We start from the raw sequence: 121,896 nt of genomic DNA, 5'->3' as shown, positions 1-121,896 counted from the left end.
CCCATCAGACTACCCCATTAATCAGTTGCCAATGTCAGAGTATCCTCTTATATCAGGTGTCCCCATCAGAGGTCCACTTAACATCAGGTATTCCCATCAAAGTGCCCTCTTACATCAGGTTTCTTTATCGGACGGCCCCCTTACATCTGGTGTCTCCCATCAGTGTGCCCCCTTACATTATTTGTCCCCATCAGAGTGCCCCCTTACATTAGGTGCTGTCATCAGAGTGCCCCTTTACATCAGGTGTCTCCATCACATCAGGTGTGCCCATCAGAGTGCTCCTTTACATTAGGTGTGCCCATCAGAGTGCCCCTTTACATAAGGTGTCCCCATCAGAGTGCATCTTTACATCAGGTGTCCCCATCACAGTGCCACCTTACATGAGCTGTTCCCATCAGAGTGCCACCTTACATCAGGTGTCCCTATCAGTGTGCCCCTATACATCAGGTATCCACATCACATCAGGTGTCCCCATCACAGTGCCCCCTTAACATAAAATGTGACCATCAGCCTGCCCCTTATTTTATGTTAAAGGGCACTCTGATGGGCACATTTTATGTTAAAGGGCATGCTGAAGGACACATTTTGTTGTGCCTATCAGCGTGAACCTTACATTAAATGTGCCCATCAGCGTGCTCCTTAACATAAAATGTGCCCATCAGTGTTCCCCTTAACAATAAATATGCCCATCAGAGTGCCCCTTAACATAAAATGTGCCCATGAGAATGAACCTTAACATAAAATGTGCCCATCACCATCAGTATGCCCCTTATTTTATGTTAAGGGGCACACTGATGGACATATTTTGTTGTGCCCATCAGAGTGAACTTGACATTAAATGTACCCATCAGTGTGCCCCTTAAGAGAAAATGTGCCCATCAGGGTGCCCCTTATAATAAAATGTGCCCATCAGTGTGCCCCTTATAATAAAATGTGCCCATCAGTGTGGTAAACACCCCACATACCTTGAGGCAGACAGGGATCGGGAGACAGTAGAGGTAACAAGCTGCAGAGGGAAAGAGCTGCGCCGCCCCCAGGAGTCTTGCTAAAGGGGGCGGGGCCTGCATACACATCATACCTCGCGGTTGGCCAAGTAAGAGCCAAGAGCCACGAGATAACAAACAGTTCTATATATTACTAAAGGTGTGCTATACCCAGGGCCGGCGCTACCACTAGGCGAAGTAGGCAGCCGCCTAGGGCGCACTACCACCTAGGGCGCAACTACGGCCTCTGCCCAGTGTGAGCTCCTCTTCTGCTCTCTCGCCCCCCCTGTGGTGTTCCACCGGCGCCACCAATCCCCCATGTTTCCCGCTGAGCGCCCCACCGTACTCACCTCACAGCGCCGCTCCGGGACTCCTTTGCTCCAGCCTGTCCCTCTGGAGCGGCGCTGTGTGTCTGTGTGAGTGCAGCGGAGGGGCGGGGCTCGGCGGAGATGGGAGTTTCTAGAGGTCGGTCAGCTGACCTCCTGCCCGGCGGGGACATCATGGAGCGGGGTTGACGGCGCTGGCCTGGTCCCGGCGGGGATATGATGGAGGCGGAGCGGATGGATGGCACTGGTGTGGCCCCGGCGGAGCGGGTGGACGGCGCTGGTGTGGCCCCGGCGGAGCGGATGGATAGCGCTGGCGTGGCCCCGGCGGAGCGGGTGGACGGCACTGGCAGTGCGGAGGAGTCGGAGAGGCCCGGTGGGATGATGGTCGCTGAAGGCAGCATCAAAGAGCAGAGGTAAGGAGGAGGATGGATCCATTGAGCTGTATGGAGGGGTTTGTGTGTGAGTAATGCAGGAAGTAGGAGTCAGGTAGGTCAGTGTGATGTGTGTCAGTGTCATGCCAGTGTGGTGTGTCTCTGTATGTGTCATGTCAGTGTAATGTGTCAGTGTATGTGTCATGTCAGTGTGATGTGTCTGTGTATGTGTCATGTCAGTGTGATGTGTCTGTGTATGTGTCATGTCAGTGTGATGTGTCTGTGTATGTGTCATGTCAGTGTGATGTGTCTGTGTATGTGTCATGTCAGTGTGATGTGTCTGTGTATGTGTCATGTCAGTGTGATGTGTCAGTGTATGTGTCATGTCAGTGTAATGTGTCTGTGTATGTGTCATGCCAGTGTGGTGTGTCTGTGTATGTGTCATGCCAGTGTGATGTGTCTGTGTATGTGTCATGTCAGTGTGATGTGTCTGTGTATGTGTCATGTCAGTGTGATGTGTCTGTGTATGTGTCATGCCAGTGTGGTGTGTCTGTGTATGTGTCATGTCAGTGTGATGTGTCTGTGTATGTGTCATGCCAGTGTAATGTGTCAGTGTATGTGTCATGCCAGTGTGATGTGTCTGTGTATGTGTCATGTCAGTGTAATGTGTCAGTGTATGTGTCATGTCAGTGTAATGTGTCTGTGTATGTGTCATGCCAGTGTGGTGTGTCTGTGTATGTGTCATGTCAGTGTGATGTGTCTGTGTATGTGTCATGCCAGTGTGATGTGTCTGTGTATGTGTCATGTCATCGTAATGTGCCAGTGTATGTGTCATGTCAGTGTAATGTGTCAGTGTATGTGTCATGCCAGTGTATGTGTCATGCCAGTGTGATGTGTCGTGTCAGTGTATGTGTCGTGTCAGTGTAATGTGTCAGTGTATGTGTCATGTCAGTGTAATGTGTCTGTGTATGTGTCATGTCAGTGTGATGTGTCTGTGTATGTGTCATGTCAGTGTGATGTGTCTGTGTATGTGTCATGTCAGTGTGATGTGTCTGTGTATGTGTCATGTCAGTGTGATGTGTCTGTGTATGTGTCATGCCAGTGTGGTGTGTCTGTGTATGTGTCATGTCAGTGTGATGTGTCTGTGTATGTGTCATGCCAGTGTAATGTGTCAGTGTATGTGTCATGCCAGTGTGATGTGTCTGTGTATGTGTCATGTCAGTGTAATGTGTCAGTGTATGTGTCATGTCAGTGTAATGTGTCTGTGTATGTGTCATGCCAGTGTGGTGTGTCTGTGTATGTGTCATGTCAGTGTGATGTGTCTGTGTATGTGTCATGCCAGTGTGATGTGTCTGTGTATGTGTCATGTCAGTGTAATGTGTCAGTGTATGTGTCATGTCAGTGTAATGTGTCAGTGTATGTGTCATGCCAGTGTATGTGTCATGCCAGTGTGATGTGTCGTGTCAGTGTATGTGTCGTGTCAGTGTAATGTGTCAGTGTATGTGTCATGTCAGTGTATGCGTCAGTGTATGCGTCAGTGTATGCGTCAGTGCCATTGTATGTGTCAGCGTATGTGTTTTCAGGGTATGTATTTTCAGGGTATGTGTTTTCAGGGTATGTGTTTTTAGTGTAGGTGTCAGCGTGATGGTCAGTGTAGGTGTCAGCGTGATGGTCAGTGTAGGTGTCAGCGTGATGGTCAGTGTAGGTGTCAGCATGATGGTCAGTGTAATTGGCAGTGTAGGTGCCAGGTGGGTTGGTGTAGGTGCCAGGTGGGTCGGTGTAATTATCAGGTGGGTCAGTGTAGGGGTCAGTGTGATGTGAGTAGTGCAGGAAGTAGGAGTCAGGTGGATTAGTTTATGTGTCAGGGGGTCAGTGTAGGGGTCAGATAGGTCATGTGTAGCAAGGGCAGGGTAAGGTGGAGTCATGGGCGCAGCCGGGGGGGGGGGGGCGGCAAAATTAGGTTTTCGCCTAGGGTGTCAACGATCCTTGCACCAGCCCTGGCTATACCCCACATTAGTTACAAGTGATGGGGCTGCAAACGGATTCTAGGTGCTCACAATATAAACGTGACCATGGAGACTTAATCCACCTTTTGTGGAAGTGTCCAAAACTTCACTCTTATTGGGTAGGGTTAGTGAGTAAGGTTAATTCTGTATTTCAAGTGTCCTTACCCATAGACCTGAAACCCTGCTTGCTTGGTATACTGGAGGAATATGACTGGGAAAGGTACACTAGAGAGGCCAAAACTAGAGTCTTATTCCAGGCAAGAAAATTAATTATGGTGTACTGGAAGTCAGAACCCCCCCCCCCACGGTGGGGGAATGGGTTAAGGATGTAGGCAATATGTTGAGAATGGAGAAATGTATATACCAACACAGGGGTTGTACAGTTAAATATGAGAGACTGTGGGCACCTTGGTTGGCTGTCCCTGGGCTTGTCCGAGTGAATCTGATCACGGATCGACTACTCAGACTTAAAGTGTTACTAAACCCAGTAATATGAAAATAGATAATCTGCCCCCCCCCCTCCCCCCACAGTGCCCACAGCTTATAAATCTTTTTTTTACATGACAATATTGCCACTATATACCTTTTTGTCTGATCTGTATGCCATATTTTTTGATAAACTGCACAGTTTCTCCAGTGCTGAGAGTTAAGTAAAGGAGAGGAGGAGATTTCCACTGCATCCTGTATACGCGCCCACATGTGTGATGCCAATGTCATTTGACCTAGCTAGCTCTGAGAACAAGTAAATGTTCTCTCCAGCATAAAAAACACAACTGAGCATGTGCAGGTCGGCTACTCTGCCTGTGTTAGCTGGCCTTCCCCAAATAGACAGTGCAGGAGGGAAGGATCTGTGCATACAGGATCAAACAGCCTTTTAACACAATGCAGAGGATTAACCCCTTACGTTCCATAGTGAGTATAACAAGCATGCAATGTTGCATATACAGACATATTTTACTGTTGTGGGTTTAGTAACACTTTAAAGTGGTTGTATAGCCTTTTTTGGGACTTTTACCTACAGGAAAGCCTATAATAAGGCTCACCTGTAGGTAAAAAAATATCTCCTAAACCTGTACGGTTTAGGAGATATTCTCCTCGCAATGCGCCGCTGACTGCAGCGGCGCATGCGCACAGGGGATTCCCGGCTGAAAGCCCGGCAGACTACAGATGCTGCCGGGAAGAAATCTCCCGCGTGCATGCGCGGGAGTGACGATATCGCGGCTCCGGCCACTCACAGCGCTGGAGCCGTGATACCCGGAAGAAACGCTGAGGGAGCATGTCAGCTCCCTCGGCGTGGATCGGACCAGATGTCGGGGCCTCGTTCTAAGGTAAGTATTTCATAATGAGCTAGTATGCGGTGCATACTAGCTCATTATGCCTTTTCCTTTACAGGTAGAAAAAAAAAACACATCAGCGGGTTTACTCCCGCTTTAATGCCAGGTAAGTGGGTCAGCTTCATAATGAAAAGAGGCGATGACACTGCATGAGGGCAATTCTGGTCAACGACTGGTGGTCCGGGTCTCAGTGACTATTACAACTGTTTTGGTTTATCTGTATAAATGGCTCATCAGACGGATCTGTGTAAAATGGGTTATGTAATGTGTTGATATATATGGCAATGTAAGGTGTTAAAATTTAAATAAAATTATTTTTGATTAAAAAAAAAAAATAAACAGTAAAGTTAGCCTAATTTTTTTGTATAATGTGAAAGATGATGTTACACTGAGAATTGTGAGAGAATCATTATCTTTATTCTAAGACCCCTTTCACACTCAGGCACTTTACAGGCGCTATAGCGCTAAATACAGCCCCTGCAAAAGTGCCCCTCCTGTCACTCCAATGTGAAAGCGGAGCAGTGTGCTGGCAGGATATCAAAAAAAAGTCCTGCAAGCAGCATCTTTAGAAATCAATGCACAGCGCAATGCGAAGCTCCGGCAAAGCGCCGCTGCCCTTTTTCGGCCGCTAGCGGAGGTTAAAAGCGCCCAGCTAGCGGTCAAAAAGCTCTGCTAAAACGACAGTAAAGCACGGCTAAAAATAGCGACGCTTTACTGCTGAAACTCCAGTGTGAAAAGGCTCTAAGCAAAAAAATTAAAAAATTGTGATTCTCATTTTATCCGGAATCATGCAGCTCTAATAAATATATAACAGCATCTGTTGCAAAGTCACCATAATTGCATAGCCTTGTAAGCAGCTGAAGCAAGATGTTGCGGCCAATCTGGAAGCAAATGGGGTTAAATGATGGTGCATTCCACCTAGGAAGGATTACAGATGCCCCAGGTTAGTAATCTGAACCAGCAGCAGTTCTCTGCAAATCTGGAACTTGTGTCTTCAATGTTTTCACATAGGAAGCGAAAAAAAAAAGAGTTTGCCAAAGAGGAGGCCGAGTTCCATTTCCCAGATAGCCAATCACACAGCATCATACAAATACCAAGATCCCAGCTGACACAGCTCTCTCTCTCTTTGAAGACAAAACTATCTGGAGTGTTTCTTTTGCTGAGTGCCACGTGTATAGCACCAGAAGTGAAAAGATCAGGGCTTTGGGCGCTTTTTGTTTTCTGGCAGAAACAATTCGAAGTGACAACAATGCCTTTCTCTCTTAGATATATTTTCCTTTTGCAGGCTTTTAGCCTTCTGATTCGCTGTGAAAAAACAGAGATTGAGGAAGAAAAAGTCAAAATGGAAGTCGTACACGTCCCAAGTGTCTGCACACAGAAGAGTAAAAGAGGAGATCTGGTTAATGCACATTATGATGGCTATTTGGCTAAAGATATGTCCAAATTCTACTGCAGGTAAGTGACAAAGTAGTAATGCTTTTTTTTTAAGATAGAGGAATGTGCTGTTACTTTATTCTTCAATGCTTTTCAGGTACATACTTCTGTATTCTGGTTGTAACGTGTCCAAGTTAAAGGATGAGCTCCGGCGTGTTCGCAACACTCCACGTGCAGAGCCCGCCAGGAAGTCGGCGCAGCGCTGCGCTAATCACAGGCAGTGAGACATTGCCCCCCGATGCGCGGCTACAGAGGGCAATGTCTCAATACCTGTGATTAGCACAGCGCTGCGCCGACTTCCTGGCGGGCTCTGCGCGTGGAGTGTGTGCGAAGACGCCAGAGCTCATCCCTATCCAAGATGTATACATGTGTATCTTCCTTTTTAAAATACAGCTGTAGGTTTGGTGAGTAACTATGTATTTGTCCATTGGTGATGTCACAGCTGAGCAAGTCTAAGAATAATAAATATACACACACACACACACACACACTCTCTAGGTAAATATATTTTTAAAAGGGCTGTTGACATGAAATTTTCACCACATGTTGGTAAGAACCCATGCAATCCATACATACATAGGGTTGCCACCTGTCCAGGATTCACCCGGACAGTTTGGGTTTGGAATCATGTGTCCGGGTTTCAGACTGTCTACAACCTGGACACATTATTTAGACTGGTCTGTGGCTTCCCAGCAGGGTTGCTGGCTGCAGTTGTCTAAGCTGAGAGTGTCTGTTACTCTCTTTCACACTCCCCAAAGCCAACACTAACAACCGCCCCCCCCCCCAAACACATACAGATGGGAGAGGAGAGAGGGCTCGATCTGCACCTCTCCCCCCCACCACCCCTACCCCTCTTTGTCTGCCCACACTCCAATCCCTGCCACTGTGCCTCAGAAAAGGGAAATTTGGGCCAGAAATTTGAAGTCCAGCAGCCTCAGATCCAACTGGATGAGAGGCGCTGACTGTCAAGAGGTGAGTGACCTCACCATCCATCTCACCATCCATCCATCTGTGACTGAAGTCTCCGCCCTTCACTCTCTTGCCTCTGAGTAAGTACACAAAGGCAAATCTGGGTTCTTAGAGCACCCCTTATATCAGAGTTCCCCTTTACACCAGAGGCCAAAGTCTTTCCCCTTACATCAGAGTCCTCTCTGTACATCAGAGTTCTCAGTGTCCCCCCTTAGATGAGGGTTCCCAGAGCATCCCTTATGTTAGAGTCCCCAGAGTTCTCCCTTACATCAGAGTCTGGAGAGTCCCCCCTTACAGTGAAAGGGAACTCTGCAAGTTCAGATGTAAAGGGGGAACTCTTGTTATTAACTTCATATGATTAGAAATGTTATTTAGTAGCAAAATATATGTATAGTTTATACTATAAAAAAAAAAAGATTGCTGTGCGCTGCTAAAGTGTTCGGGTTTGACTTGAAGAAAAGGTGGCAACCCTATACATACAAAGAAACCAAAACAAATAAGTTTAGAAATTAAGTTATGTATAATAAAATGGAATGCCACAGGGAAAAAGTATTTTTACACAACTTAAATCTATTTAAAGAGGAAGTAAACCCTGATGAGTTTACTTCCTCTTTCATTCCCTGCAAAGGTAAAGCATAATGGACTACTATGCATCGCATAGTAGTGCATTATGTGTCACTTACCTGACACAGGAGCCAGCGAAGTCACCGCTGTCCCCTGTAGTCTGGCGCATCCATCTTCTCGGTGGATCTCGCTGCTCCGCCGCTGTCATTCGGCGAAGCCGCGATGACGTCACTCCCGCACATGCGCAGGGAGCCGACACGCACGGCATCTTCGTCGAAGATGCCGCGCTCAGTGCACCTGCGCGCCGCTGTCTACGGCGCATGCGCCGTAGACAGCGGTGCCTGTCTTTCGGCAAATATCTCCTATACCGTGTAGGTTTAGGAGATATTTCTTTCACCTACAGGTAAGCCTTAATCTAGGCTTACCTGTAGGTCAAAGTGGTTTGTAAGGGTTTACAACCACTTTAATACTTTGGTACAAAATTCTTTGTTGGTAATGACAGCTTCAAGACTCCTCCTGTATGGAGAAAGTAGTCGCATGCATTGCTCAGGTATGATTTTGGCCCATTCTTCCACATAAACAGTCTTCAAGTCTTGAAGAATCTGCAGGCCTCTTCTATGAAGTCTGATCTTTAGTTCTTTCCAAAGATTTTTGGCACCAGGGATGTTTTCTTTCTCTCTTCCCTTTAGTGACTACAGGAGCTGGGATGAGCTCCATCTCTTGCTGGCACTCCTGCAGCACATTCAGTATCATCTACATTACTCCCCACATCAATTGAGCATGAGCAACACACTAGCAAACCGTGGGTCACAGTTAGGGACAAATTTCTGACCCTGGATGTCCAAGGCCAAAAATGTATCCCTATCTGCAGGTAACCACTGGATGGGCAGATACATGTGCATACATGTTTACTGCAGCAGAGAGCCTTGGCTCTTTTCAGCCCATCACTCAGGTGTACAGGCTGAGCAGAGATTGGAACATCTGAGATCCCGGGATCAGGTATTTGCAGTATACTTGTTGAACCATGGTCATGTAGGATGTATGAATGGGAGCCAAGACTGGATTTTAGCTAACCTTACTGTGCAAGTTGAGCAGGTGCGAGGGGCAACATATTGTGGTAGGCAGTAAATTCAGTGATTTATTTAAACCTTAAACTGTCCTAAGAAATTTTATGAAATATAAAAAAAAAAAAATATTGTGCACTGCCTACCACAGGATGGTTGCACCTGGTCAATATGGTTGGCTTTCAGTCTTAAAGAGGAAGTAAACCCTGATGAGTTTACTTCCTCTTTCATTCCCTGCAAAGGTAAAGCATAATGGACTACTATGCATCGCATCTATCTTCTCGGTGGATCTCGCTGCTCCGCCGCTGTCATTCAGCGAAGCCACGATGATGTCACTCCCGCGCATGCGCACGGGAGCCGCCACATGCGGCATATTCGGTGTAAAGAGGAGCCTTAACGTCCAACACTGATGGAAAAATCAAGGGGAATACACTGAGTGCTGTCCGGTGTAGAGAATATCAAAGATGGTACTTCATCAAAAGAGAAGAAAAGATGCATATGCTCTTACCGGAACTGGTGGACTCACATGTCAGCAACATAGAGTCAAACAGTCATGGTGCCACAATTGGCAAATGTGTGGAACTCCAATGGATCCAAAGCTTCAGGAATGGAATCAAGGGGAATGGTCGATGACCTCCGAACGACCCTCTGACAGTAGAAGCACCGAAGTTGGATCTTGATGGTAAAGATCAACTAGACAGCAGAGCCACTCTCGCCCGGATGGTATGTGAAGAAAAAAATTTGCTTCCACATGGTGTAGGTCATGCGCTCTGAAGGGACAGTATACTGCTTGGTTGTACTTCTAGGGAGGAGTACAGATCATTCTGCACTTTTGTGACCCATTTTTAGCTGACAGCCAGATATAGCCCACTGTCAGCTGATATCGCTCAACAGGTCCAGGCTGTGAAAAGATCCTAACTTTAAAGTCAGGATTACCCAGATGCCTGGACCAGCAGCTTGCTCAGCCTCTCAGTGAGCCTCTGAGACCCTGAACCAGAGTCAGGAACAGACAAGTCACCATTCTTTACTTGCTAAAGACTGAGTGATCAGCAGTCTTTGATCGCTCTGTTGTTGGTCTTAGAAGCGGCTGGGGATAGATGCAACATTGGATCGGTGCTCTATCCACCTAGGTATGTGTAATTTAAAAGAAAATCTCTTTTTTAAAGGGGAAAAAATCCCCAACTCCCTCCTAAGAACCCTCCCTCCCCAAGCAAAGATTCCCACTGTAAAATATCTCCCTCCCTCAAATATCCCCCCAAAAATTAAACCCCCTTGTCTCTAAACCGACTCCCCAAAGAAAAAATATCACCCTCAGTCAACATGCTCTCCCCCAGCAAAGATTCCTAATTATGAAGAAAATCTCCCTTCATCCAATCAAACTCCCACTTAGCAGACCTCAGATTCAGCACAGAAGAAGAAAACTTCTGCATCCCCAGTCTCCCTTTGGCTGTGTCATATGATACCTCGAGGAGGAGTCTAGGAGTTTCCTCAACTGTGCACTGTCAATTGCCAGCATCTGAGACCTCGCAGTAATTTCATGCTTTTCAGGGGGGGCCCTCATTAAACTGAGGGTATTGGGAGCAATAGAAGGGGGGGCTGGCTGCTGCACTCTAAAACTCTGATTGCTTCTACTGTGCTGATGTTGAGGCTAAACAGCAGGGACACTGTCTGGCCAATTGGCCAGGATGCTTTGGGGGGGGGGGGTTTGAACACCCCTGACCCTCCCTTATCTATGCCCATGTGGACACCAATGCATTTTGTTCTGGTGTCTACAAGTCCTATCATCCTCTGAGTGTGCAGTGTGTTAAGCCAGGTATGTACACACACATATATATAAAACCCTTTCTTTTTAGGCTGGGTTAACACTTATGCGAATGGGATGCAAATTTCCCTGCTTCCAATTTACATGACAGGAGATTGTGACTGACTCTCAATGGAGCTGGTTCACACAACTCGGGGCAGCTGCGGAGCAGATTGCACTAGGTTCCTGTACATCTTCTGGCCTGTTTCAGGTCTGAATTCGGACACAAATTCGGGCCTGATTTGTCCCTGAAAAATGGAAAACGGGGACACACCAGTTGTAACCTGCATCCAATTTCAGTGTGAACCTAGCCTTAGTCTTGAGCACAATGGAGAGGGTTAGAACTCCCCATTGTCACCTTTTTACTTTATTACAAAGATGTAACCTGACTTCCTGTCCTGCTGAAAAACATTTTATCCAACCGGAAGTGAGGGGAGCTGTCTAACGGATAAACAAACCGTAAAACAGTAATAAAAATGCTATTTTTAGGAGAGTAGGGGAAAGCTAGAATCCCAGACCCCCCTTTAAAATTCGTTGCAAGGCCCAGTCTAATCTAACCAGCATACAGTGCCCATTATTGTGCTCTCCCTTTCTAGCTGACACAAGTTTCTGTCCCTTTGCATACAGATTCATGTTCAAGAGTAACTTCCCCTCTTTATAAATAACAACGGTCCATGCTAGATTGCAGAATGAAAGATCGTCACTTTACTGTGCAAATCGCCAACAGAACAATGATAAACCAGTGGCAGCTTTACCAAAGGCACATCTGAAGACACAAGGGTTAAAAACATATAGTCCTTTCGGAGAGACCCGTACCTGCACTTGTATGCATTGTAAAAATCTTTTTTTTTTGCCATAGGCTATAATCTAGTCCTCTTGCCCTATCCCTGAAAAGGTTGGGGACCCCAGCTTCATAAGCACTTTCATGGTCCTGACAGCTGATTCAACTCTTTCTCTCTGTTGCCCGCCAACTCCACCCACATTTCTCTATATATATTTGGCTGCAATGTAGCGAGTGACAGGGTAAAGTTGACAAGTAACCCTAAGGCAGGCCATACATTATGCAATTTTCTTTCCTATGTTTCCTTTTTTCGGCTATCAGGAAGTGTTGCTGGCTATAGCTGGTGGCACTAATCATTCAGGAAAAACCCAACAGGCTGGACACACACAAATTCATTAGCTTGAGTACAACCTGGTTTCCCATACATGGATTGAAATTTAGCTGGTTGATGCGGAACCAGCTAAATTTTGGTCCATTTGTGGCCAGCTTAAGACAAAACCTCAACTTAAAGGGCTTCTTTCTTTGCAACTGGACTAGGCTTTTTCAACTAGGGGTTCCTTCCAACATTGCTAGGGGTTCTTTAAGCTGTGGCAGAAGGATTTTTCACCTAGCATGAACACCAATGTAAGGGACAGCTTTTCTACTGACAACTACTTCAAAGCCTAACTCCAGTTTTCTGTCACTTTAAAATAGTCTGTCTGGACCAAGCTGGTCCATATGAACTACAACCTTCACTATTATATGTGCTGTCAGCTACATACAGTATACAGTAATATGTTCCAGCAGTGGTATAGGGACTTCCAGTTCTGCTCCAAGGACAAAATTCAGTTGGGCTGAGCACTGCTGAGCGCCGTCGACAGGAAACTTAGTATTTTCTGAATGACTACAGCCTTTGAGGTGGAAATTGTGCCATAATTCACCTGCCTCTCCACCTCAACCAATCAGAGGAAGCTTTGTAATCATTCAGAAAATACAAGGCTGTTTGTGAATGGCTGAGCAGTGCTCAGCCTGATCCAATTTTGTTCAGGGAGTGGGACAGTAAGTCTCAACCCTGCTGCCGGAACACAACACTATATGTCTTGTGTAGCTAATGCTACATACAGTTTATACAGCACTCACAGTGGGTGCATCTGTTAGTGAAGGTAATAGTTTGTTTGAACCAGCTTAGTCCAAACATGCAGAGGTTGATTTACTAAAACTGGAAAGTGCAAAATCTGGTGCAGCTGTGCATGGTAGCCAATCAGATTCTAACGTCACCTTATTGAATGAAGCTTTGACAAAAAAAGAACTGTAAGCTGATTGGATACCATGCACAGCTTCACTGGATTTTGCACTCCCCAGGTTTAGTAAATCAACCCCACAATGGTAAAGTGGCAGAAAGCTGTAGTTCAGCTTAAGGGGACACTACCATTTTCCCAGTTTCCTGACTCATTCTATGTTTAATTTAGTTATTATTGCCATGTAACGTACAGTAGTGTTGTAAAATAATCTACTGTGTGTGTCAGATACTCTGATTAGGCTATTTTCTTTATTTTATTTTGTTCTACAAGCTGTTGATCATGCATATATACCATGACCTGTAGATGTAATCTTTTTCAGCAGGTGTTCCTTGAGTCTTTCAAATTATTTTAAGGCTGAGAAAGGCTGAAGTGAAAAATTGTCACAAATGAATATGGGTATATTGTGGTGTCTAAGCGGTTTACAGGCATCTCTTTTATGTAATTACCAATAGGTTCTCCCCTATATTATCATTCCATATTTGTAGTACATTTTTGTTTTGTAAAATGCAGGCATGCTTTAACCTTGTTATATAACCTTAACTATATACTGATTTACTGATAACCGGTCTTTTGTGTATAGTCGCTCTGAAAAAGATGGTCACCCCAAGTGGTTTGTTCTTGGAGTTGGACAAGTGATTAAAGGCCTCGATATTGCATTGATGGACATGTGCCCTGGAGAAAAAAGGAAAGTGGTCATTCCTCCTTCTCTAGCCTACGGAGAGAAAGGCTATGGTAATCAAGTCTTCTTTTTTTATTTTTTTTGTTTGTTTAAAATTTTCAGTATACTATAGATAAATGTTAACACCTTACTTAAATAGTAAAAAAAATATTTTTTTTAATTAAAGGTTGTCTACTTACAATTACAATTGTGAGAGCCATGGTTGAATGCTAGTGTATTACAGCTCCTGACAGTTACCTATAACTTCCTACAAGAGTTCTTTCTGTACTTCCTGTCTTTCTGTACTTCCTGTACTTTCCTCTGCTGCTGTGTATTCAGCTTTAGGCCAAGTACGTTACTTGGCAGGCGAGAATTCTGCCACTGAACCACCAATGCTCCACAGGCCAAGTACGTTACTTGGGCCCCAACTGAACACTCCACTCACTATTGTGGCGAATCAAACAAGATATCCTAATATGTTTGATCATTATTTCACCCACAGGTGTTCAGCCAAAAGTGTTTGGAAGGCAACCATAGACATAAGATAACTGCAGAGTTGGACTGAGTGACTGATATCTATGGTTTGTGGGCACCATTAAAATAATGGGAGATGCAGAGAGCTAGAGTTTGTTGCAGCTCTTTGGCCACCCTTCACCTTTAATTTACCATTGTAGTGTACAGCCCAGCTTTTATGGTTTTGTTTTGGCTAAAGTGGGAAATGGTTAGAAGCTCTATCAACTTTTTTTTAAACTGGTCTGTGTTCCCATTTGGGAGCTTCTCCTCACTTCCTCTCTTTTTTGATTGGTCTTAGATTATCTGCTGATAGAACAAGACATGAATAAATCTGAAAAACACATCTTCCCGTACAGTTAGGAAAGTGTAGGACCCCTGTCAGGATTTTATTATGGTTTATGTTTTCATTGGAGAAATTGTGCACCACTTCAGATCCTCCATCTGAAGTGGTGCACAATTTCTCCAACGGGAACATAAACTATAGTAAAGTGAACAAGGATAGGAAATGATCCATTTTCTTAAATGGAGATACAGCCAACATTTAAACCTAAAGCCGCGTACACACGGTTGGATTTTCCGACAACAAAACCGTGGATTTTTTTCCGAAGGATGTTCGCTCAAACTTGTCTAGCATACACATGGTCACACAAATGTTGGCCCAAAATTCCGAACGTGGTGACGTACAACACGTCCGACAGGACTATAAAAAGGTAGTTCAATAGCCAATGTGGCTTCTCCTGCTTGATTCAGAGCATGCGTGAACTTTTGTTCAACGGACTTGTGTACACATGATCGGACTTTCTGACAACAAGTTTTGCTCTCAAACATTTGTTGGCAGAAATTTCGGCAGCAAATGTTCGATGGAGCATACACACAGTCGGACTTTCCAAAAACAAGCTCACGTCGAATATTTCCAGCTGGAAAATCAGATCGTGTGAATGGGGCATAACACTTGCAGAAACTGCAAAAAGAGTGAAAACATTACAAAATCCCAAACATTTTCTAATTAGAATTGTCCGCATGATTGTCCTTTTCCATGTATAAGGTCATCCTACACACATCTCTATCTTGCCTTGCATGATCACTTTTAATATTAAATTCCAAACAACTGGAACTATGATAAATATAAATTTGTAACTATGACTTTAAAGGGTAACTCCACTTTTGTGGAAAAGAATAAGGCTGAGTTCACACATATGCGAATCACGCCACATCCAATTCACAGAACATTGTTATTTTCAATGGGTCTGGTTCACATATGTGCATTGCATCCGCACTCCACCTTGCACAACATTTTTTTTTTTTTCTTTTTCTAGGCAGTGCAGTACGATTTGCAGGCACATAATCTTCAATGGGAACGCATCTGATTCACAGATGTGTTCTGTTCTCTCCCCCTCCTCCTACACCCACCCCCCTCCAGTCAGCTGATCCACAGCTACAACAGAGAGGAACCGCTGAATCATTTTTATCTTTGCAGGGAAACTGAAGCTGCAATTCACACATGTGTGAACCCAGCCTTAAGCAAGTTAAAAAATTGACATAGTATATAAAATTGCTACACAAGCCATATTATAATGTCATTAAACATTACCTTTCCTTTTCAAACTGCAGTCGCTGTAATTGGAGGTGTTCCATACGTAGTTGGTGTACAGAACGCTCCCAGAAATGCCATTGCCTGCTTGTGTGAAGAACTCTGCACTTAGAAGTCAGGTTTTAGGCATCCTGTCATTTTTGGTGGCGTACTCCCTACAACTTTTCCTTTTCTCATCACTGCTGTGCACAAGCTGATTAAAATTAATTACTCACTCCCATTCAGAATCAGCATCCAAAAACTTAGTGGAACATACAGATTTTTCTTTAAAACAGAAACAGGTAGGAACCCATGTATATTAACCACTTGCCGACCGCCGCACGACGATGTACGTCGACAGAATGGCACGGGCAGGCATAAGGGCTTACATGTACGTCCTTGCCTGCCCGCCGGTCGGGGGCCCGATCGGGCCCCCGCCCGGTGCCTGCGGCGGTCGGTATTCGTTCGGGAGCGATCCCGGACGAGGGGACGGCCATTCATTCATGGCCACCCCCTCGCGATCGCTCCCGACGAATGAAAATGTCCCGTGACATCATTTCCTCTCCTGTAATGTAAACACAGGAGAGGAAGTGATGTATTCTCTCCTCCGTGTCGGTATTTTTCGTTCCGGCACCGAGGAGAGAGGTTCGGTGAGTTGCACCAACACACCACACATACAGTAGAACATGCCAGGCACACTCACACCCCCCCCTTTACCCCCCGATCACCCCCCAATTACCCCTGCCCCCCCAGTCACAGTGACACCAATTGCTTTTTTTTTTTTTTTTTTGCATTGGTGTCATTTGTGACTGTAATAACTGTTAGGGCAGTTAGGGTTAGCCCCCTTTAGTTCTAAGGTACCCCCCTAACCCCCCAATAAAGGTTTAACCCCGTGATTACCCCCCGTCGCCAGTGTCACTAAGGCTGGGTTCACATTGCAGCGGTTTATGAGAACGGATGTGATTCGCACCGCACTGCAGTGCAAATCACATCCGATCTCTGTGCGATTCGAGTTCAGCCATACAGATAGTATGGCTGAATTCGTGTCGCACCCGCTGCACCCGCCGCAAACTCGCACGGGACCCTTTTTTTGGTCCGCAGCAGAATCGGATCGCATGGGTGTTCACACCATGCGATCCGAGTTTGCAGATCGCACTGCGATATGCGAACTGATCTGGGGGTGTCATTAACATTTCACTGACACTCCCAGCAGTTCGCATAGGGCAGTGTGAACTGCCGCCGGGAGGCATGTGATGCGGGAACCCGCCGCGGATTCGTGGCGTTCCCGCATCGCTCCAGTGTGAACCCAGCCTAATAAGCGATCGTTTTTCTGATCACTGTATTAGTGTCACAGGTGACGCTAGTTAGGCAGGTAGGTATTTAGGTTCGCCGCAGCTTTTTATAGCGCCAGGGACCCCCATATACTACCGCATAAAGCCCCCTGATTGCCCCCTAGTTAACCCTTTCACCAGTGATCACCATATAATGTTACAGGTGACGCTGGTTGGTTAGCTATTTTTTTTATAGTTTCAGGGCACCCGCCATTTATTACCTAGTCTCACTAGTGTACCCCTAAATTTAGGGGTGTCTACTTTCCAAAATGGGGTCATTTGGGGGGGGTTTGTGCCATCTTGGCATTTTATGGCCTTCAAAACTGTAACGCCCTTAGAAAGCCTGAAGGCGGTGCTTGGTTTTCGGGGCCCTGTACGCGGCTAGGCTCCCAAAAAGTCCCACATATGTGGTATCCCCGTACTCAGGAGAAGCAGCAGAATTTATTTTGGGGTGTCATTTCACATATGCCCATGGCATGCGTGAGCAATATATCATTTAGTGACAACTTTGTGAAAAAAAAAAAAAAAAAAAGTTTGTAATTTTCCCGCAACTTGTGGCAAAATATAAAATATTCCATGGACTCAACATGCCTCTCAGCAAATAGCTTGGGGTGTCTACTTTCTAAAATGGGGTCATTTGTGGGGGTTTTGTGCCATCTTGGCATTTTATGGCCTTCAAAACTGTAATAGGTAGTGAGGAGTGAAGTCAAATATTTACGCCCTTAGAAAACCTGAAGGCGGTTCTTGGATTTCGGGGCCCCGTACGCAGCTAGGCTCCCAAAAAGTCCCACATATGTGGTATCCCCGTACTCAGGAGAAGCAGCAGAATTTATTTTGGGGTGTCATTTCACATATGCCCATAGCATGTGTGAGCAATATATCATTTAGTGACAACTTTGTGTAAAAAAAAAAAAAAAAAAAAAATTTTTTTTTTGTCATTATTCAATCGCTTGAGGCAAAAAAATAAAATATTCAATGGGCGCAACATGCCACTTATCAATTTCCTTAGGGTGTCTACTTTCCAAAATGGGGTCATTTGGGGGGGTTTTGTACTGCCCTACCATTTTAGCACCTCAAGAAATGAGATAGGCAGTCGTAAACTAAAAGCTGCGTAAATTCCAGAAAACGTACCTTAGTTTGTAGATGTGACAACTTTTGCGCAAACCAATAAATATACAATTATTGACTTTTTTTTACCAAAGACATGTGGCTGAATACATTTTGGCCTAAATGTATGACTAAAATTGAGTTTATTGGATTTTTCTAATAACAAAAAGTAGAAAATATCATTTTTTTTCAAAATTTGCGGTCTTTTTACGTTTATATCGCAAAAAATAAAAATCGCAGAGGCAATCAAATACCATCAAAAGAAAGCTCTATTTGTGGGAAGAAAAGGACGCAAATTTTGTTTGGGTACAACATTGCATGACCGCGCAATTACCAGTTAAAGCAGCGCAGTGCCAAATTGTAAAAAGACCTCTGGTCATTTACCAGCAAAATGGTCCAGTCTGAAGGTGGTTAATCTCCCACAGTGGAATGTTTTTTTTTTTTCTCCAGCGGAACTTACTCTTTAACATATTTTGGAGAGTGATTGGGGTCCTTTCACACAGCTGCCCTCTGGCCTATTCAGCAAAGGATCTGTTAACAAATCTGAAAATCGGAGAGGATCAGAGTTAAAAGGGACAGATGCCACTTTTGTGCAATCTGTACCCATTCAGATCTTTCAGCATTTTGGACTTATCCAGACCTGTTTTGGCTCTGTGACTGGATGAAAACAGACTTGTGTCTGTTTACATCAGGCTACCTCTGATCTATCCCATTTAGGGCTACAAAATGGAGAAGAATGCAGTCCTCTTCCATTTATTTTTATTTTTGTCGGGAACTGGTTGGACTCCCATGTCCATTTACATCCGCCTGCCCACAGGCTTACATGGAGCTTTGATCAGATCTGCCTAAAAAACTGAGAGGAGGACCTGATCGAAAAGCCAGTGTGAAAGGACCAGGGTAGATTCACAATTGTGCGGGTGGTTGCCAATGCAGGTTTGCACCTCCTCCCTCAGCCGCAACCACCTGCACAGAAAAAAGCTTTTCTACTCAGGAGATGTGTGGGGATATCATTAACCTAATGGTACCCCTAACACACTGGAAAACGCGGTATGGTTTCCTCGCACTGGGAACCACATTGCACTTGCGGTTTCCCTGCAGACTGCATTTTCAGAAAAGGTGCAGGGACCTTTTCCCTCTGTTTTCTAGTGGCACAGCAGCCCATTAAAAATGAACAGGTTGCTGTTCCCATACAAAACACGGCTTACGAGCCGCACAAGTGTGAACCTAGCCTTGGGCTTCTTGCACACAGGCGCCTTAGCCTGTGCAATGTAAATTCTAGTATATTTCCCCCAACTGGAAACCCCAGGTGCTGTATACAACCACACATAGACATGAAAGGCCGTACTTGCAAAAGTACCAGTATAGCATAGGGACGTCTGCTAGATTAAAATATACTATACTTGCGTTTTATGATAGGACAGCTTTATGCAGCACCTGGGTGAGTGAAAGATCTTGGAATTTACATTGCATGGGCTCAGGCACCCATGTTATATAAGAAGAGCAACGTCATCTAAGTGGTGTGGTTAGGTAAAACTGTTTATTCTGAAAGCAGATACATGGGGGAGAACTTGACATAATCATCTGAGCGTCCTCACCAAGACCGAGGGAGCCCAATAGCTCTGGAATCCACCAGCGTGGCTAAAGATCTTCTACCTGGACAGAGGCTCCACCCAGCGGGACTGCTTCCTTGGCTGCATGGTTTTCTGATATGCAATGAACAAGTTCTCCCCTATGTGAGTGCTTTACTTTCAGAATAAATCGTTTTTACCTAACCGCTACCTTTAGATGGCCCTGCTCTTCTTTCTGTCTATCCACATCCACAGATTTACTTCTACTCGTCAAATGGCAGCCATCCATCCACTGCATTTGGACTGTTTTTATTGGACTCTGTATTGCTTTGTGCTGACCCCTGTCTCTCCCTCTCTGAGTGCCACATTTTTTTTTATCCCGTTTATACTTTTTAAAGCCTTTTTAAAACCTTACTGGTATCATAAACTTTGTAAACTCACAACGTGAATCTTGCATGTCACCTAGCGAAAATGTAGATGCAATTATTATATATATTAGTTTGTTACGGCTTTTAGTATATGTTTTTTTATGTAGCATGTTTAGGACATGCATGACAATAAGCCTGTTCTTCCTCTACTGTAGACACCCCTATCCTATTATCAAAAGTTGCACTGCATGCTGGGAACGATGGCTGGCTAACCCTTTAAAAGAAAAGCATGTCAATGTAAGTGTCTGTCTATGCCTGAGTACTGTAATGTCTGCGCTGTGTTGGTTTTATCTTCTCCCATTCTAAAATATTGTTTGTCATTCATTGCACCTTGTTAATGTTGCATCTCTTTTGAACACAACGTGTTTGTGGGATTCTGACTCAATGTTTAATATGCCAATAAAATATATTTTTAGGTTTTATATTGTCGGTACAATATGTTAGGTGTGTCAAACATCACCTACGCATCTTCTGGTGCTTCAAATGTGCACAAATAATGCATGTAATACCACGTGTCACAGATTACTCCTTTAGGTTGAATAAAGCAGTAGTAGTACTAATGTTTAGATTTTTAGAAGTGGCTCTGTGCTTTCTGGTTGATGTAACCGCTGGGCAATCTCTCACATTCAAAGGGGAAATAGAAATGTAGGCCATTCTGTTCTATTCTGATTCTACATACACACTGGGGAAAAAAAGTATTTAGTCAGCCACCAATTGTGCAAGTTCTACCACTTATAAAGATGAGAGAGGCCTGTAATAGTCATCATAAGTATACCTCAACTATGAGAGACAAAATGTGGAAACAAATCCAGACAATCACATTGTCTGTCTGATTTTATTTTATTTTTTTAAAGAATTTATTTGCAAATTATGGTGGAAAATAAGTATTTGGTCACCTACAAACAAGCAAGATTTCTGTCTCTCACAGACCTGTATCTTCTTCTTTAAGAGGCTACTCTGTCCTCCACTCACTACCTGTATTAATGACACCTGTTTGAACTTGTTATCAGTATAAAAGACCTGTCCACAACCTCAGTCACACTCCAAACTCCACTATGGTGAAGACCAAAGAGCTGTTGAAGGACACCTGAAACAAAATTGTAGACCCACACCAGGCTGGGAAGACTATATCTGCAATAGGCAAGCAGCTTGGTGTGAAGAAATCAACTGTGGGAGCAATAATTAGAAAATGGAAGACATACAAGACCACTGATAATCTCCCGCGATCTGGGGCTCCATGTAAGATCTCACCCCGTGGTGTCAAAATGATCACAAGAACGGTGAGCAAAAATCCCAGAAGCACACAGGGGGACCTAGCGAATGACCTGCAGAGAGCTGGGACCAACGTAACAAAGGCTACCATCAGTAACACACAACGCCGCTAGGGACTCGGATCCTGCAATGCCAGACGTGTCCCCCTGCTTAAGCTAGCACATGTCCAGGCCCGTCTGAGGTTTGCTAGAGCGCATTTGGATGATCCAGAAGAGGATTGGGAGAATGTCATATGGTCAGATGAAACCAAAGTAGAACTGTTTGGTAGAAACACAATTCGTCGTGTTTGGAGGAGAGAGAATGCTGAGTTGCAACCAAAGAACACCATACCTACTGTGAAGCATGGGGGTGGCAACATCATGCTTTGGGGCTGTTTCTCTGCAAAGGGAACAAGACGACTGATCCGTGTACATGAAAGAATGAATGGGGCCATGTATCGTGAGATTTTACTTGCAAACCTCCCATAAGCAAGGGCATTGAAGATGAAACGTGGCTGGGTCTTTCAACATGACAATGATCCCAAACACACCACCCGGGCAATGAAGGAGTGGCTTCGTAAGAAGCATTTCAAGGCCCTGGAGTGGCCTAGCCAGTCTCCAGATCTCAACCCCATAGAAAACCTCTGGAGGGAGTTGAAAGTTTGTGTTGCCCAGCAACAGCCCCAAAACATCACTGCACTAGAGGAGATCTGCATGGAGGAATGGGCCAACATACCAGCAACAGTTGTGAAGACTTACAGAAAACGTTTGACTATCTTTTTAAGTGGGAGAACTTGCACAATTGGTGGCTGACTAAATACTTTTTTGCCCCGCTGTAACTTCTTTCTCTTATTTATGAAGTTACTGTAACACCCTCTAGTTTGTGCTAGGAGTTAGTACAGGGGGTCCGGGAGTTGCAAACGGGTTAAGGACTGCCTATTTGTTTCTAAGTCGGATTTGTTCGTAATTCAGACACGCATGTGCAGAATGGTGTTTTCTGATGTGCCCACCGGTGCCACCTGTCATTCGTAAGTAGGAGTTGTTCACAAGTCGGAGGTTCGTAACTCGGGGACCCCCTGTACAAGGTTACTGGCTCAGGGTAAAATTAGTTTCTTGAATCTGGGTCAGGGGTTGGGTGACTCACCCTGGCAGCTCTCTGGTACCTCCCCCTGGTCTAGAAGGTTGGAGAATCTTTTAAAACTAGGGTGGAGGTAGGGAGGAGCTGTCTTGAATATTTATGGAGCCTTGGCCAATCCTCAGAGCTAGGCTGGCAGGGGGCTGAGACCACTTCACAAATAGACATGAGCCATACCATTAGGTGCAGTTGGGTGGAAGATAGAGATGGTGTTGAGGAGGCTGTTGGTGGACCTCAGGGATGCCCCCTAGTCTGGATGGGTGTCCTGCCTTAGACCAAGGCTCGGGTGCTGGACGGATCCTGCCATAACACATGGGAAGAAGTCTTTCCTGGAGGCACAGGAGCAAGAGAGGACAGAGTGAGTAGAGCAACACTGTAGGGACTAACAAAGGAGGGGAGACTGCCACATATAGTCAGTCTGCCTTGAAGACAGTGGAGTGCTTAAGTCTTCAGCCTTTCCCTAGTGATCTCCTGAGAAACAGCCAGGAGGGCTGGTGAAGGAGACAACTGCAGCCAGGTGGGTTGGCAGTGCCTGAAGAGGTGGTGCTGGGATCGGTGGCCACAGAAGAGAAGTCACAAGCCGTTTCACTACATTTGTGCTACACAAAAAGAGGCTACGGGGATGTGCTACATTTAATAACTTATTTTATCCTCCCTTTATGTGATGCCTCTGAAGACTTGATACAGTCACTGCCACTTCTTTCCTGTCCTCAACAGAGTTGGCCAATATCACATATACCAAAAATTCATAAGGAAGCGCTTAAAAAAAAAAAAAAAATATGAATCTATATTTTAAACCCATACCTCCCATATACAATGATATAAAATAAAAATCTGTGAATATGTATAGTGTGTATAAAAACAATGTTATTAACAGGGATATGCAATTAGCGGACCCCCAACTGTTGCAGAAATACAAATCCCATGAGGCATAGCAAGACTTTGACAGCCACAAGCATGACTCCCACAGGCAGCAGAGCCATGATGGGACTAGTGGTTTTGCAACAGCTGGATGTCTGCGAATTGCATATCCCTGTTGTATATAAATATGTAAAAAAATTTATCTGAAAATACATTGATATATACTGTATATTATGAAACTTGAAACTTGAATCTTCAGCCCCCAACGCTAATGTATCAAAACAATTGGCACTAGGTACATCCAAAGCAAAAAGATGAACTCGCATTAGCCCAGGTCAGGTTCACAAGATACGGCTATATCTTCAGAGGTCCATTTATGAATGGAGCTGTTACCTTTGGGTTGATCATTTGAGAACTGCTTGCCCTTCCTTAAAGCAGAATTAAAGTCCTGCTTTTAAAAATTGAGAGCAGGCAGGCTCTTTATTACACAAGAGCAAAATGGGAGATTTACTAAAACTCACACACACAGAATCTGGCGCAGCTGTGAGTAGTAACCAATCCACTTCAAACTTCAGCATGTTCAATTAAGCTTTGACAATAAAATCTAGAATCTGATTGGCTACTATGCGCAGCTGCATCAGTTTTAGTAAATCTCCCCCAATGTCTCTTCAGCAATAAAATAAACCTACCTGCCTGCTTGCAGTCTCTGACTATGCACTGAGCTGCGTTTTTGCAGCTCTGTTTACATTCTGACACGGCGCCTGTGCGCCAGGAAGACTGCAATCCTGCACATGCGCAGGAGTGACGTCATCCTATGCTGACCAATGCAGAAATTTGCAGCTTGGCAGCCAGAAGAAGCTGGATAGAAGATCCTGGTGAGGGATGTCAGACCGTTGAAGAAAAGGTAAGTATTACAGTCTTTAGTTCCACTTTAGGCTCCATTCACATTACTCTGACCTGAAGTTGCAAATTTGCCAGGTGACTTGCTGGTCATTTTCTGGTGACAAAAGTACTACTTTGATGTGACTTTAAAGCTAGGGAGGGGCTACACCACAGGGAATGCCTGGGTAATCTTCCTGTAATGTCGGATCCAAATCACATCAATCTAGATGAGGATCCGACTTAGAAGAGACTTCCATTAAAGTCTATGAGCAAAAGTGGGATATTGGACATAGCTTTTATTTGGATGGTAGCACCAGGTAACACATTTACAGTGGGGCCTAAAGAGTCAAGTTTTTTAATACAGATATCAATGGACATTGTGCTGGGATTCACTTTACCTTTTTATATGTATTACATTTATATAGTCGTATAACTTTGTATATATACAAATGTGGACTAAACTCTGATAAAGATAATACATGAATTCATGTCTTCTTTTATACATCTTTAAAAATATTCCTAATATGCTTCATCTTGTATTGTTCCTTTAATAGACAAAATTCCACCTAATGCGACTCTGATCTTTGAAATTGAGCTGTATGCTGTCAGCAAAGGGCCGCGCAGCACTGAAGCATTCCAGCAAATTGATTTAAACAATGATAAGCAACTTTCCAAAGAGGAGGTAATTATTTTATGTTAAAATCTTGTACTGAAAATGTTGTATATACTGTATATGTCAGGTCTGGGTGTCAGAGAGTAGGTGATCTAGTAGAAGTGGTAATTAGTTAGGGAGAGGCCAGGCAGTTTGTATTGAGGGAAGTGAGTACTGTATTCGTCGGTTTATAAAACACACTTTTTGCCCCTGAAAACAGGGTAAACAGTGCCTGTGTGTTATATGCTGATATCATGTTTTACCAACAGGGGGCGGGGATCGGGCGGTCCACCCCGGCAGCCATCCATTGGGGGGGGGGGGGGTGTGAGGCCGGCTGCCCCGCCTCTCCTGGCCCTGGGACAGCGCTGCCTGCATAGTCTGAACTTGAGAAAAAAATCACTTGCCAGCCCCTTCTCCTACACCGCTCTTCCTTTGTCAGTGTCTTTGTAAAACAAAGCTTGTAAATATCTCAATAGTTCAGTTTTTTTTTTGACTGCTCTCCTCCTCCCGCTCCTCCTCCTCTGTGTGTAGCTTTATATTGGAGGAGGAGAGCGGTCACATGACCATCTATGTAATGTCAGAGGAAAGCAGTCATGTGACCAGGTCAGTGGAAAAAACTGAGCTATTGAGGTATATGGAAGCTTCATTGTACAATAGGAGTGACACAGGAGGAGCGGTGTAGAAGGGGCTGGCAGGGATTTCTTTCTTAACTGTAGAGTATGCTGGCAGTGCTGTCCCAGAAGAGGGGGTCTCCTGGGAGTGCAGGGAGGGGGATTGTGTACTGGATGGGGGGCTGTGTACTTTGCAGAGGGAGGGAGGCTGTGTACTGTAAAGGAGGCTGTGAAAACATAATTTCCTTAAACTTTCCTCTTAAAATTGTGTTATATGCGGATAAATACAGTACTTTGCGAGGTGTGTGCTGAGATAACAGCCAATATTAGGGGTGTCGGTATAGTGGAACATTATTGCTGTTTTTCTTGCTTGGCATTACAGTGATCCTTATATTGTGATGTTTTGACATGTGCAATTCGTTTCGTTCCGAATTCGTTTTTTTTCGACAAATTCTTTCATTTGGAAATATTAACAAATTTTTCTGAAAATTAGCACATTTGAAAATCCGAAAATTCAAAAGAACAAAATTTTAAATTTAAAAAATTCAAAAGAACGAAAATCCCTTAATTTGAAAATTCTAAAATGCAAAATAATAACTTACTAACTATTATTAACTATTAAATTATAGGTATTGGAATTTCCTTTCAAATTTGGCTGTTGGTGAACGTAACAAATACAAATTTATCCGAAATTACGAAATACCCAAAATAACGAATGCTGCATCTAAACGAATGGAACAAATTAACCACTTGACCACTGGGCACTTAAACACCCTTAATAACCAGACCAATTTTCAGCTTTCGGTGCTCTCGCATTTTGAATGACAATTACTCAGTCATGCAACACTGGACCTATATGAAATTTTTGTCCTTTTTTTCACACAAATAGAGCTTTCTTTTGGTGGTATTTAATCACCGCTGGGTTTTTTTTTTTTTTGTGCTATAAAAGAAAAAATACCGAAAATTCTGTAAAAAAACGAATTTTTCTTTGTTTCTGTTAGAAAATTTAGCAGATTAGAAATTTTTTCTTCATAAATTTTGGCCAAAATTTATACTACTACATATCTTTGGTAAAAATAAGTACAAATTGGTGGATATTATTTGGTCTTTGTGAAAGTTATAGAGTCCACAAGCTATGGTGCCAATATCTGAAAATTGATCACACCTGAAGGACTGACGGCCTATTTCAATTCTTGAGACCCTAACATGCCAGAAAAGTACAAATACCCCCCAAATGACCCCTTTTTGGAAAGAAGACATTCCAAGGTATTTAGTAAGAGGCATGATGAGTTTTTTGAAGTTGTCATTTTTTCCCACAATTCTTTGCAAAATCAAGATTCTTTTTACTTTTTTTTTTTTTTTCACAAAATTGTCATATTATCAGGTTATTTCTCACACACAGCATATGCATACCACAAATTACACCCCAAAACACATTCTGCTATTACTCCCGAGTATGGTGATACCACATGTGTGAGACTTTTACACAGCGTGGCCACATACAGAGGCCCAACATGCAGGGAGCGCCATCAGGCGTTCTGGAGCACCCAGGACAATTCTGACATTTCTCTCCTACATGTAAAAATCATCATTTATTTGCTAGAAAATTACATAGAACTCCAAAACATTATATATGTTTTTTTAGCAAACACCCTGGAGAATACAATGGTGGTCTTTGCAACTTTTTATCTCGCACGGTATTTGCGCAGTAATTTTTCGAATGCTTTTTTTTGGAAAAAAAACTGTTTTGTGCTTAAAAAAAAAAAAAACACAGTAAAGTTAGCCCAATTTTTGCATAATGTGAAAGATGAAGTTACGCTGAGTAAATAGATACCTAATATGTCACTCTTCAAAATTGCACACGCTCGTGGAATGGCGGCAAACGTCGCTACTTAAAAATCCCCATAGGCGACGATTTACATTTTTTTTACTGGTTATATGTTTTGAGTTACAGAGGAGGTCTAGGGCTAGAATTATTTCTCTCGCTCTAACGTTCGCAGCGATACCTCACATGTGTGGTTTGAACACCGTTTTCATATGTGGGCGGGACTTACGCATGCGTTCGCTTCTGCATGCGAGCACATGGGGACAGGGGCGCTTTAAAAAAAACATTTTTTTTTTATTGTTCATTTTACTTTATTTATTTTAGTTTGACATTTTTTTCCCCAAAAATAATTTTTTTGATCACTTTTATTCCTATTACAAGGAATGTAAACATCCCTTGTAATAGGAATATGGCATGACAGGTCCTCTTTACAGTGAGATGTGGGGTCAATAAGACCCACATCTCACCTCTAAGCTGGGAAGCCTGAAAAAAAAAAAAGATTCTGGCTTTGATCGTATTAGCGATTCGGTAGAAGCACCGGAGGGCGGAGGGCGGCGGGAGATGTCTATGGCTGGGTATTGCAGGGTATCACCGACTATGGCTGGGTATCTCAGAGCATGGTGTTGCAGAGTACTGCGTTGCAGAGCATTGCAGGGTATTGGCGGGTGTTGCAGAGCATTGCAGAGTGTTGCAGGGTATTGGCGGGTGTTGCAGAGCATTGCAGAGTGTTGCAGGGTATCGGCGGGGGTTGCAGAGCATTGCAGAGTGTTGCAGGGTATCGGCGGGGGTTGCAGAGCATTGCAGAGTGTTGCAGGGTATCGGCGGGGGTTGCAGAGCATTGCAGAGTGTTGCAGGGTATTGGCGGGTGTTGCAGAGTGTTGCAGGGTATTGCAGAGCGTTGCGGAGTGTTGCAGGGCATTGCGGAGTGTTGCAGGGCATTGCGGAGTGTTGCAGGGCATTGCGGAGTGTTGCAGGGCATTGCGGAGTGTTGCAGGGCATTGCGGAGTGTTGCAGGGCATTGCAGAGTATTTGCAGGGAATTGCAGAGTAATGCAGAGTATTTGCAGGAAATTGCAGAGTAATGCAGAGTATTTGCAGGGAATTGCAGAGTAATGCAGAGTATTTGCAGGGAATTGCAGAGTAATGCAGAGTATTTGCAGGGAATTGCAGAGTAATGCAGAGTATTTGCAGGGAATTGCAGAGTAATGCAGAGTATTTGCAGGGAATTGCAGAGTAATGCAGAGTATTTGCAGGGATTTGAGGGGTTAATTTTCGGTGAGCAGCGATGTGGGCACTGCAGATGCAGCCCACATCGCTGCTGACACCGATCTCTTCCCCCTCCGCTGTACCGATCGGTACAGAGAGGGGGAGGGAGGAACCGGCGTCATAACATGACGCCGGCTTGTTTACAAGTGATCACTCCGTCATTTGACGGAGCGATCACGTGGTAAACGGCCGCGATGAGCGGCCGTTTACCGTGATTCGTGATGCGCCGGGTCCACTGGACCCAGCGGTCACGGATGCTCTCGTGTGCGCGCCCCAGGGGGCGCGCGAGAGCAGAATTCTAGGAGGCCGTTAATTAACGGCCTCTTAGAGTTAAACAACCGCCCTGATGCCGTTAATCGGCAATGGGCGGTTGTTAAGTGGTTAATAATCATTTTTTTTTTATTATTTCGTATTATTGTTACTTTCCATTCGTTATTTCGGGTAATGCCTAACTTCGGATAAATTCGTATTCAGCACTTTCACTAAAAGCCAAATTTGAATGGAACTTCCAATAATTGAATAGTTAGTTTATTTCTGATTTTTGTTCTTTCGCATTTTCAGATTTTCATTCTTTCTTATTATTGGATTTACATTCTTATTTTAGAATTTCAGATGTTTATGAATTTATTCGAAATAATGAATGATACGAAAAACAAATGAAACTAAAACAAATTTTTCGGCAGTCCACATGTCTTGGTGGCCTAATTCCAAAAGTTTTAGAAGTGTTCACGCTTCTTTTGACATTTAGAGTGATGTCAGCTGACATAAGGTAACTGTTTTGTGGCATAATACAAAGGTAGAGGTATGTTTATAGCCTCCATCTGTTGTAGACACACTGGGGCTGATTTACTAAATGCAAATCCACTTTTCTCTACAAGTGCACTGCAAGTGCATTTGGAAGTGCAGTCACTGTAGATCTGAGAGGAAGCTCTGAAATGAGTGGAAGCTCTGCTGATTTTATCATCCAATCATGTACAAGCAAAAATGCTGTGTGGTGTGTTTTTTTTTTTTTTTATTCCTTGCATGTCCCCCTCAGATCTTCCAAGTGCACTTACAGTGCACTTGTTGTGCAAAGTGGATTTGCCTTTAGTAAACAAACCCCACTGCCCCAGTCTCTTGGTATTATTCTCACTAATGCACTGATGGAAGCATTTAATTTTGTTAAGCCACTGCTACATGGTGCCAAAAGTGGGATTTTATGTCTGTTATCGTTTTCACAACACGTGCATTTAATTAAAATATTGGCTGATAGTTTAACAATTTTTTGCTAGAATGGATAAATAAAGAGTAACAGGCTAAAGTACTTGGCTTTCATGTAGAAAATGCTGCTAAAATCCTAGGTCATGTCATCTCTATCAAAGGGAAGAATCCAAGTTTAGGCTGTCTGATCATCTTTTTCAGCAGAAATCATAATACCAAATACTTACAATGGGCAAAAATAATTCTGGTTGGCCGCATGCCAAGTAAAATCACCTTTATTTCAGGAAGCTTATTTCTTTGAGCTGTGGTTCCTCTAAGGGGATGATATAAATACAGTTTTGGAGTACTCGTGCAGGGTGAGTGGTTCAGGTTAGAAAGGGGAAAACTGACTTACAGGGGTTGATTTACTAAAACTGGAGAATGCAAAATCTGGTGCAGCCCTGCATAGAAATCAGCTTCTATTTTTTTTTTTTTTTAATTTGTTTTGTTTTTTTGTCAAAGCTTAATTGAGCAAGCTGAAGTTAGAAGCTGATGGGTTACTATGCAGAGCTTCACCAGATTTTGCACACTCCAGTTTTAGAAAATCCCCCCCCCCCCCACAGTTTTCTCAGGATGGGCAAGTCCTTGTAAGTCCTCATATGGGATCTGGTATTCGGAGCCTCAGAGAGACTTTGGGTGAGAGAGCCTCCAACCCTGACTGCAGAGACTCTAGCCCTAACAGGGCTAACCCACCTGCAGGAGAGGCCAGAAAAGGAACAGGTAGCAGCCAGTAGGTGTCTGTAAGATAGAGTGGAGCAGGACTGGCTGATGACTGAAACACATTTGCTGAGCTTCTGGGACATTTCTGAATTCCTGAGTAGGCAGGAAATTGAAAAACCCTTTGGTGGAATGGAGTAGAGACGTAGGGGACATAACATTGTATTTAGTTTGAATAGGAGATGCCGGGAAGGACTCACCTTCGCTCTCCACTATGAAACCATGCCCTGTTTGACTGTTCACATGTTTTATCTATGCCATTGTTATTGTCTGTGATACCAACTTGTACTTTTCTTATTTAGTACATCAAGTCTTGCTTGTTATACCTTTTTCTTTGAAAATTAAATAAATATTTTATGGAAAAAAAAAAGAAAAACCCTTTGGTGTGACAAGCTTGTGATGGTGGTGAATCGAAAGCTTATTTGTGTGTATCAAAAGTTTAAACAGATTTGCTTATGCCAAGCAAGCTGTTTTCATTTAATATTTTAGTTGGTGATCCCAGGCTCCCCATACCACAGCACTTTCTTACTATTTATTTATTTATCCATTTTATAAAGTCCATTCACTTAGGTTTTTAACTTTGATAAAATCCCCACTCTAGGTCATTTAGGGCCACAGCAAGCATCCGTGGGTGCTAGACCACCTTAAGTACAAATGTAGGCTGCATACAGCACTTGTCAGTGTTTAATAAGTTAAGTTTTGGAGTACTCAGGGGTTCTCACCCACGCAGGTTTAGGGGTTCAGGTTACAAATGGGAAAACGGACATAAAGTTTTCCCAAGACTGGCAAATCCTTGTAAGTTCTCATAATTGATCCGGTATTCACTTAGGGTGAGAGAGAGGCAATTCCACTAAAGACCTCATGGGAATGTAGGCTGCACCTCTCCCCCCCCCCCCCCCAAATACCTCAACAATGACACTTAAAGTGGTTGTAAACCCTCCCCCACAACTTTGTCCCATGTAAATCAGCATAAAAAACCCTAATGAACATTGCTTGTAGATATCTCCTTACTTGCTTAGTATTGTTGTAATCCTTGTTGTTCTGTAGAATGAAGTCACTGAGCATGCCCAGATCTCCCCTGATTTAAGGCACACTCTATGTGCTTATTTATCTGTTATCAGGACTTCCTACGGCACAGCACTGAACTCTGCTAATCACTCAGAGCTTCCTCCTACACACCATGTGACCTCACATACAGTCTAAACTTGGCCATTACTACAGTCTTATCAGCTGAAGCTGATAAGTCTGACAAAGGGAAACATTAGACATCAGCAGTAAATACTATGAAATAAACAAGTAAGCTATGAACAGGGAAGCAGGGTTGCCATAGAAACGTTGGATTGAGAAGGAGGCTTGGTTAACAGTACAGGAAGTGCTCAATCTAAGGGCAGAAATACACTCCACTGTGGACTCAGAAAACAATACTTAAGATGGCGCTGCCTAACCCCTGGAAATTTCTATCCCATTACTCAAAGAAATATGTAGAGTTACCAATTCTTCCATATTTTTCTCAGAATTTGAGTCTATTTTATTTAAAACTGCATTTGTGTTAGCATTTTTTGGAGCAATGAGAATTTCAGAATTGTTAACAAAAAATAAGAGGTCAAGTTCGGGTTTATAAAAACACCATGTTTTGGTTTATAGATCAGTTATAAATATAATTATTCCTAGTTTTAAAACGGATTCAGCAGGTAAAGGCGTGTGGATCTCCCTTTATAGTTGTGGAGATGTGGATATTTGTCCGTTACGGATTGTAAATGATTACATGTTGATAAGGCCTTTTAGTGAGGGCCCCTTTTTGGTTCATTTAGATGAATCCACCCTCGCTAGATACCAATTTAACAGAGTTCTGAAAAAATGCTTGAGGAAGTTAGGTCTACATCTACTTAATTTTACATTCTATTCCTTTGGAAAGCTTGATTCAATTCATCAGAATCTCTAAATTAGGTTCCATAGATGGTCTGGACATACTTGAACTTCCTCATTTGCGTTGGGCAGTAGCTAACAGAATTTGCATATCTGTAACCGAGATAAGGCACCTGCCATTTGAGTCTCCTTGCCTGGCACATGTTTTGCTTTTAGCCATATGTTAAAGCGTAAGCATAGAAAAACTAGGTATCTAAGTAATTTTATAACAAACTTAGATTTTGTTGATAAACCATTAACTGCATAAATAACTCCCTTATTGTCAGAGTTAATTCATATTCTTTTATTGGCAAATTTCTCACCCTATATCCCTAATGCTACTACTAATGGGAATAATTATAATAGAAAAAAGAGGAAAGCCGCGCTTAGCAAAAAAGAAATTATAAAAAACTAAAAAGAAGCAGCAACCCAAATGTTATACTACATTTGGCATGAAAGAAAAAAGAGTGGGTTGCGCTACAGAGAATTACTAAACAGAGAATACACCTACTTGAAAAAACTCACAAAAACATTGACTTAATAGTGTGTCAATACTATGCGGGAAAATTTAGAGTGCAACGAAAAGTTGCGACTAGAAATTAGACAATCATATAAAAATAGAAAATGCTAAATCAGTGAAGGTAGCAAATACACCTTAATATGGTTTCAAAAAAAACCACCCTTAATAACAGTGAATATTCAAATGAAAATATGATGTGAACCTGAAAGAAGTATAACATCCAATGGCCCGTTGCCTTAAAACATTAGTGAAACATGGATATGAAAATAAATTATAAACATAACATAAAGTGTTGCAATGTTCAAAAAGTCCATATGAAGTCTCTATTTGCAAGGTATTCCACAGTGAAATGGTGACAGCATAAAAATCCAAAACGAACGTGACTCGTGCTTAGCCTCCACCAAAGAAATTACTGCCGCTTACCAAAAATGAATGGTTCCTTATTATAGAGAACCATGCAGAGCAGATGACTGATTCCCCCAGTCCAGGGTTTTCACGAATGGATGTGAAGAAACTCCGGAACCCATTCGCCTCTCAATTCACTCCCGTTCACAGGTTTGCATGAAAAGTAATAAGACTCACAATAGTGTAAAACCCAAGTATATCTTTAATCGAACGTAAGAGACAAATGCGCACTTACAGAAATGAAGATAAAAACGATCATTTCAGCTGACGCCACCATCTCGTGTTGTTTGGTTACGGTATAAAGGGCGCGAATCGAGACCGGCCGGCTCGGTTTTGCTGAAACAATCGTTTTTATCTTCATTTCTGTAAGTGCGCATTTGTCTCTTACGTTCGATTAACGATATACTTGGGTTTTACACTATTGTGAGTCTTATTACTTTTCATGCAAACCTGTGAACGGGAGTGAATTGAGAGGCGAACGGGTTCCGGAGTTTCTTCACATCCATTCGTGAAAACCCTGGACTGGGGGAATCAGTCATCTGCTCTGCATGGTTCTCTATAATAAGGAACCATTCATTTTTGGTAAGCGGCAGTAATTTCTTTGGTGGAGGCTAAGCACGAGTCACGTTCGTTTTGGATTTTTATGCTGTCACCATTTCACTGTGGAATACCTTGCAAATAGAGACTTCATATGGACTTTTTGAACATTGCAACACTTTATGTTAAGTTTATAATTTATTTTCATATCCATGTTTCACTAATGTTTTAAGGCAACGGGCCATTGGATGTTATACTTCTTTCAGGTTCACATCATATTTTCATTTGAATATTCACTGTTATTAAGGGTGTTTTTTTTTTAAACCATATTAAGGTGTATTTGCTACCTTCACTGATTTAGCATTTTCTATTTTTATATGATTGTATAATTATAATAGAACTATGCTCTTAGTGGCTTTAAGTTGTATCCATCTATCTGGCCATACACCGCAGCACCAGCGTTTATTCCCTATTGCAGAAAAACCACAAGACCCAGCTGCGTCTGTATACAATTCCAGGTCAAATGAAAATACAAATTCTTCCTGAAAAAATGAATGCCCATTGTAAATGTCAAAGAATTTCATCCAAACCAGAAGGTCTTCCTTAATCTCTAATGATAACAGTGGCGGCCCGTCCATAGGGGGCGCCCGGGCGCCGCCCCCCCTCCAGGCAGTCACAAAAAAAAAAAAAAAAAAAATGAAAAAAAAAATATTTTTTTTTTTTGGAAATGGCCCTTTAAAAAAAAAAAATGAAAAAAAGTCCTTAAGTGCACTGTGTACGAGCGCCGGATACAGTGCAGCGCTGGACACAGTGCACTATGTGAAGACGCCACGTCAACGCAATCACAAGATTGCAGACGCGGCGCTTCATTTGCGGGGTTTTAACCCGCCTTGTGGCGCTAGTACAAATGCCGATCTGCATCCGCCCGGCGCCCATAGGTTTACAATGCTATGGGTTTGAGTGACAGACTAGTTAGCCGTCACTTCCGGTCTTCCCCGACGGATCAGCGCGCCGAGCGGAGGAGGAGAGGAATGTGAACTGCTGCTGGCCTGCTGCACTGTGAAAAAACAAGGTACTGTGAACATCTCCTCTCATCACATCACAAGATTGTATCACATTTCCACAATCGCTCAATTCAAGAGTTCAACTGCAGCGATCCGTTCATCAGCCACCTTAACCCTTCCCGCTCTACCAGCAAAAGACAAATCATTCACGTATTTTACTGCTCTTAGTGTTGCTCCTATCTAATTTGGCAACCTATTTTAGTATGACCCTGGAATGAAGAAAATGTATGTTTATTGAAAAATCCATGAAGTTTAACATGACACGCAAACAATCGTGCTTAGACAAATACACATTAATGAAGCAAAGTAAATAATTATTGATCCGTCTGCAGAAAAGAGTATCTACAGAGGAAATGTGTGCTGCTGTTAAAAGCTTAAAGGGGAATTCCAGCCTATAATGTGTTGTTAAATGAAAGGAGAAGCACAGGCAAAGCTTGTTTGGCTGTACTTCTCCTGGAGTCCTGCGGATCAAAGGGGTGCAGTTTGTTCTGCACTCCTGTGACCCGTTTTCAGCAGATAGCGGGCTGCAGCTCGCTGTCGGCTGATGCCACACAGCCATACCACCCAACATTTTGAGATAAGAAAGAGGGACACCTACTAAGCAACGCATGTAGGCATAGGACACACCCCCTGCCACATCCCCTTAAAGAGGAAGTAAACCCTGATGAGTTTACTTCCTCTTTCATTCCCCTAGTGTTAACCCCTTCCCTGCCAATGACATTTTTACAGTAAACAGTGCATTTTTATAGCACTGATTGCCGTATAAATGCCAATAGTCCCAAAAATATGTCAAGAGTGTCCGATGTGTCCGCCATAATATCGAAGTCCTGATAAAAATCGCAGATCGCCATCATTACTAGTAAAGAAGTAATAATAATAAAAATGCTATATATCTATCCCCTATTTTGTAGACGCTGTAACTTTTGTGCAAACCAATCAATATAAGCTTATTGTGATTTTTTTTTTTTTTTATCAAAAATATGTAGAAGAATAAATATCGGCCTAAATTGAAAAAAAAAAATAGCTTTTTTTTAAAAAAAAATTGGGATATTTATTATAGCAAAAAGTACAAAATAATGTGTTTTTTTCAAAATTGGCACAATTTTTTTGTTTATAGCACACAAAAATAAAAACCACAGAGACGCTCAAATACCACCAAAAGAGAGTTCTATTTGTGGGGGGGAAAAAAGGACCTCAATTTTGTTTGGGTGCAGCGTCGCACGACTGCGCAATTGTCAGTTAAAGAGGAAGTAAACCCTGATGAGTTTACTTTTCTGTTGTAAAAAAAAAAATCACTGATTTGTGGTACTTTTATTGCATTCTTTAACAGTTGGTTTAAACATTGACATTTTCAATATTTTATCCAGATATATAATCTGTCCTGTGATTCTGGGGCTGTATACCCTGTCCTGTGATCTGAGCTGTATACTCGTGACACTATGGGTGGAAGGAAGTGGAATACAGGGGACGGATTAGGTGGATTACATAAGGGGCGTGGTTTGTGAGAAGTGGGAGGGGCCAAAATGATGGGCGGGGTCATGATGGGCGGGGTCTTGCGCCCCCCCATCCAAAAACTTCACCAGCCGCCACTGAATGATAATCTGATGTGGGAAAATTGATTTTTCAATCCAGACATGAATAAATATAGGCGACGAGAGAATATGCTGCACACTGGCATGACTCTGGTCACAAATGCCAAGACTCCTAATAATGACTGAAGTTCTTTTTAATAAGAAAATTTCTTACGTCTTAGAAACCAGGAAATCATGGCTTTGATTTTTCTAATTTTTATCCAAGGGCAATTTAAAATTCTAATAATTCTGTATCTATTTTTATCCCTAAAAATTCAATAGATGTAGAAGGGAACATGTTTTTTTTTTTTTTTTTTTTTTTTTCTGCAGCTAGAGGAACCCCAACATTTTCAGCGATGTCCCCAAACTATTGCAGCATAAGAAAGCAAATAGGGGAACGAGCAGGACCGATGAACAAAAAGTCATCAAGGTAGTGTAAAATACCTTCATGACCTGATTCGAAAGAGACCACCCATTGTAGAAATGAAGGGAGGGAGACGCATGTCATAATAAAATAGATTCTCAGAAAACATACCTAATGAATTATATGAAGCCGGGCTAATTGGCAGTAGTCTGAATGCTGATTTAAAAGGGAAGTAAACCCTTCCAAACAACTTGGACCTATAGGTAAGCCTAGATTAAGGCTTACCTGTAGGTCCAAGCAATATCTCCTAAACCTATATGGTTTAGGAGATATTTGCCCGAAAATGGGCACCGCTGTCTACGGCGCATGCGCCGTAGACAGCGGCGCGCAGGCGCACTAAATGCGGCAAATCCAAGAATGGATTTGCCAAATTTGTCGACTCCCGTGCGCATGCGCGGGAGTGACGTCATCGCGGCTTCGCCGTATGACAGCAACGGAGCTGCGAGGCGCGACTCCCGTGCGCATGCGCGGGAGTGACGTCATCGCGGTTGCGCCGCTGTCATTGGTCGGAGCTGCGAGACGCCACCAGCAAGATGGACGCGGCGGACTACAGGGATCAGCGGCGACTTCGCTGGCTCCTGTGTCAGGTAAGTGACACATAATGAGCTACTATGCGATGCATAGTAGTCCATTATGCTTTACCTTTGCAGGGAAAAAAAGAGGAAGTAAACCCATCAGGGTTTACTTCCTCTTTAATATCTGCTTTAGCAAGTAATGCAGCTTTTTACAAAATTTCTTAATATGATAGATGGCATCCTCAAAAGTGCAATAAGAAAATGATGATAGACATTCATCAATCTCACCATTTAATGATGAACCGTTAGGGAATGAGAGATGATGGATCAAACGGAATGAGTTTGGCTCCTTTTTGGGAACAATCCCCAAGGGGGGTATTCTGAAATTTGAAAATGGCGGGGTATTAAACGGTCTAGCTATTCTCCCTGCCCTAATTTCTCCATGCAATTTTTCCTAGATAATATGAGAAAAGTTCATAACGGATTTTAAATAGTTCACTAATACACATCCATTTCCTTTAAATACAGGTAAAGGGGGAAACCCCTAGATAAGCCATCAGTTACAAACTTGGCTGTCTCCTTATCTGGGTACACTTCCAGTCATTGCTGCATGCTTGGCAGATTCACTGGAGTGTAAGCTTTTGGCCAGATTATCTCTGTGACCATGAAAAGTGGTGCTTCTTTCAAAAAATATAAAAGTAAGGGATGAGGTCCTGAGCAGTGAGAGCATTCATGCTTCTATTTGCATGGACAGCTGTTTAGGATAAAAGGCTTTTGCGGCAAAATTAAATTCAACCATAGACCAATATCCTTATTACCTCACTTTAACCACTTCCCGACCAGCGCACGACGATGTACGTCGACAGAATGGCACGGGCAGGCATATTGGCGTACATGTACGTCCAATATTCGTTGCCGCCGTGCCATCGGAAATGCGCCGCCGGCGGCGCGCTCCCGCGCTGGTCGGGACCCCCGTGAGTCCGGTCGCGGGACCCGCGGACTCGATCGCCGCGGGCATCCCCGCGATCGTCTCACGGAGCGGCCGAATGGAGGAAATGCTGTATAAACAACATTTTTCCATTCTGCCTAGCAACTAGTGACGCTGATCTCTGCTCCATGTGATTGGAGCAGAGATCAGTGTACACTAAATGAAAGCCCAACCCCCCCACAGTTAGTAACACACCCCTAGGAACACTTAACCCCTACACTGCCACCCACTGGTTAACCCTTTCACTGCCAGTGTCATTTACACAGGAATCACTGCATTTATATAGCAGTGATTACTGTATAAATGACAATGGTCCCAAAAATGTGTCAAAAATGTCCGATGGGTCCCCCACAATGTCGCAGTCACAATAAAAATCGCAGATCGCCGCCATTACTAGTAAAAAAAAAAAAATAATAAAAAATTATTAATAAAAATGCTATAAAACTATCCCTATTTTGTAAACGCTATAACTTTTGCGCAAACCAATCAATAATCGCTTATTGCGATTTTTTTTTTTTACCAAAAATATGTAGAAGAATACGTATCGGCCTAAACTGAGGGAAAAAAATGTTTTTTTATATATTTTTGGGGGATATTTATTATTACAAAAAGTAAAAAATAATGCGTTTTTTTCAAAATTATCGCTCTATTTTTGTTTATAGCGCAAAAAATAAAAACCGCAGGGGTGATCAAATACCACCAAAAGAAAGCTCTATTTGTGGGAAAAAAAGGACGTTAATTTTGTTTGGGAGCCACGTTGCACGACCGCGCAATTGTCAGTTAAAGCGACGCAGTGCCGAATCGCAAAAAGTGGTCTGGTCTTTGACCAGCAAATTGGTCCGGTCTGAAAGTGGTTAAAGAAGGTTAAATAGATAATTTTTGTCTAAAAGATTCATCATACTGGTACCAGCCTAATCCACCAAAGCTTCTGTAGGCTTTCAGTACATGTTCCAGGTGCTGGAAAAGGCCGGTACAGTATTTGGGATGGTTTTTCCCCTAGAACACTAGCATAAATAGTAAAAGCCTGCAACCAATTTTGGAATAACAGCCACAGACCTACATCTCTCTTCATCAGGCTTATGGTCAGATTTTTTGTCTCTTCCGTTAATAAATTCTTTAGCAGAGGGAAGTAATGACAAAAATGTCTACAAACTGCCCTTTCCGTACCTTATCTTTAACCGGAGCAGAAAGGTGGTATCCCAATGGCAAAATTTCGCATGGCAATGTTTTTCAAACATGACCCTGGAACTGAAGAATTAGTAATATTAAGTTCAGCCGGCAATGAATTACTAGAAATGACATTAGCCGCAGAGTAAAATGTAGCACTGTTAGGTTTGTAAATGTGACAAATGCTATCTAGACCATACATTTGCATAATTGCTATTCTCATTAATAGGTGTATTAACGCTATCAGCTAACCTGGATTCCATGTTATTTAACACTTGTGATAACTCACCCTGACCGCTAGATGTTGCTAGTGTGTTAGCCTGTGTTGAGTAAGGCCGCGTACACACGCGCGGACTGTTCGCCCAACTTTGTCCGTCCAACAGTTTCGGCAAACAGTCCGCTCAAACTTAGCATGGACGGACATGGCCACACACGACGGACGAACAGTTTGCCGAAACCGTGCGCGATGACGTGAACGGCACGTACGACGGGACGAAAAATACGACGTCCTATACACTGCATTATAGCTTTCGGCGTGAAAACCCTTTCTGAGCATGCGTGCAACTTTGTTTGACGAACAAGCCTACACACGGGCGGACTGTTCGCTCAAACAAGGTTTCAGCGGACAGTTTTTCGGAATTTCCGAAAAACCTTGTCCGTCCAACTGTCCGCTGAAACTGTCCGCTGAAAGCCCACACACGAGCGGACTGTCCGCCCAAACACTGTTCAGCGGACAAAGTTGGGCGAACAGTCCGCCCGTGTGTACGCGGCCTTAGTCAGGTGTTGCTCACCAAAGGCTCCGGTGGACACAATGGAGGTTATTTACTAAAGGAAAATCCACTTTGCACTGCAAGTGCACTTGAAAGTAAAGTCGCTGTAAATCTGAGGGGGACATGCAAGGAAAATAAAAAACAGCATTTTTAGCTTGCACATGATTGGATCATAAAATCAGCAGAGTTTCAACTCATTTCAGATCTACCCCTTAGATTTAGAGCAAATACACTTCCAAGTGCACTTTCAGTGCACTTTCAAATGCACTTGCAGTGCAAAGTGCATTTGCCTTTTGTAAATAACCCCCAATAGGTATTTCTTGTTCACTTTGACAGGAATTTCTTGCCTACCAAGACACGCACTGGGTGGGATATGTTGAATAATAATTCCTGCTGAAGTTGCCTCCTCCTCAGCCATCCTAGTGGATGCTGCTCTAGTCGCCCGCCTCCCTCTGCTCCTGGGCGGCGATGGGGATAATGTTCTCCTCCTCCTCCTTTTTTCCCTAAGGCAGTTTTTTCTATTTACCGCAGAATTAGGCGCCTCTTCCGGCGGCGCCATTCTGGCTGCTTCTTCCCCCAGAGAGGTATGCAGCCGAGTTGGTGGGCTCTGCTGGTTCTGCTGCCAGATTTGAGAGCTGTGAGTCACTGGCCTGCCCCTGCTTGGACAGCTGCTAGGTACCTCTAATGCCTCCCATCAGTCCGCTTCTTGTACTTTCCCTTGCTGTCGTTCCATTCCTCCCATCTCTAGGCACCACTACAGCCATTCTTCTCCACCACTGTTCCTGGCCTGCTCCAGCACACGCCTCAGAGTCTTCATGGTCAGGTCAGCAGCAGTTCAAGTGACAAAGCCCCTCTGAGCTTGTTGCTGACTCTGACCAACTGGTAAGGAAATTCCCATGGGGCCAGCTTTATATAATGAGCTCCTTTCTGGAATGTTCTAATGGGTCATGTGACCCTCTAGAACATTCCCGGTGGTCATGTGACGTCCTGCAGTACTTCAGCATCACATGACCCGGTTTTATCTTTATCTTTTTTTTTTTTTTTTACTACACATGCAGGAAGGGGGGCGCCACATACCCATGCTGAGGGGTTCAAATCATTAAGCCCTTTCAGTCCATTCTTTGACAAAACGTGCATTGGGCAGGGCCTACACGTGACGCCTTTATGCTCTCTGACTGCCGAAAAAACTGTGTCTGGAGATTGCCTGCTCGGGAAACCATTCTGTGCATCTTTTAGTGCGATTTTACTGTGGAAAATATGTAAGTGCACTTCTATTATTAAAGATACATATTGCACTATAAGATGTAGTTTACTTGTTTTACATTACATTGCTGGGAGAGCTCACAGCAAGGGGATGAGGACTGACCGGAAGACATCCTGGTTATTTTAAATGCACTGTTGAACATTTATTATGATCCACACTATCTGATAAGCAGCCAACCTTATCTTGTATCACGGGTGATTAGCATTGGATGTAACAACAATCTATTTCTTGGATTACTATTTACTTATATTTATTGGATAAGAGCAGCATTCAATTGCACTTGGATATGGGACTATAGTAAATATTATGGAAAAGTGTAGCGCTTTTTTTTTTTTTTTTTTTATTATGGCATATTTAATGCCAGTATAACAGGTGCATATATTCAATAAACAATATCAATGTGAACTAATACGCACACCATGCAAACTTTGCTGTATGCAATTATAAAGCAAAAAACAAATGTCCAAAAAATGAAATGGTGAAAATTATAAAAAGAATGTGAAACAGGTAGAAAAAGTCACTGAAATGTCCGTGTATGACACAATTATGTGTAAACGATCCTACACCTCCTCCATAGAAAGACCGTGCAGTCACCACGTGAGATCCCTCCACCAAACTAAATGGACGCTTACCAGACTTAATGGATCCTACTCAAATTTATATTTGGAGGATCGCATAAGCTTGTAGATATATGTAAACTCCTTTGGTGTTGCACTTTTCTGGAGGGATTTCAAGTATGGCTATTTCGTTCACAAAGATGACATGTCTCCACCCATATAGATCCACATGGATAATTGAACACATATAAAGAGAAGCAGGGACCACAATAGTGTAATTCCGTTTTTTCGTAAAAACAATTTAATAATAAATTATTAAACTCACATGTATACAAAGGATTTAAGCGCTTTTCGATATAAAATCAGGCTGCAGTGAAGTCCCAAGATATGGGACTATACACCTTATATTTTTTGAGATGTTGCACATGAATTAGCCTTTTTTTTAATTTCTTTTTTAATTCATGATTTGGGACTTATTATTTGTTTATAGGATTTGAATATTGATTTCATTATGTTGGTGTATTTTTTATGAAATATAAATTTGCATTTCAAATTTTTGCACTTTTATGCATTGAGATTGTTATCCATTTTATGATAGTTTTTCTTAATGTTGTATTTGTTAGCGCCATTCTATTTCATTTATTTATGTACAAAACGGATTTAGGTTTAGGCTGCTTTTATGTTTTAAAATCTTCCCCAGCGCAGAATTAGTTTTGTTTTTTAAACACAGATATTACTTATCTTGCTCATTAATGGTGTGTATTTTTTTTTTTAAAAACAGATGTAGCCATTTAGGGTAAATAAGCACCATTCAGAAAATGTATGCAGTATAGTAAATGTTAAACAAGGTACACATTAATGTTCCTTGTAAATGGCCATGTAATTGTGATATTCAATTAGCTACATTGATCTTATTAGGGTATTCTGTAGAAGCAGACCTGCATATAATGTTTAAGTAGCTGTCACCAGTATCCTTAGACTAAATGGTAAATTATTAAACTGTTTGGCTAATGGTTTCCTTTGTTACAATACTGTTACAATTACAGGGTCGATAACAAATTTAATTCTTCGTGAGAAATGCAAATATGGCAGTTATATTAGTGTTACTTATATTCTATATGATTATTCAACTGATTTCGTTTTTAATAACATAGCAAATATTTTATGAGCCTAGAAAAATGCAGGATGTGCAACGTTTAATGAGGTTTTTTTCTAAGTATACATTTTTTATTATTATTAAGAAGCACATTACAGGCAAGGCACAGATACAGTATGACATGGAGCATCCATGGTATAATAATTCAGATTTTTCTGTACTCCATGTTCCTGTTTCCTCTTGTTGCAGTCCACTTAATGCTATTCAGTTGTAAGGTGGTTGCTGCGGTGCAGCCACCAGCATCGTGGGATGTTCTGTCAGCTAAGGAACAGCTATCATATTGCAGTCTGGGCCATCTATTCCCTGTCCCATGTGCGCTCCTAGTTCAAGGATAATGGATAAAGAGGAAAAGAGAAAGGGTAGTGAAGCTTCAGGAAGCGAAGATGGGTGTGGAAAGTATGAGAAATCGGGTATACTGATAGGTGGGAAAAGGAAGGGGTGAGGGGGGGAGGGGATGTAGTAATGGAATGGGGGGTCCTGCAGCAAAATGACTATATTCACTAGTGACGTGTCTGTTTCAGGTGGTGATTGGTTTCACACTGTCCGAGGAATGTCACTCCTTCATCAGATAATAGGAACATGTTCCATAGCCTCCATGTCTCAGAGTACCTCTCTTGTTTATTTTGGCTTGTGAGGATTAAGTCCTGTGATTTCTTAATGTCTTCAATCGGGGCACGACCAAAAAATATGAAGGAGTGTCCCACATTCTACCCGGCATCTCCAGCATCTATCCGTGGTGTTCGGGTAGAATTTGTGTAAAAGCTGAGGTGTATAATACCACCTAGTCAGTATCTTATAATTGGATTCCTGGGTTTTCATACAGATTGACGATTTCAAGGAGAATCTGAGTATGTTTTGTACTTGATTTGTCGTGAAGGATCGTTCTAGGTCAGCCTCCCATTTCTGTAGAAATGAGAGGTGTGGTTGGTTGGTTGGAGGGGGGGGGGGGGGGGGAGTTAAGTAGCATACACGTCTTGGATAACACTTGTGACAATGGCCCCTCATCCTGACAGTAATCTTCGAAAGTTGTCAGTGTACGGTTAAAGCGGTCCGGGTTTGCTAGAGTGTGTAGAAAATTATTAATGAGGTTTATAATGGTTTATAAGAATGAAGAGAGGCTTTTAATTTTTCTTGGAACTACAAGTCCTGGGATAACTAGGAATTTGTAGGATTGTAGTTATACAGCAGCTGGAATGTTTAGTTTCATGAAGACTAGGTGGTGGGAGGATAGCATATCCATTCATTAATGTACAAGGTGTTATAGCTCTCCAGTGTAGACTGCTTACCCCCCAACTGCTAAGTGTGGCTCTCAATTGTATAGATTACACATGACTATGGTCAGCTCTGCTGCCACGGATTGTAGTTTTACTTGGAGTCCCTAACAGGGATACACACAACATCCATTCACAAAAGTTTATTGGCAGTTTCCTTATATGCAGGCTGTGCTCACTATTGGGTGGGGGGCACAACCAACACTTAAATACATTATTAATATAAATATTAAACAGCCAAACCCTAGCAAAAAATGTATTATTATTAAAAAAATATTATTATTAATAATAATAATAATGTTATTTATTTTGTGTTATGGTTAGGGGTTAATTATATATTTATTATTACATAGTATTCATTTATTGTATTTATGATTATTTTTATTTGTGTATTTTACATGTATTTAATCATTTATTAATATTAGTAGTATTAACACCCTAACCCTAGCAAGAATACAAATAATACAATAAAATATTAACCCCCAATCCTAACCCTAACCTTAAAGGGGTTGTAAAAGCAGAAGATTTTTTTCCTATCTTGATGCATTCTATGCATTAAGATAAAAAAACATTTACCTGAGATCCCTCTCTGTCCAGGGATATCCTATCCGAGTGTTCCAGCCATCTGCGGTTCTCCTTCCTGATTGGCTGGCTCCCGCTGCTGTCAATCAGTCATCTAGCCAGGGAAGAGAGGGAACGAGGCCGGGTCAGGGCTCCATGTCTGAATGGACACATGGAGCTTTGACTAAGCTTGGGTGCCCCCATAGCAAGCTGCTTGCTGTGGTGGGCACTGAACAGGAGGGAGGAGCCAGGATCAGGTAAGTATAACATGTTTGGAAAGTCTTTTTTTTTTTTTTTTTTTTTTACCTATAGAAATCACAATCACAATCACAATCACTTTAACTCTAACCCCTTACCCTAACAAAAAATAACGAATGAATGATATTAATAAAAAAAAAAGAAAAGAAAGCGCATGGAAAAGCTAAAAAGCAGAAAAACCTAGCAGCAAATATGCAACAGATGATAGTTTTCTCTATTGGCTAATAAAAAAAATGTCAAAGCTCAAAAATGCTGTGTAAAAATCCGCCAAAAATACACATAAAAACACTGGAAAAATGCTAAGACACTACACTCAAGTGTGAATTCAGCCTAAGATTAGACTTTTTGTACTGCAGTACTAAAAGCATAAACAATAACTCTCTGACTGAGAGATTACACCCCAAAGGACTGTGGAAGACTAACAATAGGTAAGAAGGGCTCGGTCAATTGAGGGTTGTCAGACAACAGGGCTAGAGTTAGGCCTGTGAGTTTAATACACTATCAGAAAACTAGTTCTGCCCCCGGGTATGTAACCAGGTCTGAACAGTTGTTTGAAGTTCGCTTCTGCCATAACAGTTGGTGCCCTTTAACGTTGGTGTGCAAAAGCAATGAGATGTTTCTGGGATGAAGATGGCTAGTTGAAGATAAACACATTCAATGCTATGGGAAGAGCAAAGTGGAGGGAGGGATTGGGAGGAAATGGGTCTACTGGCTTATTCACAAGTGGGAGTTTACAAAGAGTAATCAAAGTCAGCAGTCTGTGGTAATGGCAGGTTTGGCATTCTGTCACTGGCGCTAATAATGGCTGCCCTCAGGTAAAAGTGACAAAGTGTGTTTTAGCTTCTAAGAAGAGAAGTGTCCTTCCTTGATCTGGAGTTATCAGGTATTACTGTTGGGTGTGGTTGTTGTGCAGGTCAGGGAAACTGTCACCAGATACTTCTGCAGCAGTCCATGTGAGACCGTAAGTTACCTGTTCGGTGGGGGGCCCCCCTTGAGCAGCGATGAGTGATGGATGCCTCTTCTTGGGTTACCTCCATGGCCCAGCTCAGCAGTCGTTGTCGTCCCGCTCCCCCCTCGTTCTGGTACAGCCCCATCGACACCACACAGCACAGCTAAATACACACCTTCCCAGTTGGCATGTCTCTTTTCAACTGCCCAGCTCCATCCTGGGCTTTTGTTTTATGTCTCTCCTCCATTTTGGGGCTTGTGGGCCTTGTAGTTGTGACCGCAGCCCCACTGTGTTTAAGTTCTTCCTTCCAGGCTACAATTCTGGGTACTTGTGTTTAAATTTCAGTTAGGCAAAGTAGTGGACACTGCCATCTTGTGGGCAAATGGAGTTCTGCATCTTAGTAACAGTACCCAGTGTAACATACTGTATGTAATCCGGGCCATTATTCTGTGGAATGCTACCAAGCCTGAGATAAAAGTAAGAACTCCTTTAGCCACTATATTTTTATATGCTTTTTAAATATTTTTTATTACAATGTCCTTGCATGTACCCATTTGGGGCCCATCAATGGCTATATACCCACGTACTCATATTAAGTCAATGATGTCAGTGATGAAGGGGAATGCTTTGCAGATGATTGGGAACTGCAAGCCACCCTGCCCATTGTAACAGGGAAGGAAGATTTAGGAGGGATGCTGGAACATGTTACACCCTAAATAAGGGTGTAGAATATGCTAAAGGTGAACATAGTCTTTAAAGCTTTATAAGTGTTCCAGTTTTTGGTAATAGATATATGTTTGGTTTGAAACGACAGCTTGGCTATAAAATTATTTCATCTTTTTTTTCATGCAGATAAGTCATTACTTAACAGAAGAATTTAAGAAAGATGGAAAACAGCGAGCCCCTACCGAACATGGCCGGATTTTAACTGACATATTTAAGAAAAATGATCACAACAATGATGGCGTCATATCGTCAAAGGAATACAATGTTTTTAGGCATGATGAATTATAGTATTGTTTTTTTTACTACGGATAGTTGGTTATGAATTAATTGCCACAAATTACGTGTTCATGCAGGTCTCTTAGAGTGTAAAAAAATGTTTTAAATGAATCGGCTCATCATCCTTAGTTAAGGATTTATTCACATTTGTGGTTCATTTTCATGAATGAGCCCAGGTGTACTTTTGAAATGTGCATTGTACAGTGTGTATTGCCACGTTTATTATAGGTGATGTGTATATTGGCAGCCATGACAAGTTATTAAAATGGTGCAACGTGTAAAAAAAAAAAATATAGTGGGGGAGATTTACTAAACCTTTTGCACACAGAATCTGATGCAGCTGTGCATAGTAACCAATCAGCTTCTAACTTCAGCTTGTTCAATTAAGCTTCGACAGTAAAACCTGGAAGCTGATTGGTTATTTTGCACAGCTGCAAAAAAGATTCTGTGTGCACTAGTTTTAGTAAATCTCCCCCAGTATGAATGAGATTATCTGTGATGCCCACTGTAATTTCCAGTTAGAAAACTGCTGGGTATGGAGAAGCATTTCGCTCATTGCTTCTGACAGCTCAATCACCAAGCATCATCACTGTTGGATTTAAAAAGCCTATAGCCCAGTTTAAGCTATGACTTGAACGACTCCTATCTTACACAAGGAGCAGGGTGCCATCTACTGCTTTTGGCAGCCAAGGAAAGGGAAATGTGTGCTGCTGGGGAGGGAGATTAAAGTAAACCTGGCTGCCTTGCATGAACAAAGCAAAGGTACCCTTTAACCACGTCAGCCCCGGGCCATTTTTTGCGGTTAAGCACCGCGCCGCTTTAACTGACAATTGCGTGGTTGTGTGACGCTGCACCCAAACAAAACTGAAGTCCTTTTTTTTCCCCACAAATAGAGCTTTCTTTTGGTGATATTTGATCGCCTCTGCGATTTAAAATATTTTGCGCTATAAACAAAAAAGAGCGAAAAATTTTGAAAAAAAAACACAATATTTTGTACTCTTTTGTTATAATAAACATCCACGTTTTTTTTTTTTTTAAACTAATTTTTTCTCAGTTTTGTCCGATATGTATGTATTTTTCTACATATTTTTAGTAAAAAAAAAATATCGCAATAAGCGTATATAGATTGGTTTGCATAAAGGTTACAGCGTCTACAAAATAGGGGATAGATTTATAGCATTATTATTATTACTATTTTTTTACTAGTAATGGTGGCGATCTGTGATTATTTTTTATTTTATTTTTTTATCGGGACTGTGACATTATGACGCACACATCAGACATTTTTGGGACCATTGCCATTTATGCAGCAATCAGTGCTATAAAAATGCACTGATTGCTGTAAAAAAGGCACTGGCAGGGAAGGGGTTAACACTAGGGGTGATCAAGGGGTTAACTGTGTATTTCTAACTGTAGGGGGAGGGGACTGACTTAGCTAGGAATCACAATCTGTGAATTTCCTCTATTAGGAACTCACGATCTGTCACTCCACACAGAACAGGGACGCATTCACACACACATTCACACACACATTCACACATACACACATACACCTGCTCTGCCTCTCGTGCCTGCGATCGCTCGTAACCGGCGGTCATCGCTACCGTAGGCCATAAGCATTGGCACCCCTGTAGTGCAGCAGGTATGCCTGCTATCCTGATCCTGCGAGCCAACGTAAAGCTACAACGCTTGCGGTATTGTGCCGACCTGCCGCAGTATGATGGCAGTTGGTCGGCAAGCGGTTAAAGAAGAAGTCCACGTTTCCTGTCAGGCTGAAAGTTAGAACGCATGAAGGTAAAGAACTTTCTGTGCAGCAGCCCCAACCCTCCAATACGTACCTGAGCTCCTCCTTGATATAGTGATGTGCACAAGATCATCAGCTCTCCAGGGACTCTCTCTCCCCATTGGCTCCCACTGCTGTCAATCACAGCCAGTGAGCCAAAGAGAAGAGGGGCCGGAGACAAGCTGTGGCTCAATGTCTGAATGGACATGCAGAGCAGCAGCTCGGGAGCACAGCTGCTTGGGTGCCCCCATTACAAGCTACTTGCTCTGGGGGCACTCGACAGGAGGGAGGTGCCAGGAGTGCTGGCAGAGGACCTGAGAACAGGAGGCTCTGGGCTGCTCTTTGCAAAACCACTGCACAGAGCAGGTAAGTATAACATGTTTGTGATTTTATATATATTTTTTTGTAATTGCCTTTAATGTCACTTTGAATAGTTCCTTTTGAACAAACCTTACAGATTAATGTAGCTGCTGCATGTGTTATAATCTACTGTTAGAACACAGCGCTGCTCACTGTATGTAGCTAGCAGTGGTATGGGCAACTTTCCATCCCCAGCTGGCATAAAAGAGTTGGTCTGAATGCTTCTCCACCATTCAGGAAACCTTGTATTTTTAGCAGTGAATATAAAAAGTTTCCTCGGGTTTGTGGAAAGGTGAAAATCGGGATGTCATCTGCCCTCCTATCCACCTTGGCCAATCAGAGGAAGCCTTTTATTAATTTCTAAAAATATAAGGCTTCTCCTGAATGGTTAAGAAGCACTCAAGCCAACTTGTAAATTCCAGCAGCAGACGAGAAGTCACCCGTACCACTGTACCACTGTGCCACTTATGTAGCTAATGCTACAATAGATTGTAGCACACATAGCGGATACATCATTTCATAATGAGAATATTTTTTTTTAGGTTAGCTTAAAGGGACAGTGAACCTGGAATTCTACTTTAAAGTGTTTCTGATTCCAGAGAAGCATTGGGGCTATCATTGCTACTCACCTTCAGAAAATGCTAGTTGCTTGGCTGTTATGCACACCTACTGATTTTAATACTTTTTCAGAAAAGTATACAGATCAGGACTGTCGGGGGAAAAATTGTGTTTGACTGGTATGCCTTAACAGTTTTGGGTGGAGGTCTTCTCTGAATACATTTAGTAAATTTTGTTTGCATCACAAGAAAATTTGGTCAGATTTATTTAATAAAGCAAAAATCTGTATTCAAAGTAATAACCACTTAACAGTAATCTTTAATTTTTCTATACTGTAAAATTGTGAAACCTGGTTTATCATCACCAGACTTTGTGTATTATCACTACTCTTTGCACTGTTACAAAAAAAAGCCCAAATACATTCATTTCCATTGCATTGTTTTTTTTTTTTAAAGGAAAATAATGATGCAAATATAATGCTTCAGCTAAACACATTAAATACATACAGTATATGTCAATTTTTTTAGCTGTCAAAAATGTATGATTCTTCTGAACCTTTTGTGATTTACCCCAGCCAGTTTTCATATCCAGGAACAGAGACCCCAATTTGGCTCAACCCCAGCCAAAAATCTCAATACGCAGATGAAATACAAATATGGGAGCTGTTTTACTTGCCAGTAGATTTTTGTTTCTGTCTATCCAGTGTTGAGATTTGCACAGCTCTGCCACACAGCATAGCCCTTTCTGATGGGGCAGAGGAGCTGATTTTTCTCTACTGCATTTAACCTGTATACTTGGACAAATATATATATATATATATATATTATATACAGGGCTTTTTTTCCTCAGAGAATAGGTGCTGGGACTCCTGCTTTTTAACTCATCCCTTGTCTCTACCCATACCCACCTCTAAACACTGTTGCTTGGTTCCGTCCCCTACCCCCCTCACAGTACTGCCCCTTTAGAGAATACAGAACCAAGTATAATTTTGTGGTTATGAAATTTGTATGGAATTTGTTACTGATGACAAGAAAAGCAGTAAAATAGATCCCCCCAACAGTGGACCACCCGCAACAAAATATCCACTCAGCAACAACAGAAGCATCAATAAGACCCTCCAGCAGCCAGCAACAATGAACCCCCTTCCCAATAGTAGATTCCTCTCAGTAACAATTGACCCCCCCAGCAACATATGCCACCCCTTCAGCAACAATCTTGATAAATATATCACCTCCAATGACAATTGATCCCCCTGCAGCCAGAATCAATAGACTGCGTTCACCCATGTTCCTGCTGAAAAAAAAGCATATATATATAGATCGCTTATTTAGTACACCTATACAATACAAACTTATGCCCCTGAGTTTTGTCTTTCTAAGTGTTGCAACTACAGAAAACAGACATTTTAATTAATATAATTCCTGTAAAAGATGTATTTTTTGTTAGCAAAGTACCAGAAAAACTGAAAAAAAAAAAAGCACAAAAAAAAATTCACATTGGGAGTCTAGGACGTACACAGCAACAACAGGAACTGTTTTCTTTAAAGTGATTAATGATTAACTAGTCTGATGTGTCAATGCTATGTTAAGTTCACTTCCTCTAGCGGTGGTATTCCTAGCCACATAAAGAAGAAAACCCCTCAATTTCCACTCACCCTGAACAAGAAGTAAGCACTTTATTTAAGAACAGGGGCAGCAGTGACCCTCACCAACAACCAAATATCAGCCTTGACCGGTAAGCCTGCTAGAGGAAGTTGGGTACACATTAGGGGAGATTTACTATAACTGGAGCACTTAGAATCTGGTGCAACTGTGCACAGTAGCCAATCAGCTTTTAACTTCAGCTTCTTTAGTTAAAGTCTTGTTTTTTTTCTTAATTAACAAGCATGGTATACTTACCTGCTCAGTGTAATGCACAGAGCAGCCCAGATCCTCCTCTTAAGTCCCTCGCCGGCGCTCCTGGCTCCTCCCTCCTGCTGGGTGCCCCAACAGCAAGCAGTTTGGATCAAGATGGGGCTCAGGTAAGCATTATGGGAGGCTGGGGGGACTGCTGCACGCAGAAGGTTTTTTTGCCTTCATGCATAGAATGCATGGAGGTAAAAAACCTTGTGCCTTTACAACCACATTAAGCTTTGACAATAAATTAATAAAACCTGGAAGCTGATTGGTTTCTATGCGGAGCTGTGCCATATTTTGCACTCTCCAGTTTTAGTAATTCTCTCCGACTGTATCTTTTGCAGGATCAACACATATTTTCCATTCCAGGCTATCAAAAGGTGTCCGACTGGGTTAACATATGTGCAGCCGTGGTTTCTAGCTTGGGGTCCGGTGCTTTTCTGTTCTCATTAAAGCCTGTTTCACATGTTTAAGAGCAGTGTGAACAGTGAGCTTTGACAAAGCATTTGCAGAGCTATCAGCAAGATTTGTTGAAGCTTTAAGGTCAGGTTCACATATGTGCGGTCGCGGTTTCTAGCTTGGGGTCTGGTGCTTTTCTGTTCACCGGTTCAGGTTCGATTTGGTTCTGAATTTTTGCCTGAATTCGCACCTTTCCTGGACTCAAAAATGCACAGGACCCTTTTCAAAACCAAACCGCGGCCGCCCCAGACATGTGAGCCTGTCACACTGACATGTAATGCGAATTGGATGCGGTGAAAACATATGTGAATCCGGCCTCAATGTGTATGTGCATGGTGCAGCAGATATAAAAATTTATAGCCAATAATTGACTTGGTGTTAAAAAAAATCAAATTTTAAGAAATGTTGTGTGAAAATATAATATATATATATATATATATATATATATATATATATAAGCATCAATGAAATGTGTGATAAGAATATGACTCTTGATTTTTGGCCTCCACTTCATCTCAGTCTCATATACTGGAGTAAATAAAGAACACTGCTTGGAGGGTAGATGAATAGGGGTTGTAGCCCAGGTGGTAGAGAGCCAGGTCCAACCACATGCAGTATGTAAATTTGTAGACAATCATCTTTCATTGTTGTGACTGAATGCCCTACAGTGTTATATGGTCATAAATTATAACTGTCCTAAAAGAAAATCTGCAGGTAATATTCAAAGCATGTTTAATTTAAATACAAAATTAATACAGCACAAAAATACACACAAACGTATAAGACCAAAAGAGTCTGTTATAATGACAGGCAATACAGATGGGCATGAGGTCCTATGTGATTCCGATTCCACTTGGATTCAAGATTAGTGAGCACAAAAAAATAATTTCATTAATGGCATTTAGTTTCATTATTTGGAATGATGGCTTAAAGTTAATGAAAACAGATTATTTCTTTCGGGAGAAGGTAGCGCCCCTAAAATCGTAGATGAGTCCGCCACTGCCAAGTCCTAGAAAGTTCTTCTTAGATGAGCACACAAAGCATAAATGTGCATATACAAACTTTTAAGAATGACTCCTAAATCTACCTTGCACATTTAAAACAGCAGTGATCAAAAACTCAGAAAAATAGTACACAACTAAAATGGGAAACATCTGGAAAATTGCAAAACTTGACATTGAGGTTTTTCTTATTTGTAGAGTATATCATCCCATTCACATAAGCCTTTGGCCAGAAAGACATTTCAATCCAAATATTATATGTATGTCCCTACTGTGGATGGATTCTGGCTCTGGAGTGGAATGGAACCAATTCCAGGAAAAGTTCCTTGGTTTAACAGAATACGTCCTTCTTATCTTCTTACAAGCAACACAACAGTAAACAGTGAAACTTTGATCTACATAGGAATACTTTAATCCCCTGAAACCAGAGTAATATAAGCAGATGCACCCTGACTTGATTTTTATGGTTTGGAGGCAATGGGTCGGGGTCTAGCACAACCAACGCTGGTAGCAGTTTTCAGGTAATTTCAACCAATTTCTACCGGAGCTTTCAGTGAGACCTACCATCATCTTTTTCTACTGAAGCTGTAAAATAATTGTAGCACCCTGGTCCTAAACAGGGCTGCTAAAAAAAAAAAAGTTTGAACTAGGTGGTAACTAGCCTGGCTAATTGGTAGGTTGATCCACTGATTCCTGTCCTAAGTCTGAGTTCGGGGTAATCTATCTCTTCTGTCAATAGGTGGCACTGTTGCTTTTGGCATTAGAATGATGGATTACCATAAATGGTAATGGGTAACTAGCTTGTCTCAGCCAATCAGCAGGAGTTTCTTTAAGCGCTGTGTATGCTGGGATAGGCTGTTTATTTGGGAGAAGTCAGGTGAGCGGGGTTCTTCCCACCCGAGGCTGTGGCCTGGGTTGGTGTGTGTTGAGAAACTCCTAGTTTCTAGGCCTGAGGCCTATCCAGGAGGCATGCTCGCTGCTAGGTCCACTTAAGGCCTATCCAGCAGTTCAGGGTTCCGCAAAGGAGGAGTAACCAAGGTTAAGCCCGAAGCCTTGGGTGGAACCGTATGTGTTAGAGGCTCGGTCTGAAGGGAGCCTGTTCGTTGTCAGAGGTGAAGGAGAAGCAGTTATCACAAAGGGACAACCATTCCTGTTTTTAAGGGATGAAGTTCTGAAGGAGTACCAGAGCAGATGCTTCACTAGCCAGGGACAGTGAAGTAGTGGGAAAGCTTCAGTAGAGACTTATCCAGGAAAGCAGCAGGTAGCTGTCAGTAAAGCCTGAAGGAGTACGGCAGGTAGCTGTAAGTAAAGCTTGAAGATAAAACACAGCTGTTAGCTGTGGGTGACGCTCGGGAATCCAGCGGGTAGCTGAGAGTCCAAGAAGTCTAGTGAAAGACGGCGAGCTGAGCTTAAAGATTTACAGTGGGATACTATGAGTTAAGCTGGAAGATCTACAGTGGGTTATTGTGAGTAAAACAGATCTACAGTAGAATACTGTGAGAGAATTTGTTGCCATAGGAGACAACGGTTGCTACAAGATACAGATTGCTGCATTCAGCTTAAAGGCCCTCGTTCTGTGTTGCTGTCTGCCTAGTTCTGTTTTTGTTTGTGGAGTTTGCCCTAATTGCTATTGCAGTGCTTCTGTGTCCTGTGCTTTCTAGTCAGTTGTTAGTGAGAACATACAGAGAATTACACAGCTCTGTCCCACAGCATAGCCCTGCCTAGCAAGCAAAGGGACCTAGACCAGGGGTCCCTCCAGCTGTTGCGAAACTACAAGTCCCATGAGGCATTGCAAGGCTGACAGTTACAAGCATGGCTCCCACAGGTAGAGGCATGATGGGACTTGTAGTTTCGCAACAGCTGGGGGGCCGCCAGTTTGAGAACCCTGACCTAGACATTTCCCATTGCAATTTTACCTATAGGTAATTTCCCTACCCCCACCCTGCAACTGAACAGGGTGTAGCAATATGGACTACAATTGCAATAATCGGTTATCCCTGGCACTATCTGTATATCATCCCTCTAGTGCCCAGTGTTACTAAACTGACATCATATTTGTTAGCCAACAAAAAGGGATTGTGGGATTGGTGGTTCCATCAGGTAACTGTTCCCCTATGTGACTATACACCCGGACCACATATCCCAGGGATCTTTGTTGCCTTCGGAGAGATTGCTGGGAAGAGCTATAAAAGAAACCAGAGACCCACTCCACGCTCTCTTCTTCCTTCGCATCATCCAAGAAAGGTCTGTCCGTGCAAGGGGAGTGTGGTTGCAGCCTACCATGTTGGTTACATCATCCTCATCCAACAGAGAAGGGGTCCACCACTGTCTTTGTTTATCGGACATCTGACCAGCATCAACTCTACAGCCCAGCGACCCACACTCCGTGCTTCCCATCGGGTGACCGTCCCAAGCGGGTCTGCAGCCAGGACTTCTACCCAGGAGTCGCTGTCTAGAAGGCGCTGAATCAGCCTGGTTAATGGTGAGAGGGAAATTGCCTACCTTTGACAACCTTTCCTTGGTTGTTTTACTGGGACACTGTGTACAGACAGCTTTACTTTGGGAACACTTCACTGCACTTCTGTTCGAACACTGTACATAGGCATCTTTAACTGCATTAATCACACAATATAATACCACTCTGTTAGTACACCTTATTGGATATAGTTAATGAGCTCTGACTGACGGTAGAGACCATCAGATCTGCAATGGGGACATTTTGTTATTGTTGCTTAAAGGGCCATATTTCCATCCTTGTTTAGGTTCATCTTTTAAAAGGTTGAACAGGCCGGCCTGGGTTTCTCTCTCAAAGTATTGTCAGAATTGATGCTTAACTTTGCTTATCCTTTCAGGTTATGTCCAAGTGATATTTCATTGTATGTGTGTGTGTATATATATATATATATATATATATATATATATATATATATATATATATATATATATATATATATAATTAGTATCCTGTTGTTGCCAACTGTTCTAATTGTTGTACGGGGGAAATCATTCTACTGAGCTTGTGCAGTTATCCACGGCTCAGTGTAACCATTACCTCTTTGTACAACAACATCTTATCTGAAGTATTCCAGTAAACTTTAACAGAATATAAACGCATCGAGTGTTGTTTTATTACTCAAAGGTGTTGCAATGATGTCTGAACCCAGAGTGTCAGGTGGGTTGGAGTATTCACAGGGTCATGATGATGCAGATAAATCCAAGCAGTCCCCAAGGGACAAGTAAATTGGAATACAACAGATTAATGAGCTCATCTCACAAAACTCTCCTCTTACCAGTATGCTCCCTGCATTGCAGCACACCTGATTGGTTTCTTGTGCTGCTTCTCCTAAGCACTCTCTGACATCAGCTGTATAGGGGATTGCAAGAGGCTGATACTGACTCAAATTCAGATACTTACTCTACTTAATGTTAAAAATAACGCCTGAAATCCACCCTCAAACAGCTGCTCCATTGTCTCCAGTGTGAAAGCCCGAGGGCTTTCACACTGGAGCTGTGCGCTGGCAGGACGTCAGGAAAAGTCCTGCCAGCAGCTTCTTTGGAGCGGTGAAGGAGAGGTGTGTTTACTGCTCCTCCACCGCTGCTCTCATTGAAATCAATTGGACATCTTGGCTATACCGCCGGCAAAACACCGCTATTGCACCGCATTGCGGGCTGTTTTAACCCTTTCTCGGCCGCTAGCAGTGGTTAAAAGCTCCCCGCTAGCAGCCGAAATGCACCGCAAATCCGACGGTAGAACCCCACTAAAAATGGCGGCGTTTTACCGCCAACGCTATAGGCGGCACAGTGCAAAAGGGGTCTAAATGATTTGAATACAGACCTGCTGTAATATGTCTATTTTATACAGGAGTTCAGCTTTAAATAGGCAAACATTTTAGTCTGTACAAGAGAGAGAAGCCTGATGGTGATGAGCTTTAGCTTCTATGTATGTACTGTGGACAGAAACCAGCTATTATATACAAAAATGCTTTGCATACACCCAACTCAAGTATGTGTTGTTTATAGCCACCAATCATAATCTTTCTTTATAGCTTCATCTATCTTAATATGAAGGGAAAGACCTAGCCACCAACTTTAAGTGACAAACCTATAAACCTTTTGTTCCTGCTTCACAATCTACAAATCGTTAGAATTTTAGATGTGCATTCACCTTCTGGGAAATTATTGGTAACCTTCAGCACTGTGAATTTTGCAGTGCACACAAATAGATATTATGTGCGTTTACTGGCATTTATTCATATCCACCTTATGGCTCCATGCACACTGGCTTAAAAATCACTGCTTTTGATTTTTGCCTGTAGAAGCAGCTCAGTGCTATCCTATGTGTCCATGCACATTAGGATGATTACAGGCTTAACATTTAGAGGCAGGAAAAAAAAAAACTTCTGGTTTGCGTTTCTTATTGGAGTTGTCTGGCAGAAAAAATGCAAAACTCTCCTAAACTCGTTTAAACTATGTACAAAAAAACATTCCATATGAGCATTTTTTTTTTTTCTGCCAAGGGAACTGCCATTCCATGTGCATGGAGTCTAAGGCCTATTTCACACACCCTTCAGCGTGTGAACAAAAGCTTCGGCAAAGCATTGGCAGCGCTTTCCGCAAGGTTTGTTGAAGCTTTTAGGCTTCATGTACACAAGCAGCTCCTAAACTTTAGTTTTTTTGCCAAAGCTCCTAAACTCAACTCTATAAAAAGCCTATGGGGGTTATTTACGAAAGTCAAATCCACTTTGCACTACAAGTGCCCTTGAAAGTGCAGTCACTTTAAATCTAAGGGGTAGATCTGAAATGAGTGGAAGCTCTGCTGATTTTATCATCCAATCATGTGCAAGCTAAAATGCTGTTTTTTTATTTTCCTTGCATGTCCCCCTCGAATCTACAGTGACTGTACTTCCAAGTGCACTTGCAGTGCACAGTGGATTTTCCTTTAGTAAATAATCCTCTATGTGTCCATGTACACATAGGCTTTTAGCAGAGTTTAGGAGCTGCCGCAGTTTAGGTGAAGTTAAACCTCCCTCTCCTGAGTGCGGAAGAATCGTCTTCAGAATAGGAACTTTTGGAGTACCGGCCAAGGGAAAATGCCAATCGAAGTGAAAACGCATCTTGTGTTTTTGCCGTGTTTTTTTTTTCCCCGCGGCCACTGTCAGGGTAGGCTATGTACATGTAGCTTTAAAATACCATTCAACTACAGTTTGTAAATGTTGATCACAGATCCTAATGGGAGTGTTGATTGCCACTTTAGCACTTCTTTAGGCTGGATTCACACTATTGCGAATTGGATGCTGCTCACACCGCATCCAATTCCCAGAACATTTTAAAACATGTTTTTTTTAATGGGTATGGTTCACATATGTGTGCTGCATCCGCACTCCGCATGGCACAAAATTTGTGTGCATGTTCTAGGCAGTGCGGGGCGAATTGCAGGCACATTATCTTCAGTGGGAATGCATCTAATTCGCAGATTCACACGAATGTTCTCCCCCTCCTCACTACACCCCCCCCCCCCTCCCAGATCAGCTGATCCACAGCAACAATGGAGAGGAACCGCTGAATTAATCATTTTTATCTTCACAGGGAGCTGCAATTCGCGCTGGACTAGTGTTAACCCAGCCTTAAGCTTCTTGAAATCCTGCTGAAGCCTGTTAGCAGCTTGTTTAAAGTGGCAATCAACTCTCCCATTAGGATTTCTTCTTTTTATTTTTTTTCAATACTTTATTTTTAAGCAGCACACAGTAAATACAGAAACCATACATGCCAAAAATAATAACATATACTACGTAAAGGGGCTTAGCACGTAGATCACAAGCCAGCCCAAACACAGAGCCATCCCATCTCCCACATGGAAAGAGTGTGAAATAGATATATATCTATATATATATATATAGATAGATATCTATGTATATACAGAATCTCACAAAAGTAAGTACACCCCTCACATTTCTGTAAATATTTTAATATATCTTTTATATATATTTTCTTGTGACAACACTGAAGAAATTACACTTTGCTAGAATGTAAAGTAGTGAGTGTACAAATTGTAAAACAGTGTAAATTAGTTGTCCCCACAAAATAACTCAACACACAGCCATTAATGTATAAACTGCTGGCAACAAAAGTGAGTACATCCCTAAGTGAAAATATCCAAATTGGGCCCAAAGTGTCAATATTTTGTGTGGCCACCATTATTTTCAAGCACTGCCTTAACCCTCTCCTCCACCTTCCGTTTAAGGATGCCTCACAGATGCTCAATATGGTTTAGGTATAGAGACATGCACGGACATTCCATCACCTTTACCCTCAGCTTTTTTAGCAAGGCAGTTGTCATCTTGGAGGTGTGTTTAAGGTTGTTATCATGCTGGAATACTGCCCTGCAGCTCAGTCTATGAATGGAGGGTATCCTGCACTGCTTCCGTATGTCACAGTACATGTTGGCATTCATGATTCCCTCAATGAACTGTAGCTCTCCAGTGCTGGCAGCACTCATGCAGCCCCAGACCATGACACTCCCACCACCATGCCTGACTGTAGGCAAGACACACTTGTCTTTGTACACCTCACCTGGTTGCCGCCACACACACACACGCTTGACACCATCTAAACCAAATAAGTTTATCTTGGTCTCATCAGACCACAGGACGTGGTTCCAGTAATCCATGCCCTTAGTCTGCTTGTCTTCAGCAAACTGTTTGCAGGCTTTCTTATGCATCATCTTTAGAAGAAGCTTCCTTCTGGGAAAACAGCCACGCAGACCATTTTGATGCAGTGTGCAGCATATAGTCTGAGCACTGACAGGCAGACCCCCCACCCCTTCAACCTCTGCAGAAATGCTGGCAGCACTCATACATCTATTTTCCAAAGACATCCTCTGGATATGACGCTTGCCACGTGCACTCAACTTAGTTAGGTGCATAGTAAGGTTGAATAAAGACACCAGTCCATCCAGTTCAACCTGAGTGAGTGTCTACAATTGTCCCTATCCCTGTACATTGCACACTCACATTGGTCCCTACCCTCAAGAAGCCCGTACCAATCACTCTCTTGGAGCCAATCAGTGGGTGCGTTGTCTCACTGTGTATTCCGGGAGAGGGTACTTAAGGTGCTGGGTTCCGGTCCAGAAGTATGTTCTGACTCTATGGTCCTGGTCCTCCTGACCAGCCCCCAGAGGCCCTCATGACCTGGGGTGTAGATCCATCCGTTTCCAAGTCTCGGAACTGGCTAGTCCAAGGCACAGTAACTGGAAAGAGGATTCTAAAGTGGTCCGGTGCCGTCTCGGGTTTTGGAGAGGCCCAGTAACTCGTCAGGCAACCGGGGGAGGACTCTTCAGAAGAGGGCCACGCACAAGGCTGGCTGCTCGGTAAGAGCCTGGATGCTGAGCTGTATGGACGCTAATTGAATCTACATTTCTTACGTATCGCCGGACCGGCTGCAAGATACTGGTACCGCAAGAAGGTTCCTATTTCCATCCTTCTGTTACAACTAAGTTCCTGTGAGAGACTTTCTGTGTTCATCTAAAAGCTTGCAACCAAGTCTGTGGCAGAGACTTTGCTAAGTTTGAGCCATTTTTCGGCTGCTAAGTCCATAAACCAGGATTTATCCGACAATGGAAATATCCAGTTGCGAGTGGCTATTCCCTGGATTACCTAGAGAGAGACATTTATTAAGTGTCAGCAGTTTCAAAGTGCCTGAGCTTCCATACCTATACCCTCTATTCCCAAATGAGAGACTGTGTTTCTGTTCAACGTTTTAAGCAAATAAAAATTCCAAAAGGAATTCAGGTGTCGGTCTCTGCAGTTATTGGGCCATCAACCTTGGGAACCCCTAGACAAGAACGACGAGCCACAAGGCGGAGAAGGTGAACGGTAAGCCCAAGAAAACCAGCCGCACCTTCGGGGGTCAGTGCTGCATATACTAGGGCCAATTTTGGACAGAAACCAATTAACCTACCAGCATGTCTTTGGAGTGTGGATGGAAACCGGAGGAAACCCACACAGGCACAGGGAAAACATGCAAACTCCAGGCAGGTAGCGTCGTGGTTGCGATTTGAGCCAGTGACCCTTTTTACTGCTAGGTGAGAGTGCTAACCACTACACCACTGTGCCGCCCTTCAACTTCTTTGATTGTCCATAGCAAGGTCTGTTCTGAGTGTAAACTGTCCTGTTAAACCACTGTATGGTCTTGGCAACCATGCTGCAGCTCAGTTTCAGGGTTTTGGCAATATTCTTATAGCCTAGACCAATGATGGTGAACCTTGGCACCCCAGATGTTTTGGAACTATATTTCCCATGATGCTCAACTACACTGCAGAGTGCATGAGTATCATGGGAAATATAGTTCCAAAACATCTGGAGTGCCAAAGTTCGCCATAACTGGCCTAGACCATCTTTATGTAGAGCAACAATTCTTTTTTTCACATCCTCAGAGAGTTCTTTGCCATGAGGTGCCATGTTGAACTTCCGGTGACCAGTATGAGAAAGTGAGAGTGATAACACCAAATTTAACATGCCTGCTCCCCATTCACACCTGAGACCTTGTAACTCTACCAAGTCACATGACACCATGGAGGGAAAATGGCTAATAGGGCCCAATTTGGACATTTTCACTTAGGGGTATACTCACTTTTGTTGCCATCGGTTTAGACATTAATGGCTGTGTGTTGAGTTCTTTTGAGGGGACATCAAATTTACACTGTTATTCAAGCTATACACTCACTTCTTTACATTGTAGAAAAGTGTCATTTCTTCAGTGTTGTCCCATGAAAATATATAATAAAATATTTACAAAAATGTGAGCTTTTGTGAGATACTGTATATATCTATATATCTATATCTATATAAATGTCCCGAAAGGCCACGCACTAGGAAATCTCTGTACCCCAGGTGGCATTTTACACAGTTGACACCGTCATTATGAAGAAACAAAGAAGGTAGCACAAGGGGAAGAAAACAAAAAGAAAGAGGAGAAAAGTGGAAGAAAAGAGAGAGCTGGGAAAAAAAAGGGGGGGGGGGAGGTAAGGAAATGGTAACAGAAGATTCCACTCACTCCGTCATCCCTCTGGGTTCTGGAGAACCTTCAGGACAATCTCCAGCTTTCCAAGGAGGCGATCCAGCTCAGCAAGGCACCATTAGGATTTCTGTTCAATATATGCAGACTGGAGTTGAAAGGTGCTTTAAAAGCTTCAACAAAGTATGGTGAGAATACCTCCGCGAGACATAGTCGGGCCACGATGAATGCCAGAGGCTCTTGTTCCAAACCATGGCCTTCAGATGGCCTGGAGAGCTGAGGGCGGTCCTTGCTCTCTAGGTGGACTTCTAACCCCTCTACTTTACCATCACATCCCACCCATCCCCCCCCCCTTTCCCTTTACTCCATTTCCTTCCCCCGCTCTCTCTTTTCTTTTCTTTATTCTCCTTTATTCACTCTCCCTCATTTAACTTAAAAAGAAAAAAAAATGTATTTGGTATGTTTTGACCCCCAGTCGGTCACCCCGCAGTACTCTTCCCCTATGCTCGGATACCTGAATTCTTCATGGATACCCAGGCTAATCACTAGAGTATTGTAAGTGATCTAAAAAAAACAAAGCTTGGTGAAAGCTCTGCAAATGCTTTGTCAAAGCCTGATGTTCACACTGCTCTTAAACAAGCTAAAGCCTGTGTGAATCAGGCCTTCTATGTGTTTTTACATGATTTGACAGTTTAATTCATTTGACACTGGTTGTTGGCCTGGTGAGTTACTATTCATTACATAGCTTTGTTCTGAGACAAACAAGTTACCTTTAAACCAGTCCTTTAGGTCAGAGTCTACTTTGCATATATGAGATGAGGGCTGTGGCACCGTTATACCTGAGTTATAAGCAAGAAGCACCATTGTGTCACATGCATCTTTCACTTGAGCCTTTTATGCCAGAGATCAAAGCAAGGAACTGCGTGGAGCCTGACGTACTTTTGCCCATTAAAAGAACACTCAAAGCAGCCGTAAACTGTCTCTCTTTTGGAGTTGCCCATTCCACACAAGGCGCAGGGTCCCTTGGGGATGTTATTATTCAGCAGGTTCACACGAGTATGAGCACCTTCTCTCATGTAGGTGGTAGAGATGTCAGTCATACTGGCAGCCTTGTCATAGTAGTCAGAAAATATGTCATCATAGTACGAGTCTGAGTTAACCATGATGTCCATTGTCCTTTTTCCTGTTCAACAATAAATATCTTTAGTATTATAATCAAAAGGGTTACCCAATGTCATATAAATATACATTTTACTGTCCTCTAAGCTATACTGATACTGAAAACTAAACGCTGATACTATAATGTAAATGTGGACATCAATGGATTTCTGCATATTAAAGTAGAACTATAGGAAAAACTTTTTTTTTCATTTTGGATGGAGCAGGGAAGGGTTTTAACCCCCATAAGATTTTTTTTCCCCATCTGTGTCCCATTGCAGAGATTTCCATTCACTTCCTGTCCCATAGCCAAACAGGAAGTGAAAGGAAACCCTGCAAACTAAAGGAATTCCTTGGGGACCCCCATATCCCAAGAACTAGTGTCCCCAATGGAAGGTTTCACTTCTATTATTTTTCTGGGGACAACCCAAAATTTAGGTTTTCTTTCACTTTCAATATTAATAGTAAACAGGACAAATGGAGAGGGAAAATCTCCTTAACCAGACAGCAATCAAAACTGACAGGAGTTCTAATCTCTCTGCACTCTATCCAAGACATAAAAAAAAAGTTTTGCCTTTAGTTATTATACTTTAATGCTGCGTGCACACGATTGGAAGTTTGGCCAGCAAAAGACCAATGAGAGCTTTTGGTCGGAAAATGCGACCATGTGTATGCTCCACCGGACTTTTGCTGGCCAAATTTCCGCCAGCAAAAGATTGAGAGCATATTCTCAATTTTTCGGTCAGAAAAAGTTCCGATGTGTTTTTGGAAAGGTTCAGGGACTTTTTTAAACGTAACATGGTGCATTTTTGGTTCAACAGACTTCAATGGAGACGCTGCAGAAAAGCATGTAGTGCGTTTTTAACTTGGTTTTGGCTCATTTTGCAGGAACTGCTGGAGTTAACTTTTTATTAAACAACATTAAACAGCAGGTGATTGGTTGCCAGGCGATCCTAGCAACCAATCACCAGCCTGTCAATGTGAAAAGTTAACTTCAGCAGTTCCCGCCCTCATCCAGCGCTGTGATGCTGATCTCTGCTCTGCTGTACACCTGTGTAAGGTAGGAGAGTTCTACCTACACAGTGTGTATTTGTGTGTGTGTGTGTGTGTGTGTGTGTGTGTGTGTGTGTGTGGGGGGGGGGGGTGCACGGGACAGAGGACACTACTTGGGGGGGGGGCACATGAAACTTGCTATGGGGGGGCATATGAGAGGGATTTGAAGGGTACAGAGGACACCGAAATAGGGGGGATCCTTTCTCCCCTGGGGACAGGGACCCCTTCTCACCTAGGGATAGGGAACCCATCACCCCTGGGGGCTGGGTCCCCTTCTCACCTGGAGACAGGGACCCCTTCTCACCTGGAGATAGGGACCCCTTCTCACCTGGAGACAAGGACCCCTTCTCACCTGGAGATAGGGACCCCATCACCCCTGGGGATAGGGACCCCTTCTCACCGGGGGACAGAGATACCATCACCCCTGGGAACAGGGACCTCATCACCCCTGGGGACAGGGACCCATTCTCACCGGGGGACAGGGACCCCATCTGCCCTGGGGACAGGGACCCCTTCTTACCTGGAGAAAGGGACTGCTTCCCCCTTGGGGACAGGGACCCCTTTCTCCCCTGGGGACAGGGGACCTCTTCTCCCTTGGGGCCAGTGACCCCCTCTCACTTGGGGATGGGGCTCCAATCTCCCCTAGTAATGGAAACCCCATCTCCAAACCATGCTGGCTGGGGGAGGGGGTAGTAAAATCCAAATCCCCAGTCACATGCTCCCTCCCCTGAACTGGCTTTGTATAATGGAGTACCTTTTGAGTGAGGTAAACATGTGCTGTTATTATTACTGTGTTAGGATTATTATTGCAAATTTGCAGCCACAAAATAATTACTAGCTGTGCAAACATAGTCCCACCACATGGCCAATGACATAACACATGTATGAGGTGAATCTGGGATCAACAACTACAATCATTTTTTTTTTATATGGGAAGTTGTTGTGGCAATTCAGGACTGTGGAGCGCATGAAGGCAATGGAGGAGAGGGAAGGTCAGGGTAGGCAAAGAAGAGGGTGCAGGAGATGATCACCAGCAGCGTGACATACAGCAATGACACCTGCACCGTGATAGAGTGATCTGACACCAGCACCGTGATAGAGAGCACTGACATCAGCAGCGTGACATAAAGCACTGACACCAGCACCGTGATATACAGCACTGACACCAGCACCGTGATAGAGAGCACTGACATCAGCAGCGTGACATACAGCAATGACACCAGCACCGTGATATACAGCACTGACACCAGCACCGTGATATACAGCACTGACATCTGCACCGTAAGCAGACCCAGGAGGAAGTCAGCATAGCACAGGGATGGTGGGAGCCCCTCATAATGAGCATAGCACAGGGATGGTGGGAGCCCCTCATAATATGCACAGCAGAGGTACAGCCCAGGAGGAAGTCAGCACAGCACAGGGATGGTGGGAGCCCCTCATAATAAGCAGCCCCAGGAGGATGTCAGCATAGCACAGGGATGGTGGGAGCCCCTCATAATAAGCAGCCCCAGGAGGAAGTCAGCACAGCACAGGGATGGTGGGAGCCCCTCATAATGAGCATAGCACAGGGATGGTGGGAGCCCCTCATAATATGCACAGCAGAGGTACAGCCCCAGGAGGAAGTCAGCACAGCACAGGGATGGTGGGAGCCCCTCATAATAAGCAGCCCCAGGAGGATGTCAGCATAGCACAGGGATGGTGGGAGCCCCTCATAATAAGCAGCCCCAGGAGGAAGTCAGCACAGCACAGGGATGGTGGGAGCCCCTCATAATATGCACAGCAGAGGTACAGCCCCAGGAGGAAGTCAGCACAGCACAGGGATGGTGGGAGACCCTCATAATAAGCAGCCCCAGGAGGAAGTCAGCACAGCACAGGGATGGTGGGAGCCACTCATAATGAGCATAGCACAGGGATGGTGGTAGCCCCTCATAATATGCACAGCAGAGGTACAGCCCCAGGAGTAAGTCAGCATAGCACAGGGATGGTGGGTGCCCCTCATAATAATCAGCCCCAGGAGGAAGTCAGCATAGCACAGGGATGGTGGGAGCCCCTCATAATGAGCATAGCACAGGGATGGTGGGAACCCCTCATAATATGCACAGCAGAGGTACAGCCCCAGGAGTAAGTCAGCATAGCACAGGGATGGTGGGTGCCCCTCATAATAATCAGCCCCAGGAGGAAGTCAGCATAGCACAGGGATGGTGGGAGCCCCTCATAATGAGCATAGCACAGGGATGGTGGGAGCCCCTCATAATATGCACAGCAGAGGTACAGCCCCAGGAAGTCAGCACAGCACAGGGATGGTGGGAGCCCCTCATAATAAGCAGCCCCAGGAGGAAGTCAAGTATGTGCAAGTATTTTATACGTGTATCACACAACTATATACTGCACACCAAATAGTACACCTATACCAGTCCTTAAGGACCTTTGTGGAACTAGTAGCTAGGGATTAGCAGACTGTACCTCACTCAACCCTATGTACTGTAGTACACTATACCTTACCAGTCCTTAGAAGGACCTTTGTGGAACTAGTAGGTTGTGAATGATTAGCAGACTGTACCTCAGTCCCTATACTGATAAAGGTCTGCTGCAGTATAGGGCAGCAGTCAGCAGTAGTGCACCTCAACCCTATATATTGTGGACCTATACCAGTCCTCAAGGAATAGCAGACTGTACCTCACTCAACCCTATGTACTGTAGTACACTATACCTTACCAGTCCTTAGAAGGATCTTTGTGGAACTAGTAGGTTGTGAATGATTAGCAGACTGTACCTCAGTCCCTATACTGATAAAGGACTGCTGCAGTATAGGGCAGCAGTCAGCAGTAGTGCACCTCAACCCTATATATTGTGGGCCTATACCAATCCTTAAGGAATAGCAGACTGTACCTCACTCAACCCTATGTACTGTAGTACACTATACCTTACCAGTCCTTATAAGGACCTTTGTGGAACTAGTAGGTTGTGAATGATTAGCAGATTGTACCTCAGTCCCTATACTGATAAAGGACTGCTGCAGTATAGGGCAGCAGTCAGCAGTAGTGTACCTCAACCCTATATATTGTGGACCTATACCAGTCCTTAAGGAATAGCAGACTGTACCTCACTCAACCCTATGTACTGTAGTATGCTATACCTTACCAGTCCTTATAAAGACCTTTGTGGAACTAGTAGGTTGTGATTAGCAGACTGTACCTCAGTCCCTATACTCATAAAGGACTACTGCAGCAGAAGGGCAGCAGTCAAGTATAATATTCTTTCTATATTTGGAAGAAAGAATATTATACGTGTACAAGCCTATTACCATACCAGTCCTGAAAAGAACCTTTGTGGACCTAATAGTAACAGCTACTGATTAAACTGACTGTCCCTCACTGCCACACACAGCTTCCTGCCTGTCCCTATTTAAACTGACAAAACACAGGCTGCTGGAACAATAACTTGAATAGCACTCAAAACTATATCCTGTACTACTTTACCATACCAGTCCTGAAAAGGACTTTTGTGGACCTAATAGTAACAGCTAATGATTAAACTGACTGTCCCTGCTGCACACAGCGTCCTATCCCTCTCTCTACACTGACAAAAGACAGTCTGCTGCAACAATCACTAGCACAGCAGTGCCTCAAACCTATATCCTGAACTACACCTAACACCTATACCATGATACCAGTCCTTAAAAGAACTTTTGTGGACCTAATAGCTAGCGATTTGGGTCACTGCAGTCTCTCCCTGCTCCACACAGCAACCTCTCCCTATAGTGACATACGAAAGAATGTAAAATGGCCACCGGATCGGGTCTATTTATAAGTTAGGGGGAATGTCCAAGTGTCCATGTGCTGTAATGTCTCAATTGGCTGTCCTGTACCCCATGATGGATGTGTCATCATAGGTCAAAGTTCTTTTACACAGTAAACACGGAAGTCCGCCGGGCGAACAGCAGCAATAGTCCGCCGATCGGGCAGACCACGAACAGCCGAAATTCGCCGCGAAACGACCGCCGGACGAACCGTTCGGCCATCCCTAGTCATATATGTTACATTTGGAATGTCATTTTGGCAGCACATATATGACTTACCAGTAAATAAGATGCCCGTTCGATATAAACGGTTCCTCAGAGCATTTAATGAGAAAGATCTTGTGCGTACCTTCTCAAATCCACCTCTTGATGCAGATGATACACATAGTTCTGGAAAGCAAGAATGGATGAATTTCATATCACAATCATATTGTTCTGGTACAGAATAACATTCTTATTTTATACGTGTTTTTTAACTGAAATTCTAATGCCCTGTACACACGGTTGGACTTTCCGATGGAAAATGTGTGATCGGATCTTGTTGTCGGGAAATCCGATCGTGTGTGGGCTCCATCTGACTTTTTCCGTCGGAATGTCCGACACACAAAGTTTGAGAGCAGGATCTAAAATTTTCCAACAACAAAATCCAATCGTTTAAATTCTGATCGTGTGTAGACAATTCCGATGGACAAAGTGCCACGCATGCTTAGAATAAATTACAAGACAAAAGCTATTGGCTACCGGCCCATTTATAGTCCCGTCGTACACGTTCTACGTCACCGCGTTCTGAACGATCGGATTTTCTTTGCGCGACCACAAAAAATCTGACGGATTTTGTCATCAGAATGTCCAACCGTGTGTACAGGGCATTACACTTTAGATTTGAATTACAATATATCATCTGCTGTTCCCAAAATCATTTACGTTTATTGGGTTACGGGTACGTTCCAAGTTCTTGAAGATCATTAGGGTTATGGATGCAACCAGAATAGTGTAATTTAGGGTCAATATACATACTGTTCCTGGATTAGTATTACAAATGGAGGCCCCCAATTTGTAGAAGGATAGACATCCTTGTGGCTTTTGATGCTTTCGTTTAGAGATTTCTTATCTGATGTAGTCCTGGCATCAAAATAATATTTTTATATTACATATAAATGTAACTTTATCCAACATTTCTTTCTTTTTTTTTTTTCTTTTTTTTTTTTTTGATTTAGCCCAAATTTAGAAAGGTTAGAACATAAACATCTGTCAGATTATTATGTTACAGAGGAAAATACACAGTGGATCCATGCTTTGGGACCTCTACTCACATAAGAACAATCTTCAAACAAGCTGACTTCTGTGTAAAAAAAATCATGCATTTCATATATGATAAATGTTATATAATTGTAATAAATTTACAAACCATGTTTACTTTGTATACTCTCATTGACCTTTCTGTGTTCACCTCATCTAGCTCCCGCGGACATAATTCTTCTTTGTTGCATTTAATTTGGGGATGGAGGTGTGTCACTGGCAACCCCAAACTATTTTCTTTTGTATATATAACATCATCACGTGGCACAAAACAATCTTAGTTTTAATTCATACATTTAGGTTATACAGATGTTTATAGAGCTTACCAAAATGTCCATCCAGATGAATGTAAAGATCAAAAATACTAAACGCTATGGTTGTATGGGCTGGAAATACAATAGCTTTGTCACGTCCTTTATGGTTTTTGTCATCAATTAAATGAAACTGAAAATAAAAAATAAAGCTATTTTAGATGATAGAATATATTACATCTGAAACCATAAATGCTGTTATAACAAGGCGATCTTAGGGCTCTTTCACACAGGCATTTAAAATAGGCTGTTGAATCACCTTTCTTTTAACGCTTCCCGAACGCCTATCAATGCCACTCAAAATTGTTAAAATAGGGAGTGGATGGAGGTGTTCACACTGCAGCGTTAGCATTGTGGTGATGCAAAGAGTTTGGCAGGTATTGACGCTTTGCCACTGCCTCCATTCAATGCTATTGAAATGCACAAGTGCACTGTAAACGCATTGTAAATGGGTTTAAGGCGTTTATGGCACATTTAAGGTGGGGTTGCAAAGCGGCAAAAGTGATAATTTAACATTCTACAAAAATATTTAAAAAAACATCTCACAGCTCGTAACATTCCTTTTCAGACTTGAATCATCTGTTACAGGTGTGTGAGTGGGCTCCGTGCCAGTCTGTACCTGCCCTTCATAGCTCAATTCTTAAAGGGATTGTAAAGTGAATTTTTTATTTTTTTTTAAAAATGACAAACATGTTATACTTACCTCCACTGTGCAGCTCGTTTTGCACAGAGTGGCCCCGAACCTGCTCTTCTGGGGTCCCTCGGCGGCTGTCTCTGCTTCCCCCCGCAGGTGCTTCTCACGTTCATGCGAGCTCCCTCGCATGGTGAGAAGCATCTGCGGGCGCGCTCCCGTGATACAGTCGGCGGCTATAGCTGCTCGCTGTATCGCACGGCCCCGCCCCCTGGTGCTCCGCGTCAGTGGATGTGATTGACAGCAGCGCGAGCCAATGGCTGCGCTGCTTTCCATCCATCCCCTCCAGCCAATCAGCGGCCAGGCTGAACGGTGGAAGGGACGCCGGGGGACGATCACGGGACTTTTGAGGTGTGAGGTAAGTAAAACGGGGGGGGGGGGGGGCTGGGGGCGCAGGCACTGTCAGATGTTTTTTTCACCTTTATGCATAGAATGCATTAAGGTGAAAAAACATTTACCTTTACAACCCCTTTAAGTCATTACTAAAACTAGTAATAATCAAAAGCAGAGGCAATTATTTAATATAATAAAGAGTAGATCCATTTATATAGTCTTACCAATACTTTTGACCCTTTCAGGGTAACCATAATGCTGATGTGGCCCACAATGAAATTGAGTTTGACTCTAAACCCAATTGACTCTAAACCCAATCTTACAATAACTCCTAGAAAATAAATTCTGACCTTAAACAAAAAGATAGAAAAGTGCCGCTCACCCCGAAGTGTATGTACCTCCAGGTGCCTGAAACCAGCTTTGATGTCCATCAAAGCCTCCAGGAACCCAAAAACGAGTTTCCTCTGTAATACAAATAGCTTCTGGGTAGGTCTGGTCTGGTCTTAAGCAGCCCCGGGACTGTGATGTCATAAAGGGTCGGGGTCACCATGTGACATCATCCGGTGACCACGCCCCATACCTATATATGTCACCACGCACGTCGCACAAGCCAGTACAGCGGAAGACAGCGCCTGGTCAACATCGGAAGAAGAAAGAAGAGAGAGGACAGAGGGCGGAGGAGAAGGGTTGTTGGGAAGAGGCCCTTGTCCTCATCAACATGGGGACAAGGTGCTTTAGGGTCGGGGGGGGGCCGCAGCACCAACCCCCCCCCCATGTTGAGGGCACGCTGCCTGGTACGGCTCAGGAGGGGGGCGCTCGCTTGTCCCCACCCCCTTCCTGACTGGCCAGGCTTCGTGCTCGGATAAGGGTCTGGTATGGATCTGTGGGGGACCCCCATGTCGTTTTTTCGGTGTAGGGGGTTCCCCTTAAAATCCATACCAGACCTAAGGGCCTGGTATGCTACCGGAGGGGGAATCCATGCCAAATTTTTAAAATTAATTTGGCGTGGAGTTCCCTCTCGAGAGCTGATAATTCTGTGAGAGTCGTCTCCATATATCTCCGGATCTCCGACTTGGAGGCGACTTCCATTGATATCAATGGGTACCGGTCGCCTACAAGTCGGATAGAAGTAGTACAGGAACCTTTTCTGAAGTCGGAGCAATTTCAGTAGTGTGCATTAAGACGGCTCTCATTCACTTACATTGATTTTTACATGTAGCGTGACCTGAGGCGACTAGGCGACCTGAAGTCAGATCTGAGTTGCCCCTGTGAGAACCGGCTTTAAAGGTGACTGCACATCAAGTGATAAAGATACTAAATTAGGCAATTGCAGACCTATTGTCCAGAGAATCACCTAGTGTATGGAGCATAAATGACCTTTGTTGCCTTTTAATATTTAGTCAGATAAAAAATCTGTGATTTTACAAACAGGAATATACAATGCTTTATATGGAGCTTAGAAACATATAAAGAAGTCTCAATCTAGTCATCTGAAAACATTTTCCAAAAAATGCTCCAAACTTCAAAGATGCATTACAGCATATTACATCCAAACTGATGGAAGTTTTATCTTTTGAGGTGAAAACAAATATGTAATTCAACTGGTATTCTATCAATGTAAATTTTTTTATTCACCGAAGGCTCTTAAACTTACTCTCATAGCTTCTCCCCGCATGCCAGCATGGACAGTCAGAGAACACTGACGCGTTGTGCGGATGCTTTCCATGACAACACATAAAACCTCCTTTCCATTTTCTCTTGCTTGACGAACTAAGCAATGTTCTAAATCAATAGTTCTATAAAGGTAAACAGAAAACTATTAGAAAAATTTATATAATTTCACTAAAATTTTTGAACTGTGGAAGCTCTTCCAAAAAAGGCAAGCAAAGAGCAAAAGTCTTGTCACCAGTATTGCCCGTGGTCTCCTTGCAGCTGATCTTTCCCCATTGCTAACTTACCATGCCTTGCCCACACTGTGCCTCTGCGTGGAGGTGGCCATCTTGGTAAGGGCAGAGCTTTGATTATTCATATTAGAGGTGACTTCTTGATGACTAGTGATTTGATAAATACAGTACCTTGAAAAAATATTCATGACCCTTGAAAGTTTCCACATTTTGTCATGTTACAACCAAAAATGTAAATGTATATGGTTGGGATTGTATGTGATAGACCAACACAAAGTGGCACATAATTGTGAAGTGGATGGAAAATAATAAATGGTTTTCATTTTTTTTTTACAAATAAATATGTGAAAAATGTGGTGTTCATTTGTATTCAGCCCCCAGTCAGTACTTTGTAGAATCACCTTTCGCTGCAATAAAAGCTGCAAGTCTTTTTGACTATGTCTCTACCAGCTTTGCACATCTAGAAAGAGACATTTTTGCCCATTCTCCTTTGCAAAATAGCTCAAGCTCTGTCAGATTGGATGGAGAGCGTTCGTGAACAGCAATTTTCAAGTCTTGCCACAGATTCTCGATTGGATTTAGGTCTAGACTTTGACTGGGCCATTCTAACACATGAACATGCTTTGATCTAAACAATTCCTTTGTAGCTTTGGCTGTATTTTTAGGATCCTTATCCTGCTGGAAGGTGAACCTCCGCCCCCAGTCTTAAGTCTTTTGCAGGCTCTAACAGGTTTTCTTCTAAGATTGCCCTCTATTTGGCTACATTATCTTCCCATCAACTCTGACCAGCTTCCCAGTCCCTGCTGAAGAAGAGCATCCCCAGAACCTGATGCTGCCACCACCATGTTTCACGGTGGGGATGGTGTGTTCAGGGTGAGGTGCAGTGTTAATTTTTTACCACACACAGTGTTTCGCTTTTAGGCTAAAAAGTTCAATTTGGTCTCATCTGACCAGGACACCTTCTTCCACATGTTTTCTGTGTCCCCCACATGGCTTCTCGCAAACTGCAAACGGGACTTCTTATTGCTTTATTTCAACTATGGCTTTCTTCTTGCCACTCTTCCATAAAGGCCAGATTTGTGGAGTGATTAATGCTCTCCTTGCCTGGACTATCAGTTTAGGTGGACGGCCATGTCTTGGTAGGTTTGTAGTTGTGCCATACTCTTTCCATTTTCGGATGATGGATTGAACAGTGCTCTGATATCCCAGAGCTTGGGATATTCTTTTATAACCTAACCCTGCTTTAAACTTCTCTACAACTTTTGAAAAAAAAAACATTTTTGAAAATACATTTATAATTTTTCTTCCGCTTCACAATTATGTGCCACTTTGTGTTGGTCTATCACATAAAATTGCAATAAAATACATTTATGTTTTTGGTTCTAAATAAAATAGATAGTCTTGCAAGCAACTAAAATACAATCTGACTGAGTAATACATGCAAGCAGCAAGTAACACGCTTCCAATATAAATAAATGTGCAAATTAACTCAAAACTAATAATGCTGCACTAGTGATAACAAATGTATCCAAGAACTTAGGCCCCTTTCACACGGGGCTGTCCGTTTTTAGTATTCCGTGCTTTGTATCTATTCACCTCAGTGCTCCCCCATAAGAAATGCGCTCACCTCACAGAGTGTGACCTCACACTTAAGTTTGGTCAAATAAAGTTTTTTTTAGACACCCCTGACTAACAGATCATGCTTTTCTCCTCGTTGCTCCAATGATGTGCCTCCATTAGACTCAACACGTTACAACTTTCTTCGGACCTCAAATGACGGAGGGGCGGTGCAGCTCTCGTTCTGGGACGATGTCATATGACGTTGTCCCAGAATGGGTGCACAGAATGGTCATGCCGTGTTGCTAGGACACGGCACGACCCCGATCTCTGTAAAGATCCACAGCCGTGGCTCTTTAACCATGTAATCGGCTGTTTAATCACAGCCGGTCACATGTAAACATGGAAATTACAGTAATCGGCTCTCATCGACTGACATTGACAGAGGAGAGCCGATCAGCAGCATCTCCTCGCAGTGGACAACTGGACATGTAATCAGGGCACTGATCATCAGTGCCCTGATTACACTACAGCGCCACCAGTGCCACCAGTGATGCCAGTCAGTGCTGGCTATAAGTGCCATCTATCAGTGTTGCCCATCAATGCCCATCATTGCTGCATATCAATGCCCATCAGTGCCACTAAGTGTCCATCAGTGCCCACTATACGCCTATCAGTGCTCATCAGTGCCCACCAGTGCCACCCATCAGTGCTCAGCAGTGCCACATATCAGTGCCCATAAGTGCGGCATATTAGTGCCTCCTCATTAGTGCCACCTCATCAGTGCCGATAAGTGCAGCCTATCAGTGTCGCCTCATCAGCGCACATCAGTGAGGGCAAAACATTTTTTTACAAAATTTACTGACAGAAACTTTTTTTTTTTGTCAAAATAAAAAAGCCAGCAGTGATTAAATTGTAGGGTAAGTACTCCTGCGCTAAAAGGAATTTATAAGTATAGTATATTAAAACGATAGGTGCTGCATCCACCGTAAGGACCAAACTCGTGTCCAAGTATGTGTATAGTTATAAAAGAGGGAGGTGGTGTTGCGCTCCTTACAGCATATTGTATATATTTTTCTTTTATATATAATAAATTAATAAAATATTTAATTGTGCTTAAAACTAGCAGACATTCATCAGTGTCACCAATAAAGTGCAAATGTGCAGATGAAATAATATCCTGAATTGATTGGCGTATACGTTAAGAGGGACATAAATCATAAAAAAAATTCTATTGTGCAATAAACATATTTAAAAATAAATATAAAACATATATCAAGCATGTGCAATATTGCATAAAAAATAAATAGTGTAACTACAAGTGATTTTCAAAACTGTGCAACATATTCAAAAGGTGAATAGTTCATAAAGTGACTTGTTTTATCAAGGAGAAACTCAAATTGTGTATATATATATATATATATATAAACAAATAAATAAATAAAATACTTTTAACAAACTGAGTGTAACGAGTCTTTAGTGCAATATTGGACGTTATTTCTTGGTCCAATGTGCAACAGTAGTGCAGGTGTGCAAATGTTGAGGCAAATCAGACACCGGAATAGACGCCCAGGCACGAGCTTGGCGCTCGTTTTTACATTGTTCTGCTTACATAAGAAAAAATGAGAGTTTTTATGATTATATCTAAATAAAATGGGGAGGGGGGGGGGAATAGGATTGGCGCTATACCCTTTAAAAAATTGGAGGCTTAGGTATACAATTAGCAAGGAATTTCCAGCAGGCTGGATAATAAAATAAAATAAATACGAATGACTGTGTGTGTGTCCGTAAGTGTCAATAATAATTGTGTCCTTTAAAAACCATAAGTGTCATAACGAATCATAAAGCATATATCATCAGACAATTGTAACAGCATACAAAAAATATATAAAGTGCAAGGTGCTGGTGAACAAATTCTGGTATTTGTGACAAACTATGTGAATAAAAAGTAGAGCTTAGTATAAAAAGTATATATATAGAATATATATGAAAATATATATAAAAATATATATAAACCAATCCATTTATCTGTTAGACATATCAAGTCCTCACGTAATGTAACTGTGATGAAAAGTGCATAAAGATGCAAAACGGTGAAAAAAACGTGGTAAAATTTAGCAGTATAAAAATGCAAAAATAAAAATAAATATAAAAATAGTGATTAAAAATATTACAAGGTAATTAAAAAATAATTAAAAAGTAATTAAAGTGTCCCTCAAAAAGGTGGTTATGAATTAGAGGGGTATCCTCTGCAGGTGAAAGTGAAGTGAGGGGTGGAGGAGATTTCAATTGTTGTTCCCGGTGCTCTGTGGCTATTTTTATGTAGTTGCTCTCACCAGAGTTATGGCCCCTTCCGGGGTGGATCAACCTTCACAGTATCAGCCACTGTGTAGCTCTCTGGCTTGCCTCTAATGCGACTCCGGGAAAACTTCGTTCCTCCGTTCATATGCCGTGTTCGGTTATATGTAATGAATAAGAGGCATATCCATGGTGCAGTATGTCTTATAAAACTTCGTATTTATTATATAGGCAAAAGTATTACTCACAAACATCCGTTCATATGCATATATTGAAAGGAAAGATTCCGTTCGGCTAGCACGCCTTCTAAGTTTAGCGGTGTATGCTTCGTGGCCACGTCCTACGCGTTTCGTCATCAAAGACGTCCTCTGGAGCGGCCATTTGCATACACCTTTTCCCATATATAGGGTGTAATGTGTCACTACGCATGTGCGGATAATCCCGCGGCCATTTTAATTGAGGGAATGCCCTCTACTGGTATTATACTGAAAGTATAAAACACAAATATAGAACTATATATTGCCGGGACACATTATTCCCTAATCTGTAAGGGAAAATTAACATTCCGAATATTGCATACAGTTTAATATAAAAACGGAGCAAAATAAAACGGAGCAAAGTAAAACAAACAATTAATTATGTAAAATTCGATAAAATTAATTAATTAAAACAAAGCGAGACCAATTATAAAAATATACATAATGTAAGTATAACGAAAAGACCTCAATATTTTAACTATAATTCAAATATGTATTAAAAATATATTTTATTATTAGGAACTGGGATAATTGGAATTTGAGGGGATTTAAAAGGGAATCTGGAAAAAGAGTGTTCTACCGAAAGTGTGTGTTTTTTTCTATATTATTATTATCTAGGGAATATCTATTACTGGAGAAGGTTATGTGAATATTAAAATTGTGGAAGGAGAGAGTTTATTTTGCTTGTATTTAAATCTCTTTAGTGGACTAGAAATGCTAGAACTAGAGGATATAATATATAATAGACTGAAGAAATAAATAAAGGAGAGGGTAATGTATGTAATAATAATAATAATAATAATACTATGTTAAAAAGTAAGTTAAAAATTAGGTTAAGAAAGTGTATTGAAAAAGGCCAACCGCCAAATTGGTGTGTTCTTAGTACTTATTTGTTATATTAGGGGAAAAAAGAGAAGAAGGATGGACTGTTCTTTGTGTAGATTGTTTTTAGTATGGGAACTTTGAATGAATGACATTCGACCCGTTTGTAAAATAGATAAATAAGGTCCAGGATGGGGGTAAACTTAAAGGTGGATTTAGTGGGAGTGAGTATCCTTTAATAAAATGAAAAAAATATTAAAAATTGAAATATGCAGATGTTCTAAGGCTTATGGTTGAATGTGTTACATTCGACCTGTGTAAAAAGTCAATTAATTAAGCATGAAAAATTAGTTAAAAAACATAAAGTAATTGGGCATTAAAAATTAGTTAAAAAACAATTAAGATCTAAATCGATATTCATTCCTGCAGGATGTAAAGTTTCCATGTTAAAAATCCATCTGGTTTCATTCTGTGAGACTTTTATGGTTTTGTCTTCTCCCCTCCAATGACCTTTGATCTTGTCAATTGCGTAGAAAGTCATTTGTCTGGGGTCCTGGTTGTGATAGTCTCTGAAATGCCGTGAGACACTATGTTTATCAAATCCATTTTTAATGTTAGTAATGTGTTCCCTAATTCTTTCGTGTAGTTCTCGCGTGGTTCTTCCCACATATTGCTTGCGGCAGGGACACTCTATAACATATGTGACGTGAGTGCTTCTGCAGGAAATGAGTTCTTTTATGGGGAAAGTCCTACCATTGGTAGTAGAGGTGAAAGTGGTGGTTTTCCTATTAGTTGTTTTACTTTTACGGCAGGGGAGGCATTGACCGCACTTGAAAAATCCTTTCAAGTGTTTTGCAATCTTTATTTCTCTTGGTGGGTCAATTGTGTTTTTGACCAGTTTGTTTCTTAAGTTAGGAGCTTTTCTGTAGATAAAAGAGGGATTATTGGGTAAAAGTTGTTTCAGAGTATCGTCTACTTTCAAAATGGGCTAGTATTTTTTTATTATTCTTTCTATTTCCTTGTGTTGTCTACTGAAACCCGTGAGGAAAGCTGTCTCTATATTCTTTGTTTTTTTCTTGATTGTTGCATTATCTAACAGTTTTTTCCTTTCCATTCTTGTTATACTCTCTTTAAGACTCCGTAGCTGTGATTCTTTGTACCCTTTCTTCAAAAATCTTCCAATGATCACTTCGGCTTGTGTGTCAAAGTCCTCTCTATTTGTACAATTTCTGTATAATCTCAGGAGTTGCCCTTTGGGTATGTTGCCAATCCAACGTGGATGATGGCAACTTGAGGTGGGTATATACCCATTCCGATCTGTGGATTTGACGATGGGTCTCCCCGGAGGATGTGTTTGATTTTTATGGTTTTGATTGATTGATTCCTTCAAACACATCCTCCGGGGAGACCCATCGTCAGTGGCATAGATTCTTTATTCTCAAGACTGGGCGCCTATATTGATGGATTCCTTCAACCATTAGTAGTTGAAGGCAAGTCATACCTGAAGGACAGTAGACAGTTGCTGAAGGATATTCAAAACATCAACATCGAAGAGAAGGATATACTAGTAACGATCGATGTGAATTCTTTATATACGAACATCAAACAGAAGGATGGACTAAATGGAGTAGAGTGGGCCCTGCATAGCAAGTCCAAACTTAAACAAGAACAGATTGAATGCATATTAGAAGGTCTAGATCTGGCAATGAGCCATAATCATTTTTGGTATAGAGGCAAATACTATGTACAAACAAAAGGTGTAGCCATGGGTGCAAAATATGCACCCAGCGTGGCAAACTTGTTCCTGGACCATTGGGAAGCAGAGCAGATTTACGGCATACCGAGGGGAAACCTTAAAATGTACAAAAGGTACATAGATGACATTATTATCATATGGGGTGGCACACAATCAGAATTACAATCTTTTCTAGAGGAAATTAACCATAACATATATGACATCACCTTCACAGGAGACTGGGATGAATGGAGCATAAATTACCTGGACTTACAGATTTTTAAATCAGAGGGTACTCTGAGTACAAAGACTTACTTCAAATCCACAGATCGGAATGGGTATATACCCACCTCAAGTTGCCATCATCCACGTTGGATTGGCAACATACCCAAAGGGCAACTCCTGAGATTATACAGAAATTGTACAAATAGAGAGGACTTTGACACACAAGCCGAAGTGATCATTGGAAGATTTTTGAAGAAAGGGTACAAAGAATCACAGCTACGGAGTCTTAAAGAGAGTATAACAAGAATGGAAAGGAAAAAACTGTTAGATAATGCAACAATCAAGAAAAAAACAAAGAATATAGAGACAGCTTTCCTCACGGGTTTCAGTAGACAACACAAGGAAATAGAAAGAATAATAAAAAAATACTAGCCCATTTTGAAAGTAGACGATACTCTGAAACAACTTTTACCCAATAATCCCTCTTTTATCTACAGAAAAGCTCCTAACTTAAGAAACAAACTGGTCAAAAACACAATTGACCCACCAAGAGAAATAAAGATTGCAAAACACTTGAAAGGATTTTTCAAGTGCGGTCAATGCCTCCCTGCCGTAAAAGTAAAACAACTAATAGGAAAACCACCACTTTCACCTCTACTACCAATGGTAGGACTTTCCCCATAAAAGAACTCATTTCCTGCAGAAGCACTCACGTCACATATGTTATAGAGTGTCCCTGCCGCAAGCAATATGTGGGAAGAACCACGCGAGAACTACACGAAAGAATTAGGGAACACATTACTAACATTAAAAATGGATTTGATAAACATAGTGTCTCACGGTATTTCAGAGACTATCACAACCAGGACCCCAGACAAATGACTTTCTACGCAATTGACAAGATCAAAGGTCATTGGAGGGGAGAAGACAAAACCATAAAAGTCTCACAGAATGAAACCAGATGGATTTTTAACATGGAAACTTTACATCCTGCAGGAATGAATATCGATTTAGATCTTAATTGTTTTTTAACTAATTTTTAATGCCCAATTACTTTATGTTTTTTAACTAATTTTTAATGCTTAATTAATTGACTTTTTACATAGGTCGAATGTAACACATTCAACCATAAGCCTTAGAACATCTGCATATTTCAATTTTTAATATTTTTTTCGTTTTATTAAAGGATACTCACTCCCACTAAATCCACCTTTAAGTTTACCCCCATCCTGGACCTTATTTATCTATTTTACAAACGGGTCGAATGTCATTCATTCAAAGTTCCCATACTAAAAACAATCTACACAAAGAACAGTCCATCCTTCTTCTCTTTTTTCCCCTAATATAACAAATAAGTACTAAGAACACACCAATTTGGCGGTTGGCCTTTTTCAATACACTTTCTTAACCTAATTTTTAACTTACTTTTTAACATAGTATTATTATTATTATTATTATTACATACATTACCCTCTCCTTTATTTATTTCTTCAGTCTATTATATATTATATCCTCTAGTTCTAGCATTTCTAGTCCACTAAAGAGATTTAAATACAAGCAAAATAAACTCTCTCCTTCCACAATTTTAATATTCACATAACCTTCTCCAGTAATAGATATTCCCTAGATAATAATAATATAGAAAAAAACACACACTTTCGGTAGAACACTCTTTTTCCAGATTCCCTTTTAAATCCCCTCAAATTCCAATTATCCCAGTTCCTAATAATAAAATATATTTTTAATACATATTTGAATTATAGTTAAAATATTGAGGTCTTTTCGTTATACTTACATTATGTATATTTTTATAATTGGTCTCGCTTTGTTTTAATTAATTAATTTTATCGAATTTTACATAATTAATTGTTTTTTTTACTTTGCTCCGTTTTATTTTGCTCCGTTTTTATATTAAACTGTATGCAATATTCGGAATGTTAATTTTCCCTTACAGATTAGGGAATAATGTGTCCCGGCAATATATAGTTCTATATTTGTGTTTTATACTTTCAGTATAATACCAGTAGAGGGCATTCCCTCAATTAAAATGGCCGCGGGATTATCCGCACATGCGTAGTGACACATTACACCCTATATATGGGAAAAGGTGTATGCAAATGGCCGCTCCAGAGGACGTCTTTGATGACGAAACGCGTAGGGCGTGGCCACGAAGCATACACCGCTAAACTTAGAAGGCGTGCTAGCCGAACGGAATCTTTCCTTTCAATATATGCATATGAACGGATGTTTGTGAGTAATACTTTTGCCTATATAATAAATACGAAGTTTTATAAGACATACTGCACCATGGATATGCCTCTTATTCATTACATATAACCGAACACGGCATATGAACGGAGGAACGAAGGTTTCCCGGAATCGCATTAGAGGCAAGCCAGAGAGCTACACAGTGGCTGATACTGTGAAGGTTGATCCACCCCGGAAGGGGCCATAACTCTGGTGAGAGCAACTACATAAAAATAGCCACAGAGCACCGGGAACAACAATTGAAATCTCCTCCACCCCTCACTTCACTTTCACCTGCAGAGGATACCCCTCTAATTCATAACCACCTTTTTGAGGGACACTTTAATTACTTTTTAAGTATTTTTTAATTACCTTGTAATATTTTTAATCACTATTTTTATATTTATTTTTATTTTTATTTTTGCATTTTTATACTGCTAAATTTTACCACGTTTTTTTCACCGTTTTGCATCTTTATGCACTTTTCATCACAGTTACATTACGTGAGGACTTGATATGTCTAACAGATAAACGGATTGGTTTATATATATTTTTATATATATTTTCATATATATTCTATATATATACTTTTTATACTAAGCTCTACTTTTTATTCACATAGTTTGTCACAAATACCAGAATTTGTTCACCAGCACCTTGCACTTTATATATTTTTTGTATGCTGTTACAATTGTCTGATGATATATGCTTTATGATTCGTTATGACACTTATGGTTTTTAAAGGACACAATTATTATTGACACTTACGGACACACACACAGTCATTCGTATTTATTTTATTTTATTATCCAGCCTGCTGGAAATTCCTTGCTAATTGTATACCTAAGCCTCCAATTTTTTAAAGGGTATAGCGCCAATCCTATTCCCCCCCCCTCCCCATTTCATTTTATTCCTTCCCACCGGGTAGGAATTTGAATAGGGGCTGCTCTTACCCAAACTACAATCCATAGCGCGACCTAAAAAACCCCCTTACTTATATCTAAATAAAACTGCAAACCCTTTTTCAAAAATACTACACCATGGTGGGCCTCTTTTCATCTTTTTTTGATACATTGAGCACCTAAACGATCTGAGTGATCCAAGTCATTTAAACGCTTAGTGGAAAGAGAGAAAAGGAAAGGACATTCCTCCCCCCCCCCCCGGCTTTACTCCATACATAGTATGACGCCTAGGAAAGGATCGATCCGAAGGGACCCCTTCCCCCCAAAAAACCTCGCTACATGCTGTTTACCTTACAGCAGTAAGGTAATCATTTATTACAACCACGGGTGTCAGTGACACTGAAGATCTATTTTGCACTTAAAGGCACAGTATCACTGAATGTCAATATAGCAGCACACAGTGTTCCTGTGAAACACTTGCACACCTGCACTACTGTTGCACATTGGACCAAGAAATAACGTCCAATATTGCACTAAAGACTCGTTACACTCAGTTTGTTAAAAGTATTTTTTTTTTATTATTATTTATTTGTTTATATATATATATATATATATATATATATATACAATTTGAGTTTCTCCTTGATAAAACAAGTCACTTTATGAACTATTCACCTTTTGCATATGTTGCACAGTTTTGAAAATCACTTGTAGTTACACTATTTATTTTTTATGCAATATTGCACATGCTTGATACATGTTTTATATTTATTTTTAAATATGTTTATTGCACAATAGAATTTTTTTTATGATTTATGTCCCTCTTAACGTATACGCCAATCAATTCAGGATATTATTTCATCTGCACATTTGCACTTTATTGGTGACATTGATGAATGTCTGCTAGTTTTAAGCACAATTAAATATTTTATTAATTTATTATATATAAAAGAAAAATATATACAATATGCTGTAAGGAGCGCAACAGCAGTGATTAAATACCACCAAAAGAAAGCTCTATTTGTGTGAAGAAAATTATAAAAATTTCACATGGTTACAGTGTAGCATGGCCACGAAATTGTCATTCAAAGTGTGTCAGCTATGAAAGCTGAAAATTGGCCTGTGCTTTCCGCAGTTTTTACAGTGATTTTACTTTTTACATTTATGCTTTTTCTTTTTTTGGGGGGGGGGGGGGGGTCGGGAGATTTGCTGTTGGGCACATTTAAAAATGCAAAATGCAAATGGCAGCAAAAACGCGTTACATGCTTTTCTGCAGCTTCTTCATTGAAGTCTATTGAACCAAAAAAGCAGAGTTTTGCATTTAAAAAAGACCCTGACCTTTCTAAAAATACAGAAGGACAAAATGCATTGATGTGAACATGTTCCATAGGAACCCATGTTAAAAAAAAGTCCTGCATTTCTGAAAGAAGCATGAAAAAACATATTGGTGTGAATGGAGCCTAATAGTGTTACTTTACATACTGCATGATTGCAAGCAAAGTATTACCCTATTGCAAGCCACTTGGGGTTCAATGTTCACAGGCTTCAACAGGCCATCTTTCAAGGTACTAAAGTCATCTTATTTAGGGTTCTACAAATTAATCTGCTTTTGATTAAAGCAGCTATTCATTCATTTATCATTACATTTCAGTATACTGTAGAATATAATGCATAAACAATTTGTAGATTGGCAAACATTACAATATATTGGCTTTTTTTAATCAGAGATGACAACAATTACAACAGAAAAATGTTGATATTGTTTTGTAGGGACCTACATGTAGGTGTCTGCAGGTGGCGCTTTTGCAGAGTTTTGCTTTGGTGCAGAAACCAGTGCTGAGGACAGGCGTGGAGTGAGAGGGAGCAGCGTGCAGAAGACCCCCCCCCCCCCAAGAGCAGCAGTGTGGCAGACCAGACCCCCCGACCGGACCGGAACCCCCACAGCCTGACCTGACCGCCCACAACCCAACCGGACCCCCCCTGCGTCTGTGAGAGGCAGCGGGTGACCTGGGGACCCACAGGCAGAGACATGGGACATTGCCGTGCAGGAGCAGGTTACACTGAGGACAGTATCACCCCACGGACACAGACAGAGGAGGAGGGAGTACATCCAGCGGGACTGGGAGGTGGAAGGCTGACAGGGAGAGGCAGCGGGTAAGTGAAGTGCAGACCGAAGTAGGCAGAGTGTGAGGCTAATCAGTGAAGTGGTGGCACTGAAGGTGACTGACTGCTAGTGTCAGATTACAAGGGGAGGCTGTGCAGAGTGACACAGAGACACAAACTACAAAACCAGACTGACAGTGTATGTGTGTACCCGAGTACTGTGTGTACCCGAGTACTGTGTGTACCCAAGTACTGTGTGTACCTAAGTACTGTGTGTACCTAAGTACTGTGTGTACCTAAGGGATGAGAGTACCTGAGTGTTGGGTATACCTGAGTGTTGTGAGTACCTGAGTGTTGTGTGTACCTCTGTATTGTGAGTACTTGGGTAGTGCGAGTGCATAAGGCCTGCGAGGGCACATGGTCTGCAAGTGCATGTGGTCTGTGAGTGCACGTGGATGGGCGAGTGCACGTGGGTGGGCAAGTGCACGTGGTCTGCAAGTACATGTATATTGTCTTGTTGAGTACCTGTGTATTGTTGAGTATTAGTGTCAGGAAGCTAGTTGTTAGGTAATTTGGACAGGGTATAATCCCCAATCCTCATTAAATTGGTAGGTACGATGCCCGGCAGGTGTGGAGATGTGACTCGGTGTACATCTTGCGGCATATGTATGCGTTCTTTGATTATCTGATCGAGGGTGAATACTGCTGTGCAAAATGTAAGCACATTGTTTTTCCTGGAAGCCCAGGTTCTGAATCTAGGGAAGCAACTGTCAGCGCTGAGAAGACCCTCCATACTAAAGGAGAGCCGGGAATGTACCCGATCCAGGGCTGAAGCATCCCAATAAGTACGTTCCATTAAGTGACATTGGTGAAACCAGTCAGGGACCAGCACTCCTGGAGCTCAGGGACTCGCCTAGCTGCCGGGGGAAGTGAAGGGAAAGGATAGACAGATTCTGGTGGTAGGCGACTCTTAGAAGGACAGAAAGCGCAATCTGTGATAAAGACCTGAAGATTCGAACTGTATGCTGTCTACCCGGTGCTCGGGTTTGGCACATCAAGGATCTGATGGACAGATTACTGGGAGGAGCTGGGAAACAATTTAAGGGACTTGGGAGCTAAATTGAGGAAAAGGACCTTTAAGGTAGTATTCTCAGGAATACTACTGGTACCTCGAGCCACACCAGAAAGGCAGAGCGAGACTAGGAATGTAAACAAGTGGCTGTGGAGCTAGTGTAGTACGGAGGGGTTCAGGTTCCTGGAGGACTGGGCCGACTTCTCAGTCAGTCACCAGTAGGGATGAGCCGAACACCCCCCGGTTCGGTTCGCACCAGAACTTTCGAACGGACCCCAAATTCGTACGAACGTTAGAACCCCATTGAAGTCTATGGGACTCGAACGTTCGAAATTAAAATTGCTAATTTTAACGGCTAATATGCAAGATACTGTCCTAAAAATGGTTTGGGGACCTGGCTCCTGCCCCAGGGGACATGGGTCAATGCAAAAAAAGTTTTAAAAAGGGCCGTTTTGGCGGGAGCACTGATTTTAATGACGATTAAAGTGATTTAGAACAGTCCCTGCACAAAATGACATTTAACGGAAATAACGTCATTTAAAACTGCTTGCGGTTTTAATGTTATATCTGGTTCCTGCAATATGGTTGAAAATCATTGAGAAAAATGGCATGGGTAGCCCTCCCTGTCCATTACCAGCCCCTTTGGGTCTTGTACGCATATTAAGGGGAACCCAGTACCCATATTAAAAAAAGGAAATGCGTGTGGCCCCCAGGCCCTATATACTCAGAACAGCAGTATACAGGCGGTGCAAACAAGACAGGGACTGTGTAGATTTGTTGTGTTAAGTTGAATCTGTTTGTAATTTTCAACTGGTACATTTTTAAAGTGTAGCTCAATCTCCTACAACTGACTGCAAGTTCTATTTAAAACGAGCAAGATAGTTAGCTATATAGGTGGATATAGCGGTGTATACTGCGTTCAGAGCACGCAGACAGCACGCATAATCTCCTAAGCCCACGTACACATGGTCGGAGATTTTGCCAACCAAATCCGTCAGATTTTGCCCGTCGGATTTAGTCCGACGGATTGTGTCCGAAACTGTTGCATACACATGGTCGGGCCAAGTTGGCGAAAAATCAGATCTTTCAGAACGCGATGACGTAATTTCGTTACGATGGGACTACATTCAGGCTAGTAGCCAATAGCTTTGATGTAGGAATTTGATCTGAGCATGCATGGCACTTGGTCCGATGAAGGTACACAGAACACCCACTAACTGCTACAGACGCCAACACACTACACAAGCCCACCGCGCTGGCGGCCTTATATAGTGTGGGGCGTGTACTACACAGCCTGAGCTATGATTGGCCACAGGCATCCTGCCTGTGGCCAATCATGGCTCTCCTCGCTGCCGGCGCTGTGATTGGCCAAGCATGTGGGGTCACAGTGCATGCTTGGCCAATCATGAGCCAGCAATGCACTGCGCCATCGCAGTGCATTGTGGGCCGTGAGTGCCACGTGAATTTGGCGCGAACGGCCCATAATGTTCAGAATTCGCCGAACGGGCGAACAGCCAATGTTCGAGTCGACCGTATGTTCGACTCGAACACGAAGCTCATCCCTAGTCACCAGTACTATAGAAGGGACAGACTGCACCTAAATGAGGAGGGTGCAGATCTGCTGGCAGTAAAGATGGCCGAAAAGTTAGAGGGCTTTTTAAACTAGGTGATGGGGGGAGGGACCAGAGGTAGAGATAGTCAACGTGGAACATATTTTAGTGGGTAGTATTGGGGGCATTAGTGGTAGGTTGACTAAAGCATATAAACCCAAGGTTAATATAGTAACAATTCCTAGTTGCAATCTCGGAACACTCAATAAGAGGATAGTATACGACCGATCTAAACTACGTGGCATGTTCACCAATGCCAGGAGCCTGGCGGACAAGATGGGCAACTAGAGATACTGTTGTACGAGGAGGATTTGGATTTTGTGGGAATTTCAGAGATCTGGTTCAACAGCTCTCATGATTGGCTGGCAACCATTCAAGGGTATTCCCTTTATCTCAGGGATAGAGAGGGTAAATAAGTGGGAGGAGTTATGTATATATATCAAGAATAATGTACAAGTGAATTAGAGAGATGACATCACTAAGGAAGCTAGTAAGGAGGTGGAATCCTTATGGGCAGAGCTCCAAAGGGATGAAGCTAAGGGTAAAATAATACTGGGAGTATGTTATAGGTCCCCTAACCTGAGGGAGGAAGCGGAGGTGGACCTCCGATCACAATTTGGATTAGCAGCAAGGATGGGAAATGTCATCATAATGGGGGATTTTAACCGCTTCCCGCCCGCCCTACAGCCAAATGACGGCTATAGAGCGGACGCTCTCGTCCGGGAGGCCGTCCCTGGACATCCTCGTGTTTACTTCCGCAATGCGCGCCGCTGCGGGCACGCATCGGGGAAGTTTTGTGTTTGCCATGTCCCCCGGAGACAGGCAAACACAGATCGCTGTAAACGGCCAATCGCAGCGGCCGTTTACAGCGCAATCGGCCTATCCAATGAGAGATGATCTCATATGTAAACATATGAGATCATCTCTCAGCGCCGCTCTCCCTACTCACACAGACAGCGTGTGAGAGGGGAGAGATGAATTGCTGCAGCGGCCGTAAGTGGAAAAAAATAAGTAAAAAAAGTGCCATCCGCCCCAGTGCCATCCTCCCCCAGTGCCATCCTCCCCTAGTGCCATCTGCCCCAGTGCCATCTGCCCCAGTGCCATCCGCCCCAGTACCATCCGCCCCAGTGCCATCCTCGCCCAGTGCCATCCTCGCCCAGTGCCATCCTCCCCAGTGCTACCTGCCCCCAGTGCCACCTGTTAGTGCTATCTGTCCCCAGTGCCACCTGTTAGTGCTATCTGTCCCCAGTGCCACCTGTTGTCAGTGCCATTTGTCCCCAGTGCCACCTGTTATCAGTGCCACGTATAAGTGCCATCTGTCACCAGTGCCACGTGTCATCAGTGCCACATAGTGCCATCTGCCATCAGTGCCACATATTACTGCATCTGTCATCAGTGCAACGTATCAGTGCCATTTGTCATCAGTGCCACCTGTCAGTGTCACGTGCCATCTGTTGTCAGTGTCACGTGTCATCAATGCCACTTATCAGTGCCATCTGTCATCAGTGTCACGTGTCATCGGTGCCACGTATTAGTGCCATCTGTCATCGGTGCCACATATTAGTGCCATCTGTCATCAGTGCCACGTGTCATCAGTGCCACGTATAAGTGCCATCTGTCATCAGTGCCAAGTATAAGTGCCATCTGTCATCAGTGCCACATATTAGTGCCATCTGTCATCAGTGCCACGTATCAGTGTCATCAGTGCCACGTATCAGTGTCATCTGTCATAAGTGTCACGTGTCATTGTCCTGGTGCTCCAGGGCCTTCAAAAGTGTAATAGGTAGTCAACAAGTTAGATGTGTAATTTATGCTCCTAGAACACGTGATGGCGCTCCCTGCATGTTGGGCCTCTCTATGTGGCCAGGCTGTGAAAAAGTCCCACACATGTGGTATTGTAATACACAGGAGGAGTAGCAGAATTTTTTTGGGGGTGTCATTTGTGGTATACACATGCCATGTGAGAAAAATAACCTATTACAATGACAATTTTGTGGAAAAAAAAATAAAAAATAAAAAATCTTAAATTTTGCAAAGAATTGTGGGAAAAAATGACAACATCAAAAAGCTCACCATTCCTCTTACTAAATACCTTGGAATGTCTTTCCAAAAAGGGGTCATTTGGGGGGTATTTGTACTTTCCTGGCTTGTTCGGGTCACAAGAAGTGAGATAGGCCGTCAGTACATCAGATGTGATCAATTTTGTATGATTCACACCACAGCTTGTGGACTCTCTAACTTTCACAAAGACCAAATAATATCCACTAATTTGGGTTATTTTTACCAAAGATATGTAGCAGTATAAATTGTGGCCAAAATTTATGAAGAAAAATTAGTAATTTGCATAATTTAGTCACAGAAACAAAGAAATATGCGTTTTTTTTTCAAAATTTTCGGTCTTTTTTCATTTATAGCGCAAAAAATAAAAACCCCAGAGGTGATCAAATACCTCCAAAAGAAAGCTCTATTTGTGGGAAAAAAAGGACAAAAAATTCATTTGGGTACAGTGGTGCATGACTGAGTAATTGTCATTCAAACTGTGAGAGCACCGAAAGCTGAAAATTGGTCTGGGCAGGAAGGGTGTTTAAGTGCCCAGTAGTCAAGTGGTTAATTATCCAGAGATAGACTGGGCGGAGGGAACCACGCATTCGTCTAAGAGTCGTCAATTCCTAAATGTCTTGCAGGACAATTTCTTGGGTCAGATGGTAGACGCACCAACTAGAAATAAAGCATTACTAGATCTACTGATTACCAACAATACAGACTTGATCACGGATGTGGAAATATGGGGCAATTTAGGAAACAGAGATCACAGGTCAATTGGCTTCAGTATAAATTACACAAGTAGGAAATATAGGGGAATACAAAGACACTGAATTTAAAAAGAGCAAAATTCCCTAAACTACGAACCTTGCTAGAAGATATAAATTGTGATAAAATCTTAGGAACAGAGAACACGGAGGAGAGATGGGTTCGCTTTAAGTAATAAAGGTTACTAAATTTAAAAGAGCAAACAAAACTCTTGGATGGCTTAAAGGGGTTGTAAAGGTAAAAGTTTTTTCACCTTAATGCATTCTATGCATTAAGGCGAAAAAAAATCTGACAATACTGGCCCCCCCAGCCCCCCGTTATACTTACCTGACCCCTCGAAAGTCCCGCACTTGTCCCCGACATCCTCTTCGCCAATCAGCCTGGTCACTGATTGGTTACAGTGGATGGATTGAAAGCAGCGCAGCCATTGGCTCGCGCTGCTGTCAATCACATCCAATGACGCGGTTCCCATCAGTGCTGCACATCAGTGCCGCCTATCAGTGCCCATCAATTCTACATATCAGTGCCTCCTCATCAGTGCCCATCAGTGCCACCTCATCAGTGCCGCCTCATCAGTGCCCGTCAATGAAGGAGAAAACAAAATTTTATAACAGAAACAAAGAAAAACTTTTTTATTTTCAAAATTGATGGTTTGTTTAGCAAACAATAAAAAACACAGAGGTGATCAAATACCACCAAAAGAAAGCTTTACTTGTGGGAAGAAAAGGATAAAAATTTTGCTTGGGTACAGTGTTACATGACCGTGTAATTGTCATTCAAAGTGTGACAGCGCTGAAAGCTCAAAATTGTCCTGGCCAGGAAGGGGTGAAAGTGCCTGGTATTGAAGTGGTTAATAAAACACCAGGACCAGATGGCTTGCACCCAAGGGTACTTAAGCAATCCAGTCAAGTAATTGCTAGACCATTGTTCCTAATTTTTGCTGACAGTCTACTGACTGGAATGGTTCCAGATGATTGGAGAAAAGCCAATGTAGCACCAATATTTAAAAAGGGCCCAACATACATCCCTGGGAATTACAGACCAGTTAGCCTAACATCAATAGTATGCAAGCTCTTGGAGGGGATGATAAGGGACTATATACAAGATTTTAGTAATGAAAACTGTATTAGCAGTAATCAGCATGCATTCATGAAGAATAACTCTTGCCAAACCTTCTATGAGGAGGTGAGCTGCCATCTAGATAAAAGAAGGACCATAGACGTGGTGTATCTGGAATTTGCAAAAGCATTTGACACAGTTCCCCATAAACGATTACTGTACAAAATAAGGTCTGTTGGCATGGACCATAGGGTGAGTACATGGATTGAAAACTGGCTACAAGGGTGAGTTCAGAGGGTGGTGATAAATGGGGAATACTTGGAATGGTCAGAGGTGGGTAGTGGGGTCCCACAGGGTTCTGTGCTGGGACCAATCCTATTTAATTTATTCATAAACTACCTGGAGGATGGGGTAAACAGTTCAATCTCTGTATTTGCGGACGATACTAAGATGATACTAAACTAAGCAGGGCAATAACTTCTCTGCAGGATGTGGAAACCTTGTAAGAAGATCTGAACAAATTAATGGGATTGGCAAATGAGATGTAATGTAGATAAATGTAAAATAATGCATTTGGATGGCAAAAATATATATGAAGGCAATCTATACACTAGGGGGGAGAACCTCTGAGGGAATCTGGGATGGAAAAGGACCTGGGGGTCCTAGTAGATGATAGGCTCAGCAATGGCACACAATGCCACGCTGCTGATAGCAAATCAAACAGAATATTGGCGTGCATTAAAAAAGGGATTAACTCCAGGGTTAAAGCGAAAATTCTCCCACTCTACAAGACTCTGGTCCGGCCTCACCTGGAGTATGCTGTCCAGTTCTGGGCACCGGTCCTCAGGAAGGATGTACTAGAAATTGAGTGAGTACAAAGAAGGGTATCAAAGCTAATAAAGGGTCTGGAGGATATTAGTTATGAAGAAAGGTTGTGAGCACTGAACTTGTTCTCTCTGGAGAAGAGACGCTTAAGAGGGGATATGATTTCAATTTACAAATACCGTACTGGTGACCCCACAATAGAGATAAAACTTTTTTTTGGAAGGGAGTTTAACAAGACACGTGGCCGCTCATTTAAATGTGAAGAAAAGAGGTTTAACCATAAACTACGTAGAGGGTTCTTTACTGTAAGAACAGCCAGGATGTGGAATTCCTTTCCACAGGCGTTGGTCTCAGCGGGGGGCATCAATAGTTGAAAAAAAAAAATAGCACCTGAACAACCAAAACATACAGGGATATACAATGTAATACTGACTTATTATCACACACATAGGTTGTGTCTTTTTTCAGCCTCAACTACAAAGTTAAATAAGTAACTATGTAACTTTAAGGTGATGGATGCAGAAGTCTCCCCAGGCCCTGTGGCTTTAGTCATAGGTTTGTGTCTGTTTTCCATGTTCTCCTCTCCTACTTTTTTTTTTTTTTTCTTTTTTTTTTTTGTATGCTCAGGGAAAGAATTTAAATGGACAGGTAGCATTATATCAAAAACCATACAATGTCTTGAAAAAGTATTCACACCCCTTAAAATGTCCCACATTTTGTCATGTTACAATATAAAACGTAAAATTTCCTATCAAATACCGTAATTTTCCTTTCCAGATGGACTCCATGACAGCCTACGTGTGGGTTTACCCCACCTCCTCTCCAATGCTATAGGACCCCGTTCCCATAAATTTGAACCCATGGCCAGAGACTGTGTTCCATAACTAGCCAACTCTTGATCCATGGGTGGGAACTTTGTCTGCCATGGAGTCCATTAGGAAAGGAAAATTACGGTAAGTATTTGATAGGAAATATTCCTTTTTTTCTGACAGACTCCATGGCAGCCTACGTGTGGGAAATAACTAGCCAAAAAAACAAGAAATGGAATTGCTGAACAAAAGAACGTTTAAATTTGCCCAACTCAACTGACAGGATTCTTAAACCAAAATTCACACAAGATGTAGGATGCAGGTTCTACACAACAATGCGCCATGAAAGTGTTGATAGAAGCCCATGAGGCCACCCTGCAGATAACATCTGGAGCCACATGTCGGGCCACCGCCCAGGAAGTCGAGACGCCTCTAGTTGAGTGTGCTATCACTGCCCCCCGGAGGAGCCAAGCCCTTTGCCCTATAGGCCTGCTGGATGGCCTGAACGATACAAGATGCAATTGTTCTAGGTGAAGCACATTTTCCCTTGTTTTTCCTGGGAAAAAAGGGATAAGAAGGTGACCTGGCCATCTAAAAGAGGCTGAAGCTTGAAGGTACTCCTTTAGTGTTTCACCCACATCTAGGGGATGAGCATCAGTGGCTTCTGGTGCCTTGAAGGTTGATAAAACCATCTCTTGGTTTTTGTGGAAGACCGATGTGACTTTGGGATTCTAGTCAAGCATGGGTATGAGTACTACATGGTCTGGAAAAAAGGTTAGAAACAGTTCTTTGTGGCCAAAGGCCCCATTCTCCAAAACTCTTTTGGTGGATGTGATGGCCACAAGAAAGGCCGACTTGACAGAGAGATCCTTAATCAGTGTCAGGCTGACTTCATCGGCCCCAACCCCCGAGAGCGAGTTGAGGACAAGGGGAAGATTCCATTTTCGAAACCTTGGTCTTCTCTGGGGCCTGAGTCTTGCTCCCCCCCCCCCCCCCCAAAGAACTGCTGGACAAGATGGTGACTGGCCCACAAAACTCCTGAGAAGGCCGATAGGGCCAACACTTGGACTCTAAGGGAGCTGACTGATGGAGAAACCATGGACTGTTCGGCCAGTATGGTGCTATTGCCACTATCTCAACGGCTTCTGCACAGAGTCTCTGCAAGGACCTGGGGATGACTGGGATTGGAGGAAAGGCAGCCGCTCTACTGAAGTTCCACTGCTCCATTAGGGCATCTACCCCGAAGACCTGGCCACAATGGCCCCAAGTGTAGTACTTCCTGAGTTTGAAGTTGCAGGGGGATGCGAACAGGCCGACTTTGGGATCGACTCCCAAGGACAGCACCCACTTGAATGTCTTCACATGAAGGGACCATTCATTGTTGTTCAGCTGGGTGCCAAAATGCTGACCAGGTTCTTCTGGGCCCATGTCATGATCGAACCCACTTCCTGAAGTAGGAGAAGACCCAGAGTCCCACCCTGTCTCTTCACGCAGGAGACCGCTGTGGTGTTGTCCATTCTCATCAACACGGACTCTCCCTTTATCAGATGGCAGAAGGCCCGAAGGGCACAGAATGCTGCCCATAGTTCCAGGATATTCGACACCTGAGTGTGAAGATGGGTATCCCATTTGCCCTGGGCGATCTCTGACCCGCAGTGGGCCCCCCCCCCCATCCTGTATTGCTGGCATCAGTCATAATCGTAACCCAAAAGATAGGGTGATGGAATAGCATCCGAGCAGGTTCCTGCACTGCAGCCACCAGTAGAGGCTCTCCCTCATGCCTGAGGTTATGAAAATGTGCTGATTTCTCCTGCCTGTGTCCTACTGCTGGAGAAACCCTTTCTGGAAGGGGCGCAACCGCCAAAGTGCCCATTTGACCATGAGGGCTGTAGAGAACATTGTGCCTATGATTTTGAGGCATTGTGAAGCTCTCAGGTATGAGGAAGCTAGGGCCAGGTGAACTCTGTCCTGTATTACTGGGATCGTCTCCAGAGGCAGAGAAATAGTGTTCTGGACCGGGCCCCTAGGTAGACTAGTGTTGGTTCTAGATTATTTTTTTCTAGGTTCAGTAACCAGCCAAACTCCAGAAGAGTATAAATTACTTCTGTCCTGTGAAGTAACAGCTGTTCTCTGTCTTCTGACAGCAGAAGGAGATTGTAGCGATACTGATGTAGGCGTATGCCTCTCATTCTGATGAGGGCTACCACGGCCAGAAGAACTTTTGAAAATACCTGAGGTGAGGTTGAGAGACCGAAATGGAGGCAGGTGAATAGAAAATGCTCTTGCCCAACCATGAACTGGAGGTATTTGTGGAACTCCTATGGAACGGGTACATGAAAGTATGCAACTTTTAAGTCTATGTAGACTAGCCAATTGCCCTGCTGGACAGCTTGTTGAATTGTAGACAGGGTCTCCAGTTTGAACCTTTTGTTCTTGACTCACTTGTTCACATACATGAGATTTATCACTGGGTACCATGAGCTGTTCTTTTTCAGAACCAGAAAGAGAGGTGAGTACATGCCTTGAAATTCTTTGGACTTGGGGATAGGCACTGCAGTACCCTGAGCCACCAGCGAATGTGCATAGGTCAGCACCTGCTTCTTTTCCTCAGAGAGAGGTAATAGTGAGGGGACAACTCTGAGAAGAGGCATTTCTGACCTGGTCTATAGAAACGCACATCCCCTGCTCCTTCTTCTTGACTGGGGCCTCTCAAAGAGGCATTTGTCCTGGGGTAGGAACCCAGATTTCCAGCCCGTGGCCCGGGCTATGGCACTATCTAGCTAGTTGGCAATTAGTAAGAACCCCTCAAAGGGGATCCTGCGCCAAACTTGTTTGGAGGCCAGATCAGCGAGCCAGGGATGCAGCCATAATGCTCGCTTGGCCACCACAAAAGAGAGCATAATCTGGGCCAACAGGCAGATAATGTCAATGGAGGTCTCCCCCAGGAAGAACAATGCCAGTTTCAGCTTCTGAATGGCTGAGCCTCTGGCCACCTCTTCTGAGACACCCATGAGTACTGTATCAACTTTTTTCGTCCAAACTTCCATTGCCTTGGACATGGCTAGTTTTGCAGGCCATTCCCGCCATCACGTAGATCCTTTTAAGGTCTCCATCAATCCTTCTATCAAGACCATCCCTGAAGGACACTGAGTCTTCTAAGGGAAGAGTGACATGCTTTGCCAATCTCATAACCACTGCGTCCACTAGAGGAGCCGCGTCCAGGTGTTTTATGGCTTCTCTTTTAAAGGGATAGAGCCTCAGGGTTTTGCTTGACACGGAGGTTCTTTTGTCAACCTTGCCCCATTCCTCCAGATTCCTCTGGTCCAAGCCAGAACCGGAAAGTTGGAGTGTTCCTTACCCAAGTGTTTAAAGAATTTCCTTTGTTTCACCAGAGGTGTCGCTTCTTCACACTTCCACCAGGCCTCCTTGATTGCCTTAATTAAGGGTGACACTAGGGCGAAGTCAAAGCCCCCAAGGAATTAATCTCCCTCTACCTCACTATCTGAGGATCTTGCAGATGCATAGCTTGGCTGGGACGTATCCAGGTCCCCTTGAGCATCCCCAAAGGGAGAGCCTGATATAGTGGTGGTCTGGCTCAGCGTGTGGGTTGTACCCCATTCCTTTAGGGATTTTTGCACCACATATTTAACTAGAGACTCCATTTGCTGGATGCTCGTCTCTCTTTCCCCAACCACCCAGGCATAACATGGTTTGCATACTCAGCAGGCTCTTTGATCAGAGTGGCTTTTGTAGCGGTGGGAGTGGTGTCTGGAGGAGGAATCTGAACTTCTCCCCTGATGTTGGGTCCTAGATGAGGAGCCACGATGTCTGGATCTAGATGACAAGTGTTGATGTTGTAGTCTGGCAAGGTCTCTTCCTTCACAGACCAAAACTTGGCGATCTGACCTAGAAGGGCTTGACAGACAAGAGAGAGGAGAGAGAGAGAGACATGCAATTAACACAGATGAGCTCTAAGCGGACCTCAGGTGCGCCCTGCCCACCAGACGCACCTCTCCACACATACCTTATGTGTGAGGGCTGGCAACAGGGAAGAGGTGACTTGTCCATAATAAGTAGGAGGGCAGGAAGGCTGTACAGTCCCAAACACACAAGGGACACGATTAAAGGAAAAAAAACACTTCCCCTTTAAGAGCCCCTGCCACCACTGCCACCACTGCCACAGCTGTTTAAATTTAGTCGCCATGAGAGGCCGAGAACTAGAGCCACGGAAACGGGAATACAAATAAACACAGACCGCTGCCATGGAGGCTTTGTCACCCTGAGGTGCTCCATCTTCCTGACCTTATTGCCAGCCAGCTGCACTGGGAGGACGTCCATCATAGGCATACACAGGGCACCCAATATCACAGGGATTTACTCCCTGAAGTGCCACTCACCTGTCCTTGGCTGGGCCCTGGGCTGCTGCACCACTTATATCCATCATGCCCGAATCCAGCCCGCTTGCCTGGGGCTAATTCCTGAGGACTGGGGCATCAATCCAGCGCTGTGCAGGTAAGCACATAGGGTTCAAAGAGGAGGACAAAAATGGAATGCAGTCTCTGGCCGTGAGCTCAAATTTATGGGGATGGGGTCCTATAGCATTGGAGAGGAGGCAAGGTAAACACACATGGAGTCTGTTAGGAAATGTATTTTATTATGATTTTATGTGATAGACCAACACCAAGTGGCCCGTAATTGTAAAGTAGGAGGAAAATAATAAATGGTTTTCCAATTTTTTTTACAAATAAATGTCTGAAAAGTGTGGCGTGCATTTGTATTCAGCCCCCATTACTCTGATGCTTAAAATCTAGTGGAACCAATTGCCTTCAGAAGTTACCTAATTAGTAAATAGAGTCCACCTGTGTGTAATTTAATCGCAGTATAAATACAGCTGTTCTGTGAAGCCCTCAGAGGTTTGTTAGAGAACCTCTGTGAACAAACAGCATCATGAAGGCTAAGGAACACACCAGACAGGTCAGGGATAAAGTTGTGGAGAAGTTTAAAGTAGGGTTAGGTTATAAATAAATATCCCAAGCTTTAAAGATCTCATGGAGCACTGTTTAATCCATCATCAGAAAATGGAAAAAGTAAGGCACAACTGCAAACCTACCAAGACATGGCCGTCCACCTAAACTGTTAAAGCGAGGTCACTCGTGCTAATAAATAAGTGATAAATAATCCAAACTAAAAATATAGAGTGAATGAAACCGCTGCTAAATCTAAAGTGTACACTAAACACAAAAACAGTATATAATAATGGTAGTGATCTGCGCAGATTTCAGAGTGAGCTCTAGATCGTGAATGATACAGTGAAATAATGCAAATAAGTGTGTAAAAATCAACACAATCAACTAAATACAAAATATAATAAAATTAATATATGATGAGTCCAAGTCAGGGCTATCAATTAATAATGACAATCATAAGTGTCTATAAAAGTGACAAATCTTCTAGATAGACATCAATGTTATAAGATGTGGATCTTCTTGACTAAACAGCCACGTAATGCTCACAGAGCTCTTACCTCCATATGGAGAGAAAAACTGGAGTTAGTACTTACCAGTAACTCCTTTTTCCGGTGGTCTTCCAGGACAGCCCTTGAGAGATGAAGCTCCTCCCATCGACACAGGAAACACATTGCCACAGTTGAAAAGGCGGTCCCTCAGGTCCCTGGTCAGTCATTCACCAAGAACCGAAGGATGGAACTGCAAAACATATAAACCATAACAGGTAATAACATTAGTACATCACAATAATCAAATAAAGGGTGGGATCGTGCTGTCCTGGAAGACCACCGGAAAAGGAGTTACCGGTAAGTACTAACGCCAGTTTTCCCAAGTGTTCTTCCAGGACAGCCCTTGAGAGGATCCCCAAGTACTTACCAGATTAGGGGGGGACCACGGCCTGGAGGACTTTCCTCCCAAAGTCCTGATCCTGACTAGACAATAGGTCCAGTCGGTAATGCCTTGTAAAGGTGGAAAAGTTTGACCATGTGGCTGCTTTACATACCTGCTCCGGGGTGGCACCAGCTCTTTCTGCCCAGGACGCTCTTGTGGAGTGAGCTTTCACACCCTCTGGAGGATCTCTATTCAAGGCCTTATACCCCTCTGTTATAGCTAGCCTAATCCATGTAGCTATGGTTACTTTTGAACGCTGCCCGGAAAAAAGGACAAAAAGGGAGTCGGAGATTCTGAATGGATTTGTTACTTTTAGGTATTCTAGAATACACCTCCTCACATCCAATAAATGAAAACGTTCTTCTTTCTCATTTGCTGCATTTTGGCAAAATATCTTGTGACCTATGGAAGCTAGATGCTACCTTTGGTAAGAACCCAGGGTCTGTCTTTAGAATGACTCTGTCTTCTAGGATCTGTAAAAATGGTTCCCTGATGGAAAGGGCTTGGATTTCACTGACCCTACGGGCTGAAGTGATTGCCACCAGGAGTACTGTCTTAAATGTAATAAGCCTTAGGGAGGCCTCTGAGATAGACTCAAAGGGTGACCCCAAGAAAACTTTTAGCACAACTGCTAAATCCCAGGATGGGACTCTGTTGACTCTGACCGGCTTACGTCTAGCGACTGCCTTACAGAACCTAGCGACAAAAGTATTTTCCTGTAAGCGTTCATCTAGGTACACACTTAAGGCAGCAATCTGTACCTTAATAGTGCTTAGGGTTAACCCTTTGTTTACACCTTCCTGTAAAAACTGTAGAATATTAGCCGTATTCATGTTTATCTCCTCACGGCTATTCAGCCAGCTATTACATTTTCTCCAGACTTTTTTGTAAATAGCCCTCATGACTGGTTTGCGACTCTGTAGTAAGGTCGCAATTACCTCATCTGTCAGGCCCTTACTCCTTAAGATTTCCTCCTCAGTAATTATGCTGAAAGCTTTAGCGTGGCCACCTGCGGATGATAAAGAGGTCCCTGCGACAAGAGGTCCTGTCTGCAGGGAAGCCTTAGAGGCGGACAGTCTTTCAATTGTAGCAGCGTTGTGAACCATGGTCTCCTGGGCCAGAACGGTGCTACTAGAATCAAACAGGTTTTCTCTGTGAGGAATCTTGCTAGGACCCTCGGAATGAGATGAAGAGGGGGAAATGCATACGCCAGACTGAAAGTCCACGGAGTTTGCAAGGCATCTACAGCCAGGGGCTCATCTCCTGGGTTTAGCGAGCAAAAATTGGGTACCTTTGCATTCTCTTTGCTCGCAAAAAGGTCTACTTCTGGTTTTCCCCAGTGAGTTGTTATAAGATTGAATGCCTCTGGGTGCATGGACCATTCTTGGTTCGAAACTCTTTGTCGACTCAAGAAGTCCGCCGTGCTGTTCAGCTCCCCTTTCAGGTGTACTGCAGAAATGGATTCCAGATTGGCTTCTGCCCACTGGAAAATGCGTCTGGCTACCAACATCACTTCTGGTACCTCCTTGTTTGTTTATATATGCTACAGCCGTCATGTTGTCTGAACGGACTTGTAAATGGTGACCCTGTATTGTGGGCTGAAGGCTAAAATAGCTCTCAGGATTGCTGTCAGCTCCTTCCAATTGGAGGAGAAACATTTCTCTTCCGGGGTCCACTTGTCCTGGACCCAGCTTGAGCTGAGGTGGGCTCCCTAGCCCCAGCTGCTCGCATCCGTTGTCAGTGTTGAAGTGGTAGGAAGGACCCAATGAACCCCTTTGTTTAGGTTCTCCCTGTCCTTCCACCACCAGAGGGAGCGTTTTATTTTTGAGGGGATCGATACCACCTCCTCCAGATCTCTGCCCTTCAATTGTTCCAACAGAAATCCCTGAAGGTCTCTTTGGTGGAACCTGGCCCATTGTACGGCTGGAATGGCTGCCGTCATAAGACCTAAGACAGACATTACTTCCCTCACCGTACATTTGGGGCTGCATTGAAGAAAAGATGTTCTCTGCCACAGATTCCAAATTTTTTCTTCCGGCAGTATAATTTTCTGATCTACAGACTTGATCCAGTAACCTAAATACAGGATCTCCTGAGTTGGGGTTGTCTTGGACTTCTCCTGACTGACAATCCACCCTAATCGACTCAGGCTGAGTTGAGTCAACTCCAGATCCTGAGAAAGATGACTCTCCGAGTGTTCTGTTAGAAGCAGGTCGTCTAGATAGGGAATAATCGAGACTGATTGAAGCCTCAATGGAACTAGTGCCTCTCCGAGAACCTTGGTAAAGATCCTCGGGGAGGATGATAGACCGAAGGGGAGCGCTCTGCACTGAAAGTGGTACATTTTTGTGTCTATCTGCACTGCCATTTTTGGCATTCCTCCCTTATTGGAATATGCAGACAAGCATCCCTTAGATCCAGGGTAGCCATAAATATCTCTTTCTGGAGAAGATTTTTTATGGAATAAATGGTCTCCATCCGAAATCTCTTGTAACGGATGGAGCGATTCAGTGGTCAGAGGTTCATAATTAGTCTGAACCTCCCTGACGCCTTTTTTACCACAAAAATGTGCGAGTAAAAACCGTCCTCTTGTTCCTGAATAGGGACTGGTGTCAATACTTCTTGATCCACCATTTCCCCTATCAGTAAAGGTAAGGCCCTGGCCTTTTCTGAGTGACTTGGAAGTTTTGTCACCAAAAACTTTGAGGGAGGGCTGCTGTGGAATTCCAGCACGTGACCCCTTTTTATTATATTTAAGACAAACTCGTTCGAGGTTGTCTCTTCCCACTGTGGAAGAAATTTGCTTAATCTTCCTCCCACAGGAACCCTGACGTCACTGGGGTTTGGGGTCCTGATTGGGGCGGTTAAAAAGTATGCCCCCTTTCCCTTTCCCCTTATGTCCCAACCAATGCTTTTTGGGGGTTGAACTCTTCTCTGATTTAGAGGGTTCCTTAAAGGGACGAAAAAATTTTCTTTGAAAATTTTTCTTTTTTGCGGGAAAGGTTTTCTTTTTATCCGCCGTCCTTTCTAAGGTGGAATCTAACTCAGGCCCGAAGACTAAGTCTTCTGTAAAAGGGACGCTGCACAGGCGGGTTTTAGACGCCGTGTCTCCCCCCCAAGTTTTCATCCATACTGACCTCCTTGCTGCCACTGAAAGTGCTGCCGACTTAGCCATAAATTTTACGGAGTCCGTGGAGGCGTCAGAGATGAAACTAGTGGCCTTGAAAGGCATAGGGAAGGATTTCAAAAGCTCCCCCCTAGGAGTGCCTGCTTTTAGATGTTCCTGCAGTTATGACAACCAGAACTCCAGGTTTCTAGCTACACAAGAAGTGGCTAGAGCTGGTTTTAAGCCTGCCATAGAGGCATCCCAGGCCCTCTTTAAGACAATGTCTGTTCTCCTGTTCATTGGATCTTTCAAATGGCCCATATCCTCAAAGGCCAGATCAGCCTGCTTTGAGACTTTGGACAGAGGGGCGTCTAGTTTAGGATTTTTATTCAAGACCGCCTCTGGGCTCTCATCAAAAGGGAACCTTCTCTTAAGGGAATTAGGAAAGAAAACCTTTTTATCCGGTTCAGACCACTCCTTAAGGACAAGGTCAGAAAGCACTTTATGTATCGGAAAAACCCTTGCTTTCTTTTTCCCCAGAGCCTCATACATCTTATCATGTCTGGATAACTGAGTTTCTTCCTCCTCAATTTCCAGTGTATCATAGATAGCGCCCATTAGCTCATCTACTTCCTCAAGAGACAGCTTATACTTTGAGGCCGCGTACACACGGGCGGACTGTTCGCCCAACTTTGTCCGTCAAACAGTTTCGGCAAACAGTCCGCTCAAAATTAGCATGGACGGACATGGCCACACACGACGAACGAACAGTTTGCTGAAACCGTGCGCGATGACGTGAACGGCACGTACGACGGGACGAAAAATACGACGTCCTATACACTGCATTATAACTTTCGGCGTGAAAATCCTTTCTGAGCATGCGCGCAACTTTGTTTGACGAACAAGCCTACACACGAGCGGACTGTTCGCTGAAACAAGGTTTCAGCGGACAGTTTTACGGAATTTCCGAAAAACCTTGTTCGTCAAACTGTCCGCTGAAACTGTCCGCTGAAAGCCCACACACGAGCGGACTGTCCGCCCAAACACTGTTCAGCGGACAAAGTTGGGCGAACAGTCCGCCCGTGTGTACGCGGCCTGAGGCTTTAGATGTTGCTTGATCCTCTTCCTGATCAGAATCTGTATCAGAGGAATCAGAGCTAATCAACGTGGGGCTAGGCTCCCTGACCATACGGGGCTCCCCTGAGCTGGGCGTTGTAAAGCATGGTGAGGAGGAAATTGCAGTTGTTCTATTAGTGGAGGCAGCTGAGCCTACATCGGTGATTAACTCCCGGAGGGACTTAAAAGTCGACGCCATTTCCTCTTTAAACGGAGCCCAAAAATTTAGCTAAGGGGGAATCTGCCTCAGATTTAAGCAAGCTTGCAATGCATTGCTTGCATAGGGCCTTGTTAGAGCCAGAGGACAACCTATTCCCACAATTAGGGCACTTTTTGCGGCCTGCCTTGTCTTCCTTTGGTAGCTCTTTAGCCTGAAAATAAGAAAACAAAAATTTTTGAGCATCAGCTCCATGTCCCTCCTTAGAATCACCACCAACTGCATACATCCTTAACTGTGAGTTAACCACCACCATGGGGCACTACAGATCCCAGCCTACAAACACCACCACTCCTTAAACCACCAGAGTAATAGCATGCCCAACAGCCTACCTGGGATTGGCTGGTGCCTGCCTCCGCCGGAATGTCCTAGGGAATAGCCTCCATGGTCCCCCTCTGCCGCTCCGGATCCCGCCGCTAGTCCTGTATCGCTGGACGCTGGTCGGGACTGCACAGGCACAGCACTGGCTCTCCCTCTCCGCCCTGCTATGAGTAAGCGCTGTTTGTAGCGTGAAACGCGTCAGAAACTTTGTCCAAAAATCCTTTTTTGTTCCCTTTTTGCTGTGATGTTTTGTTTTATGGAGTTTTGCACTTGCACTTGAAGAAATAAAAGCATCTAATTTTTACACAATCCGGAGTGCGGCTATCCAGAGTTTCGTTCTGTTTCTACACTTATGCCCTAGAGACCCAGAACCGAAAGTCTCGGCACGCAGTGATGACGCGGTTCCACCGGAAATGACGCTCGGCGTCTCCAACCCCACTGCAACAAGGAGTAGACATGGAAGGTTCCACTCACCACTCCTGGGGGAAACTGGCGTCATTCTGCCCCTGGCCACCTCGGCACTGGAAGGAGGAGGGTAACGGGTCTGCTCTGATTCAGCTGGACGGTACCCGAGCCACAAAAAATAGGTATGGACCCTACTGCAGCCAAAAAACAGGACACTGTCCCTTATGGCTTACAGGTTCTCAGGCAGCCCCTGAGAGGGGCCTCCAGGTTCCTGGCAACATGTTCCTCCGACGGAGGAAACACAAATGACTGACCAGGGACCTGAGGGACCGCCTTTTGAGCTGTGGCAATGTGTTTCCTGTGTTGATGGGAGGAGCTCCTTCTCTCAAGGGCTGTCCTGGAAGAACACTTGGGAAAATAAGCCTTAAAATGATATCATGTGGTGGAACCAGGTGTGTGGCGTCCGTATTTCCAGCCGATGTCTGTGTGGGGGATTCTGGATGTGGATCACGGTCTGTTGAGCGCTGCCTTCTCTCTATTATGGACTAGGTTGACCTCCAATTTCCACAATTCTGTGGTTGTCATTCAGCATTCACCATTGGAGAGAGTGAAAGAAAACAAGCCTCCCATAGTGTAATATGTAAAAATATTGAGGAATTTATTACATTAAAATGGTTAAAAACAAGATTATTTGCGTCACTTCTGTTTTTTTTCGAACATATTACACTATGGGAGGCTTGTTTCCTTTCACTCTCTCCAATGGTGAATGCTGAATGTCAACCACGAAATTGTGGAACTTGGAGGTCAACCTAGTCCATAATAGAGAGAAGGCAGCTCTCAACAGACCGTGATCCACATCCAAAATCCCCCACACGGACATCTGCTAGAAATACGAACGACACACACCTGGTTCCACCACATGATATCGTTTTAAGGCTTATTTTTCTCCATATGGAGGTAAGAGCTCTATGAGCATTACATGGCTATTTAATCATGAAGATCCACATCTTAGAACATTGATGTCTAGCTAGAAGATTTGTCACTTTTATGGACACTTATTGATGGCCCTGACTTGGACTCATCATATATTCACTTATACATTTTTTTATATTTTGGATTTAGTTGATTGTGTTGGTTTGTACACACTTATTTGGATTATTTCACTGTATCATTCACAATCTAGAGTTCACTCTGAAATCTGTGCAAATCACTACCATCCACGTAAACTGGCAGGCCGGGTAAGGAGAGCATTAATCATGGTAACTCTGGAGGAGCTGCAAAGATCCACAGCTCAGATGGGAGAATCTGTCCACAGGACAACTGTTAGTCGTGCACTCCACAAATCTGGCCTTTATGGAAGAGGGGCAAGAAGAAAGCCATTGTTGATAGAAAGCCCTAAGAAGTCCCGTTTGCAAGTTTTCAAGAAGCCATGTGGGGGAAACAGAAAACATGTGGAAGAAGGTTCTCTGGTCAGAGAAGACCAAAACGGAATTTTTTGGCCTAAAAGCAAACGCTATGTGTGGCGGAAAACAAACAATGCACATCAATGTGAACACACCATCCCCACCATGAAACATGGTGGTGGCAGCATCATGTTGTGGCGATGCTTTTCTTCACCAGGGACAAGAAAGCTGGTCAGAGTTGATGGGAGGATGAATGAAGCCAAATGCAGGGCAATCTTAGGCTGGATTTACACCTATGCATTTTTAGTGCCTTTTGTATTGTATTTGTTGTATTTTGTATGCAGATTTGCAATACAGAACATGTTCCATAGGAAACCATGTTAAATGGACTGTAATGCAAATCTGCCAAATACAAAAAGCACTAAAACTGCATAGGTGTGAATCCAGCCTTAGATGTGACTCAGTACAATGAGAAGTTTACTGTTCAGTAAGTTCACGTGCAGGAACAGACCAATAGGAGCAATTATTAAAGCCCACATCCATCCATATTTTTTATTTTCTAGTTTTGATTAGAGTGGGAATACGTTAAAACTTCTGTCACTCTGACATGTTTTTATTCCATCACATCTTGTTGTTTGCTACATGAACAGAAAGAGGGAATTCTCCCTTATTTCTTTTTTTTTTTTTTTTTTCATTGGAGTAAATAAATGAGGAATAGTGAAGAATTGATTTTGCAGATTTGCACTACAGTCCATTTCACATTGTTTCCTATGGAACACGTTCTGTAGTGCAAATCTGCAAATTGCAAAAAGCACTAAAACGGCATAGGTGTGAATCCAGCCTAACAGAAGATCCTTGTAAAGCAATACTTTGGTTTTCCCAGCAGATGGCACTGGAGTACACAGTAACGCTCCCATCTACAAAGTTAAACCAAGTGCTAATAATACAAACAGCAATATTTGTCACCCTTTTATGATTGCATCAATTTGCCCTATAAAGTGATAAAATGTTAAATTGGGCATGACAGTCAAATAACAATGCCTGTATAAAACATAGCATAGCACGGTGTTACAAAACATGTAACATGTATTAAATAAACAAAAAAAGCATCAGTTTTTGTACTCAGTAAAGCGTCATTGTAGGAATCATCAGAAATGAAACTACTACATAAAAGGCACAAAGGGCTCATTTGCACAAGTGGTTGGGGGACGGGAAAACCCTGAAGTTTAGCCATGCTTTTAATGCCCCCCCCCCCCAAAAAAATATGACCTCTTTTAGCTGTAGAGGCAGTGGCCGGGCAGGAATTTCACTCCTGTCACTTTCATGAGTGTAGCGTCTGCCGGAAGTGACTTGTTCAAGCAAATAGGGCTGCTGTGCAAGTGCCCCACAGGGTTTCATGGGAGTGTTCTGGAACCCATGTCAGGTAACGTACACTATATTGCCAAAAGTATTGGGACACCCGCCTTTACATGGGCATGAACTTTAATGGCATCCCAGTCTAAATACGTAGGGTTCAATATTGAGTTGGCCAACCCTTTGCAGCTATAACAGCTTCAACTCTTCCGGGAAGGCTGTCCACAAGGTTTAGGAGTGTGCCTATGGGAATGTTTGACCATTCTTCCAGAAGTGCATTTGTGAGGTCAGGCACTGATGTGGACAAGAAGGTCTGGCTCACAGTCTCCGCTCTAATTCCTCCCAAAGGTGTTCTATCAGGTTGAGGTCAGGACTCTGTGCAGGCCAGCCAAGCTCCTCCACCCCAAACTTGCTGTTTTGCACACTGGTGCACAGTCATGTTGGAACAGGAAGAGGTCATCCCCAAACTGTTCCCACAAAGTTGGGAGCATGAAATTGTCCAAAATATCTTGATATGCTGACACCTTAACTGGAACCAAGGGGACAAGCCCAACTCCTGAAAAACAACCCCACACCATAATCCCTCCTCCACCAAACATTTGGCACAATGCATTCAGGCAAGTACCGTTCTGGCAACCGCCAAACCCAGACACATCCATAGGATTGTCAGACAGAGAAGCCCGATTCATCACTCCAGAGAACACGTCTCCGCTGCTCTAGAGTCCGAAGACCATGTGCTTTACACCACTGCATTTGACGCTTTGCATTGCACTTGGTGATGTAGGTCTTGGATGCAGCTGCTCAACCACGCAAACCCATTCCACGAGGTTCTCTTTTCACTGCTGTTGTGCTAATCTGAAGGCAACACAAAGTTTGCAGGTCTGTAGCTATTAACTATGCAGACAGTTGGCGACTTCTGCGCACTGTGAGCTTCAGCATGTGCTGACCCCGCTCTGTCATTTTACGTGGCCTACCACTTTGTGAGTTGCTGTTGTTCCCAGTTGCTTCCTCTTTGTTATATTACCGCTAACAGTTGACCGTGGAATATTTAGTAGCAAGGACATTTCAGGGATGGACTTATTGCACAGGTAGCAACCTATCACGGTACCGCGTTTGCATTCACTGAGCTCCTGAGAGTGAACCATTCTTTCAAAAATGTTTGTAGAAGCAGTCTGCACGCCTAGGTGCTTGATTTTATACACCTGTGGCCATGGAGGTGATTGGAACACCTGAATCCAATGATTTGGAGGGGTGTCCTAATACTTTTGGTGATATAGTGTATAAATAGCATCCGTTTTTGTAACCGCTTGTCGACCGCCGCACACATATATATGTCAGCAGAATGGCACAAGCAGGCAAATGGGCGTGCAGGTACGTCCCTTTAAATTTGCTGCCTTTCACGCACGTGCCCGCCGCTGGAACGTGCCCATGGGCCCTGGTTCTCCGGTGGCCCACGATTGCGGTGTGGAGAGGTAGAACAGGGAAATACCTTTGTAAACAAGGCATTTCCCTGTTCTGCCTTGTGTCATGACAGAGATCTACTGCTCCCTGTCATCAGAAGCAGTGATCATTGCCCATCCCCCCACAGTTAGAATTACTCCCTAGGACACACTTAACCCCTTGATCGCCACCTAGTGGTTAACCCCTTCCCTGCCAGTGTCATTTACACAATAATCAGTGCATATTATTATAGCACTGTTTGAATGTATAAATGACAATGGTCCCAAAATAGTGTCAAAAGTGTCCGATGTGTCGGCCATAATGTCGCAGTTATGATAAAAATCGCAGATCGCCGCCAATACTAATAAAAAAAATTATAATAAAAATGCCATAAAACTTTCCCCTATTTTGTAAACGCTATAACCTTTGGGCAAACCAATTAATATACGCTTATTGCAATTTTTTTTTTACCAAAAATATGTAGAAGAATACATATCGGCCTAAACTGAGGAAAGAAAATGTTTTTTATATATTGTTGAGGGAATACAGCAAAAAGTAAACAATATTGCTTTTTTTCAAAATTGGCACTCTGTTTTTGTTTATAAAAACCGCAGAGGTGATCAAATATCACCAAAAGAAAGCTCTATTTGTGGGAAAAAAAGGACGTCAATTTTGTTTGGGCACAATGTCGCACGACCTCGCAATTGTCAGTTAAAGCAACGCAGTGCCGAATCGCAAAAAGTGCTCTACTCAGGAAGGGTGTAAAATCTTCCGGGGCTGAAGTGGTTAAACTCTATTAAATATACTGGTGGAAAAATAGACCTTTTTCATATAGGTACCAGTCCAATTTCAGCCTACAGCAGTAAGGCCTTGCTTAGTCCTGTACATGTGCTCTAGGTGCGGGGCTTAAAAAAACGCTAGCTGCATTTTGATGTACTTTCTGAAAAAAAATGCAGGTTATATAGAGTTCAATGGTAACACAACTAAAACGCATATAAAAATCATTGCATCTAAAACTCATGGCACAGATGTGAACCGGTGTCCTATCAGATACTGTCCCCCATCGCATAGTGTCCGCCGAGAAGCCAAACATCTCTGTAGAAGAACAGCGCCTGTGCACTGTGTCCAGTTTCAAGCCCCACCATCCAAGCGGACATAGAGTTAGAATATAAAAGAGCAGAGTGAAGCGAGGCTGTGCCCAAAGCGTAGCGAGCCCGCGAGGGGCCCTCTTACTATCTGCAACCCTATGTCCACTTGGATGGTGGAGCTTCAACCTGAAATCTTCTTCTTCTTCAGAGATGTTCATCTTCTCCTTGTCCCCCGTACTGCGCAAGCGATGCGCCTGCCCGGTACGGCCCGGACACTACGATAGGCGGATACTTTGTGTCAGAACACCGGCCCTAACTCAAGCATTATCTATGGGGAACAGTTCCATTTTAATTTGCTCCAATATATACAGTACTTTCCCAGCTGTAGACTGTGCTGTGTATGAGATGCTTGGTATATATTTCCGGGAGGTCACATAATACAATACCTGGATATAAGTTCTTTAAGTAATGTTGGGACTTCAACTTCATGCTTGGTTACAACACCAAAAGAGGCTTTAACAGCAAGAGAATCCGATCCATAGATATTTATTCCGACATCATTCATGATCTGGTTTCCATGTCTTCTGTCCAAAGATACATCTGATTTATCTTCATAGTTCAGCAGCTGGTAAGAACTTACACCTGTGAAGTACAGAATATACAGTCATTGTTTACCTGTGTTTATTCCCACACACCCAGTCAGGTTTAATTGGACTAAATTGGAAACTATCAACTAAATGCAAGGAAACAAACAATTATGGAAGCCTACCTTTGCTCTGAAGCATGATCTGTGTTTGGATCGCACTTCCGAGACAATTGTCAGGCAGTGAGGAACCACCACATTGCCTGTTTTGAACCCATTTTTGCATACACGTGCATTGCACGTAGTTGTGGGACATTTCTGGAGGTTGTCTGTTTGCCTGACTGTGTCGCATTCGGCGGGCTTGCTACCTGCCGATCACTACATGTTGGGTAGATATTGTCAATGGTTCAAATGCGACTGCAGCATGTGAACATCCCTGTTCGCTCCCTCTTGCAGCTAAAGGAGAAGTGAGGTTGGGGGACGGCAAAAGCACATCTCATCCACTCTTTTTTACTGCCCCTCAATCACACATCTAAATGAGGCCTTACACACTAACATACTAATATTTTTAGTACACTGGAATTTAAGGTAGAAAGGTAAGGCTATAAAACAGAGGTATTGAATTAAAATTCACGGAGGTCTTGTCAGAAGACTTTTCTTACAGCAAAGGTCCAAGTTGCAATTTTGTGCAATGACTCAGATCCTTCACATCACAGTTCCCCCCCTCTTCTATCATAACCCCATTCTTACATCAGTGTCTCCCCTTTAGGATCTATTCACACTTGTACAACTCCAAAGTCTTGCAACTTTGGAGTTCAACTTTGATGCAATTTTGACGCAACTTTGGATGGTTACGACTTTGATGCTTCTTTGGCTTTGACTACTGATAATGGACAACTGTTGCACAACTGTCGCATGTAAAACATTCAGGTGCGACTTTCATGTGACTTTTGAGGATTCACATTGAAGTCTATGGCTCTCAAGTCGCATGAAAGTCGGACAGGGGAGGGCTGGCAGCCTTAGGCCTGGGGGGCAAGTCCAGTCAAGTGGCCCATTGAACCACTGAATCAGCTCCCCACCCATCTACACCACATTCCCCGTACAGAGAGAGAGGGAGACTGCTCCACATTGCCCCAAAGAGAGAGAGACTGCTTGACACTGCCTGCACAGAGAGAGAGACTGCTTCACACTGCCCTTCACAGAGAGAGACCGCTTCACACTGCCTGCACAGAGAGAGACCCCGCTTCACACTGCCTCCACAGAGAGAGACCCCGCTTCACACTGCCTGCACAGACCCCGCTTCACACTGCCTCCACAGAGAGAGACCTCGCTTCACACTGCCTGCACAGACCCCGCTTCACACTGCCTCCACAGAGAGAGACCCCGCTTCACACTGCCTGCACAGACCCCGCTTCACACTGCCTCCACAGAGAGAGACCTCGCTACACACTGCCTGCACAGACCCCGCTTCACACTGCCTCCACAGAGAGAGACCCCGCTTCACACTGCCTGCACAGACCCCGCTTCACACTGCCTCCACAGAGAGAGACCCCGCTTCACACTGTCTGCACAGACCACGCTTCACACTGCCTGCACAGAGAGAGCAGTCACTTTCTGTGCAGGCACTATGAAGCAGTCAGTCTCTGTACAGGCAGTGTGAAGTGGAGCAGTCTCTCAGAGAATGGAGCAGTCTCTCAGAGAGAGACTGCATGATTGCCCCCAGAGAGACTGAGAAAAAGAGCTTGCCCCTTCCCCACACCCAGTACACAGACCAATGAGACTGCAGGAAGATGAAGACTAAAGACTGTGCTGCCACTGCCACCACACTAAGCACTACCTGTGGAGTCCGGAGCTTCTCTGGTGAGTGAGCACCACACCACTGGGCAAGCCAAGCAAGCAGAGTAGCTGAGAGTCACAGCAGTGAGCGCAGCAAGCTAAACACGCAAGCCCTGCTGTCTCCCCGGCATGAACACCAGATTCACCAGGGTGCAGGTTCCTCCTGTCTCAATTGCAGATAGTAAGAAATGCACATGCAGGCGCATGCCGGAGCACAGGCCAGATTAAGGGCATTGTGGGCCTGGTGCTGCAGTGGAGCAGGTTTAGGAGTGGCAGGGATATGAGGTAAGTAATGTCATAACCCAGCTCTTGCCCAGACTTGGTCACAGCCCCACAGGGCTATAATGTTAGGGAAGCCCAGAACTTGAATTACCAAGCTTCCGTAAGAGCCGTGTGTCGGTGTGTGCTCTGAGGTGAAAGTTTCCAAGCCATCAGAATACAGTGATCACTGCTGGCAGCTATAGCAGCCAGCACTGATCGCTAAAAAACATAAAGACACGCTGGTTGTACTGTCAGTTGATGGAGTCAAATTCTGTACAACGAGTCTGCACAGAGATAGATTGAAATGTCTGCTGAACTGGCAGAATTTCAATCTGTCTATTGTGGCCTAAGTCCACCAGTCTCTGGGTTTAATAATATCCTCTAATCTTCTGAAAGGGGGGCTCCACTTAGGTGTAGAAATTCACTTTGAACTCCACCTTATTTCCAGAACTCTCTTTAGGGTACTTTAACACTGAAGGCGCTGTACAGGCACCTGTAAAGCACTTCTTATGCCACCCCAGGTTTCCCACTGGGGCGGTGCGCTTGAAGGACATTCTGAAAAGTCCAGCAAGCAGCATTATTGGGGCGGTTTGGGAGAGGTGCCCAGCCCATTGAAATGAATGCAACACGGCCGTTTTTAACACTTTCTTTGGCCACTAGTGGGGGTTAAAAGTGCCCCGCTAGCGCCACTAAAACAATGATAAAGCGCCACTAAAACGAGCAGCGCTGTACCACTACCGCCCACATCGCCCCAGTGTGAAAGTACCCTTTGGTATTAGATGTGCAAACAAAAAGGTGAGACCACATCTAATACCTACAGAGAGTAATGGAAATAAGGTGGAGTTCAAAGAACTGTGTCATTACCTGCAGGGATTGGCATTTAGGGGGGTTAAAGCAGGCAGGGATGAAATGTGATATCAACTATTCACTGCCTGTCAAATGCCTCTGAAAAGTGACCTGAGCATGGATTACTTTTCAGAGGAGTGGCTGCTGCAAGTGAAAACAAGCATTTAGGCTCACACTGGTGTTCTGCGGTTTGGCTGCAGTGCGGGTGTACTGGCGGGTGTCACACCCCCTCAGACTTCTTTTAGGTTACTCATTGTTGCTGCATGTTCTGAAAGTGCACCAAACATGCAGCATGCAGGACTGTGCACTTTCAGAACATGCAGTAAAAATGTGCATCCTCTATGTCCCAGGGGCAACATGCAGGATGACTGCCAGTACACCAGCACTGCAGCCAAACTGCAGCATGTCAGTGAGAGCCCACATCATACCATCTAGCCCTAGGAGGGCAAGGTAGGTACTGGCACAGGCTGATAGAAAAAAACTTTTTGGCTGCAGAGAGGAGGAGAGAGGAGGAGCTCACTTACTTGGATGGTCCCAGCCTCCCAAGAGCCTTACTGGATTCCAGCCAACTGCTCAGATTGAGCAGAGAGCAGGTCCAGCCTCTGCCAGCCAATGGTGTGGAGTAGGGAGGGGCTGGGCGGGGCTGTGCTGTGTAACACAGACTGTCAGCCCTGACATTAAGACATCGCTGGCTCACAGTACTGGACTCTGCCAGCTCAAGAACTGTGCATGTTGCGGTTTTGAGCTGACGACACAGCAGCCTTTGCCACCGCATATCAGAGCAGCCCAGGGGGCAATTGCATCCCTGCCCCCTGGCCCAGCCCTCCCCTGAAGTCGGACCAAAGTAGTGCATGAACTACTTTAAGGGTGCTGCAACTTTAAGTCGCATAGATATGAACGGTACTCATTGGAAAACATGGGGTGCAACTTGCCAATGTGACTTTGGTGTTCAAAGTCACATGACAAGTCGTAAAGTGTGAATGGAGCCCTCCACTTCACATCACAGTTTCCCTTCACAGCAGTGTTCTCAGCCCCCCGTTACATCACCCCCCCCCATCCTGTTTACAGTAGTGTTCTGAACCTCCCTTCACATCAACAACCCCCCTACCCCCTTCCCAGTAGTGTCCTCTGCATCACACCCCGAAGCAGTATCCTTATCTGTCCCCCTTTACATCTCCCCCTCAGCCTCCCCCACCTGGACCATGGTTTGCCTTTTAGTAATGCCTGATATAAACATCGTTTTTGAATGCAAGCTAGGACAACTTCACAATTAGTCTTGTTATGTTATTATTATTATTATTCAGGATCCCACCCCCAGACTGCCCCTCACATACACAATTATTGCAGTGCAAGGTGCTCTGTGTCTCATGATGTACTCCAAGAACAAGATTTTACAGGAAAACCAACAAGCTGATGATATTGCAGCTTATCAATTCTTGGTGGCTGTATTGGTTTTTCTTCTTAGGCCAGCCTTCCTGCTATTCATAAACATATATGTAGCAGCACAGCTTGCAACAATGGGAGAGAGGCTGGATCTATGTAAGTCAGCTAAAACATTGTTTTATTATTGCAGGTGAACATTTAAAAAGCCAACAAGTTTCGACCATCAGGCCTTAATCATGGCTTATTCATGATTAAGGCCTGATGGCCGAAACACGTTGGATATTTTGACTTCCATGGCACCAGCCTTTCTCCTTTTTTTGCATGGATTGCACATGGAGGTTTGCATAGACTTTCCAGGCTGAGTGCTGTGTTCTTGAGGCTCATCAGGCATTACACAGGAGGTAGTAGCTCAGATGCTCCTGTTTCAGACGTTATTCCTCCTGGCCTAAAATATACATTACTGTTGCTGCAGTGTCATCGCTCTAAATCAGAGGGAGTGGCTGGCTCAGACTTTCAGTGGCACGCTGAGCCAGCTGCCAGTCAACAATCTGGGGGGATCCTGAAACTATTGTCGAGATGCATCCAGAGACTGGAGTGGCTCTGTGATGTCAGCTGACAGCGGGCTTTATCCCTCTATTGATTCTGGGTCACAAGAGTGCAAAAGTAAGTGCCCCCTGTGACCCACATATGAAGTATGGCCAAACAAGCGATACTTTCTTTTAAAGCATTTTGACTGACCAAAGCTATACGTATAATTTCTGAACCTATGGTAATTGTACTGCTTCCTATTAAAAGTCATCAGAAGTATCATTAGAGAAAGGCAGGAGCACCGGTCACCAACCCAGTGCCTGAATATGTGAATGAGTGTGGCTTCAGCCAGTGCTGCTCCAGCCATAGTGACTTAGTCATTAGCTCTTCTGTCTTGCAGTATATTGGTTCTTGTTTAGAATTTTGGCCAGGACACTATCTGCATGGAGTTTGGATGTTCTCCTCGTGCTTGTGAAACACTTCAAAGACATGTTGGCAGGTTAATTGGCCCTAGTGTGTGTATGCATGTAAGATAAGGGACCTTAGGTGGTAAGCTCCTTGTGGGCAGGGACTGATGTGAATCTACAGTGTGCAAATCATCACTGCTATATAAATGCATGTAATAATTTGGGAATTGGGGGGCAGACTGGGCCATAGGGCAGGGGTAAAATTGTCACCCGTGCCCCTCTGATGACCTGTAAAAAGGCCCCACTAGCGCAAATCAAGGCTGAGTCCCAGAGAGTCCAAACAAGTTCCGGTACTTGGCTCCAATGACTTCCCCAGTAGGGGTGTACTAGCGCAGGCACCAGTAAAACCTGCCCTTGGCTTTTGCGAGGTGTCAGGGGTCCTGCACACTGCAAGCACATCCTGCCAAGCCAGCATCTCTCCCACCCACTGCCTCTGATACATTTACAGTGCAGAGTGGAGAGCACTGAACCCACCCCTTCCTCCTCCTCCTTGTCTGTAATGTTTTCATGTACATAAACAGGAGGAGGAAGCGGGGAGGAGGCACACCACTCTGCCTGAGCCATACTGATCTGAGGTCTGTAGTAAATACATTATACCTTAGACTTGCACTGTGCGTTCCTGTGCGATTCACATGTGACTTGGGTGCAGTGTGATTTCAGCCCATTCGTTGGAATGGGCTAAAATCATGCCAGACCGCACCAAAAGTAGTGCATACACTACTTTAAAAAATGCCCAGCAACCAGATTTCATGGTATTACTGTCCAATGTGACCTGGTGCAGGCGAACAAACTGCGTTTGCGCCGGCGTTTGGGGTGTCAATAAGTTAACATTGACACCCACTGCAGTGCGTTTTGAAAGTGGTGTGGGAAATGAACATGGTATGCAGGTTTCCCACACCTGTTCCAGTGTAAACTGTTCCTTAGTCCAAATTTTCTGGATTTTGTTTACATCCACTTTAAGGTTCTCACAGCTGATTTAACAAAGGGGTGGATGATACTTGATTTTTTGTGTTTTTTTAAGGGTTTGTACTGGGAGGAGGGATTTGTGATAGAACTGAGGAGAAGACTTGACCCTGGATGGGGGGTGGTTGTACTGGAGGGGAGGAGTTGGAGGAGAGGATCTATGCTAGATGCGGGGAGAGAAATTTTGCTGGAAGGGGGGTTTGGGGATGGGGGAATTTGTCTTGGAGGGTTTTGAAAAAGGGGAAGAAGGGTTTATGTTGGGATGGAGGTATAGGGTTGCTTTGTGCTGGAAGTGAGGAGCGGATTTGTGCCAGGATGAGGAGTTGTGCTGGGAGGGGAATTTGAGAGGGTGGAAGATTTGTGCTGGGAAGAGAGAAAAGGATTTACGCTCCAAGGAGAAGGATCTGTGCTAGAAGAGGGATTGGGGGGGGGGGGTGTTGTTGCACAGGTTTTGGGTTTTGCTTAACCTCATCCCTTAGGCCTCATCTTCTGTTAAGAGTTTGGCCCCGCATGCGTCTTGGCACACCATAGATCATTTTCTCTCTCCAGTCTCATTCTGAAGTTTAAAAGTTGGGAGGTATGTGCACCGCTTCTGCCGCAGACATGCCTATAGGCTTCCTGGTGAGGAGGAGTAAAAAGTCCCCACCAGTGTCCTACAGATTGAGGGATGAGGACGAGGACAGAGCATAGGCCGCTCCCCCAACATGGATGGTGTACGCTGTGTACGAGCAGAGGCCAGCTACGTTCCCCACCGAAGGCTCTCCTTCCCAGCCAGCCCAGACCAAGCCACCCTGGCTCCTCCCTGCAGCCACCCCCTGCCAGTCAGTTTGGGAACATGAAGTCAGTGCAGCAAGCGCTGTTCAGCCCAACCCACCCAGTGAGCAGAGAGTACCCGGAGCGGAGCTTCAGCCTGAGATGGGGGTCAGGAGGAAGCAGGGAAGAGAGAGCAGAAGGGGGGCTAAGTCACAGCACAATGGGCTTCTGGGTTGTAATTGCCTACTGGGTAGGGTTGCCACCTTTTCTTCAAGTCAAACCCGAACACTTCCCTTACACTGTAAGGTGGGACTCTGCAGACTCTGATGTAAGGGAGAACTCTGGGGACTCTAACACAAGGGATGCTCTGGGAACCATGATGTAAGGGGGAACACTGAGTACTCTGATTTACAGAAAGGACTCTGATGTAAGGGGGGAACACCGTGGCCTCTGGTGTAAAGGGGAACTGTGATATAAGGGGTGCTCTGAGAACCCTGATTTACCTTAGTGTACTCACTCAGAGGCCGGAGACATAACGTGGGACTTCAGCCACAGACAGGGATGGATGGGGAGATCACTCACCCCTTGACAGTCAGCACCTCTCATCCTGATGTATCTGAGGCTGCTAGACTTCAAATTTACAGGCACCACTTTCCTTTTCTGAGGCACAGTGCCAGGGATTGGAGTGTGGGCAGGCACAGAGGGGTAAGTGTGGGGGAAAGAGGAGCAGATCGAGCCCTCTCTCCTCTCCCATCTGTATGTTGGGGGATCTGTTAGTGCTGGTTTTGGGCAGTGTGAAAGAGTGTAACAGACACTCTCAGCTTAGACAACTGGAGTCAGCAACCCTGCTGGGAGGCCATAGTCAAGTCTGAATAATGTGTCCGGGTTTCAGGCAGTTTGAAACCTGGACACATGATTCCAAACCCGAACTGTCCGGGTGAATCCCGGACAGGTGGCAACCCTACCCCTTGGCCAAAGGTTGCCAGTCAACCCCTGTTGGGGATGATTTACTAAAGGCAAACAGGCTGCTCACTTTTCAAGGGAATTTGCTCCAGAGCCTGGTGAAATGTCACTTTGCAAAAAATACCCAATCATATGCAAAGAAAAAAAAAATCATTGCCCTTGAATTCATGGTACAAGTCAAAAGAGCTTCACCTCCTTCACTAAGCTCTGGGGAAAATTCTCTGGAAAAGTGAACCACCTTTAGTAAATCAACCCCTGTATGTGCATACCCAAGAAGAGCAACTGGAATCTGTAGAAGGCTAAGAAACACAGAACTGTACATTATTACAGTATACAAGATCATGTTACATTTTCAGTACTTTGACCCTAAAACATAGAGATTTACCTGCTGAAATTTCCTTGTCTCCATCAAGAATATCCTTCAACGAAAATGGGGTTGAGATGTACTTGCTCTTTCTGGATAGGAAACAGCGTTTCTTCTTGATGACTAGGCTCAGTGGTTGGTATTTGTCTGCTTCACTGAGGCTGGGGACAGGGATCAGCCTCCCTCCATCTCCCACTTGTTTAACAAAGTTCTTGGTGGCAGCTGCAAACATAGCAAAGTATTCTCTCTCTGCAGTTACACGTTCTGTCTTTCTATGAGCTTCAGATCCCCACACATTGTATTAGTCATAGTGCGCCAGTGCATCCTCAGTCTTGCGTGGCATATGCACAGCGGATTGCAGTGTTCTGTGCACCTTCATTGACTCCTATTACCGGTCAATGAATAATTGAATATGTAAAGTAATACGTGCCTTTGTTATAGTCCCTTGTAACATACTGTACATGTTCCATGCTGTGAAGGTTCTCAACTTAATAAAAAAAAAAAAAAAATAGTAAGGTTTGCAATCCACCAGTTAGGTTATTCTTAGATTTGATCTAACGTTAATTTGTAAAGCTGGCCATACATTAGAATCTGTTTGCAAAATGTATTTTACAGAGAAATCTCCAATTTACCAAGGATGTAATGTGAGCAGCTACTTGATTGTATAAAAAAAATGTATGGATTGTACAGGTAGGGCCACACACCACACAAGTGATGGTAAATCCAAAGATGGCAACACACATTACAATCTGATTCACATTAGATTTATGAACTGCTATGTAGTATCAGCTCCTACCTCCTCTTAGAATATATGTTGAAATAACTACTGTGTATTGTGACCTTCTACTTCCTACGGGATATAAATTTAATTTAAATTAGTTAGGTTGTTTGTACATCTACAGGATTGAACAGGAATTGTATAATCAGTTTGTAACATGTGTAGCTAGTTGAACTATATCTGCATAGAGAGGGCAAACTGGGCGAGTTGTCATCAACGCATCCTGGTCTCTGATTAGAATCGGGAGGAAACAGGATGATCTACTGATCATGTAATGGCTGTCACAGACAATCACAGCCATCACATCAGCGGGAAGGTGCTTCAGCCTCCAGGTGTTAACACCCACCTAAAGCAGAACCTGTTGGCAGGTTGCCTACAGAAATAATAGTGTAGTTAGTGGCTGGCCCAGACTGGGGGGGAAGAGTTAATATGTGGGCTACCATCCCCAGGCTTTTTGGATCCAGCCTACCCACCAGTGATATGGGGGAAGGCTGGGTTTGGCGCTTTTACGGGCCGTGTTGAGTAGGAAATGTGATTGCTGTGGAGGACGACTGCTGTGACTTGCAGTCCAGTTGGAGGCCCCGGGGATCAGGAGATCAGCCAAGACTGGCAGAACACCAACAATGATCTAATACTTTTGGAGGTATGTCTGGGCAACCAACTAGGCATAGAACTGTTATGCTAAAAAACCTTTAAGTAAAATTGCATCATCTGTTATGAGCCTGGACTGAGTTACTTAAAGGGGGGCATGGTGGTTACCCTAGTTACTATAATATTCTAGTGCAGTGGGGGTTAGTGGGACCAGCAGAGTTGTAGCAGTCATAAGAGTAGCAACCATACCCACCCTTTCTGCCCCCTTCATTCATAGAAGCTGTACTATACCCTCTATGATTGAAGCGTGATCTATGAACGATGGAGGAAGACCTTTCATTCACCCTCCAATCATAGTTTGTGTTTCTTTCCTAGAAGATACAGTATGGCTTCTATAAATGGAGGAGCTAGGTGGAAAGGGTGTGTATATTTGATCTTGAGGAGTGTCTTTCACACTCCCTCGGCCCCTGCTGTCACCAGGAGGTTTTGGCTGGGGGGAGTGTCAGAAACCATGAAACAGACTGAGACAGAAGTACAATCAAATCACACTTGTTTATTAATAAAAATAAAAATAGAAAAAAGCGTAGTCAAGCATAGCCAGATTGGGTAGTCAGCCAGGCCAATAGTCAGGGATCTAAGGAGAGCAACTGCAAGCAGGATAAGAAGCCAGGAGGGATGTCAGCAAGCCAGTCTTGAAACAAACAGCAGGAGATGGTTCCTTGTGATGTGACCAACGCAAAGGCAAAGGAAAGAGTGAGCTGGAAGCCTTTAAATAGGCAGGTCAGGCGAGCATCATCGGGAACAGCTGGTAACTGTGGAAAGAGAAGAGAGCTGGCAATTAGCCAACAGCTGAGCGGCCAGCCCAGAGGAGGAAGGGCTAAGCCATCTAGGCTTTAAATAAGACCCATGCTACAGAGTGCTAACTTACCTACTTCACAGTCCGATGATGACGGCTTGTCATTTTTTTTGTAATTACATTTCTCCTGCCCCCACATATGATAAAATTAGGATCTGATGCTACTGCTAGAATCTGTTTCTATGGGAAGTGTCTTGACTTTTTTTTTGCAGTAATTTTCATAAAATTTCCTGAAATCTTAACTGTTTGAACTACTAGATCTATTCATCAGGGAAACGGTTTGAAATATGCCAAAATCTGCAACCCATAGCAACTAATCTATGTATTTTTCAATGAACTGACACCTGGTTCCTATAGGTTACTTACTGCACTCTGCACAGAATTTAACCCCTGCCTGACCAGGCCATTTTTTGTGATACGGCACTGCGTTGGTTTAACTGACAATTGCCCAGTCGTGTGACGTTGTACCCAAACTAAACACGTACTTTTTTTTCCCCTACAAATAAAACTTTCTTTTGGTGGTATTTGATCACCTATGCAGTTTTTATTTTTGGTGCTATAAACAAAAAAAAAAAAAAAAAGACAGGCAATTTAAAAAAACAAAAAAAAACATGATTTTTTACTTTCTGCTATAAAACATATCTAATAAAAACATTAAAAATCCCAGTAAGCAATGTTGATTGGTTTGGGCAAAAGTTATACAGTCTACAAACTATGGGATATATTTATGGAATTTTTTTTTTAAACTAGTAATGGCAGCGATCAACGACTTATAGCTGGACTGCAATATTTTTTGGGAACCAGTGACACTAATACAGTGATCATTGCTAAAAAAAATCTGCACTGTCACTGTACTGACACTGTCTAGGAAGGGGTTAACATCAGCAGTGATCAAAGGGTTAATGGTGTTCCTAGCCAGTGTTTTTGTACAGTTTGGTAGGAGCTTTTACTAAGGTAAGACATGGATCCTTGTCCCTGCTTTGCAGGAACGCAGGATCAATGCCTTCCCTACTGACAGAAT

The 121,896-nt window shown here is 43.3% G+C and overlaps 2 protein-coding genes across 3 annotated transcripts; one reads left to right on the top strand and one right to left on the bottom strand.

Annotated features, from left to right (window-relative positions):
- Positions 1-6,124: 6,124 nt before the first annotated feature.
- On the top strand, positions 6,125-50,544 carry FKBP7 (FKBP prolyl isomerase 7). The gene is made up of 4 exons (XM_077448103.1): positions 6,125-6,475; positions 13,494-13,645; positions 24,771-24,898; positions 47,260-50,544. Exons 1-4 carry the CDS (start codon positions 6,270-6,272, stop codon positions 47,419-47,421), a joined length of 648 nt encoding a protein of 215 aa, XP_077304229.1. The 5' UTR covers positions 6,125-6,269; the 3' UTR covers positions 47,422-50,544.
- Positions 50,545-62,888: 12,344 nt separating this feature from the next.
- On the bottom strand, positions 62,889-118,959 carry PJVK (pejvakin). Of its 2 annotated transcripts, XM_077449980.1 has the most exons (6): positions 118,672-118,959; positions 110,150-110,345; positions 72,776-72,917; positions 70,113-70,230; positions 68,782-68,877; positions 62,889-63,660 (listed from the first exon to the last, which is right to left on the bottom strand). In XM_077449980.1, the coding sequence occupies exons 1-6, from the start codon at positions 118,880-118,882 to the stop codon at positions 63,359-63,361; spliced, it is 1,065 nt and encodes a 354-aa protein (XP_077306106.1). In that variant the 5' UTR covers positions 118,883-118,959; the 3' UTR covers positions 62,889-63,358. The 2 variants fall into 2 exon arrangements, with proteins under 2 accessions (XP_077306106.1, XP_077306107.1); XM_077449981.1 differs by lacking the exon at positions 68,782-68,877.
- Between the last annotated feature and the right edge of the window lie 2,937 nt (positions 118,960-121,896).

The sequence above is a fragment of the Lithobates pipiens genome, unplaced genomic scaffold (assembly GCF_037356315.1).
Source record: "Lithobates pipiens isolate NorthernLeopardFrog02 unplaced genomic scaffold, aLitPip1_a1.2 Scaffold_22, whole genome shotgun sequence".
Lineage (NCBI taxonomy): Eukaryota > Metazoa > Chordata > Amphibia > Anura > Ranidae > Lithobates > Lithobates pipiens.
This window is presented reverse-complemented; position numbering and strand designations above follow the sequence as displayed.

Excerpts from the sequence above, each read along its gene's own strand:
- FKBP7 (XM_077448103.1), top strand. The coding sequence starts at position 6,270 with ATGCCTTTCTCTCTTAGATATATTTTCCTTTTGCAGGCTTTTAGCCTT. Across the intron at positions 6,476-13,493 it reads ATGTCCAAATTCTACTGCAG|TCGCTCTGAAAAAGATGGTC; the intron begins GTAAGTGACAAA and ends TTTTGTGTATAG. Across the intron at positions 13,646-24,770 it reads CTACGGAGAGAAAGGCTATG|ACAAAATTCCACCTAATGCG; the intron begins GTAATCAAGTCT and ends TTCCTTTAATAG.
- PJVK (XM_077449980.1), bottom strand. The coding sequence starts at position 118,882 with ATGTTTGCAGCTGCCACCAAGAACTTTGTTAAACAAGTGGGAGATGGA. Across the intron at positions 110,346-118,671 it reads AGACAAGGAAATTTCAGCAG|GTGTAAGTTCTTACCAGCTG; the intron begins GTAAATCTCTAT and ends TGTACTTCACAG. Across the intron at positions 72,918-110,149 it reads CTTAAAGAACTTATATCCAG|AACTATTGATTTAGAACATT; the intron begins GTATTGTATTAT and ends TTACCTTTATAG.